Source organism: Dryobates pubescens, chromosome 4 (genome assembly GCF_014839835.1).
Source record: "Dryobates pubescens isolate bDryPub1 chromosome 4, bDryPub1.pri, whole genome shotgun sequence".
In the NCBI taxonomy this organism is placed as follows: Eukaryota; Metazoa; Chordata; class Aves; order Piciformes; family Picidae; genus Dryobates; species Dryobates pubescens.
In genome coordinates, this window is record NC_071615.1 from 40,943,646 (window position 1) to 41,087,824 (window position 144,179).

Sequence of the window (144,179 nt, forward strand, 5' to 3'; positions counted from 1 at the left end):
AAAATAAAAGCAATATTTAATCCACCTGGATGTTTCATATTTTTAGTGTTTAATATGTCTGTGATCATTTAAGGAAGACATGCTCATCTGCTTTCAAAAATACAAAGCACTTTCATCAAGGTGCACTGATGTCTGCAAAAGGAAGTGTATTATCACAGTAATTTTTAAAGGGGGTAACATTGTGTCAGGAGAGAGAAAAATCACAGAATGTTAAGGGTTGGAAGGGACCTCCAGAGATCATTGAGTCCAACACCCCTGCCAAAGCAGGCTCACCTAGGGCAGGGTGCACAGAAATACACTGAGGTGGGGTTTGAAAAATCTCCAAAGAAGGAGACTCCACGGCCTCTCTGGGCAGCCTGTGCCAGTGCTCCATCACCCTCACAGTAAAGTGTCTGCTTATGTTGAGGCGGAACTTCCTGTGTTCTAGCTTGTACCCATTGTTCCTTGTCTTATCACTGGGCAGCACCAAAATGAGACCATCACTTTCATCTTGACACCCACCCCTCAGATATTTATAGACATTGATCAGATCCCCTCTCAGCTTTCTCTTTGCAAGACTGAACAGCCCCAGCTCTCTCAGTCTCTCTTCATAGGAGAGATGTTCAAGTCCTGCAATCATCCTTGTAGCTCTCTGTTGGACTTTCTCCACCAGGTTTCTGTCTCTCTTGAACTGGGAAGCTGAAAACTGGGCACATTATTCCAGGTGTGGTCTAACCAGGCCAGAGTAGGGAGAGAGGAGAATCTCCATAGACCTGCTGGACACTTCCCATGATGCAGCCCGGGATGTTGTTGGCCCTCTTGGCCACAAGGGCACATTTCTGTCCCAAGACATGAAGAATACTGCATTTATCAGATGTAGGCAAATAGAAAAATGCACATTCAGGATGAACTTTGAGAAGAAGGAACAGGATACCAGTCAGTGTTTTGGAGATGAAGCTGATTTACCTTGCCTAACCCAACCAAAACATGAGGAGGCATCATCACTTTGTAGGGAACAAGGTACTTTCTGTAGAAATATAGTCTATAGATTGGTAGGTGGTTGCAGTAGCCTTTGTTACACAGAGGGGTTACACACCCTTTGTTCTGTTGGGTGGAAGAGGAGCTGTTCTGCAGATGAGTATGGAATACATAGAATAAACCAGGTTGGAAGAGACCCTCAAGATCATCGCGTCCAACCCGGATGTCTCATATATGCCACTAACTGCAGGCTTAGGCTGGTTTACGAGTAGTAGTGAAAATGCATCACTAGATTAGAAAGATGACACATGTTGTGCTCTCCAGCAGATCCACCAGTAGCGTTTGCTGTGCATGATGCCATGAAATCTCTCATGAAAAGGACTTCAGACATGCTGTGTGTAAGGATGTTCAAAATGTGTGCTGTAAGACCATGGTGCCTCGGTAGAAGACGGCTGTGACACTGACAGCTGACAGGCATCACTGGTAGAATGAGCTGTTCTTGCTCCTAACATGACAGGGTTTTGCTCTGGGGGTGAGAAAGTGAGCTAGAATCAATCACAGAATCACAGAATGTTAGGGGTTGTAAGGGACCTCAAAAGATCATCCAGTCCAACCCCCCCTGCAGAGCAGGATCACCTGGAGCAGATCACACAGGAACACATCCAGGCAGGTTTTTAATATCTCCAGAGGGGGCAGCCACAATCTCTCTGGGCAGCCTGTTCCAGTGTTCCATCCCCCTCAAGTGGCAACTTGTATATGCTCAGTCATCATGCCACTTAGCATCTGGGACTTAACAATACAATGGAATAGAAAAATAACATATAACAAAAATAAATACAATAAAATGGGTGTACAGCAAGACCATCTTTGTTGATTCTATGAAAGCAAGAAATACAATCCCAATGCATACCTGATGAGATGGAAGCTGAGAGATTTTCTTTCACAGAGGCAGGAGTCATCAGCCTTCAGTGACATGCAGAGCAAGTGCATGCAACCAGGCATCAAACTGAGAAATCCACATCTTCCCTGGAAGCTCTTTGTTGAGGGAACAGTAATGTTGTCACCAACTCACAGTAAACATAAACCCACATCTAAATTTCAGACATATAATTTAAGCATATAACCTGACAGACAGGGCTTCCTTTTGTTGCTTGATAGTGATCCTGAAACTACAGTTAATGCTTAAGTCTTCTATAGACAATGATCCTGGCACCTTGCTCACCTTACATATTGTGGAGTGATGATACCTATTCTTCATGAAATCTTTCTTACTATGTCCTGAAATCCAGCAATTAAGTCTAATCCTGCCTCTGCACCTCAAAATATCCAGATAATGACAGATAGTGGCATTGTATTTAGCAGGTTTTGCACACATGCACCAAAGAATAAATGCCAGTGAGGGTACAACACTATCTCAAGTTGGCTCTAAGGTAATCCAGCTGCTATTTTGTTGCAGATACCATTGACAAGAAAAAGGCTTGCTGCTCAGTCTCTCTAAAGAGAAAAGAAACTTAGGTTTACAACTTCTAAAGCTAGAGGAAGGAAGAGACTCTGATTTCAGCCACTCATGACACCAGTCATGTAGGTGCATGCTATTACAGAATTTCCCTGCATGATTCCCTTTGTGGTATGTGTAGAGTTTGATCCAATACACAGTGGGTGGCATTAAGGACAGTTGATTGGCATGAAGATCAGAATATGCTTGATGACAACCAAAAGGCAATGATTAGAATTAAGAATAAAAACTTTGTTAACAGACTGATTAGTAAGGAGAGACTCGGAAAAGTGGGTGATTTCTTCTGCTCTAGGGCCTGCAACAAATACAAGAACCTCAGAAGCACATTCCTCCTACCCTGGGTTTCAAACCAAACAGATTACAAACATATTGTATGAATTAAATAAAAGGTCTAGGTTTCCGAATGGTCTGAAGCTGTGTTCAGAGCACAGTTAATGTCAGTGTGGTACAGGAGCTTTGGGTGCTTATCTTCTGCTTGGGAGTCTTGGAATGGTCCAGGTGGAGTTGGACTGTGCAGAATTCATGTTACCTAAACAATAGGCTGCCTGATTGATTAGCATTAAGGAGGCCTTAATGCTATTATCTCCTGGCCCCTCATCCCAGGGAAACTGCTGGGTGGCAGAAAGCAATGTCTTACTTTCTTCCAGCCATTCTAGCATCTGCTCAGTTCCAGTCCATAATATGGCCTCTGATTGTTTTCTTGGCCTTGAACTTCATGATTCATGAAAGACAGTTACTGTTTAATAAAGATGATGCGTATGCAAGCTGATAAAACTAAATGATTAACCACAAAAGTGTAATATTGCCAAGTATGTCACATATGCTTACTGAAATCAGTGCATGTGATTTATTTCTTTCAGCTTTGCAGCTTGCCAAGTCCCCTTTTGCGGCCCTAAGCCTCATCCTAAAGCTCTTGTTTATGCCTCTGCAACCTGAAGAGCCCAGGACCTGTTCCTGAGTGGGGTTCCTCTACTCTCAAAACTGCTCATAGGAGCAACCTTTCCCACAAACTCCCTTCTGACTCTTTGGGCTTTGACTACAGCCTTAACACATCCATTCTGGAAGCATCACTGGGGCTTTAAGGTACATAGGTGAAGTACTGAGGAGACAGGAGACATGTCAGGGGATGGGTTTTCCACAAATTCTTTTAGAAACACACAGGTTTTACTCTGTTCTGGACAAAGCAGGAATTCCAGAGGTTTCTGCAACTTAAAATTGGTGCTCTTTGGTTTATCTTCAGAAGCACTGAAGTTTAACTTCTGCCCTCGAATCATTCTGTAGCTGTACCCAGGCTCACATGGAAGGAAGGAAGGAAAAGAAAAAGAAAGGAAGAAAGGAAGAAAGGAAGGAAGAAAGGAAGGAAGGAAGGAAGAAAGCAAGGAAGGAAGAAAGAGAAAGCAAGAAAGCAAGAAAGAAAGCAAGAAAGAAAGAAAGAAAGAGAGAAAGAAAGGAAAGAAAAAAGGAAGAAAGGAAGGAAGGAAGAAAGGAAGAAAGAAAGAAAAAGAAAGAAAGAAAGAAGGAAAGAAAGAAGGAGGAAGGAGGGAACTAAGGATGGAAGGAAGGAAGGAGGGAGGGAGGGAAGGAAGGCAGGTAGGAAGGCAGGAAGGAAGGAAGGGAGGAAGGAAGGAAGAAAGGAAGGAAGGAAGGAAGGATGGAAGGGAGGAAGGAAGGAAGGAAGGAAGGAAGGAAGGAAGGAAGGAAGGAAGGAAGGAAGGAAGGAAGGAAAAAAAGAAGAAAGAAAGGAAGGAAAAAAAGAAGAAAGAAAGCAAGGAAGAAAGGAAGAAAGAAAGTGAAAAAGCAAGAAAGCAAGAAAGAAGGAAAGAAAGCAAGAAAGAAGGAAAGAAAGCAAGAAAGAAGGAAAGAAAGCAAGAAAGCAAGAAAGCAAGAAAGAAAGAGAAAGAAAAAGAAAGAAAGGATGGAAGGAAGGAAAGAAAAAAAGAAGACAGGAAGGAAGAAAGCAAGGAATAAAGGAAGAAAGGAAGAGAAAAAGCAAGAAAGCAAGAAAGAAAAGAAAGCAAGAAAGCAAGAAAGCAAGAAAGCAAGAAAGAAAGAAAGAAAGAAAGAAAGAAAGAAAGAAAGAAAGAAAGAAAGAAAGAAAAAGAAAATAAAAAGGCAGCTACATAAATACTTCCCATCTTTCTCAGCTTCTTGTGCATCTCTCCATACCTAAATTGGGCAGTCAGAGAAAATTTTCCTCAGTGTGGCTTTGGAAATTGCAGACACTGAATCAGAGGGCTTCATCAGGGAACAGCTGATGAAGAGAGGTTTTTCTTATTTTGGCACAGACAGGAACAAGTTAAAGTCTGTAGTGCAAAGCTAAACAGAGCATCTCAGAACTGAACTAACCAGACCTTAGATATCCACAGGCATTTTCCTGATAGAAGCTTTAAATCTGATGCTCACAGCTTCTTCAAGGTGTGTGCAACATACAAAACCCAGCTACACATTTCCCTTCCAGTACCAGCATTCTGATGGCAGTTTTTATCGTTTGTAAACATATCTTCATCTATATGTGTGTACCTTCGTCTGTGTATCTGCATGTTCTATCCAAATCAACTTCTACTCAGCACCAAGAAGTCCATCTTTAATTGCTAAACAGACTACCAGACCAAATGATATAAAGAAATGCACCATATTTACAGAAACAGTCTCACATACCTTTTCTGTGTATATTTAGAGTGGGATTCCTGCCCTGGTTTCTCATGCATAGTAGAATTTTCCTTTACAATTCCTATACACATCCCAGTTTCTATTAACAGCTAGGCTGGTATTATGTTGAAAAGATGAAGTGTTCCCCGTGTTCACCTCCTTAAGTCTTTGACACTTTAATCTATTTTTTGGCAGCTGGCTTGAAAACTAAACCCCTGTACTCCACATTGGTTAGGCCACACCTTGAGTACTGTGTCCAGTTCTGGGCCCCTCAGTTTAAGAAGGACATTGAGACACTTGAATATGTCCAGAGAAAGGCAATGAGGCTGGCGAGAGGTCTCAAGCACAAGCGCTACGAGGAGAGGCTGAGGGAGCTGGGATTGTTTAGCCTGGCGAAGAGAAGGCTCAGGGGAGACCTCATTGCTGTCTACAATTCCCTGAAGGGTGGTTGTAGCCAGAATAGGGTTGGTCTCTTCTCCCAGGCAACCAGCACCAGAACAAGAGGACACAGTCTCAAGCTGCACCAGGGGAAGTTTAGGCTCAAGGTGAGGAGAAAGTTCTTCACTGAGAGAGTTGTTAGGCATTGGAATGGGCTGCCCAAGGAGGTGGTGGAGTCACAGTTCCTGGAGGTGTTCAAGAGGGGATTGGACGTGGCACTTGGTGCCATGGCTTAATCATGAGGTCTGTGGTGGCAGGTTGGACTTGATGATCTTTGAAGTCTCTTCCAATCTTGGTGATTCTGTGATTCTGTAAAACATGGAAGACAGACGCAGCACCTTACTCAGGGATTCTTGATTCATAAGTAGGTTCTAATCATGTTAAAAATAATAAATGAATACTTCTTTAGCAAACTTATTCCTCATGCCTTTGAAAGTGAGATCTTTCTTTTTAAAAAAGGAAAGAAACACTAGGTCAAAGGAAAGAAAATATCATGTATCAAACAGATCATTTCACAAAGCAAAAAGAAATAAAAATGGCACCCTCAGAAGGAAGATTTAGTCATATGACAGACTGAGAGGACTTCATGCTGCCTAAAATGAAAACCAGGTAGGCAAATTTCCAGGGGGGTTAAAAAAAAAAAGGCATCCAACCTTTCACTTCAATTATTTTGTCCAGTGTTCAATTCTGTGAAATTGCTGGGCCCTTGTAATTCAGCCGAACGCTGTCGGGATGAACATACTGAGCATCTTTGACTATTTAGTATGTAAGGTCCACTTTGTTCTAATGGATTAGGAATGTTACTGTAATGTGTTCTATTCCTTTAAAAAAAATAATAAGATTAAAAGCCCTATGTCTTCCAGAACCTGTTTGGCAAGCCAAAACATAACCTTTATTTATTGTCCTAGCTGATGTTCCCTCTTGGATCACATAGAATTTATGCTAACAACTACTATGGACCATGCCTACATTTTCTATTTACCTCTTTTTCACTCACAAGAAAAGAGATTGGATTTGAATTACCTGAAAATAATGCAATGTGCAATCCACTGCAAATTCCTGTGCTACCTATGAATTTTGCTTGTCTAGTTAGCTGGCTTTTTGTCAAGTGGGTTAATGTACTAAGTCATTTTGGGGGAATGAAAAAAAAATAATAAACGTGAACAAATGGCTCTCAACATGACTTGAAATGGCTTGAAGGAATATGTGTTCCTGAGTTTAATTGCTATCACTTAAGCTATTTGATATATTTGCTGACCTAGTTCTTATGGAATTCAAATGCTTTTAATTTGCCAAGTTTTGCTCTGCCAAGTTTTGCCCCCTGCTTGGTCAGCGCCCAGTTACTGCTGCTTCCCTAGGCCAATGCAGGTGTTTACCAACAAAGTCAAGTCTGCAATGTCCTTTGAACCAGCAAGATAAGAGAATTTTTATTCCTAAGCACACTTTGGCAAAGAAGACAGTATTATAATTTTGCTGTGATTACAGCACCTGGGTTGATTAAGTTTTATTGGACATAAAACATGTAGTCAATTTATATGCAGCTACTCCTGAAGTCACCAGTACAGCATACCTAAAACCTTGCTAATTCTAAGGATTATTGTATAAGAGACTTGCCTGCAGATATTTTTTTTTAATTTGATTCTTTTTGAGATGCCTCTTGGAATGATATTTTTTTGGAGACTTCATTTCCTCAGGGTGTCTCCCTACAAGCCTTTTAAAATAGGATTCCTTTTACAGTACTCCCATGGAAGGTGAGCAGCGCTGTGCCTTACTTTACCTTAGGGATACAGAGTGACAAGCACTCTCACATCATCAGAACCACATTCTGACATGAGTACTTACTTTTTATACCAGTCTTTCATGAGAATGACTACATTTTTTCAGACCTGGAGTCCATACAGTCCAGTGTAGTTGTCTCTAACAGCAGGGACAGGCTGCCATAAGCCCACTCCATGTCTGTGTTACTTCCCTGAGTTTTCTCTGGCCTCCAATCATTTTTCAGCTCAGGGAATTTCCTACATCTGATTAGTCTGTTTGCTCAGTAACCCTCACTCCTAAGTATGTGCTATTGAACTGACTTTAAAAAATAATAAATAAAAATCCCCTGACTTTGGAACTGCTGCATAAAGAATTGCTTCCGTTTGTTCTGAACCCAGCACTGTGCTTGGTCGCACACAGCTCCTGCATTCAAACAGTGGACACTGAGCCCCAGACACTTTCTTCTGCAGAACTTGCCACAACCCCTGGGTCACCTTTCCCTGACTCCCTGCAGAGTCCAAGCACACATGGCCATTCTTTTTACCAAAGCCTTTCCCTATCTCTGGTCATCTTTGCTGTTATTTTATGATCCTATCACTGGCATCCTTCTTCCTGAAGGGTGAGTGAATAGAGCTATTTTTTCAGATTCAAAATGTAGATGAACCACCCATTTACAAAGGGACATACTAGCATGAGTCTTTCCCTATTCCTTTTATAATACATCCTAACATTTGTATGACTTTATTTGATACAAACTTTTCCATATCTTTGTCCTCAACAAGGGTCTTATACTGATCATAACTGTCCTACCATGTTTAGCTCTGGATGAAGGAAAGGCATCTTGAACATAGATGCTAGCAGTTTGGTTCAAGCAGAATCTCTCTGTCTTTTTCACAGCTTCTGCTTAGTCTGGAAGTAGCCCTATTCCTAATGAAGCAAAAATCTTCTCCAGATATCACCCTTCTACCACTACAGTTCTGCCTTTCTGCTTCTCTCTCCCATTCTGTGCAGGGTACAGTGAGTGTTTCAGAGAAAAAAATCTCACCAAAGTGCTGTCCTTCAGCCTTTTTTCAAAGAGAAAAAAAAATTGTGTGTCCACAGTGGAGGCAAAAAAGTGAGGCACAGCCCATTGCCTCTGAGGTTTACCAGCTTTGCACTAAGTAGCCAAATTTTATGGTTTTCTGCGTATGTCAGCACCCTTGTTCATCTATTTGATGAGTGAAAGCATCTTCACCCTCTTCTCTTCCTGCTGGAAGGAATTCCCAGAAGGCAATTTGCATTAAGACACATAGATATAATTTAGCTAAGAGAAAGACATTACTGTAGTCATGCTTCCTTTCACATACCAGTTTGACATTGCTGGATGTCTCCTCTGTCACACAGGGCTTCAGCAGAACTAAACAGCTTTTTTGAAGACTCAGCAATTTCAATGTGTCCTCAGCGAACATCTCCATTGACCCATCTTCCTCTAGGTCAGCTGTCCTATCCTGATATCCATGCACACCTTTGCTAGCTTCCCCACAGGGGAAGTACTCATACAAGTCTCTCCCTCATCCTGCAGGAAAAGTACATCTAGTGTTCTTCCTTCCTTTCACCTTTCTGAACAGGTGCAAGAGCAATTCTTTAACCAGTTGCTCCTTCTTACCTTAACCTCCCAAAGCACAAAAGCCAGCCACCAATCTCTTCTGCTTCTTTTTGTCTACAAGAGTGAGAAATTTTGTCTATCCACTTCCTTCTAGATTCCTGCTCACTCTGCTAGAACTGGCCTTAACAGTGGAATACCTGTGGCTGGGTGCCCTCCCACTCACCCCACCTTCCAAACTCTCCCCAGACTGTGTTGCTGTCCTTGAATGCCCATGGTTGGGTACTCTATTGGCTAATTATCACCCGGGCTGTTTCTCAAATGTGGTACTGAACTAGTCCTACAACCTGCAGAGTTCTATGAGGGATGTAGAAACAAATCTAGTCCACGAGCTGAGAAGATTTACAGCTGAAAGGATTGCAATATTTTAAATCTTCCTATAACAGACCTAAGTTCTCCAGCACCTAACTCAGCTCATTAGTTCTTTTTAGCTTTTCTGCTCACTAGACAGTTCACAGCTTCCCACAATGGGGAAGGTACCTTAGCAACAATTGCTCAGCAAATCTGCTGCCTTCTGGCTAGATGTCTTTGTCCATTTTTCATGTGTCATAGTGCAATGCTTGCAGTGCCTAAGCCTGAGTTCCCATGCATTGATTCTGCATCCTGTGGGACCTATCCCCTCCCGTCCTTGGAACTGATGCAAAAGTATGGAACTTTTTTTTGGGGGGGAGGGGGAGGGGAACAAAAAAACCAAACAACCACCAAACTTCATCTGTGGTTGGGTAACATAGGGTCAGATTTGGGAGCTTTTAGTCTAGAAATCCGAGGAGGTTTCAGGGTTTGGGGCCAGAGTTAAGAGTTTGTGCTTGAGCCACATAGAAGATGAAGTTTATATATGTTGGCCCCAAACTCTCCTACTGTAAGGGATATCATCTATAACCAGGTCATTTGGTAAGTGAGGCTCTCAGAATTATAAACTAACTTTTTAATTAGACACAACCATGGCAGTGGGAGGGCTGTTTCTGAAGACAAAGAAAATTAAGATGAGTCAGAAACAAGAGTGCATCTGAAAACAGTTGAAACAAGGGTTATCCTGTTCTTTGCTTACCATCACCTTGAAAAACAGTCTTTTGGGATGGAAAAACACTATTTCACTTTTAGGCTTTGTTCAAAGTCTAAAGTTCTGAACTTAAAAATTTTGGCAGAGATTCCTCCAGCTTTTGGCACAGCACAGGCCCAAATGCACTCCCTCGTTTGCTGAATACCAAGAAGTGGAAAAAAAAAAGACTACTGGGACAACTCTGAAAGTAAAGCATGGTGGAAATCTATTAACATGTTTTCCATAGTATGAATCTCTAAGGCTTTTCCACACTGGGTAAGCATTTGGATTAAGGCAGCTATCTTGACAGGCTGGAGGAATGGGCTGACAGGAGCCTCATGAAATTCAGCAAGGAGAAATGCCAAGTCCTGCACCTGGGGCAGACTAACCTCTTGCATTGAGCCAGGCCAGGGTCTGCCTGGCTGGGGAGTGGCTGTGTTGGGAGGGAGCTGGTGGACGCAAGCTGAATGGTACCAAGGGCTCCCTGCCAACAAGCCATCAGCATCCTGGGTTGTATGAACAGGAGCAGAGAAAGTGAAATGATGGAAGCAATTGTGCCCTTTTACTTCACACTCTTTAGAACACATCTAGATATTGTATCCATTTTGCTGCTTCAGAACAAGACATTAATAACCTTGAGCAAGTTCAGTGGAGGGTGTCTGAGATGGTTATGTTTGAAGCACTTGCCTAACAAGAAGAGGCCAAGGGAGCTATGCTTGTTCAGCCTGGAGATGAGATGGTTTCAGAGGACCAAAAAAGCAGCCCAGCCAGGGCCTATGAGGTTATCAAAGAGGTGGAGTGAGGCTCTTCACCAAGGTCCATAGTGAAGTAAAGGACATAAGCTGAAACAGGGGAAGGAGACTGGATATAAGGAAAAATGTTCACTTTGAGGGTAGTTAAGTATTGGAAGAGATTGCTCAAAGAAACTGTGGAATCTTTGTCCTTCAGTGTTTTCAAAATCCACCTGGGCAAAGTCCCGAGCCAACTAGCCCTGATGCAGTATTGTCTTCTTTTGAGCAGGGGCTTGGTCTGGAGACTCCAATCTGCATAGGTCTGTGGTTAATGCAGAGCCTGGTTAACTTCCCAAAAGACACTATTGTTCCCTTTACATATTAGCTGCATTTACTTCAAGGGGCTTGCTATATGCAAATGGTGAGTGGTACTGCTAGCAACAGTTTATTAAGAATTCACTGAGAAGGAAAAGCTGCAACTTTCAAACTACTTTACAAAGCAGACAGATCTTCTTCATTGAAGGAACAGCTATACAAGGAAACTCAGTACAGTGAAATTTATAGCATGTGTTGATTTTTGAATGTGTATTTCTCATATTGGCCATGGAGATTTTGCCATCTAATGCAAGGGACCATCCTCCACTCTGAGGCATACACAAATCCTCTTAGCTTCAACAGGAATAGCATACACATAGCTGAGGGCATGGTTTGGCCTGTATGGCATTCATCTTTTTCCTTTCAAAGGTTTCTGATGTCATTGCTGTTGCTGCAGCTATAGAGTTCAATTTAGTGGGAACATCTTTGAAGTCTAATTAGATTTCTTGAGAAAGACCACGGGAAATACAAATACACAGAATTGCTTCAGGCCTAGAGTGTCTCACAGCCATATTAGACCAAGTATTATGCAATTGTTCTGCAATTCATGATCCCTTCCCACTCATGAGTTGGGTTTGAAAAGCTTGTGTAATCCATATATGACATATCAGAGAAGTGCCAAATGCTCCTCATACAGTCCATTCTCACATTTCCTACAGAAAATGTCTCTTCTCACAGTCTTCCTCTTCCCAAATGAAGCTAAAGTTTGTCCATTACCCCAGGATGCTACCATCCATGTCCACAAAGTTGCAAAGCATCTCTTGGTTCACTGTAATTTAGAAATGCTGTGAAGGGTATTGTCAAAGTAGAGCTAATTTAAAGGGAATATATTGCACTTCACATCAGGCTGAAGTTCATCACAAGTGATTATGCAGAATTATTCACATACTTGAAAATTGAACCTTAAAGCAATTCTGAACCAGTCCTGGCCTTGAACATCTGCCATGCTGTTTGCAGTGGGTATAAAATAAGGGCTGGATTGTCTTCAGAGGCAGAGGCAGAAGGCAGAGAGAGGAGGGGATGAGATTACACATGTCCACATGTGTTTTATTCAAGTAATCACTCACCAGGTGTCCTGGTAAGTGCTGGGGAGTGGGAAGAGACATTGTGTCCTATCTGCTGTCATCTCGGCACTTCCCTCATGCCCCGCAAGCACTTGCCTCTGCTTTGCAGCATAGAAGGGAGCAAAGCATGGGCTGCTTTTACACCACAGCAACATCTTGTTTACAGCTGCAACATTTTCAGGCCAGAAGATCCTGAATTATATTTACAAACTCTGAGTTAAAATTTACTCTTAGTAGCTTGCTGTTAAGCTGTATTCTGCCTTCAGCAGAATAACGACAGTGAAGCCTGTGTCAGGCCTGTGCTAAGACATGATTGTCTCCATGGGCTGAGCTCAGCCATGGTCATCTTGAAAGACCACAGCTGCTAATGCAGCCTAACACTGCTACTCTTGGGGAGGGGATGCTGTAAAGAGAATCTCTCCTGGATGAATTGCTCCAAGAATTTAGCTGCAGAGACTGTAATGCCACAAGATGAAATACTGGTGACACATCAGCTTTGACAGTCTGGCTGAGCAGAGAGCAAGGCACCTCAGTCCTGGTGGCAAGTGCTTGCTTCATGTCTCCTCCACACTGTCCCCACTGCTTTGCCAGGAACAGGAACCCCAGGGGCAACTCCTCCCAAACCCTTACTTTCCATGGAGGTTCCTCACTAAGCAAGGCATGACCCTATTAAGGTATTAGGAGACTGTAGCTCAGAGTTGTATGGCCACAAGTCATTAGGAACACACACTGAACAGCCTAGGAAAAACAGCTGAGGTTTCCATTTAAAAACCTCAAACTGAGAAACCAGAAATCATACAATGGGTATGTGTGTTGCTCAGAGTCATATAGAAGCAGTTTCTCTTTTTTGTTTGTTTGTTTTCCCCCTCTGGGCACCTACAATATTGCCTAAACTATTGCTATGCAGTACTAACATTTTTCACATTAAATTGGAATCCTAAGGGGAAAAACTCTTCTCATAAATTTTTGAGGTGAAAACAACCGTGGGGATAGCTGTAACGGAGGGAGAGATGCAAGCCCCTAACTGCTGACTGATAGTTTATTACAAAGATAGAGTTTGGCAGGCAAAAGTATGATTATGAGAAAGCCCAATCCACTGCCAAGCATTTTATTGAATTTCAGAATCAAATTGCAGGCTGCAGGCTATTTTAAGTATTAAACAGAGGAATATAACATAGATATTCTATAAACAAGGCAAAATGTAATGCCACTTGTGGTAACTTTAGGAAGGCACTCTGACACTATAGGTAGATTGATTTCACGGGGGTGGGGGGAAGGAAGACACTAGATTTATGTATATTTTTGTTAATGCTTTTCTTTTCCCATCCAAAAAATGGACTGATTGACAGTCTAAAGTGAAACTGCAGCAATGTTGATATTTCAAAGAAAAACAAAAAGGACTAAGATCCCTCAGTCTGGTTTTAATTTCCCATTTTATGTAATAAAAATGTCAAGAATGAGGCTAAAGAAAAGCAGTATTGAGTTTAACTTTCGCATCCGTGCCTTCTCTGAAGTTTTGTGACTGTTTTTTAAGTTGCTTAACAAACAAGGAGAAAGGTGGAAGCCCTAGACTGAGACACAAACTGAGTATTTTCCCAAAACATGCATTAGCTTGATCTGTAAAGGTTGTATTTCTATAAAATGTCCTCTAAAATAAATTCTCACAAACTTCCAATGAATGCCATCTTCACATTAGTGATTGAACAAGAGGGAATGGCCTCAAGCTACCACTGGGTAGGCTCAGACTGGACATTAGAAAAGATTTTTTCACAGAAAGAGTGGTCAGGCATGTGCTGCCCAGGAAGGTGGTTGAGTCACCAACCCTGGATGTGTTTAAAGGTGGTTTGGATGTGGTCTTTGGGCATATGGTTTAAGGGTGAATTTTGTGGAGTAGGCTCATTGGTTGGACTTGGTGATCCTGAGGGTCTTTTCCAACCTGAATGTTTCTGTGATTCTGTGATATCCAACAGAGCTACCACACATTTAAGTCTTCATGTGACAGATTAACACACCACAAAATGTATTAACTATCCCAAGTATATTGCCCAACACCTCTGTTTTGTAACATACACCAATTCCTAGCCCATAGTCACAGTCCTTTTCTTAAGCAGTGGTAGGAGACCTGTGATGCATTTCTGGTAGTGGACTCACAGCCGTGGAATTTACATTCAACTGCTACATTTTCAGCAGGTAACAACTCTGAAAATTAAGGAAAAACAAACTATTAAAACATTAAAAAGCCAAAGTCATCCAAGCATCATTCTAATGTTAATCTAAATGCCATTTACAAAACTGGATTTATGCCATAATGAATCAGGCCTCAAAGCTATGCACTATAAACAGATGGTTGTAGCTGAATGTGAGCTTCAATTCACACTGAGGGATCTGTTGCTGTTTGTGGGCTGTGGTATCAGCAAAGCTCTGAGAATGAATGAGGGGCCTACAGTGTCTTTATTTTATGGGCTCTAATCTCTTGGCAATTGCTTTAAATTCTCTATGAGAAATAAGCACAGAATGTACAGAATGGAAGGCTTTTATCCACAAAGCTTTCATTTCAGAGACATCCAAAAACTGCTGGTTTTGCCTGTGGATTCGGTAGGTCCATATAACTCTGTGTGTACTTTTAACTCTGTTCAAAGTGAGGTTATTAATTTTCCTGCAGGAGCAGCCAAGATCCTGGTTATTTACCCATTGTGCTGTGGACAACACAAGCCCCAGAAAGACAGTTCCTGCCCCAGGTCATCCGTTGAAGTCAGGAATGCTGTGAACAAGAGGAGCATTAGGGTAGGGGCACTTAGTGGGTGCCCCAGGGTGACAGAGTGGGAAGTTGCTCTCCATCCTTTGGATAGGGCCATGCAGACAAGCACAGATGAATGCAGAGCAGGGTGGGGCAGGAGAGTAGAGAGCTGTGTAGGGCCAATCCGGCCAGTACTCCTCTGGCTGGACCTCTCTGACCTAGCCTGCTTTCCTTCCCACTTTCTGTACTAGGAGTGGGATGAGAGCAGCAGTGCAGTGCTGGGGCACAGGGCCAGTGATGGCTAGCTCAGGAGGAGTCCCACAGGGGAATCTCAGCCTCAGCTCAGGATCTGCAACCAGCACCCCATCATCAAGTCGCCTTTCCTCAGCAGCACCCACACAAGTCAGCCATTGTCCTCTCTATTAGTGCATCATAGTCATCTTTGTCACGTTTTTCTTCGTTTTAGACACTGAGGAGCAAGAATTAAGTTCCTCAACTCATGTGTCTTCTATAGGGGAGTCAACTGGAGAGACTGGTGCTGTGCCAGGTCTTCTTCTTAGAGAAAAGCAAGCTCTTCCTTTATGCTCATGCCTTAGGTTTGTGTAGGAGTCTTCAGCAATATTAAGTACAGGCTTCTTTTCAGTTTCATCCAGCGTTTTTAAATCTCAGGGGTAACACTTTTTTCCCCAACAAGAGGATCCCTCCTCCACACATGAACTGGTCAGCTATTCATACAAATACTGTTTATTCTTCTGTCTTTGAATTATGCCTATTAAAGAATTTGCTCTGCTGCGAGAGAGAGGCATCCCTGGGATCTGCAACTGGCCACAAGCCACCGTTTCCACACGCAAACCCTTGGAGCAACTGTCAGCCTTTCCATCATGGCTCTGTGCTTCTACAAACTTCATGGCTATCATTACTGACTGAATTCCTCCCTTTTTTTGTTCTTTTTTTGTTCTTTTTTTTTTCTTTTTAATGTGCATTGGAAACTAGGCATTTGCTTGTGCTTTTCAGACTTTAAAACAAGTTAAAGTAGCATGAGTGGTAGATCTGATGAAATTTGGTTGCTCTTTGCCAGCAGCCTCCCTATCTTTCCCTAATAATGCCCATACCCTCTTTCATGTCCCTGTTTATTTGGTTGGCAGACCAGAGGTTGAAGCAATGCATGCACCTATCACCAGGCTGGTTTGCCAACATACAGCAACAACCTTTCAGAAAGGGTAAGAGGATGACATTGCTTCATGTCTTGTGTCCCCAAGTACCATCTTACTCTACATCAAACTGGGAGAAATTAATACATTTAAGAACTTGTGGCAGCTTAGGCTGGGTGCCTCCTGTTACTACCACATAAGATACACCTCCAGTGTGCCAAGTGTCCAGTCCAGTCAGGTGGACACAGGAAACAGCGTTTTCCATACCCATAAATCGTGCATCCTATAAATTCATCTGCAAAGTCATTCTCTTCCTCTTTCTTCCCTCTCTGCTCCCCTGCTCCCTAGGGAGATGCTCTGTATTGGGTAATGGTAAGGGAGTGTCTCAAGGTCTCTTAGACCTGGCTAGGCCTAAAGCCAGTGGGATAAGGGGGAGGGGCAGCCTCAGACCTGGCCAGCCTGGGACTAGCCTAGCATTGGGGGTGAAGAAAGAGCCCTGGGGGTTTTGGGTACACCCTCAGGTGGGGAGAAGGGAAGTGTTTGGGAGGCCTTTGGGTGCGCTGTAAGGGACTCTGTACGCTTTGGGATATCTTTGCCACTATGCTTTACAATTTCTGTAAGACACCAATTGCTTTCCATCTAAGCTTTCCATCACTTTCCAATCCATTTGTCTGAGTGTCATTCTTTTGTCCCTCTCGGGTCAATGGAGGATCTGTCCAGCCTTAAACCAGGACAGATTATTAGCTGATTGTGCAGGTGAGTTGTTACACACTCCTTAGCAGATTCCAACTTCCATGGCCACCGTCCATGTGGCAATAAGAGGAGGCACCCAGCCTCAACTGCCACAGAACTGGAGGCTGTCAAGACGTTATTAAAGGCAAGTGGCCAACTGAAAAATTATGTGGTCATGCAAATCTCTCTTCCTCCTGCCTTTTCTCTTTTTTTTTTTTTTTGGTTATTTTGGAGAAAACCACAATGGAAGTTAAATCAGCAGTTCTTAAGCTTGTTTTCCGTGACTGATTTGGGCAAACAATGGTGCCCACCCACTTTGCAGTTGCTGCAGGGTTTGTATCTCCCCAAGAAAAAAAAACAGTCAAAATCACAGCTGAACATGGAATTGGGGAGGAGAGGTCCCATATGAGCAATAGCCTCCCATTAAAGCCTGTCAAAAGGCTGTTGCTGCTGTTGCTGTGTATTATTATTGTATGACCAAGGCTGAATATCAGCCTTATATGACTGTTTTTCACTTGAACTAGAATCATTTAGCTTGGAAAAGACCTTCAAGATCATCAAGTACAACCATTAACCATACTCTACCAAGTTCACCACTAAGCCATATCCCCAGCATCACATCTACATGGCCTTTAAACACATCCAGAGATAGTGACTTGTTTTTATTTCTCATTATCCTACTCTGATTTGTAATAAATTAAGCTAATTTCCCCAAGTCCGGTCTGGTTTGCCCCTGATGATGCTTGGGGAGTGATCTCTCCCTGTCTTCATCATGACCCACCATATTTTCTCTCTTCTGTCCAGCTGAGGAGCAGAGTTGCCAGTGTGGTTTTGGCGAGCCCCAGACATCACAACAAGGGTCAGCCCATCACAGTTTTTGCATGTCATAGAGACTAGAGCTCTCCTCCTCCTGTGAGTCCCCAGGACCTTTGTTGCTAACAACAGTTGACCCTCAGGGACAGGCCATGGTAGAATGACTCTGTTATAGATTATTGATTTAAATATAGAATGATTGTCTGGCTGTAAATTCTTCTTCAAATTCTAAAAATACCACTTGGGTGACTAGTAATGTATCTCACTGGAGGTGACTTATGGAAACCTTCCCCAGTTTTCTTCATGGGAGGAAAAAAAAAGTAGGGATCCAAAGAATGCCAACAAGGAAAGAAAAAGAATCAGGTAATTCCAGTACACTTGGCACCATGAAAGAGGGGCCTGGAAAGAAAATAGGCAATGAGGTTCCAAAAAAATCAACCAGAAAATTAGGGACACTTCTGTCATTTCAGTGTTTAGACCTAGAAATTGCAATCCCTTTTTAAAGCAGTAAGTATTTGATGTTAGATAGTTATGCTTCCACATTTTAATTCAGGTAGCTTTTTTTTTTTTTTTCTACTTATTTTTTTCATGGTTTTGAAGACAGTGGAGCTGCACAACCAGGAGCAAAAGTGAAGTTCAGTGTGGGGATAATTCCTCAAATAGTGGGTTTGGTTGCTTGATCTGCTAAAGCAGTAGTGCTTGCAGGACACCATAAATTGTGCAATGACAAACTGTACTCCCTAGCTGCTGAATGTCTTCAGTTTTCCACTTTGGTTTATTACACTGTAAATAACTACCTTGCCTCTGGGTTGGTTTGCTTATTCACTTGTAGCTGAAGGGGGGAAAAAAAAATCAAGCCAGTTTTGCAATAGTTAAATAGAGCAATTGTGCCATCCAGTGGCTAACTAGGTTAACTCATTCCCCCCCCCTCCCCTTTCACATGATCAGATGGGACTTTCTTATTCAAAAAATATGTAGTTATTGTAATGGCCAAGGTTCTTTCCATTGCTGTGTCCTATTAATATATGTAGCAAACATATTCGTTCTATTCATACTTTTTTCCTAATATCCTACTCAAATTGAAGGCTCAGAAGAGAAGGAAGATTTGCTTATATGCTTCCTGATCAATTTGAGGTGAGTTATACATAGAATACATAGAATAAACCAGGTTGGAAGAGACCTTCAAGATCATCGTGTCCAACCCATCAACCAATCCAACACCACCCAAACAACTAACCCACGGCGCCAAGCACCCCATCAAGTCTTCTCCTGAAAACCTCCGATGATGGCGACTCCACCACCTCCCCAGGCAGCCCATTCCAATGGGCAATCACTCTTTCTGTATAGAACTTTTTCCTAACATCTAGCCTGAACCTCCCCTGGCACAGCCTGAGACTGTGTCCTCTTGTCCTGGTACTGGCCGCCTGGGAGAAGAGACCAACATCCGTCTGTCTACAACCTCCCTTCAGGTAGTTGTAGAGAGTAATAAGGTCACCCCTGAGTCTCCTCTTCTCCAGGTCACTACACAGCCTATCATCAAATCTCATGGGGCAATGACAACACTGAGCCAAGCAAAACGTAGCTCTTGACTCAGCTTATCTGCTGTACCCACGGACCATGGCAGAACCTTTGATGAAGTGTTCCCAAAATAACTTTTCGTAATAACAACTCTAGCTGAGTTTATAAATTGGTTCATGAAATATCTCTGTGGCTGAAAGTGTCAGAGGGGGCAGGCAACATGACAAAATAATCCTACAGTATTACAGTCTTGTATGATCAGTCTCATTTCACCACCAATTCTCTGCAGCATAGGGTGAGTTCTGGTTTTTGTTGACTGAGTCTGTACTGATTATGATAGGAAAAGGCCTCTTCATCTCCAAAACAATGTCTACTGTAATCACTTCTGGAAAAGAAGGTACTTTCTGGCATCCATGTGAAGCCTCCAGTTTGGAGAAAAGCAACACTTGGGAAAGAGCAAAACAAGCAGAAGATGCTCACTGGAGGGCAAACTCAACAGAAGAGGCTCAGGCATGTCTAATACTACACAGTTGCTACTGTGTTGAGGACGGGAAACAGATTCTGGTAGACTGTGCTGTCTCCTTTTCCTACTCCTGTATCTCAAGAACTTCCATTGCCCTGAAACAATAACCTTGTGCAGATGAAAATGCACAGCCCAGGGACTGCAACCTGGAGAAAAAGAGTATTGTTAAAATAGAGTGAGGGCTTTGTGCTGTGGACATGGCTTATGAAGGGAGATCTCACAGTCCCAGCATAGAGTTACAGTTTGGTTCTCATACAAGAGCCCTGCTCTTTCATGATGCTGGCAACAAAAGGCAGGGGAATGCCCAGCTACCTCTCTTTTAACAGCTGGACTGTCTGTTTATTTTCACTTGGGTTTAATTGCAGCTTTTCAGCTTCTTGGGCTCTGCATGAAGTCTAGCTGTGGAGTCCTTCCAAGAGTGGCATAAATACATGCCATGACCCCAACCAAAGTGCCCTACTCCAGGTACAGCAGCCAATTCAGCCACCATTCTGGTGTGTCTTCCTTGTGCTCCCTCTCCACTGCATTCCCAACCTAAGTGTGACTCACTACATCTCAGTGTGATTCCTCGAGGATTAAATATTTCCCAACATATTTTCTTGAAGACAAGCAGCAGTTTCCCTTATGCTAAGAAGAGCTTCCAGGGAAATCCGTGCTTAATGCTGTCCTGCCTTTCAGAGACATGAATCACTGCATCACAGAGCCTTATGTACTGCACCACTCTGTGAGATGAGAGACTAGTTAGCACACTGATAATCCTTCTGCTGCAGAGACACAGGAAGGCTCTCCCACAAGGAAACTCTTTGATCTCAATGAAATTGTATCTTGGTCTGAAGTTTAGAAGGTGGCTGCAGATTTAGAGAGTGTCTCGATTTCTAGAAGGCCAATCTAAAAGAGACTTAAAACAACTTCTCTCCTGGCAGGAATCCAGCATTTTCAAAGCTTCTTAAAAATGAGGCAGCAAAATCACTGGGCACTTTATAAAATGTTGATTGAGATATTTTGTCAGTCATGCACACAGCTCAAATTCACAGAACAGGTACACCATACCTCCACACCTGCAAAGAACATTCATGCCATTTTTTCTACTTCAGCTATCAATCATTCTTCATATATGAGAGAGTGCTTACATGTAATGTATTATTTTATATATTGATTATTCATCTACTTTTCTGCTATGTTATACTGCATAGTACCTATTGTGTTAGCAGATTTTTGTAATATATCCAAATCCATGCTCAGAAAAGAGATTGAGAGCAGCTAAATGCAGAATATCTATGCTAGCTTGAGGTCCTTTTCCAAACTGTTATTCAACACTAATGCATTTTAAAACCAGCAACAACAAACAAAAAATCCCCACCAAAACCAATCAAACACACACACACAAACAGCTGGAAAATAGTTTATTAAAAATACAAACAAACCAACCACCAGGACAGGAAACAAAGCCCAGCATTTAAAGATCAAGAGGGATGGAGAAACAAAAGTTTCCCAAGCTAATTTTTTCTTATCTCTTCAGCTGTCAAACTGTGAAAAGCTCAAATTACTATTTTGAATATTTGTAGAAAAAAAACAAAAATCTTCCCCAAGAGCAATACCCAGCCTCTCAAGGCAGAGGAAGAATTCACTGTTCTTGTGCCCTTTGAAGAAGGAAAGTGCTGACAGTTGTCACTATTGCACTCCCACAGAGTGTGTGTGTGCCAGGCAAACCCCGGCACCCCTCCTGAATGGATCCCATTGATCAAATCCAGTGAAGTTGGGGCCAGGTATGGATATGGATTTGTGGCTGAGAGCAGCACTGCTGTGATAACCATAGTTCTGATCAAAGGCGAAAAAAAAATCGGCTTGAACTCTCTTGAAGAAATGTTACTGAGTTTTTACTGGAGAAGTCTTACTGGACAGATGACCTCATGTGGTCTGGGAAAGCTTAACTCACCCTTACAGCCTACATGAGTATTTTAAGAGTTTACAGTGAACCACAGTCCCCATACTTAACACCAAGAGATCAGTTAGGGCTTTAACATGGCTAATACCCTGGCCATGTAGTTAATAATGAGACAAATGAAGAGAAGTGCTGGTAGGGATATTCTTCCATTCTCACCATATTGTTGCAACCATTGGCACAGCTTTTTAAGTCAAATCTGAATAGGAAGGAGAGAAAACCATGATGATTAGTTAGAACAATTCTCCCCTACAGAGCTCTCCAATTTACATGATCTCCTCAGCGTTAGATGTAGTGAGTAAGATTTTTTTCAAAGGTATATGAGAGGTTTGGAGCTTTTGAAAGTTTCCCATGGTACCTATTAACCAGAAACTCAAGGCTGTTCCCTCAGTGATACTTGCTCCATACTCCTCCATCTTGGAGCAGCTCATTCATCTAAGTTCCTTAACTGTGGTGAAGTTCCAATGATTTCAAACAGGCCATGGTGAGACTGTTGCTATATTTCAGAGGAACATGCCACCCTCACCCCAGAAACCCACTGCTTTTCACCACAAGACTCCACTATATCCTGCCACATTGTGGCCTTTCAGGAGTTTCGAGCTGACTGCATTCATGCTTGCTATCAGTTCAGATTAAAAAACAAACAAACAAACATTTCCTCTGTTTCTAGCAGTGACTCAGATTGCTAAACCAAGAGAGTCCTCTTGTGCAGGTGAGCACCAGTGTAAGCACTAAGGGGTGGCTGCTCTTGAGGACATGGGCTCTGAGCTGGAGCTGGGACCCTGAGCCTGTGTGGTCATTCATGGCTGTGTGTTATAAACAAGTGAATCACATGCCTTGTGATTAGATGGGAGAGGAAGAGACACACTAAATGCCCTCTTCTTAATAAACCTGCCCTCTTGATCAAAGTTAGCTAGGCTGGACCTGCAAACAAGAACATAGTCACTGGGCTGAGCTTTCAGTCATGTTTGCTATACTAAGCTTCAGTTGTCCCACTGCATGCAGACTCTCATGTGCTGGTTTTTCATGGTTCCCTAACTAAGTCCCTCCCCTCCTTCTCCATTCATTTTTTCATTCCTAAGCCTGGCTGCTGATGTCCATTCTCCTCAGGGAGCTCTTGGCTCTACAGGCACAAACTCTTGTTGAAGCTGAAGCTAATCTCTGATAGTTTTGATATGCCCTGGCCACCTTCCAAGCTCTACTTCATAAAAGCAGAAACACAATGATGAGTCAGGCTCATGCTTTTTAGGACTGTATATTTGTGCTGTCTATGGTTTATCTACAGTAGAAGATATCAGCCAAGCCAATATCAGTGTCAGCCAATATATCAAGCATGAACTTTGTCAAAGACAATCATCAAAAATTATTCTCTCTTTTCTTCCAGCTATGGATTCTTCCTCAGCAGCAGTATTTGTGAGCTACTCTGACACAAATTACTCTCAATAATTAATCTCTCTCACAGTGGTCACCACCCAGGGGAAGATGCCAAACCTCTTTTTGTGCTGTTTCATTAGTCACAAATAATGAACACATGTACAAATTGCAGTTCTGATTCCTAAAACTTCAGATAAGGAGGCAATGTCAGGAATAAACTACCAGAACTCAACAACAAGTTTGCTTTTGGCTTGGCTGTTTCATGTCCGCATCCAGACCTAAAGCTGCTTGTTAACCTGTGTGCATTCATCTTTTCTCATCATCTATGGTTATGGTAAATAAACATTTCCCTCATTTTTAGTACTGTCATCTCAAGTATTGTTATTCTGTCATGTTTTCCAGTGGACTTCTCATGCTGAAGGGTCTGGGGATTATTTTTGTCTTAGTGATTTATGTTCACTTTCAGAGATATTATGGGGTTTACTTTAAAAGTCTTCTGCAATATGTTGCATGGAAAGCTCAGGACACAGTCAGCGGTTACTGTCTGCTTTCAGTGCTGTTGCAGAGTCTCAGAGATGCAACAGTACTCCAAATTCTTTCTAACATTCCTGCTCCCTTTAGAAGTATTTTGATTGCTGATTTATACAATATAACTGCGAAGAGAAGCAGACAACCTGCATAATAGTCCCAATTTGCAAGAGCCTACCTGGCCTTCATCTTCCATGAAGCTGCTTCCAGAACTTCACCTTCATCCACTGTCATCTTCTACATTTTCAGCATCACTGATCTCTTGGAGAGGGAGCAGAACAGTCAAGCAGACAAGCTGTGGACTATTAAAACATTGATAGCATTGAAAGGTACAGGCTTTTGGCCACCATGTCTATGCTTTCCTCAAAACTGTTCCCCTGACTTGACAACCTCTGGTGTGTAAGTGTTGGCTCCAGGCCTGGTTTTCTGTATGTACACAACCATGACAGGTCATAAATGCATATTGGTTACAGGTGGACTTACTAATAGGGTAACTGATTATAAATGGTTACAAGAGGCATAAACTCTAATTGGAAGACATTACCCTCAGTCAATGTTAATAACAACTGCACATGGTGTAACTTACAGATCAAAGGAGCTCCAGCACTGCTGGAGCTTTCATGGCTTCTAGAAAATGTTCTGCTGTTGAAAGGTCCTAGGCTTCATTTCTGCCTGTCTGCAGCTGATTTGCTGAAAAATTACTGATTTTGGTGGACTTGACTTTTCTTTTGTTCCTAGGGAGCTTGCTACAATTTCATCCAGCTTTTATGGGAGAGCTTTATGGAAATACTTTGTCCCATTTGGGGACAACTCACCACAAGGTCCCCATGTTCATATAAGGAAAGTGCAAGCAGGGCTTTTTTGGTGATTCAGGAAGAGGCCAGCTGCAGGGCAGATGTGCACTGGCACACCATCACATGTGGAGCTGGTGGTAGCTGTGTGAGCTGGGTGACTAGTAGGGACAAGAGGCCCACAAACTCAGAGCGGACTGTCACTACGTAGAGAAATGCCACAAGGCTAAAGGGCAGGGACAGAGCAATGTGGAAACTGGGCCTCTTACTGTACACTTAAAGTCTCCAAAGTGCTTTAATTTGGGTTAGTCTAAAACACTGAAGAGTAACAGCATGGAGAAGGTTCATCACTATGAATGATACAACATAAAGAGTAAACAGATGAAGATTTTCTGAGATGAGGTCAGATGAATAAAAAGAGAAACCAAGCACAAAGCATCAAGGGTGTTTCAAATTTCTCTCACCTCACTGTAGGATTTCCTAGCTGAATTCATTTTTACCATGAATTAAAAGTGAATTAAGGTAAAAGTAATTAAGTTTTGAACAAGAAGTAGACATCTCCTACAATTACACAGCTACACAGTTCTTTTGCTTGCAGTTCCCTTCCAAATCATTGGAAGCTCCTCGGCTCAGATAGACATTTCACCCTCATTCTGTAAATTAAATCTGGTCACTGTCGATTTGCTAGACCTGACAATAAGGCCAGCACTGGGATGGGAAAGCAAAGCTTAAGGGCAGAGTAGCATTATGGACTCATTCTCAAGCTGCTCCAGGGGAAGTTTAGGCTCGAGGTGAGGAGAAAGTTCTTCACTGAGAGAGTCGTTCGTCATTGGAATGTGCTGCCCAGGGAGGTGGTGGAGTCACCATCCCTGGAGGTGCTCAAGAGGGGATTGGATGTGGCACTTGGTGCCATGGTTTAGTCATGAGGTCTGTGGTGACAGGTTGGACTTGATGATCTTTGAGGTCTATTCCAACCTTGTTGATACTGTGATGCTTTGACTCAGTTTGCCCGTGAGGTCTTGAAGTTGCTGTTGTGTCAGTAGCACACGATACATGTGCGGAAACAGGTTTAACAAAATTCAGCTGATAGTTTGCTCCCTGCAAATATTGACTGTGCAAGTTCTAAGGGAGGTTTTGATTCCAGATTCCTTGGAATTTGGGCACAGAATCATTGGCAGCTTTTTCTGAGATAAAATCTCATACTAAGGAACTTGTGCTGACTTAATTGGTTGTTCATTTACTTCCTTATTATTTTTTAACAGGCTGCCTTAATTTCTTTCTCAAAACTGGAACAAAAGCTTCTGCTGAGTGTTTCCTGGCAGGATCTGAGAACTGATGGCAACAGATTGAGCACTGCTGCTTAGCAATCCAGTTGTCTTTGGCTGAGGACAACTGAATTGCATTACTTCATTTTCTTTACTTCTGCTAAAGTGACACAAAGACACCCTTAGCAGCATCCAGCCTTTTCACATCAGATGCAATACACAGAGCTCTATGCTTTAAATAAATCCATTAACACAGGGTAGAAAAAGGAAGTGCTTAATTTTAGCCAGAGAAAATATGAAAATTAGGGCAAGACAGCAATGAAGTTGTGACAGGGGGTATCCAAGAACAAGCACTTGTCCAAGGTCAGCTGTGGGGACACAGCTTTGCTGGCAGAGAGTGGATTAAATGCTGAGTACAAGCAGATGTGGAGCTTCAGTTTTGGGCTCCCCAGTTTAAGAGAGAGGGGATTTAATAAATGTTTATAACTATCTGAGGGCTGGGTGTCAGGAGGGAAGGGACAGGCTCCTCTCACTTGCTCACTGTGATAGGACAAGGAGCAATGGATGTAAGCTGCAGCACAAGAGGTTCCACCTCAACACAAGGGGATACTTCTTTGCTGTAAGGGTCACAGAGCACTGGAACAGGCTCCCCAGAGGTGTTGTGGAGTCTCCTTTTCTGGAGACTTTCAAGGCCCATCTGAATGCATTCCTCTGTGACCTGAGCTAGATTGTATGGTCCTGCTCTGGCAGGGGGGTTGGACTCGATGATCTCTTTAGGTCCCTTCCAACCCCTGACATTCTGTGATCCTGTGATCCTTATTCTCTCATCACTGCTGCTTCCTATTGCAGGTATTTCTAGAGCTGAAGGTAGGTTTTTGTAAGACTGAAAGGTCTGCTGTGCAAGAAGCCTCCTTCTCTTCACCTACTGACAATGAATTCATGAGCTCTAAAGAAAAACACAGCCATTCATACTGAACAGTACAGTCTGCTGTGCCTGTACAGAATGCACTGGCAGGTACGAGTGGCAATGGTGAAAATTTGTGGGCTCCCGAGTAGAGGATGATGTTTTCAAATGCTGACTATGCAGAAGCTGTTACTCAATGGACACTTAGTGGGGGGGAGGGAGGACGTTTTCATGAAGAGTTCTCCTTCCTTACCAAATGCCTTATTCAACATTTAATTGACTCCCAGCCTTGCTCTCCACAATTAGTGAACACGTTGTTGATAAGTTATTCTTGAAAGAACCCTGATGACAGAATTGTGTTCCTTCTTTCCATCAGGCTAAAGTAAACAGGTTTGGGAAAATAATTGGGGATTGAGGCCAAAAGAAATTTCATCCAGACAACCCAAAAGATGAAAATGTGTGTTAGGTGGGGAGAAGAAAAGTTTGGGCTTTTTCCCCCCCAGAACAAATTGTTAGAGTGCTGTGTCTGAGGAGAAAAAGGAAAGCAGAACACTACTTTTAAAAAGTCAGGAGGAAAAAAATATAAGCCATAATTCAAAATTGAAGAAATTCAAAATGTCCTACTCTGGAAATCTAGGGTTTGATTTTTTTTTCCCTTTGTTGTTTTTTTTTTTGGCCAGAAGTACATGTAGGATTTGCTAAAAGCTCACAAACTATTTTGGCCAGCAGAAAGCTGCCTTTTTCCATGGAAATCGAGGATTGTTTTCAATTTGGATCTGCTTTCTTTCGTAGGAGCCGCCCTGATCCGCTTTCATTTGTAGGAGCTGCCCTAGCCAGACCTCTTGGTACAAGAAATGTGAAATTACACTTCTGCTTTACCTCAACCAGGTAAAAATGTGTAAATTGCACCTCACTACTCCTCTTCAGTGCTGGTATCTCTGGTTCTTCCGCTATGCTATCAGTACAGGAAGGCAGAGTTCCAGGAGCTGTTCTTTGCTTCCAGCTTCTGCATTTGTATTTGAAGTTCAAGACAAAGAGTCTGGAGCGATGATGGGGTTCCAGGATCTCAGTGCTGCCCTGGAAGGGTCCAGATCTCAGAGAGACGTTGCAAACCTTGGCCTTCACACTGCTTGACTGTGCAATTTGCTTTCTAACCAGTTTTATCAATGGGAGCAAGTCATGCTGTGGTTTGGAAACACTGAAAGGCTTGGGGGAAAAATCCAGGCTTCAAATGCCGTGGATACTTGGTCAACACACAAATGACAAATGACCAGAATAAATGAGAAGTTCAATTTCCTAAGCTTTCCCCAATATGTGAGCTAGACAATTTGCCCTCCCTAGAGCTTCCTTTCCTTTTCCATTTCCAGCAAAAGCAAGGCAGCCTGGCTATTTCTGCACACACACCGTATTCCTTTTCAGTGAATTATTCAATCAATATTTACAGCCCCAAATCCAATCAATGTGGAAAAAAAAACTACACACAACCCTCAGCTAATTCTGCTTTTAACATAATCATTCATCTGTACCTCTAGAGTTTTTAAATATGGAGAAAATGTAGTATTTCCATTATGGCAAGTCTTCTTTTTCCCCCTTTACTTCTGGAGATCCCTCAGAGGGCTTCCAGTTGCCGTTACACTGATTGGATCAGATTATAGCTTCTTCTTCTTTTTCAATTTATCTATACTTTAATGACCAATTCACAGCAGCCTGTACTTTAGTTTCCTCACTAAGTGCTGTATCAGATAGCACAGATTAAACATTATCTCAAGCTGAGCAAGATGTGAAAGCCATCAGATCATAGCATTTTCTAATACTTTTCATTCATTCTAATGAGCTTTCAAAAATGCAAGGACAAATCTATGAAGTGCACATTTGAAATGGCTCAAGCTACACAAACTGAGGTAAAGCAATTGGGGAAATGAACAACTTGACAAGACTGCATGTATCAAAAAGCATCACCAACACAGCTGGTTGGTCACACGTTGGTGTGACCCCACTGCAGGACTCAGCACTTGGGCCTTATTAAACCTCATATCATTGGCCTTGGCCCATCTATCCAGCCTGACCTCATCTCTCTGTAGAGCTTTCCTATCCTGGAGCAGGTCAACACTCTCTTCCTAACTGGTATCCTTTACAAATTACTGAGAGTGCCCTCGATTCCCTCACCTCAGACCACTGATAAAAATGTTAAAGAGAACTGGCCCCAACAATGAGCCTAGGGGAAAAACACTTGGTGACTGGTCACCAACTGGATTTAATTCTGTTCACCACCACTCTTTGGGCCCCATCATCAAACCAATTTTTTTACCCAGTGAAGTGTCCACCCATCCAAGCCATGAGCAACTGGTTTGTCCACCAGGATGCTGTGGGGCAGTGTGGAAGGCTTTATTAAAGTTCAGGTAAACAACATCCACAGCCTTTCCCTCATCCACTAAGCAGGTCACCTTGTCACAGAAGGAGATCAGGTTCGTCAAGCAGGACTTACCCTTCATGAACCCATGCTGCATTGGTCTGATCACCTGGTTGCCCTGCACGTGCTGCATAATGGCACTTATGATGGTCTATTCCATGACCTTCCCTGGCACCAAGGTCAGACTGACAGATCTGTAGTTCCCCTGCTTGGCCAGTTATTGCTTCACAGCTTGTGCAAATCTGCACCTCCTCCAGTCTGACTTGCACATCTCCATGCATTAAGGAATGGCAGATACTCTAGACTGGACACATCTTCCTCATTTAAGAAATCGGTGGCCTAATCAACAAAATAATTACTGTTAGAATATCTCATTGTATTTTATTCTGCTTTCCCTTGGCAGAAGAACTTGTTGTATTTAAAGTTCATGTAATCCTGCAGTAAAAACTGCAAAGGTTTGGCTACAAGATCTGTGCAAATCCTGTCACAGCTCTCAGTGGTCTTCCTCTTCTTTAGTCTTTCATCCTTACATGTTCTACCAAAAAAACCCCAAAAAGAATCCAATATTAAAGGTCTGGGTTTTGTGTGCCTCTAAGGAGAGAAACTGAAATATATATAAAATGGAATAAAGGAGACCTCAGTGGCTCATAGGAGTTCTTTGAAAACATTTCAAGTCTACCAGGTAAAAATAATAAATTTACCTCTGATGATACAAGAAGGCTGGGGAGGGACTTCTCAGGATCTCAGGTAGTGATAGGACTAGGGGGAATGGAATGAAGCTGCAGGTGGGGAGATTCAGGCTGGACGTGAGGAGGAAGTTCTTCCCCATGAGAGTGGTGAAGCCCTGGAATGGGTTGTCCAGGGAGGTGGTTGGGGGCCCCGACCCTGGAGGTTTTTAAGACCAGGCTGGATGAGGCTCTGGCCAGCCTGATCTATTGTGGGGTGTCCCTGCCCATGGCAGGGGGGTTGGAACTAGATGATCCTTGTGGTCCCTTCCAACCCTGACTGATACTGTGATATTTGATTTTCCTGGAAGTGGCATGCATTTCACAAATCCTCTGTCTAGAAATCCTGTCATTCTAAAGTTGTGTTGACACTAAGATCAACCTTTTGATCTTACAGGTAAGATCCTTCCAATCTAGACATTTGGAAAGACAAGGAAATTTGTCACTGGGATAATCTGAGAAAGGAATGAAAAAATGTTAATGTCTTCTGGAAAACGCCAGCTAAAATGCCACACTGGTAGGAAGAATGTTTCACATATTATACAACAGACATCAAATTTGGCTGGAATCTGGTTAATGAAGGTCAGAACTGGGAACAGGGTCAGAGCTGGGAACTGGTCAGAACTGGGAACTGATGCTTTTTCTAAGGAGGGGAAGACACAGCTTTGTGAATTCCTTTCAGGGAACCATGAAACAATTCCAGTTGTCCTGGGCATGTTTTCCCAGGTGCTGAAGGAAACAACAGAAAAGTCGTCATTACTGTATATTTCAGACTCAACAGAATATGCAGAAGATTTAATCATGAAAAAGTAAATAATAATTCTCTTCCTTATTAAATTACATGGCAAAGACTTAACTTCTGTGGTAGGTCATTTTAGCAGAAAGACCTGGGGCTTTTTAGTCTGGAGAAGAGAAGACTGAGAGGGGATTTAATAAATGTTTATAAACAACTGAGGCCTGGGTGTCAAGAGGGAGGGGACAGCCTCTTCTCCATTGCACCCTGTGGTAGGGCAAGGGGCAACGGATATAAACTACAGAACAGGAGGATCCACCTCAACGTGAGGAGGAACTTCCTCACGGTGAGGGTCACAGAGCACTGGAACAGGCTCCGCAGAGAGGTCATGGAGTCTCCTTTTCTGGAGACTTTCAAGACCCAGCTGGATGCATTCCTCTGTGACCTGTGTTAGAGTCTATGGTCCTGCTCTGGTAGGGGGGTTGGATTTGATGATCTCCAGAGGTCCCTTCCAGCCCCTAATATTTGCATGATTTTTTTACTCAACAGAAATTCACAGACCATCACTAAAGCTGGAAATGCTCCATATTGTATGAAAACTTTATTTCTGTATTTATTGGTATGAAATGGGTGTCAGCTTACCAACCTTATGTATGACATCCCTGAAAATAATATATTTTCAGTGAAACCAATTTCCAAAATATAAAACTGGAATGTTGATCAGCCCACCTCCCAAAGCACACCCCTATGCTTGCTCCTAGACAAGAGCATGTCTGTGTCAGCTATAACTGTGGCCTAAGAAGGACACAAATTTAGAGACTCTTCTAAATTTTCTTATTAAAAAGAGAGTAAGTGAGGCAATAGACAAACTTCTGCCTCTATGTTTTTCACAGCCTCTCACATCCTTACATTACCTCATTGTGATGTTAAAGACTCTCTTCTGCTTACAAGGCTGCAAGTGTACTGTCCCTGGGCTGACTTACAGTACAGCAAAATTCAGTGTGAAGATTATTGATGTAAAATCCAATGTGAAGATTATTGATGTGCATCAACCTGGCAAAACATAAGATGGGCTGAGCTGTGCCCATTAATGATTGGCTTCTAAATATTGATCTTGCACACCAGGGCAACTCTTCTATCTTCTGCAGAGTTAAGCTGCTCTGCAACTTGTGCAGCCCAGTGATATTTGCTTGGATTAATTAGTCAATATTAGAAGGGGAAGTGTCCTACTTATCACATTGTCTTGCTCTGACTGTTTGTTATGGTACGATGAGTGTAGCAAAAGGTACCTTTTGTATACGCAAAGGTAAATGGAAATTCACTCCACTCCCTGTTTCTGTCACCTTGTATGAATGTCAGGAGCAGGTTCTTGGTTCATAACCTTTTTATCTCTTGAAAACATTAAACATAAACTACCCTCTGATAAGCAGTGATAGTGCATTTTGTAAGGGAGTTGTAAAACAGATAAGGCAGTGAAGAAATCTGAGTTAAAGTTTCCTCTTCAGCTCTAGGGAAGTTCCTGCTCCCTGCATACAAAATCAGGGGAGAGAATAACAGTAACCAAATGAAGATGTGAAGGTACTGCTCCTCTTGCACAATACATGCCAATTCTAAGTGATAAGCAGAAACAGAAACTATGGGTTTATTTCAGCATTTTCTGACTCCTCTATCAAATCTGTAGCACTCCCTCTGACTATTTGTGGCCCCTTTGGTGGAGGGAGGTGTTTTCTCTCTCTCTCTCTCTCTGTCTTCATGGTGATATCCAATATATATCCATATCCACAGCCTCAAGCTGCACCACAGTCTCAAGCTGCACCACAGCCTCAAGCTGCACCACAGTCTCAAGCTGTGCCAGGGGAGGTTTAGGCTCAAGGTGAAGAGAAAGTTCTTCACTGAGAGAGTCATTCATCATTGGAATGGGCTGCCCAGGGAGGTGGTGGAGTCACCGTCCCTGGAGGTGTTCAAGAGGAGATTGGACGTGGCACTTGGTGCCATGGTCTAGTCATGAGGTCTGTGGAGACAGGTTGGACTCGATGATCTCTTCCAACCTTAGTTATACTGTGATACTGTGATAATTATCTGCCTGCCACTGTATAAACTTTCAGTCTATTTGCTAGTAATTTGTTATCAACAGTTGTAATTTGATTCTGACAACTGTCATATTAAATAGAGACGAGCTTTAGTAGCACAGTTCAGACTAAGCACTTATCAAACCTGTCACCAAATATGTTGCAACTGCATATCCCACACCAGCCCATAATCCTCAGTGAGACCTTGCAGTGAGAGGGACACCATTTCCCAACATTTCCCTTGTCTATTTCAAATTATATTTTCACCACAAGTTTCCAGATTATAAAGCCTGATTTTGTAGCTGGAGCTCAGTGTTAGAGCTCAGCATGTCTGGGCTAGGTTCACTTTACTATGATTGACTTAATTGGTCATCTCCTCAGATACTGTTGCCCAGATTCTTTATACAAAATATGGGAGATAAAAGGCTTTGGTTCTTCACTAGGAATTTGAAACCCAGTCGATAATGTAAAGCTTGCAAAACATCTTCAGATTCAGCTGAGTCATTATCAAAACTCATTACTAATTTAGGGATGCTAAGTAATAACAGCTCTAGGAATACAATTATTCCCACTGTGAGGAGGTAATGCTTAAAGCATGATCAGAGAGGGGAGGGAAACATCTGGATTTTCCTTTGATGCACAAGGGTTTTTCAGTTTGCTCTGCAAGCTCTTACAAGGCCAAGACTGGGCCTCCTACTGCCTTCCCTCACCAGCGGCACACAGAGCAGCAGCAAGGACGCCTATCCTCAGTGACCTTGAGAGGCATCAGACAGGGCAAGCACAGCTGAGCCTTGACAGTAGCTGCCCAGGAAGGCTGATCAAGTTAGTGGCAGCAGAAAGGAGGAGTTATTTGAGGTTGAGGACAGTGGGGAGAAAGAATAGCCCCAGGAACTAGAGCAGAAGTTGCCAAATTGCCTTTTTATAGGGTTGTTTATTACTATATAGCATGCAACAGCGAGCATGGTTTTGATTGTGGGAGGTAAACAGGAATGACCTCAGCACACTGTTTCAAGTTTTTTAATTAGATTGCCCTTCACATTTTTGTCATGTTTCAGCTAGAGTCCAGGCTGCAAATGCTGGCTGCTGCAAAGCCAGTCTGCATATGTTTGTACATGTGTCCCTGCAACCTGCTCAGCTTTTTCCTACTGTGTTTACACTGATGCATCCTTTCTGGTTTATTGTGGGGCAGGGTTGCTATTGAGCTAAGAAACAGTGTTTGCTGCAGATAGTGAAATCTTTTTCCTCTCTTTTCACAGATTCATAGAATCATTTAGGTTAGAAGCAACCTTAAACATCATCTAGTTCCAGTCACCAGGCCATGGGCAGGAACGCCTTCCACTAGACCAGTTTGCTCAAGGCTCCATCCATCCTGGCCTTGAACACCTCCAGGGAGAGGACATCCACAACCTTCCTGGGCAACTTGTCCAAGGGTGTCACCACATTCACTCTAAAGAATTTCTTCCTGATCTCCAGTCTAAAGCTCCTCTCTTCCAACTCAAAGCCATTACCTTTCACCCTGACACTAGAAGCCGTTGTAAAAAGTCCCTCCCCAGTTTTCTTGTTGCTCCCTTCAGGCACTGGAAGGCTGCTTTAAGGCCACCCTGGAGCCTTCTCTTCTCCAGGCTGAAGAGCCTCAGCTCTCTCAGCCTGTCCCCATGGGGGAGGTTCTCCAGCCCACCTTCACTTTATTTCCCCACATTCATTCCTTGAATCGAGACTGAACCAGTCACTTCAAGTGTTTGATTTCTCTTTCCTATGAGGACTCTAGCTTCTGGTGAAAGTAGTTCTATCTAGTTTAATTCAGGATAGGCACATAAAAGCAGCTGCTGGTAGTACAATAACACTCCTTAATTTCCATGCTAATGTCTCCTCTGTACTAAAAGTTTCAAGTGCTATCTTAAGGAAGCTACTTTGAACCTTCATCTTGCAATATATTTTGGTAAGCTTTTGGATTGTAATATTTTGAAGGATATAAAATAAACTAACCCTTTGGAGAATATTATTTAATGAAGCCATATATCAAAAGCCACTGACTTTTTGTAGCAATATAAAAATGAATTTGCCTACAGAACAAGAATATAATCTTAAGAAAGAATATATTCTTAAGAATACAATCTTAAGAAATAAGAATAATAGTCTTGACCACATTTTGGAAACTTCTCTGAATGCTGCACTTAGTGCAAGGTGCTCTTCCTCCTGAAATTCATGGGGAAAGAGTCCTTCTTCACCAGATGACAATCATCAGGAAGTAACCTGGACTCTATTCAATGCCATGGAAATGCTGAGGTTGTCATGACAGCAACATATTAGAAATGATGTATGGTTCCTCACTCTTACCATCATCCTTATGGAATTCTAAAGTTGTGACTTATGCTTTACACATTCACCGTGATAGCTAGAAATAAAGTAAAGAAAAACAAGATATACCTCTCTCCTTGACTTTCTACTCAACTTGTAACTCTTTCTTGACAGCTGCAGTGTCAATATTATGCTACAGTGTTGTAGATAAATGTTGTTGCTCTATTTTCTTGTGTTGAATGTAACCTAAATAGTAGGACAAGCCTTGCCTGTGATACTGCAATCTTGCTTCTTCAGTGGAGACACTTTAAAGAAAACATCAGTAACATCATACTTTATGCAATTCAGCAGCATTCTTGGCTTTATATAAAATAGACCATCAAAGCAGGAGAAATTAAAATATGTGGTGCCTGCATTTTATTTAGTCTCTTTGCATGCCTGTGACCATCGACACAAGAAGTCACACAACTTTTCTGCATGCAAATACTCAAAGCATTAGATGCAAGTCCATAACACTTACCAAATCACCATTCCTCTTGGGTGTTGTTGGTTGCTTTAAATTCATATTTTCAAGAGATCACTTGTCATGTAAAATAAAAAATAATCAAAAGGAAACAAACACAAGCATAGCTTTCTAACCAAGTCAGATGCTGTTTTTCTGGAAGGAGTGAGCCTTATGTACTACGTCTCAGGCAGCGGAAGCACAGCCTAAACTCAACCTAATGTTTTGGTCTCCACATGAATGCCAAATAAGACTACTATGAATCCTCCCTAGAAATGTTTCAGGAGGATTCTGGTGCTGAGTGGATTCTGGATTTGACTTATTTAAAGAAATAGTGTGCTTACTGAAAATCTTGACCACCCTGAATCATCTTCTTTACAGGCTTTCACATGGGAAAAGTGGGTTGACGTTCACAAAAATGCCACGGTGTACCCCCTACATTCAAGGTGGGATGCAGTTCCCACACTCTGACACATCATTTTAGATGTCTGCACATAAAGGTAGTTTCCAGCTCCCATTGGTATCGATGAAAATCTAGTCCATTGAGTGAGATATCCAGAGTGTAGAAAACTGGCCATCTCTCCTTAAATTAAATATCTACATTATTGGCTAAACTCCTGTTAACTATAATGGGAATTTGGCCAAACAGTTTATATGGAGGCATAAATGTGTAGTCACATAAACAGAGCTAACTGAGTCTGCCAGATGAATCCCATTCCCAGTGTAGGCTGTAGAAGAGCTGAGTGCAGACTCACAATTTCCCAAAGAGAATTGTAATCCTCCCTCACTGGCAAGTTCAATTTGCTAATCACCTGGTTTTGAGTCTCACCTGTAAATCTGCTTCATGCTGTGTTCAGAACTTGGCACTAACTGGACCAAAAGCAGAAGTCAAAGTAGCCTGCCAGCTGTTGGACATTCCACCAGCACCCTTTTCTCCTGGGAGACTCAAAGCCACACCTGAGACCCATTTCCAGCAGAGCAGAAATTCAGAGGTAGTCTGTCACACAGTGTCCTGAGCTGCTGATAGAGAAAGACTTCTCACCTTCCCTCTTGATTGTTTTTAATACTTCAGTAAATCTTGGCTTTGTCCTGTTTCACGGCTGAAATTTTATGTGTTTTTTGGCAAAAGAGGAATTGTTCCCTGCTGGATTCTGGTTAAAGCTATCATAAGTTCACTCTGAGGTCCAGAGCTGGAAAAAAGACAATAACAGCTTTCTTGATTAAAAAATAAATAAATCTCCAAGATCTCAAGAGAAATAACTGGACTCTGAGCCTAGACTCATTTTTACCAGGCTTACAGGTAATGTTGCAGAACATTGCACTACAATACACATAACTTGGAGGTGTAAAAGTGAATTAGAAATATCCAAATTGTATCTTCTTCTTCCTTATAGGGTAGCACCCAACATCAACACAGTAAAAACAAAAACAAAACCAAACAACTCCAATGCATTCACAGTGGTGCTTTCTGAAAGCTCCTCCTCTGCCTTGGACATATGGTATGAATTTCCTAGTAATTCATTAAAAGCTATTTTTTTTTGTTTGTTTGTTTGAATGACATCAAAAAGGGAAAGACACAGGGCATATTGACTTCAAGGATATTAAGTAATGAGTAGTGCAGCCAGCCAGGGATCTTCTGATTATTTCCATAAGTATCCGTTCATCAGAACAGTACAGCTGGGTCCTAGTGAATGACAGAGACTGTTGTAAGGAAGAACAGGAGGGGGAAAATAGTTCATTTTTTTCTTCTTCATTGACCTAAGTAAATTTGTCTCCATTAACAAATCAAAGTAGTATTTGACTAACAGCCATTTAAAATCTGAATTTCTTCTTTTTCTTTGGGATTACTTTTGGTGGAACTGATCCCAAACAGTTACTTCCTAGAATGTCTATTTTACTTTTAAAATGTCTATTTTGCTTTCTTTTCAATTTGTATTTCTGTAATGCAGCTCAAAAGCCAGGAGATTAAATACTGCTTCTCTGAACATTAATTGTTTTATGGCCCAGGTAATTAATGGATGTGCTACCTGAATTTATTCCTATACTATATAATTCATTAAAAAATTATGAGACTATTAAGTAGTTTCAAATACATTTTGATAGTAGAACAAGGAGCCCTTGATGTCCTTTTGGAAAGAACAAAGAATTGAAAAGTACATGGCAGTAGCTATAGTTATTTTTAGTGTTCCTACCCATTCTTTCACAATCACAGGCACATAAAGGAAGATCAATATATTTTGAAAGCAAGTCTCTGATAGTCTAATCTTTTTTGGCAAGCTGATGCTAACTAGTAAAGCCTAATCGTTTCCTGAATCTTTAAGAGCTATTCAAGTACATTCCTGTGCATACCTTGGAAGAACCAACTCCTTCTTAAAAGGAAATATCCTTCATCAGACCTTTTTAATGCCCATGTTAATTTAGGTCCAACCAGAAGTTCATTAGAGTTCTTATTCAAAAAGTAGTACAAGAGAAGGAAAGTTTGGTGAAAGCCTAAGCATGACTGTGCAGTGATGCATACAGAAATGTAAGCTTACATAACTAGATTAATTTTGCAAACACAGCCAGAGCTAAAAGTTCAGCATTGCATGAAAACAGTACAGACAGTCCTGATCTGGAGTTTATATCAACAGGACAAAAAGTGGGATCTGTATATGACATGTCAGTGGTCCATTCCAGGATATAAACTAGGTAGTGAAGGCATTTGTCCATTTTACCACCTCTCTACAGCAGAAACCTTCACCAAAATTGCCATCAGCTGTTCTACAGACTCAGTTCATACCTAAACTCATGTCTTTAATCAAAATGCAAGATGTACCACCTTCGTTCCATTTTGCCTTTCATTATGCTTATCAGCACAACAGAGAAGACAGAACCAATGATAATCTCAGAGGGCAGTTTCATCTTTCCTCAATCCTCAAGGCAAAATCATCTGTACCAAATTTTTCACTTGTAAGCAATTTCTTGACTTTACCTGGAGAAAAAATTAAATCATGATGACAATAGCTGGATCAATAACCTGGCACAGTGCTTAACTATCCATAGAGTTAATGCTGTTTTCCTAATACCTGTTTTTTAAGCTTTCTTACTGTAATTCAGTGCCACAGCAGAGAGAGAGGACACTGGATTACATTGGTTTTGCAATGGTTTCTCATTATTCTTCTAAAATTAATTTCCACTACACCAAATTCCATCTGTCTTTCCTCAGAGGTCATGTCTTTTAAACCCCTTCAATTCTGCTTTCTTCCATAATTCCTATCACCCACATCTTTCTTGAAATAACTAAAATCAGACCCAGCACTCCAACAGAGGACTTAACAGCACTACTCAGAGAAAAGTCTGCTCCATGTGTTTCACATATGACTCTTCTCTGCTTTTGTGAATCTTGCTTTTTTGTTTCCACAGCAGTTTGACATTGTTGGCTTCTGTTCAGTTTTCCATCCAGCATGTCTCCAAGATGTCATTCTGCAGAAAAGCTGCCTACAAAGCCATTCTCAACCTCTGCTTCTTGATATTTTATTCCTACACAAGGATCTTTTGCTTCTACATGAGAGAATGACCTCTTGCTTGTGTTTCAAGTCCATAACAAGTTTGTCTTGTCAACTTTTTTATGCCCTTTGCCCTTAAACTGTCTTTCCATGACTCACAATAATCCTATACTCAAACTTATTCTCTTTATTGTCAATCTTCTCTTTTTCCTAAAGAATCATGAACTCCACAATTTCACTTTCATGCAAATTTTCTTTCTTGATCACATTCCACTTCTCAGGATGAAATGTAGAAAAGCCCACCCCAGTTACTTCTCTTACCTCTTGAAGAACAACTTGGTTCCTGGCAATTTCCAACAATTTAAGAGACATTTTTTTTCTCCCTTCTTACTTGTGTTGCCCAACAGATGTCCAGGTATGTAATGGTCTCTTTAGTCCTTTCCTTTAGCTAGACTAATGAAACATCCCCTTCTTAATACTCCTGGTCTGATGGACCAAAACCCCTTAGTTTTTCTTTCTCCTGATACAAGGCCCTGGAATAAGTACATTGCTTACATAAACCAGTTCTTCCTCCCTTTTCATTTCTTTCATCTCTGTATTTTTTATGTGGGTGCATGACTTCACATTCAGTCCTGTGAATTGTCTCTATAGGTCTTTCCAACTTCAGTCACCATTTGGATAATGTTTAAAGCCTTTCCTTTTAAGAGATACAAAATGTTCAGCTGAATTACTGCCTTCTGTGTTTCCCATAATCTTACTACTTACATCACTCTATTATTTAGATTAAACAAATAAAAGGTATTTTCTTTTATAGAAAGCAATGACCCACACTGAGTTGATTGTTTTTCTGGCTCCTCAATTTAGGAAGGATGTTGACTTGCTGGAGCGTGTCCAGAGAAGGGCAACAAAGTTGGTGAGGGGCTTGGAGCACAAGCCCTATGAGGAGAGGCTGAGGGAGCTGGGGTTGCTTAGCCTGGAGAAGAGGAGACTCAGGGGTGACCTTACTGCTGTCTACAACTACCTGAAGGTGGGGTGTAGACAGGCAGAGGTTAGTCTCTTCTCCCAGGCAACCAGTACCAGAACAAGAGGACACAGTCTCAGGCTGCACCAGGGGAGGTTTAGGCTGGAGGTTAGGAGGAAGTTTTACACAGAGAGAGTGATTGCCCATTGGAATGGGCTGCCCGAGGAGGTGGTGGGGTCACCGTCGCTGGGGGTGTTCAGGACGAGGCTTGACAGGATGCTTGGTTGCATGGTTTAGTTGATTAGGTGGTGTTGGATGATAGGTTGGACACGATGATCTTGAAGGTCTCGTCCAACCTGGTTTATTCTATTCTATTCTATTCTATTCTATTCTATTCTATTCTATTCTATTCTATTCTATTCTATTCTATTCTATTCTATTCTATTCTATTCTAAAGGCAGGGAGAATTACAGTAATTACTTCTTAACACTTATCAGTTAAATCTCTCATAAAACAGATGTGTATGGGTACTTGGTACTGCTAGGTCATATAGAATCATTAAGATCATCAAGTCCAGCCTTCTGCCCAGCACCTCTATGACCACTAGACCATGTCCTATAGCCCAACTTGCATCAACCAGGCAGTGATGGAGAAAACCCTACCCCTCAGCCTCTTCCTAGATGTTAATTAAGCTTAAGCAGAGTCTTTCTATTCAATTGTATATTGACAAAAGTTAACTGTGTAGGATGTAGTTGTAAGTCCCTTATTTATAACCCAAATGGCCAGCAGTCACAACATGTTATTCAGTGGATTTAGTGAAGAACTTCAAAAGATGAGCCACTCCTTTTATGCCCACCAAAACATGACTCTGTCTCAGAGTAAGGTTGCAAGTACTGTGCCATGACTACAGGTACCATCAGTGGTTACTAATGACATTACTGTTGAGCTTGAGCATGATACATGTCCCTGTACTGCTGAAGATGTGTGGAAGCTGACAACAATTAATGGTGATTAGCTCATGAAGTCTACAAGGCTAGCTGTGTCAGTGTTCCAGTCTGGACTGATTTCTGAAATATACATAAGAAAATAGGATGGTGTAAATATATATATGTTTTAGTGATTCTGGCAAATATTTCCTGTCTGAATCACAGCTACAGCACAAATGCAAAAGTCACAATGCCCCTAGCAGCAAAGAGCAGTAAGTAAAGAAAAAAAAGTGGTTTATGGCTGCCAGTTATAAAACCCAGTTGTGTGAAAAGTGTAGGTGCTTAACTGCAATTAACTGATGGGTCAAATACAGCCCTGACTCTCCACATATGGCATGTGGGTGCAGGCTGGGTGTCTTGCTGTTGCTCTTCTGCTCTCTTGCAAAAGTCCAAAAGTAGTAAGTAAGCAGCTATGACACTTGTGAAGTCCAATTCACCTTCTTTGTATTGGACTGCTGTTCCAGTGAAGTTGGTTGTGTGCTACTTTTGTGATGACATATGTTGAATTCTTGTTTGGTGTTAATGCTTTGATGAGGAAATGAGTTCTCATTTCCAGTTTGTGTTTTGGTGGGGGTTTTTTGTTTGCTTGGTTCTAATAATGTTGTGTTTCTGGTTAATAGTACTTTAAAGCAGATATCTTTTCCAGCTATGGCTGGTGTTAATTAATGATGTTTGACTGTGTTTAATTTTACTTGTTCCTGTCACTGAGTGCTTTTGGACAGATGAACCAAACACATGGAGGCATGGGTGTATATTGTCTGTTTGGAATAGATTACTTTTCAGATACCAGGAGTATTTTCCAAAGTTACACATATTTTTGGATTAAAAAGAAAATGAAATAGTATTTATTCTCCTAAGCATATATGTCCCTCACAAAAGTTGCAAGGACATTATTATTAAACTACTATTTCTTGTGTTCTTTTGCTGCATTCTTTTATTGATGAGAGTCTTCTCTGTTTGACGTGTGCCTTAGTCCAGAACCCTTTTTTTCTGAAAAAAAAAAGTCAGATTGTGCTAATTTATTTTTATTTAAGCATGGAATAGTTATTTGCAATTATGAATAGAATAGAGTAGAGTAGAGTAGAGTAGAGTAGAGTAGAGTAGAGTAGAGTAGAGTAGAATAGAATAGAATAGACCAGACCAGGTTGGAAGAGACCTTCAAGATCATGGCGTCCAACCCATCATCCAACACTACCTAATCAACTTAACCATGCAACCAAGCACCCTATCAAATCTCCTAAACACCTCCAATGATGGTGACTCCACCACCTCCCTGGGCAGCACATTCCAGTGGGCAATCACTGTGAATCTCTGTGAAGAACTTCTTCCTAACATCCAGCCTGAACCTCCCCTGGTGCAGCTTGAGACTGTGTCCTCTTGTTCCACATTTCTCAATACAACAGATCAGAAATTATTTTCCAAGAGACTATTTCTTGTCTTTTTGTTTACTGTCTTTTAGAATCTGTTTGTTTATGGTTTGGGTTTTTTTCCCCTCCCTATGGAGATGCTCATTAATCTGCATCAAGTATATCACTCCTACAAGAAGAAATGGGGAAGGAGGAGGAAAGAGAATGAAGAAACATTCATGACAACCCTCATGCTTCTCTTTCTCACACTCTCATTTGTTTGTCCTGCTCATCTCTCACATCCTTTTTGGGCTGACTTTTCTAAGCAGTAAAACTGCTAAGCTTTTTCTTAACAGGCATCCCCTAAAGCAATGGGATCTGAACTGTAATTGACTTTACTGCTACTGACTGTGAATAACTGATAATGAAACCTTGAAAAGTAAAAGTGTCTCTGTTCTAGGCATACTCAACACTCCCTAGCTGCCAACGATACCAAGGTCCAAGAGAGATTTTTTTTGGGTCATGCTACCTCCATTTCTCTGCTTTATCCTGTGTGCTCTGTCAGCCCAACACCTGGCATCAAATCCAGGCACTTGCTTTCTAGGTGAGAAGTCCCTATGTTTAAAACCTTAAATGTGATGATAGTTTCTTCTGAAAATAACTGTTAACCACCTGTTTTAATAAAAAACTGAGATGTGGTGAAGTGTTCTTGCTCCCATTAAATTGAATAAGATAAAAACCTTCACTGGAAGAAATACTGCATACAGCTGTGAATCTCAGGGCTAGGACAGTGAAGTACTTCAGCTTGCTGCTCTCTCTCTTCTAAAAATCTGTAAATTCAGATTCTTCATGACAGCAGAAGCCAAAGCTTTTCATTAATTTTCTGGAACAGAGAACACAGCTGTGTATGAGTGTTATTCAGGCTTGATGCTGATTCTGTGAAAAAGAAAAAACTCTGGGTAATGCTGATGAGGTAAGAAAGTACTATAAAAGTAGTAAGTCTGACATGTAGTAGTTTGAATGTAAGTGAACATATGGTGTTCCAGTGGGCAGGAGACAATGATGCCTAATAATGCCTTTTCTGAGGTTCTTTCAGGGCATCATAACAATCATGCAATGTAATCTGAATCCTGGAAGGCAAAAAAGGGCATCTGAGATTTGTCTGAGTCCTGAATTTGTTAATTGAGAATAACTCTATCTGAGTAACTGATAATCTGAGACCTAGCTTTGGGATAATGGCATTTGCATGGATGGGAAACCAAGTAGGAGTTTATTTTTTCATAAAGACTAAAAACACTAAAGACATTAGTGGAAGCAAATAGTATGCATTTTTAATATGTGAAGGTAGGGAAGCAGAAAAACTCTTATTTTTAAGGTTGTGCAGAAAATCTAATTTGTGTACCTGATTTCTTCAAAGGGAGGGAAGGGCAACCATCCACACAGCTTTAAGATAACCCAAACCAAGAAAGGGCATCACTTCTGCCAAAACAAAAATCCACACAGATTGTGGGGAAGAGGTGGGAACTCGAGGAGCAAAATGTGATGCTTAGCTTCCCTGAAAACAGTCACAAATTTTACTAGCTTTGACCTTCACATTATTTAGAAATGGGGAATAAAAACACTTCTTTTAGTGACGTGTCCTAGTTCAAGTTCACTAGCGTATCTTTTCTCTTAGCTGAGATATGACTTTGCAGGTAACTTTCCCTAGCCTGAATATTTTGCTGGACTCTTCTTCAAATGCCCCTTCACCTCTGTTTATCAGCATAGTTTTCCAAAGTTAAATTCCTCTGATTCAAGTAATGATGAGACCTAAGGTGGCACTCTGATAGATGGGGCTGAGCAGCTCACTGTATCTGTTGTGCAGGTCTAGAGACCTGAAGGCTGTTCCCTAGGGGGCTGCTGAGGGCAGCAGGGACTGAAATTAACACACGCATCCAAAGGGCAAAAGCCAGCAGGATGAAACCGAGAGTCTTCTCGGTGGTGTCCAGCTGACAGGACAAGGGGCAGTGGATGCAAACTGGAACGCGGGAGGTTCCACACAAACATAAAGAAAGAATTCTTTACTTTGAGGGTGGCAGAGCACTGGCACAGGCTGTCCTGAAAGGTTGTGGAGGTTGAATGCAAAACCTGCCCGGCCCTGTTCGGGTGATTATGCTGGGTAAACCTGTTCTAGCTCTAGATGATCTTCTGAGGTCCATTCCACCCCTCACCGTCCTGCGGTTCTCTGAAATCTCTCAGCGGGTCCCTCTTCCCTGGCTGCTCCTGGCGGGCGACCGCACCGACCTTCACCTGAAACCCGAGCCGAGGGGAGGGAGACGGTGCCCGCCGCTATAAAGCCACGGCCGGGGCGCGGGTGTCCGGCCCACCCCGCCCCGCCAGGACCAGAGCGGGCCGGACCGACGAGATCGTGTTGGGCTGGGGCTGGGGACGGGGACAGGGACAGGGACACTGAGCCGCGCCCGCCGGGGCGGCCGTGCGGGGCTGTGGGCACCCACGCGTATAGGCACAGCGCGGGGGGCGAAGGTAAGCTGAAATAACGCGAGGCGGGGAGCGGGGGAGCATCAGTTACCTACCCCGTCTAAATCTGGCTTAGTTGGTGTATGGCATGAAGTCTACGTGTGTCTTGTCTTTATGGTTATAATCGTGATAGTGTCAGGATGTGTTCAAGAAATTTTAGTCAAATTTAAGATAATGAGGGAAATCCTCTGTTCTGTAGTAGATAATCCACGGTAATTTGTATATGAATAACTTGAATAATAATGAATAATAATGAATAATGAACTTAGGGATTTGGCATAAAAGACTACCAAACCAGACCAGTGAGTAAGGTTTCATTTGTAATAGTTTGCACTGTTCTTAACATTAAAAGTAGTTCTTGATAAATTTTGGGAGCATTTGGTGGTGGTGATGTTTATTTTAATAAGACATTGTTGAGACTAAACTGTAGTGTCATGGGAAAACATACAAACATTTTAATGTCAACACATGGACTCTCCAAATATTTCTAAATATTTTGTTGCCTTTTTTTTTTATTTAATGCAGGTTTTGATTAATGTGACTTTATCTCATAAACACACAACAAAGAAGAACAATGAAGGACCATTACATAAATTCCATAGAAAAGGAGCCCTCGGATGCTGGTAAGCCACAGGCATGAAAACTCTGTGTATATTTGAGGACAGTATTCCGCAGTTCCAAATCTGAAGTGCATTATAAGACTTTCCTGATTACCATTGCAGTTTCAGAGGAGATAAAATGATTTTCCAGTGAACTAAAACCACCACCTAGAAAACATTTATGCATGAATCATAGAATTGTTAGGGTTGGAAGGCACCTCAAGGATCACTAGTTCCAACCCCCTGCTGTGGGCAGGGACACCTCAATCATTCCACTAAGTTCAACAAAATCATTTACATGGGCAAAACTATCTAGGTGTGTCCTAGTCTCAGCATGAAAATGCTCCAAGATAAGCTCAGTAAGGTGGAAGTATGTTATAGTTGTCTTAATAATTACATTAAAAACAGTATGTGGAAAATTCTACTCCTAGTGAGTCAGTGGCTAAAGTTAAGGTAAATGTAAATTGAGGGTGGCTGTGTGCGAAACACTTTTCTTCCCATGAGATTCATATCTGCTTCCCTTCTGTGGTTGCTCACCAGCTTCTTTATACATTTATTCCATCCCATTTTATGCATTTAGAATCATAAACTTTCTGGGGTAGGATTGCTCTCTTGTGTAGAATTCTCACTTCCTTTGTGCCAGGAGCTTCAGATGTGTCAACTACTGCAATAAAAAACAATAATGAAGATAGTTATTGCTGGCAAAGACATGACTTTTCACAACTGTTCCATGTTACCTGCAGCAATTATAATGTCCACTCTAAGCAACGGCATTTATTTCAGTGGGGTTTTGCCTTGTTTGTATTCTGTTCTGTTCCAAGAACATGAGGAAATAACCAGCCTTAAATGAAAGAGAATCAGCAGAAAAAGTTGCAAGAAATTAGTAAAAAGGATGGGTGGTTATGTTAAAAGCAAATCTTCCTTTTATTTCACAGAATCTGCATGCAACACTTATGACAACCCTTCTTTCCAACATGATGAAAAGCTTGAACAGAGCAACCAGTTAAAGCCCAATAAAAAAATGTAGGTTTTCTTTGTAGTTAATGTATTGGCCACTGATGTACTGGGTGGGTGGATGGGTGAAGAGTTTAATATGTCTTTGCTAGAAAAAAAATGATGTTGATTAATCTTTTGGGTTTTTTTCTCCAGGAAGGAAAAAGAAGAGCAAGAGAAACGGGTGGTTGGCATTTTTGAACTGGTGAGTGCCCAGTTTTTGATGGTCTGCTTTCTTTTCTTTTCTTTGTCATTGTGAGATGTTTATGAAATGCAGTTAATAGGCAATCAAAAACTTGAGAAGAAGCCTGAGACCTGAGACTTACTGATAGTAGAGCTCTTTAAAATTTGGCTGGTTAGGTCAGATTCTCCCCTCTGTGTATTTTGAGCACTGACAGCAGTTCAGCCTTCGTGCTGCTGGAGGATGAAGATCAATCCTGCTGAGGCTGATCCAGTACAAACGTTTTCAACTGGTGGTATAACCCAAGTGCTGGTCAATAACTTACTCTTGTTTACATTTCAAATCTTGCGAGGAAAGTCTGAGAGACCTGGGGCTTATCACTCTGGTGAAGAGAAGACTGAGAGGGGATTTAATAAATGTTTATAAATATCTGAGGGCTGAAAGTCAAACAGGAAGGGACATCCTCTTCTCACTTGTGCCCTGAGGCAGCACAAGGGGCAATGGATTTAAACTACAGCAAAGGAAGCTCCATCTCAACATGAGGAAGAGTTTCTTTACTGTAAGGGTTACAGAGCATTAGAACAGGCTTCCCAGAGAGGTTGTGGAGTCTCCTTCTCTAGAGGCTTTCAAGACCTAGCTGGATGTGTTCCTGTGTGACCTGTGCTAGATTATATGGTCCTGCTTTGGCAGGGGAGTTGAGCTCAAAGATCTCCAGAGGTCCCATCCAACCTCTTAACATCCTGTGATCCCATGATCTTGGTAAATATGTAACTGGAACACAAAATTGTACAGAGAAGATCATCACTTAGAAAACATGTAGTACATACACAGGGTTCTTTACTGCTGAGCTGGGGAAGAATAATTTGTCCTGCCAATATTGCCTTAGCAGCTTTTCTGAGTACTCATTTAAAGACATATGGGACCTAATACAATATCATGTCCTGAGTTTACCTTCAGTTGGACTGTTCTTGCTACTTAGACTATGTGGGTAGAAACAAAGCATGTTCTGTAAGTCTGCTGTACTTTAACAAATATCTGAACTGTCAGGCACAATTTTAATTTTTGATTTTTTTGTTAATGCACAGTTTTCCTACGCTGATTGGGTGGACATCCTTTTGATGGTAATTGGTTTGCTGGCAGCTGCTGCAAATGGTACTGGATTGCCACTTATGATCATTGTCTTCGGAGAGATGACAAACAGCTTTGTGCTGAGTGGCGTGAAATCTAATGTGTCGGAAGGTAAAAAGACTTACAATGAGACTTCTCTGCATACCAGTTATGTTTTCCTACAGGGGGCAAGATTTTATTTCCCCCAGACTATACACTGGTGTACATCTAAACAAGTATATAGTGAGCAAAATTTGTCCTGCTGCGAATGACCCAATCATTTTAATCGATATTTAATGGCTAGACCAGGACAAAAGCAGTGCACCGGGTGGTCTTTTTATGAATGAACTTCACCTTCAGTGAGACAGTCTGTGTCAACAGTTGTCAGGCACTAATTGCTACAAGTTCCTTAAAAATAAATGTGTATTTGCCAAATGATTTTGTGTTACCTCAAAGCCCACCTGCAAAATACAGTTCCCAAAATCATGACCCTAGCTTACCGGATAAGATGTTCACAAATATTACTGCGGCTTCTTTTCTTTCTTCCCCACAGATACCTCAGTAACTAGTATTAGCTGTTCATCAAATTCAACCATAGATATAGAAGGTGAAATGACAAAGTAAGAGTCTTTGTAGTTATTCTGTTAAAAGGGAATTGGGAATTTAAATACTTTTTACTGTGTTATCCCATTGAGCAGGGTTTGTGTTCACAAAAAGGCTTCTGAATAACTGATTGCAGGCATTAATATTTACTTTGGTGGGATAAACGAAAGCTAATTGTTGCTTTGCGTGTCTAACATCTCTCACAAGTTACAGTGGTGTCACATGGTCTTTTGTTCCCTTATCACAGGTTTGCTTACTACTATGTGGCAATTGGCTTTGCTGTGTTGATCCTGAGCACCATCCAAGTATGGACATTTTTGATTGCTGCTACAAGGCAAGCAGCAAGGATCCGGCAGAAGTTCTTTTTTGCAGTGCTGCATCAGGAGATGTCTTGGTTTGATACTACCCAGATAGGAACACTGAACACCAGATTGACAGAGTGAGGACTCTATTCCATTTTTACCCCCTTAAGTGTGACATTGAAACTCCACTATTTATTCTTGATGGGATAGCCTATAGAGAGCTTTTTAAAACATCAAACAAAACCCCACCATCATAAACTAACACACACATGTGCTCTCCCAGCACTGTCCCTGCCCTCCTCCCTCTGCCCCCCAAAAAAGGAAGAAAAAAACCAAACAAAAACAACAAAGAAAACCAGTGAACAAACCAATTTGGTCTTAAACTGTGGAAATATTACAGCTCTGAGGGATAAATTAAAATTCATTGTAATTTTCAGCTTAATTTGTGAAGTTTCCATGAGGTATGCACTGGAAGGGTCTTTTTGCAGTGAAATGCCTGATGTTGGCCACCTTATGTCAGTGAAGTGTGTGGCAGAGGCTTGATAAACAGCTCTGCTGTCTCCAACTAGTTTACAAACACTGAAAGCTCTGACACTTTATTGTATGGAAATGAATTTGCATTTACATCCAGCCAGATTTCAGGCTGGACTCCATCCAGTCAGAGCCTTTGAAGTTGTTTTTTTCATGGAGTTAGATAGGCTTAGAGATGAAGATTGTATGTTGCAAGATGCAACAGTGCTAGATTCATGAACAGAGAAATGTTGGTTGGCTGTTTTTTTAAGATAGCTTTGGACAGAGCTGTGTCCTACATGTGTAAGAAACCACTCTTAGCTCTAATACCTGCATTTGCTGGGAAGAGAAAACGGGGAAGAAAGTATTTATGGAAGGCAGAGGTTGTTCCAAATAATCACTGTTCTGACAGAACCTCTGATCTGAGTCTGTAGCCAAAATGAAGAACAAAAAAAATGCATCATAGAGCTGAGCGGAAAGAATCATTTGGAGATGGTCATGGGAGAGGAGGGGACTTTTTGGCTGCCCACTTGCTTTGCTCAGTAAGGAAACTAGGTCATTTGTGACCTAGTGACAGGGCATAGAAACAGCAAGTGATGGAAAATACAGAAAATGAGTCCTAAAAAATAGGAGGTTTCTGCTATGTTTTGACCACACAAAAGACTAATGGCACCGTTCAGTAGCTGTGGTTAGAAATTTCACTGTGCCAGTTCGAAAATGGCAAAGCTTCTGACATTAGGCCACACAGCGTGGAACAGGGTGGGAGGGAGTCAGAATGAAAGACTTTCAAAGCTAACAAATCTCTTTTTATTGTTTAAAGTGACATCAACACCATCCACCAAGGCATCGGAGACAAGATCTGTATATTTGTACAGTTCTTTGCCACATTTGTGGCAGGAGTTATTATAGGATTCATCCACGGGTGGAAGCTGACACTGGTGGTTTTGTCCGTCAGCCCTCTGCTTGCTGCATCAGCAGCACTTTGGTCAACTGTAAGTGTGTGGGGATTAACAAACAGAACAAACCAGAAAAACATTACTATGCTTATGGACAGCAAAAAGGGAGAGAATGGCAGAAACTGGTGTGGTTTCCAAGCTGGCAGGTTGGGCCCATGTTTACTTCATGATTTATGCTCCTCCTGTAGCTTTCCTCTGGGTTCCCAAGCACACAGTTGCAAGTCATATTCCTTCTGCCTACATACTGTGTTCTCACACCCTGTGAGAGAGGGTAATCTGCAGCAGAGCATCTTCCTTGCACAGTGTTTCCTCACGCAGAGTTCTGGGAAGCCCAGCCACACAGTTGTGACCCTCAGTCTTGCCTCAACACAAATGTTTTTCAGGCTCTTTCCATCTGCATTTATGCAATAGCACACCTCTTGCAAACTTTATACCAAGTTTTGTGCTGTGTACAGAGTAGACAAGTGTATATATACATATATGTGTGTGTGTATATATATATATATGCTGCTACGTGGGTGATAGAAATTAGCGAAGTATCTAGAGAGGCTGCTTTTTCAGACAGGAAAACATTTTCCCCCTCTTATCCATTGTAGTCACATTAATGGCTATGGCTTGTATTCCTGAGTGGTTACTTATAATACAAGAGGGTTTGGGGTTTTCTTCTACTTGAGGCATTTCCAATAAGCTATGAAGAAAAACATTAGAAGCTGGAAAGTGACCACCTTGCTTATTTCAATGTCTACTGGTGCTCTAGTTTCTGAAAACCTCTAGCACACCTCCCTGATCCCTTCCCCATACAGACACACCATAGTGTAGTTCACAGGCTGTCTTTGGCTTTAGTCATGAAGTTCATCTGATGCTTGTGTATTCTTTCACTGTAGTGAGGGCAGAATGAGAGAATGAGCTGGTTTATGGGGAGATTCAGGGCTCAGAGAGGTGCTGAGTCCCTCTTTCCTAAAACCTCATTTTGAGCCTTGAATCTTGATTATTCTTATTCATCAGTATAGTGTGCCCACCCTTTCAATAGGCTGCAGTAACATCTGGTTTTCAACTTTCCAGCTTCTGGCATCCCTTACAGCTAAAGAGCTGTCTGCTTATGCCAAAGCAGGAGCTGTGGCAGAAGAAATTTTGACAGCAATCAGAACTGTCGTGGCTTTCAATGGACAGCAGAAGGCATTAGCAAAGTAAGATTTTGACATAATAATGATTGAAAATACAGAAAAAGAGTTTGGCTGTGGGTTGGATATGTGGTTTGTGGGGCTTTGAGATTCCTCTCAGTGTCATTTTATTCTTCTGTAAGTGGACAGCTCACCTGAAAATGAAGATGTGTAAATAGACTTAGTGAACACAGACTACTTGGTGTTATCACTGCAGCATAGAGTCAAACTTCTCCTCTGATGGAGATCTGGAGCTGAATTTAAAGTGAAAGTGGTGGGAAGGTTATCTTTACCTTGTAGTTAAATGCAGCAAAGCATGTGATTAATTGCTTAACTTTCAGAACATGTGTACTGATGTTTTGATCTTTGATTAATGAGCTTATATCTATGCTTCACTGGATAATAGCCTTAAGTGAGATTGCATCACTGGCTTTTATTACCTCAGTGATTTGTAAATAACACTTGTAGCTGACATAATCTAGTGTTGGTTCTAATCAAATGTGAATATGTCTGGCCACAGATTCACTCACACATGTATTAGGTAACTGAACAAGCATAGACAATAACATTCTGCATATTAGTGACTCTGTATGATCACCAATGCCATGCAGTTGGGAAAGGCAAACTGGAAGAACCGATCCATACAGTCCGTGAATCTCTTCTGGTTTGTTCATGTCTCCTGTTTCCCCTGGTCTTGTGCAAAATTTCTAAGGTGGTGGCAGCCTTAGCTCAGGATCCTACAGCTTGCTCCTGCATTTGTCTGCTTCCAAGGGCTGAGCTCTGACAATCTTGTAGTTGCAACAATATTAAGACACTTTCTGCTTACACAGTAAAGAAACAACATTCAAGATGGCCTAGATCAGTTGTCCCCCTCCTCCCCATCTTCTTGGTTTCTGCAATTACCAGTGTCTGAAAATCCATTGCTAGGAGATACTTTTTTATTTTTCTTAAGGTATAGAGACAAACAAAACCTGGTTTCCAGGTAACCCCATGCCAGTAAAGCCTTTCCTTTCTGACATGGTTGACCAGCTTCTTCCATAACTTCACCTCCATTTAATGTACAAAAAACCACCCACACAGTGATGGAACTTTCCTAGGAACATCTCTTGTCTTTGATATGTAATGTTGTTAAAACTGTTTCAAGGTTTCCCTTCAGGACTACTACAGGCAAATGGCTCGAGTGGCATTGTGTCTTCCATCGTGCTAATGTAGTCACACTACTCAGTTGTTTTCTAAACGTGTCTCCCATATCTGTATGACAAAGTTGTCAGCATATGTCAGAGCAGATTTATTCAGAGGAATTATATGCCTACTAGTCCTCTGTCAGAAAAATCTGTATTCTCTTTGAGAGGCTTTCAATCATTTTATAATAGAAATCCTTTTAATTAAAATGTAGGACCCTGAGAAATATCAGTCAGAACATGCGTGTGGTACCTATCAAATTAGTGGTTTCCTTATCCACTTTCAGATATGATGCTAACTTGGAGATGGCTAAAAGTGTTGGAATAAAAAAATCCATTACTACTAATACATCTCTAGGTGTTTCACAATTTTTTATCTTTGGATCCTATGCACTTGCATTCTGGTATGGAACCAAGCTCACTGCTGAGGATGAGAATTACGACATCGGCCGTGTGTTAATCGTAAGTACAGCAACACAGCTTTGAAAAAAATACTCTCTAACTTTGTGGAAATACTTGTCAGTGGTGGACATAATTATCTCTATTTTCTACCAAGTGTTTGCTAAATTAGCTGTTTGAAAGTCACTTGATGTAAAAAATTCACTTGGTATAAAACAACTTAAAAGAAAGCATTCACCTTGACTTCCCACTCTAATCAGTGTAGATGTGAGAGCATCTGCTCTGCTTTCATTTGTCTTGGACCCTGTTGTAGGGCAGGATGAACAATCTATAGCTGATGCTTAGGGCCTGCTAAAAAAAACTCTAGCTAGATACTAGAATGAAGTCCTCAACATCTCATTTAGCCACAATATCTTCTGTGCATTCTGCTGTTCACTTGCAAGTCCCTACCATACATTGCCAATAGCTGATTATGCTTTGAGATATACAGCTGTCATCTTGCCAGCAAAAGTCTGACCACATGCTCAAATTTCACACTTGAGTGACTTCTGATAAGCTGTTCTCTGCATGGTTCCTCACAGCATATAAAGCTTATTGTGCATTGGTCCCATAGGTGAGATTTCAATTAAAAAAAAGAAAAGAAAAAAAAGTGGGCTAAATTTTGCAAGCATCGTAAGTTTGGAGCCTCTGGAAAGCAGCAGAAAAAAAAAGATTTATTCTGCTTGTGAATGATAGAAAAATGCAAGAACACAAAAAAGAAGTCATTTGTGCCACAGAAGCACCTGTCAGTAGTTATCATTCACTTGAGGAGAAATGGGGAGTGAAGAGGAGCAACTGTGAAATGCACCTTTCACTTCTGTATTTAGCTTTCCTGGGAAGGATGCTCTAGAAAGACTTGGGCACCTAACAGCCAGACAGTGGTGGCTTTGCAACCTGTTTGCCATGATGCTTCTCTCCATCTCCGACAGGTGTTCTTCTCTGTGCTTGTTGGAGCCTTCTCCCTGGGCCAGGCAGCTCCCAACCTGGAGAGTGTGGCTAATGCACGTGGAGCTGCTTATGAAGTGTTTCAGGTCATCAATAAGGTAAGTCTCTAAGCAGAAAAGAGGTCTTTCAGCCACACTCAATTATTTTTTTCTTTTCTTCTCAAGAGATATAACAAACACACTCAAAAGTCCCTAAGCCATAAAATCCATACATGCCTGCTACTGAAACCCAGCATGTTTCCATTTACATCAAGAAAACTGCCTCTATCTGTCACAACATATGTTGGAAGACCTGGCATGAGCATCTGAGATTTAGGAAGGCTTTCATTGATATTAGACTTGCAACTCCATAGGGCAAATGGTGAGGCAGTTTCATTTTAAAAATGCATGTATACATTGCAAGTGAGCTGAGTTTTCCTTTTTTTTGGGGGGGGGAGGGGGATGAGGGGGGCCTTGGTTGGGGTATTCTGGGGGAGAAGGATGAGTTGGAAAGGAAGAGATTGACAGTGCAATTGAAAGCTATAGTGACATAAAACAGCAGTGCTGGTGTTACTGTGAAAAAAAGGGTTTCCACACTGTTATTACCTTGGTCTTCCTGTGTTATGCAGCAGTTAGATGTCTGTGTATATAGAATATTTTAAACAAGGAGCACTAGATACTTCATGTCAGTATAAAATCCTCCCATGTGCATTGCTGAGGGCCGTATTTTGGCTGCGAAGTGGTAGAGATAAGTTCTACAATTACAGATTATCTGCTGTGGATTTTGCTGTGTTTGGAAATACATTATATTTGTCAAAGTAGAATTCACAGTACCCCTGCATTTGGCATCATGTGAGTAAAACACAGCAGCTCTGCCGTGGTGTGCTGCAGTGCAAAGCAGCAGCAGAGAAAGTGAAGGAGAGAACAACGTATCCAGCTGAAATAGCAGTTCCAAAAGTGTAATAACCAGAGGTTATATCATTAAACTCTTTCCAGAAACGACTCATAGATAGCAGTTCTAAGGAAGGCTACAAACCAGACAGACTTATAGGAGAAATTGAATTCAGAAACATCCATTTCAGTTACCCATCCAGACCTGATGTTAAAGTAAGTGTTCGTTTTATATTAGTCTACTGTATGGAAATTCTGTAGCCATATTATTTGTCCTTATTATTTGTCTAATCTTGTTCCTGAATGCAAAAGGCATTCTTATCCTGGGAGATGGGATGTTGGCTTTTTGCCCAATAGTGCACAAAGACAAAGCTGTAGATTTGCTGCCACTGGCTACCTGCACACCTTTCTCCTCTCCTGGAGACAGCTAAGAAGAATATGTTGCTCCTAATCTGAATTTCTGTGTATAAGAGCTCTCATAAACCACATATGACTTTTCCAAGATCTGTCATTAAAAATTCCAGGCCTCAAGTAGTTGAACCAGGAAGATGCTCTTTACAGTCCCTTGGTTGTTCTGAGCTACTGTGGTACCCCATATGAAAAATGACCTGTGGGATAGGCTTTACAACAATATGCCATCAAATGGATTGAAACTTATCACCCCAGAAGTCATTTGGGGAAGATGTCAAAATTGCTGTTTCAATAAACTGATGCCCCCTACTCTTTGCCAGTTAAACTTTCCTTAGCACCCTTATTGTGCAGTGCTGTGTACATCAGGTCCTAATGATTACATTTCTGGTAATAGAATTGTAGAATTGTTAGAGTTGGAAGGGACCTCAAGGATCATCTAGTTCCAATCCCCCCACCATGGGCAGGGACACCTCACACTAGATCAGGTTGCTCAGAGCCACATCCAGCCTGGTCTTAAACACCTCCAAGGATAGAGTTGGTTTGACCTCTTGACTGTAGTGAACAGTTTATGATCTTTTGAAGACCTTGAAAAAGGTGAAAGAAAAAGGGATTTTCTGCTGTTGTTATTTAAGGAAAAGGTAGAATTAGATTTCAAATGTCAACAATTGGCAGTTGGACATGCCAGTTAATTGGTGAGAATGGGAAAGTTCATATTACTGTGGGCATTTCTTCACATGGCTTTTCCACCTCAGTTATCTGAGGTTGTTCATCAAATCTGTTTCCAGGACACTGGGGATGCTGAAGGACAGACCTGGAGCTAGGCTTCCTGTCTAACTGAAGTCAATGCTCTGCATCTCCTTTTACTCTTGGCTCAGAAATCGGAAGCGACAGAGGAGACTTTTCATCCTTCTTTAAAACACTGCTCAAGCTGATGAGCTATGCCATAGGTCTGCTTGCCAAATGGTAGCAAAATATGAAATGTTTTGTCATCCTTCCCAAATATACTGAGTCATTAGTTCCCCCTATTAAGAATAATACTTAGTAAAGCCAAAAGGAAATAAGCAGAAATGTGTAGAAGTTATCCACAATCTCTCAAGCAATTGATGCAACATAGTGTAATTTCCCCTGTCTAGGCTAAACAAAACAGAGATCTAAGGAGCCTATTTATTGTCAGTTTTTATCTTGACAACACCTTGTCTGATAAAAATAAACTATTAGGTGGTTGTGACTATTTAAATCTGGAGAAAGTATGGTATCTTGCTTGATAATGCAGGCTCCAGGATATCAGCTTCTTGGAGATATGAACTGCTGGATGCAATGCAGGGAGAGGGGAACAATATTGCAACTATTTTAGTAACTCATTGCAAAAACATGTGTAGGCAAAATTGTAAATCAGCCTGGTATAAACAAGAGGAGTTCCCATAGCAGCCAAATACTTTGGCAAGTACACAGCATTACTTGTATATGACATGGACATCTTTTGAGGTAAAATGTTCCTAAACATGAAGGTGGCAACACGGTATTAATCGGTAACTACTCCCCAGGCTGCTGAAGCTGTTAACAATTAAGACAGGGGTTTATTAAGGGCTTTCCAGTAGTTACCTTATCAGAACAGTCATTTATATTCTAAAAATAGAAGAAAGCACTCTTTTATTTCTCAGCAATGTTGTTTAGAACCTTAGAAGTATTTTTCTGTGAGATTCATAACTAAGCATTATGGCATTGTCTAAGCATTGGAAAAGAGAGGATATCAGGAGAACCTAAGACCACAAGCCTGCTACCAGATCACACAAATTGGAGAAAATGAGCTACCAAGTTTGAAGGACTGTCCCTGTGTCTATATTAGTTGATTCCAGTGTGCTGGGGAATTTTCCCAGGCACTGGAATGCAATGGTCTATGCAAGGGAACTCTTAAAATGTTTCTTGGCATGAACTTGGCCTGTTCCAGTTATCAATCTTCCCAAATAATTCCCAGGCTTGGTTTGGTAACCAGAAGGATCCAGAGAGCATTCCCCAAAGGCAGGTTGCATGTAGCCATCCTGTTTTGAAGGCTAATAGGCGTCACAAGCATAGATGTAGGTAGGTTCTATCATACCAGTGCCCCAGAATATTCCCAGGTCCAATTAACTCACTAATCTTGCTATACCTTCAGACTGTGCCTATTACTGCTGCTTTGATTATTGTTACAGTTACCTTGAAAGACTTGTCAAACTAAGGTATATAATTTTTCTTTTTTTTTTTTCTCAGATCCTCAGAGGTTTAAACTTGAAAGTTCAAACTGGGAAGACCATAGCTTTAGTTGGTGCCAGTGGCTGTGGAAAAAGCACTACTGTTCAGCTGCTGCAAAGATTCTACGATCCTGTCCAGGGGGAAGTGAGTGTCTGCAAGTGAACAGTAAAAACTGAGAGCTGTTAGGATAAACATGAGTTTCCCATACTGACTGAACCTTGAATTTGTTTTTTGTTTTATTTATTTGAGCATAAGTGTGTATAGTTCAGCATTTTCACAGTTTAAACTTCAAGTAACTATCTTATTCTGCTGGCTTGACTTCATTATTCTTCTCCTTCTTGCATTACTATGCCAGAAGTAGTAAATACCAAAATATCTTTCAGTAGATGCAAGATACAAATTTAAAAGCCAATTGTTCATGAAAATAATTATAAGAGTCTGTAACTTCTTCAAGTAAATAATACTCTGCTGCATTTTGATTGTCTTCTTTATTGAATGTAATCTAAAACTTGGAGAGAGTTTTCCTGTTCCAAATAGCTGTTTTCTTGGCTCATTTTTCTCTATCTGCTAACCCACAGCAAAAGCTTCCTTCATTATACATTGCTATGTGTCTCCTCTACCACTAAACACTAGTTGTGGTCAGTAAATGGCAAATGCTTCTCATAAGAAACTTTCAAAGGGGACAAAAAAAGGAGAAAAACAAAGAATATATTTTTAAGGAATATTTTCTTTTCACATTTAGTATTTGAAGAATACTACTTAGTAGTGGTTACTTCTAGTTGCAGCTCGGGAAGCATTGCAAATAATAGTGTACAAAATGTGCAAATACATAATGTATCAAGGCAGCTATCTCTATCAGCACTTGCTTCTTAAACTTCATGTTTCTGTGGCTGTTCATTCCTGCTCCCATGCCTCAGTTTGCTGCTCCTAATGTCAGTGTTCATAGGACCACATTACAAATTACCTCGGTTAAAAATAACTTTCCCTTCCTTTAGAGCAGATCTCAGGAACATGTTCTTCAGTACAAGGGTGGTGAGTCTCTGGGATGTGTTGCCCAGAGAGATTGTGGATGCCTCCTCCCTTGGGGTGTTCAAGGCCAGGCTGGATGAGGCCTTGAGCAGCTGAGTCTAGTTGAGAGCCTTCCCTGCCCACAGCGGGGAAGTTGGAGTAGATGATCTCTAAGGTCCCTTCCAACCTAAGCTATTCTATGATTCTTTCTTTGTTCTGGTGTAAAGCACAGCCACAGAGGCAATTGTGTAACTGCAGCTGTGGGAAAAGAAAACTGGCACAGGGGCATGAGAACAGGGTAAAAAATATGCAGGGAAACTGGAAAACTCTTAAGCTAGCTTACACATGATGGTTACTGGGGCAGGGGGGGCAAAACCAAAACAAAAGCCCTTGATGTCTTCTCTGTTTGTGCTTCTCCTCACCATTTTCTAGCTGTGAGGTGGGGGTGGGGGGTGGAAAAACTAGCTTACCTTCTTCCCTGACATAGTTTTCTCCTGAAGACAGGTTTTATTTTTTTGGTCCTTGTCGCTGATATTTAAGTTGAGTAACAGTAACTAATGGATGTATTATGAACAGAATGCATTTCCTCAACTTGTCTGACATATGCTTTTTTTCTCTCAGATTACCTTAGATGGTCAGGATATTAGAACATTTAATGTAAAGTGGCTCCGAGAAAATATTGGCATTGTGAGTCAGGAGCCTGTTCTGTTTGCAGCAACAATAGCTGAGAACATTCGCTACGGCCGAGAAGATATTTCTGATGCTGAAATTGAGCAAGCAGCCAAGGAAGCCAATGCTTTTGACTTTATCTCTAGACTGCCTGATGTGAGTTCACAAACTTCTTTGGAGCGTAAGAATGAAAAGTCCATTTAGGCTGGTGTCCTGTTTTGGAGAGGGGGAGAGCATGGGAATTCAAATTGTAGTACTATAGCTTCCCAAAATAGTCAAACCACCAGTAGTGTTTGGTTCAGGGACTTTCTGGACTAGATATCATGTCTTTGGTTGCCCTCAAAAGATTAGTGCCTAAGTTGGCAAAATATTGTCAGTGCCTTAACACAGGAGAAAAGAAGCTTCACAGTTGGGTTACCATCCCTACCCATCTCATGAGCCATGGGAAGAACTGGACTTCAAAAGAAAAGATCCAGCAATCCCTGGAGGTGTTCAAGAGGGGATTGGATGTGGCACTTGGTGCCATGGTTTAGTAGTCATGAGGTCTTGGGTGACAGGTTGGACTTGATGATCTTTGAGATCTTTTCCAGCCTTATTGATTCTATGATTCTATGAAACCCTTTGTCAGGAGCTGCCTGCATATTCAGTAGGAAATAGAAGGTGGAAGTAAATAAGTATTCCCTGAACCAAGGCCATTTTTAGCAGCTGGCAGTATAAACTCCCTGTCTCACCGAGATTCACAGCTTTGAGCCCTCTTCTAGCAGTAAACACTTTGCTCCTTTCAGGGTGGAGGTGGGAAGTGAGATCAGTCATTCAAAACACATCCTCAGGAATGAATGATATACTCCTTCTTTTGGTCCTGCAGTTTAAAAAATGCAGCAAAAAAAGTGCCCACCTTAGATTTTATTCTGTTACTTCATAGAGCTCAGCCCCCATCTCTCAAGCATATGCCACTTCTAGAATGTCTGTTCCAAGTTTCCCTCTTCTTAGGAAGAGTTGTTTAATTGTATTTACTCCTAAATAGCTATGTAATTAAAGACTACACCAGATTTTGAAACTTGCTGCTTTGGAGTGAGTGACATAGACAGTAGAAACCAAGCCATGGCCCCAGGGCAGGGAGGGGAGGCTGCCCGTGTTTCAGAGGCGGCAATGTTATAGGTCCTGGTGGATGCCTATGATCCTAACCCTGTTGGAAAGGTAGGCAGTCCCCAGCAAATACAGAGATGCCTTTTATAGGCTTTTCTTGGGAAAGGGAAGGGTTTGGAGCAGTAAAGATCAAGACTTTTAAGAACCATAAGTTCAAAGTTAGGCATGTAAACCATGTAATGGGGGTAGAAGGGCGTGGCTAAGGTCTGGATGGATAGATGCGGTTGTGTGTTTGCTCTACCCATGCTCAAGTCAGCTGCATAAAGCTACCTTTTGTCTAGAAGCTGAGTACTTACCATCTCACAGAGAAGTGAGGATTTAATTTGGCATGTGCCACAACTTCTGGATTGCTTTCTCCTTTCTCAGAAATTTAACACCATGGTAGGGGAAAGAGGGGCTCAGCTGAGTGGGGGCCAGAAGCAGCGAATAGCAATTGCCCGTGCCCTAGCAAGAAATCCCAAGATCCTTCTTCTGGATGAAGCTACGTCCGCACTAGATACTCAGAGTGAATCCATAGTGCAAGCAGCTCTTGATAAGGTAGGAATCATGTTATTGAAGCTATGAGCTACCATGAAATGATGCATCACTGGGAAATTAAATGTGGGTGGATGTTTCCATTTCAGTGCTTTTAAGAGGGAGTTTAAAGGATTATTATTTTATTTATGAACCCATGTCTATTTGTCGGGGGTTTAGCATTGTTATTGATTACCAAGGCAGTTACACACATGTGTAACTCTAACTTAGGTCTCACAATTGTTCATTTGTTGGTGAAATACAGATGGCATCTTATCAAGGCAAGGTATAAGGACTGAATGACCTTTTCCAGAAAACAGAAATGTATGTTGTAATACTCCCAGTAATTCTTTCTTCATTGAATAGTTGCTTTGTAATTTAGAGAAGCTCTTGGGATTTAGCCATTTTCTTTCTTCAGAGACCAAATGCAAATCACAGAACAAAATCAGAGCCAGTTACCAATACCAAATCTCTGCCCCCACCTCCCTCATGCTTTTTATTAACCCCAGAGCTCTAGGATGGGTGCTGCTGTTGGAGCTTATACCTATGCCTCTGTCCCATCTGCTCACATTCCTCATTCATCAGCAGTTTCCACCAAGATGTAATGGAGTCTAGAGGATTTGATTTAAAAAAAACCAAACAAACAAGCAAACAAAAAAACTTCATGATTGGGCTGAAATGTCTTTTCATTTATCTGGTATTTATTTTAATATATCTTTTTAAAAGGCAGCTGAAAAATCCTGCCTTTCATTTCATTAGTTATGTAAAGAGAAACAGTTACAAGTATGGCTCAAGGGAAATATGGAATTTCATTGCCAGTCAGTTTAAATCTGAGGTAAATGTAGATGTTTGCTATTATCACATGATTGTGCTGATATTATTAATATTGAGGTAACATGTGGATGCAAAAATATTTCTCTAATCTCATTTGTTTATACATTATGTTATTGCTGCTAAGTTAAGCACTAAAAGATCACCCTGTCAGTTGTAATTTAACTTTCTTCTGCATGATTCTATGATCAAACACTAACACTTTCCAGAAGATTATTGCTTCATTTGTTGCATAACATGCAATGGAGATCACTCACTTAAGGGGACTGCATTATAAAATCTTCCTCATCCTTCAGCATGTTCCCAGAACATCTCAAAATGAGCCTGGAATCATAGCTTGCTTATCTTTTCACAACCTTTTGATGTCCATTAACGTAGTCCCCAGATGGGACTTGCACAGTTCTTCCGAACATTCCTGAGTGGAAAAAGTACTGCTGATGTTGTTTGTTATTTTTACAGCTGAGGAGCAGATATTCACCTCCCCAATGCACACCATTTCTGACCAATCATACGCATGTGCTCATAGTCTGCTGGGTTTTAGAAATCTAAACATCTTTAGAGCATTTTGCTTATTCTGACCATAGTTCCCAGCTGCAGTGGGCTGGGAGGCTGTGAAGGATCCACACCTCTGCACATTAGGGCACAGGCATGAAAGCCACCCAACAGACCTCCCCTGACAGGCTTTGAGTATCAAGTATTAGATCCATGAAAACTTGATGGCAATTGTAGAGGAAGAATCCAAATCTCCAAGGAAACATTCATCTTCTGAAGCTGTCCTTGTCTTCACACCCCTGTTCCTGCGCCCATATGATATACAAATTCTGTATAAAGTAACTTCCAGCAGGCTCCTTGACTGAAGAACATTTGTTGCATGAAGTCTGCTTGGATTTCCCCTTCTGTCCCTAAGCCACCATCTGCTCCCAGGCATAAGCAAGAAGGGAAGCTGTTCTCTCCACCAGCCACAAGTTGGCATGTGCTCATTTGCTGCATGAGGACTGTGCACGTCACTGTTCTGCTTGTGAGAGCTGGAGAGAGATAGAGCATGTAGCCTGCAGTCCGAGGTTTTGGCAGCTTTCCCTGCCAAATCCCAGCAGGCATCTAATCTGAGATGTACCTTAGTTCAAAAGACTGGGAGAGAGAGAGCTTTAGGGAGTGTTTAAAACCCCTTTCTGACCCCAGATGTGCTTCATTCTATACTCTCCCCTGCTAAGCCTGGTCAGAAGTCATGCTAACGTTATACTTCTAAAAATGTGCATGAACAGTATATAAAGGAAACATCCTTTGCTTCTATTCTAGCTCTCCTAGCTTTATTTTGAGAAAGGTCTAACTACTCTCACTGCATTTCCCTCCTATGCATGAATACACATGGAAACACTTTATGGGCTCCTTTAGCTCAAACAGTTCAAGTTTGGTGAAAAGTCAGCCTTAATTGTCGCCTTTAATATTTGCATTGCCTGTCTAATAAGCTTACTGTGACTTTCTCTGCACAATTAGGCTAGGGAAAGTGTCCTTAAACTGTTAAACAGGAGCCATGAAATCAGAAGGAAAAAAATATTCTTTTTAAAGTTTTCATTATGAATGCCTAAAATAACTTTGTTTTATTTCTGTGCTGCTTTCTTGCACATTTTGATGTTAAATCGCCTTTGTTGTTGTGTTTTCTCTAAGGCTCGGACTGGACGTACCACCATTGTGATTGCCCACAGACTCTCTACCATCAGGACTGCTGACACTATTGCTGGATTTGAGAATGGTGTTGTGGTTGAACAGGGAACACACAGTGAACTCATGTTGCAGAAGGGAGTCTACTATTCTCTTGTAATGCAGCAGGTAAGGGCAAATGCATTTTCTTTCTCTGTTACACAAGCTTGTGAAATGCTGATGTGTGGAGACATTTTCTCTCTGTGGTTCTTGCATGTTGTCCAGCTGGCAGCTGCTCAGTCACTCTAGTCTCAGCATGGACACAGGCCTGGAATTCTTGGGGGGTTTACCCATAAAAATTTTTCACATTTACACAAACCAATATGTCAAAAACATAAGTGACATGAAGGCACAGACTTCGTAATTATGGTATAACCACAGAATTACTTGATTCCAGGTGGATTCCAGAAACTGCTTGGGGCAGGGGGGAGGGAGGAAGAAAACAAAATCAGGACCAAGTAGTCCACTGCTCTGCCACTGCAGACTGAAACATATGTGGCCTATAGGCAACAGTGGTCATATGATCAAAACAGCAATACTTATCAGAAGAAAATTCTACTCTCCCTTCTCCGTGCTTGAAACACCTTGTGATTGTATATCCTGAATTCTCACTAGGGTTGTAGCAATAATGTTCAAGAAGATGGGGTATCAGAAGAAAGTGAAGACAGAGGGGCTGAGGAATGTGAAGGAGATGTCAGAAATGTTCTTGTGGAGGAGCTGGCTCTTGAAGATCATTTTGAAGAATCAGTGGTCTCAGGGAGAGGCAGCATTCGAAGAAGATCCAGCAGACATCAGAGCAAGAAACACTCCTCTAAGAAAATATTCTCTGGAAAAAGGGGGAGGAAAGAGCTGGAGGTTGGTATTAAAATTTTTGTTTAGAATTTTAGTGATATTGTGTGAGCACAAACACAAAGCATATAACTGTCTTTACTTTTAGCTACTTGAAAGCTTTACTCTGGTACTGTTACACTCAGTACTTGCCAGGCTGAGTATTTGTCCCAGAAATATGGCAACAGTGGTATTGCCAAAACACTTCATTCTAACAGCACAGACTTAGTGTGAACTGGAAGGAAATTAAAAAACAAAAAGGAAAAGAAGTGCTGTTGATTGATCACACTCCATAAAATTTGGTGCATTATTTCAGTGTGACTGATGGCAGAATTCTAATTGAAACAACTTGAGATTATTCTGTTGCAGGATTCTTTACTTCTTGTTATCCACCGTTGCAAACTTTAGTGGATAATGTAATCCCTGAGGTGTGCACGGAAAGCACTTTTGAATCTCATATTACACTGAGGTGAAACAAAGGGAAAAAAATGTATGTCAAAACCACCATTTTGGAGTGTGTTCTACTGAGCCACTATTCTCTCTGAGTCTTTTTATATGCTTTTAAAACATCCAGTTCTGGAGTTTCTTATTCAGATAGACCATAGTCTATCTTTTGTCTGTATGACCAAAGTCATTTAGAAACTTAAGCTTTTAGAGACAGAATGTTTGGTCAGTGCTGAGTAAAACTTGCTCATGGCAGTCAAGATGAGTTGATTTCTAGTGGACCCTGGATCAGACTTTGGGTAGGCAGCTCAGCAGAAACTTGACTGGTTTTTCCTATTTTGTACTGCTTGAACTACAGTTTGGGGGGGGAGGGGGGGTTGCCTGCTTCTTTTTTTCCCCCTCTTTATTTTCCTCTCTTTCTTTACCTGACTTCAAGATGAAATGAAGAAATCAAATGCATATCCTGAATTAAAACCATGGATCCTTTCTAATCTACAAAAGTTAGGATCCCACCTGTAATACAGCATATGATCAGCCTTGGTATGATTTGTATTGATGTGCCTCCTCACTAAAATATAGCTTCCAGCTAATACATATTTCACGTAGTGCAAGTCAGCTGGATCCATTGTCACAAAAATGTTATGCAATTTCAAAACATACTTTTTTGCCTGTATATTAATACTGCTTAAGACATCAGAGGAAGCAGCAAGTGTTCATGCTCAAGACTTTATTACTCACTGTATTCCCAAAGAACTGAGAAATCAAACGTCCAGTAATTGCAATTATTTCAGACAACTCAGCCCACTTTTACAGTTGAGGATTATCCACCTTCATTCAGCATCTGAAACATGAGATAAAAGAACCAGGAAGCAAGAGCACCTCACTTGTAGTCCTGCTTAATATTTTGCCTCATTTCTAACATTTTCATTTTCTTGCCTTTCCAGAGCCCCTCCTGCTTTGGAAGCCTTAGCACTTGAATAATTAGTAAAGCAGAACAGGGCATTTTTTGTATTACCAGAGGCAATTCTGGCTGCAGTTCTGGCAATTCAGACTGACTGACTGCTACGTATGCCTTTTTCATGCTTTTGGTAATGATGCACAGGCTATAATTTGCAGAAGAGAAAGATGACCTCTCTACCCAGTTGTATTACTGCCAGCCCACTAGCATTTAGCTGAACCGGAAGGATCTTTTCTATGCTCTAAACAGAGAGACTTTTAGTTCTTTATAAAGATTCAAGTGTTAGTTGCCATTCACGGTGACCAGCTCTTTGTGACTTCAAATGAACTGTCCTGGCCCTTCTCCCTTCATGACTTAGCCTTTTGTTACATTTTTTGCCTTCTTACTTTTACAGTGCAGTTGAAGTTCTGGGGTACGAAACAGCAAAGCTGCAGCTACCCAGCATGTTTGCTCACCCCCAAGTGCACAGAGACAGCTTTCAGTGGTTTACCAAGAGAGTTCAATATGCAAAACCTAATGAACACCCACTGGCTGGGGAATTTCATGTTCTGAAACTTTCCAAGGAAAACTTGCAGCTTTTGCTTTCCTGTAGGAAGAAAATCTCCCTGCTGTGCCTTACTCAAGAATCTTGGCTCTTAACAAGCCTGAGTGGCTGTATGTACTGCTGGGAGTGATTGCTGCTGCCATCTCAGGTGCCGTCCATCCTGCATTTGCTGTTATATTTGGAAAAATTATTGGGGTAAGCTGTCAGGTGTTTGGGTTTTTTTTATTTTTCTTTGGAAATGCAGTTTGCAGTCCTGAACCTCCCTCCTGCTCAGTCAGGTCTCCCTGTGTAAAGCTAGACCCAATGAAAAATGGGTAAATGTTGAAGTGACCCTCTAGAAACAGAGCCCGGCAGAACTGCGTCTGACTAGCAGAGGAGAGGAGTAACACATTAGTGAGGTGTAGGTTACATAGAAAGCTAAACTACCTTCTGTTCCTCAGAGAGGACATTGACTGCAGACTGATTTCATGATCCAGGATACTTGCCAGGCAAAATTGAAGTAGACAAGCTTCTCGAGATGAAGTTTGGTTTATGTAACTGGCACTTATTGTCTGTGTACTCAATTTTGTGTTTGTTTTTCTTTCCCTTGCATAGGCTTTTCAAGAAAGAGATCCAGAAAAGAGGAGTAAGAACACTCTGGTGCTTTCTTTAATGTTTCTTTTACTTGGAGTGATTATCTTAGCAGCGTACATAATCCAAGTAAGTGTCACTATGTTGAAACATTGGAAGTTCTTAACTCCCCAGCAGGCTCCAGGTATAACTCATATCAATGCAATCTAAGAAGCAAAATGCTCTTCAGAACTTAAAAAAGTACACAGAAATGCCAGGGTTCTTTCTGAGATGGATGGGGTTTATGGATGTGTTTACTTTAATGACATATGGCCATAATGGCTGTTGGCTTAAGTCAGACAGTGAAGGCAATGTGAATTCTGCAGGACTGAAATCAAAGCTGAGAGTCTGGTCTTAAAATTCAAAGTTATAACTGACATTTCTCATTGACAGTCTATAGGCTTTTGCCAAAGAAAGTATAAAATAGACCTTTTCCATAGCAGATGGTGTTTTCAGTACCACTATTTTTCCAAACTCCATCGTTTGCTGTCATGACTGCTTCACAGCCTGCAGGAAACAGCTACTGCACATTGATGTGCATATCAGAAAATCCATTGGTATGACTGCTAGGAGGGAATACCTCTGGTAGTAGGGAGGCCAACAACCTGATAGTCTGATTTATCTTCTAGTACATATGGATAAGGCATTATAACAAAGCTCCTCCCATCTTTACCATGATACTTCCTTTCTGTGGGAAAATAGTTTCTGGTTCCAGGAATGTGAACGGCACTTTTCTCAAAGCTTATGTATGCAAAGGGGGTTAGAGACTTTTCGGTGTCATTGCTTTTGTTGTGTGGCTTTACAAACAGAATTAAAGCATTAGATGAGAAAATGTGACTTTTCCCTCCCCCAGGGATTCATGTTTGGGAAGTCTGGAGAAATACTAACAATGAGACTGCGCTCTTTGTCCTTCAAAGCATTACTTCAGCAGGTATGAATTATGCAGCTAGGGTATCACGAAAGCCAGATGGCTTTTGCAAACTTACATGGCACGCATTGGGTTTTGATTCTGTGGTCTGGAGAAAAGAAAACAAAAAACACATCTCTTCTACCACCACCTTAGAGAAAAACTACAACTTTTCTGCAAATGTCCTGCCACATGTGCAATTGGGCTCGCTGCTGCCACTGCAAACAGCCTAATTTTTGAAGGAGTGTCATTGCACATGTGCCTGTTTCTGGCATGCTAATATGCACACAGTTGGCAGCTGTCTATGCACATGGATGACCAAAACAGTTCAACTTCCGCTTGCATGGGTGATCATGATGCAAGTGGGTAATATATAGATTTAAATCTAATCTGTTTAGTTATGCAGATTTAAATAAACAATCTACTGCAATCTACAGCAAAGAGACAATCTGATCATTTTTTTACTAGAGAAACCCCCAATTTCAAATTGCCCTGTTGCATCAAGAGTTACCCATGAAAAGAATGAAGTTACTGCTGTTAAACCCTCTGGGACAACAACCTGTGTGTTCACAGGAACATCTGAAAGGGTTAGGAGAGGGAAAATAGTGATTTTTCAAAAGAAACAAAAGAACAACCTGCCATAGCCTTTGGCCTTCCTGTGTGTGCAAAAGCAGATAATCAACTGCTTGCCTATAGTTAGTGGAATTACTTGTAGGAAGAGAATAGAATCGTTGATGTCTTCAAGCCCAAGGAAGGACTGAGCAAAAAAAAGTTTGCAATTACAAGTGTCTAAATAGGCCCATTCAGGAGAACATCACACAGCACTTTAATTGTAAATAATTAGATATTCACAAAATGAAACAAAAACAAGCTTTTTTCCCCTTTTGGTTTTCCTGGAAGGTGCTGACCACAGATGAAGAATATCACAGTCAGCCATCATGACTCATACTTCCATTTCTCAGGGCAGAGCCACACAGATGATTAAAGGAGTGGAACATCTTCCTTATGAGGAGAGGCTGAGGGAGCTGGGGCTCTTTAGCTTGGAGAGGAGACTGAGGGCTGACCTCAATAATATTTATAAATATGTAAAGGATGAGTGCTGAGAGGATGGAGTCAGGCTCTGCTCAGTGATGACAGGACAAGGGGTAATGGGTGGAAGTTGAGGCATAGGAAGTTCCATGTGAGCATGAGGAAGAATTTTTTCCCTGTGAGGGTGACAGAATGCTGGAACAGGCTGCCCGGGGGGTTGTGGAGTCTTCCTCTCCGGGGACATCTGGATATGTTCCTGTGTGATCTGGTATAGGTGATCCTGCTCTGGCAGTGGGGGTTGGACTGGATGATCTTTCAAGGTCCCTTCCAGTCCCCAGCATTCTGTGATACCTGAGCTGGAAATGTCTGCTCATTTTATTAGCAATCTTGGCATGTGGTAAAAACCCCTAAGTATTTTTTTAAACAAAGATTTAATGTCTTGCAGGAGATTGGATGGTATGATGATCAGAAAAATGCTGTTGGTGTTTTGCTAACTAGGCTTGCTACAGATGCTTCTCAAGTCAAAGGGGTATGTTGATTCTTTTGTGGGTGTGTGCTTTTACAATTATTATTTTTTCCTTACAAATATAAATTGTAGTTGGTAAGGGACACTGAGATTATTTCAGAAATCATTACCTTACTTGATTTGCCACCTCATTTTCACAAGGTAGTAAATCTACCTCACACACTGACAGATGCATTTACGTGGTATGCTGTTGACACCTTGTAAATGGCTTCCCAGGTGATAATTTATGAGAGCTATCAAAATCCAGCAGATGGTCATGTACCTTGCTCCTTGCAAGTCTTTATGCTAAGTATATTATAACTGTAGACCACTTCACCATGCAACGTGAAATCTGCCTATGTGTTAGGGACCAGAATCAGTGGACCCTGGAATTTTACACTCTGTGGCAGCTGCCACCTGACTGCCATGAAGAGTTTGCTTCTGTAGATGACACAAAACCTTACTGACCTTAATGAAGAGAACAGACCAAATCTGGATCACATGCAAGCAGAACAAATAGTAAGAAACATTCTAGCATTAATAAGCACCAGGGATGGCAATGGTCACAGGAGGGAATGACTCAAGGTGCTGCTATGGGAGAAGTTTTTACAAGCCCTATGAGGAGAGGCTGAGGGAGCTGGGGTTGTTTAGCCTGGAGAAGAGGAGGCTCAGGGGGGACTTCATTGCCCTCTACAACTACCTGAAAGGTGGTTGTAGCCAGGAAGGGGTTGGTCTCTTGTCCCAGGCAACCAGCACCAGAACAAGGGGACGCAGTCTCAAGCTGCGCCAGGGGAGGTTTAGACTCGAGGTGAGGAGAAAGTTCTTCCCCGAGAGAGTCATTCATCATTGGAATGTGCTGCCCAGGGAGGTGGTGGAGTCACCATCCCTGGAGGTGTTCAAGAGGAAATTGGACATGGCACTTGGTGCCATGGTCTGGTCATGAGGTCTGTGGAGACAGGTTGGACTCGATGATCCTCAAGGTCTCTTCCAGCCTTAGTGATACTGTGAAATGGCCACTGGCAGGCAAATTCTACATGATTCCTCCTATTGCTCACCTCAACAGCAGTGCTTGACAACCTGCCAAATGTCTCTCTGTTTCTTCCCTTTTCCTTGAGGAAAAAATAGGAACAATAGGAAAAAAAAAAAAGAAAAATAACTGCAGAACTTGTGGGGGAAAACCTTGCTTTTTTTAAAGGTGGTTTTGTTTTCTTCACAATTCTTTGAGTTTAAAAGGCTTTGGATGTATATTTTTCAATCTTCACAGACTTTTTCATTTCTCTGCTGTCCTCTTTCTTTATGAGCTTGTAGTGAGCAAATAGCCTTTGGTAAAACTTAGTTATCTTGATCTTTCTAAGTTCCAGTTTGTTTCAGTGGCATTGGACTATATCACATGTCAAGACAGTAGAAAGGAGAAGTGCATAAGGTCCCCTAACTAAAAAGGCCAGCTAAGGGCATGAATTGGTCTCCAAAGCTATTGTGTTTTCTGGAGCACTACAGAGTGTCTGTAAGTAAGCAGCATGCTGTGCTGGCTGAAGTTTTCCAAACCCATCTTTATGTGCAGCCTCTAGAACATATGGCAACAATTCACCTTGGCATTGGTCTCATTATTACTATTTTAAATTTTATTGAACAAGAGAAGTCTTTGGCAAAAGAGAGAAGAATTTTTGCTTCCCACCCAAGGTTGTGGTGGTTTGTTTTTTTCCTTTTTCCATCAAGCCAAATTCTGGAAGATGAACTATTTCCGCAAGGCTGTTTTCAGACCTTCTTTCTGCAGATCAGAGCCCACCCGGATGCTTGATGCTAATAATTCTCCCCTTTTAAAAGTTCTCGATGGAAAAGTTACACAGGCTGGGAAGATACAGGATTTCTTCAGTATGAGTTCATTTTTCTCACTTGTTATCCCACTGAGATAAAGCATTTCTGCAGGGTGGCCAAATCCAGATGTTTTTCCTGAGAACTCAGCCCCAGGTGCAGTAGTGTGAGAAGCTGACAATAAGTGGTTTCCATCACCGTAAGTGGGATGGGTCAATGAATGGTTGTTGTTAGAATTAAGCCCCCCTTGCCTAATGTTGGGCGCCCAACCATCAATCTGCCCTACTGACAGTGGCCACAGCCTCCTGTGCTTCAGGTAGTATGAGAAGTTCTGGATAAATAATTAAACAATCATCACAACCAGTTGCTGGTACTCTCTACAACTACCTGAAAGGATGTTGTAGAGAGGTTGGTGCTGGTCTCTTCTCACAGGTAGTTAGTGATAGAACATGGGGGAATGGCCTCAAGCTGCAGCAGGGTAGGTTTAGATGGGACATTAGGAAAAAAATTCACATAAGGAGTGGTCAGGCATTGGAACATGCTGCCCGGGGAGGTGATTGAGTCACTAACCCTGGATGTGTTTAAAGATCATTTAGATGTGGTGCTTGGGGATATGGTTTAGGGGTGAACATTGTATAGTTAATGATTGGACTTCATGATCCCAAGGGTCTTTTCCAACCTACATGGTTGGTTCTGTGACTGCTTGAAGGCCTGAACACTGTCAGGTATGAGGAACATCTAGGAACAGTTACATAAGAAGATGAATGATGTTCACACACATGACCACGCATGGTTTCATTTTCCAGCTGACACTCTGGCCTTGACTCTATAGCAATTTGAAGTGGTGATGTAAGTAACAAAGAGAAAATCTAATGAGAGATATTTTGGGGTTTCTGGGGTTTTCTTAGGCAACTGGAAGTCGACTTGGCCTGATGACTATGACTGTCTTTACCCTTCTGACTGCCATCATTATTGCTTTTGTCTACGGCTGGCAGCTAACTTTGCTTATCCTGGCCTGCATTCCTTTTGTTATTGCTGCAAATGCTGCAAGTGTTAGCTCTGTGTCTGGTCATGCTGCAAAAGACCAAAAAGCTTTGGAAGAGGCTGGAAGAGTAAGTTCTCCAATTTTAACTACAGGACTATGGTGTGAGATCACTTTAAGTCAGCTATATTATAGCTGACTCAGTTATCCAAGATAAATCAAGAGGGGAGGGGAGACGATAGGACAGGATGGGAGACTAAGGGAATGTTTATATATCCCCAAGAAAAGCAAAACTCAGATAATAAAAAACATCTGTAAATGGGGCTGCAAAGATGTATTGGAAAGCCTCCATAGCAGATTTCTGGGCAGAAACAACTGTAATAGCAGCAGCATTGGCACTGGTGCACCTTATGCCTAGGGAAAGTAGTGTAGTTCTGCACTGCTCTGTGCTGTGGCCAGAAGCTTTGCAGGGCTGAGCCACCAAGCTCTGACATTGCTACTTTTTTATCCCATCATAAAATGCAAACCATTAATGCTCTCAAGAGTTTTAGAGTACTGTGTTCATTCACATGATAGCACTCTTCAGGAGACAGTAGTCCATGTGAAAGTGCAAGCTGTGCCCAGATGACTGAGATTTGTTCTTTATTTTAATAATTAGGGTTTACTTCATTGGGATCACAACCCACAGCTTGGGGCAAGGGCTGATGATGCTTCCTGTGTGCTGGCCCAAGTTTCTCAACTCAAATACACTGTTGGCTTCATCCCCACCTTGTCTTGTGACTGTGAGGTGAACAATCTCTTCACCTGATAGTAAATCTCAATCCCTCCTCCTAGGCAAGCACTTTTGAGCTAAAATAAGGAAGAAACCAAGTGTTTAGGAGATACACTGTAGATCACAGTTGTTAGAAACTGCCTCACATTTGGTTTATCTCTCAATTTAGATTGCAACAGAAGCTGTTGAAAACATAAGGACTGTGGCTTCACTGACCAGAGAAGAAGCATTTTATGAAAGATATGTTGCTAGTTTGGATGGTCCATACAGGTGGGATATTTATTTTTATAATTCTTTCTTTGTTGTCCTTCAGATTTATTGGGAATTAACTTCTTTCAAACTGTCCAATACCCAAAAGATTGGAAAGGACACTATGTAAATGTGTACTCAAAAAGCTTGGAAAGGACCTTATGTAAATGGATATCAGCTTTGAAATTTGTTCACTTGGGATATTTTCATATACATCCTTAAACACAAAGCAAAAAGGTATTTACAGGATTTACCTTTTTATTATGCAAACACTCCCTACAAAGAGAGACCCTATGAGGAGAGGCTGATGGAGCTGGGGTTGTTTAGCCTGGAGAAGAGGAGGCTCAGGGGAGACCTTATTGCTGTCTACAACTACCTGAAGGGTGGTTGTAGCCAGGAGGGGGTTGGTCTCTTCTCCCAGGCAACCAGCACCAGAACAAGAGGACACAGTCTCAAGCTGCACCAGGGGAAGTTTAGACTTGAGGTGAGGAGAAAGTTCTTCACTGAGAGAGTTGTTAGGCATTGGAATGTGCTGCCCAGGGAGGTGATGGAGTAGCCATCCCTGGAGGTGTTCAAGAGGGGATTGGACGTGGCACTTGGTGCCATGGTCTAGCAGTCGTGAGGTCTTGGGTGATAGATTGGACTTGATGATCTTTGAGGTCTTTTCCAACCCTATTGATTCTGTGACTCTATGATTTATGCTTATCTGCTATGCACAATATACTACAGAATATTGTTTGTCTGTGCATGCCTAAAGTGTAGGACATACAAGCACTCCATTTCAATGTATTACACTGACACTAGCTAACTCTGGATCTGACAGTTAACTCCCATACCACGCCCTTTATAATATAAGCCAGTTTTATTCCACTCATATGGCTTTGAAACCTTGACATGAACTTCATATATTTCCCCTGTTTGACCTGCTACTTCACACTGACCTGTCCCCACTGAAACACTTTTGAATCACCAGGGATCCTGGAATTTTCTAGCTTCATTTTATTTAAACAAGACAGCCAAAAAATCTAATCTTGTTTTTTCCCCTCCTTCAAAATACCTAATGTAAAAGAGGAAACTGAAAATTATGCATTGTATAATCTGTTCTCAGCCAACACAATGTTAAAACTCAGTGTATGATGAACTGCTAGTAGACCAGATACGGGCAGGATGCTTGCCTGGACTGTCAAAGGTCTCTGATTTACAGCTCAGACTAGAAAGGAGATTTCCATTTCCTCAGGGAGCATCCTAAACCATGAGGTCAGAGAGTCCTTCATACTCTTGATACAGCATGCATTCAATTTTCTGCACGAAATGAAACTTCTCCAAAAGGAAGGATTGAGAAATAGAGGCTTAGTCTGAATCCCTGTGGGGATATCTAGCAATATGTCCCTGCTCCAAATGAGTCTCTGCTCAGATGGGAAGACCTGGCGGAAGCCCACAGGCAGCTCTGAGGCTGGGCTGGACCCTGTTTCTTTTCTCAATAGAAAGGATCATATGTGGTAGTTATTAAATTTTATTATTTAACTGCTCCAGTGACCTGCCCTGCTATAGAAAAGCAAAGGAAGGGATTCAGGCTAGCATAACTAAGGATGAAGAAGCTCATTGCTTTCTGTCCTAGGGGCACTTCAGTGTCATGATGTGGGATGCTTTCAGGGTCTGGCAGGGGTTGTTTGTGAGTGTTGATATGTTCTGGGCTGATCTGTTGTGGTTTTAGGGGGGTGAGCTGTATTTCTTGAACTTTAACACAGAAACCTGTCCATCCCCCCAGCCAGCATCTGCTGTGTGTTTTACAAGTTATTTATGAACAGTCTCTTCCTTTATCAGAATTTCTCTGACCAAAGCCCCTCTCTACGGATTCACCTATGGAGTAGCTCAGTCTGCAGAGTTCTTCATTAACGCAGCAGTCTTCAGATTTGGGGCATGGCTCATTGCCCACTGCCTGAGCAACTTTGAAAATGTTTTTATGTGAGTACACTTTATAAAATGCTTTTTTGGGGGTTGTTTGCTGGGGTTTTTTTAATCAATACACAGGATGGTGACTTCAATGCATGCAAATTATTTCATCCCCTTACAGGGTAATGGGGCATAGAGATTCAGGAATTCAGTCTGGATGGGAGTGCAGTTTGGGCAGAAGGGCTGCTTTGGGGAAAGGTGTATATTTGGGCAGTGAATGCCCACAGCTTGTGGCTGTGCTCAGAATACCTGCCCGAGGAGGTGGTAGAGTCACCATCACTGGAGGTGTTCAGGAGGAGACTTGATCGGGTGCTTGGTTGCATGGTTTAGTTGGTTAGGTGGTGTTGGATGATAGGTTGGACACAATGATCTTGAAGGTCTCTTCCAACCTGGTCTATTCTATTCTATTCTATTCTATTCTATTCTATTCTATTCTATTCTATTCTATTCTATTCTATTCTATTCTACACTGAGGAACTCTTTGCTGTTTAATATTCCTTACAGGCAGGGAAGTGATGTGACACTACTCTTCATATATAAAGTAGTTACAGGCACAAACAGAACTTCCTTATACTGGATGACATTTTGGGGGCATGAGGAACTCCAGAAATATCATAAAGAAACTAAAAACCTTTATTCCAAAGCTTTGTTTTACACATGAGGAACACAATGCGTTGTTCTACCCGAAACGAATGATGCTTTGTTCTTTTCTTTTTAGAGTCTTCTCTTCTGTCATATTTGCAGCTATGAATGTTGGTCAGTCTGCTTCCCTAGCACCAGATTTTGGCAAAGCTAGAATGTCAGCCCAAAGAATTTTCCAACTTTTGGACAGAAAACCTCTAATTGACAGCTACAGTGAAGAAGGTGAAAAATTGGTAAGGGTTTTGGGGTGGCAAGGATTGAGGTTTTTGGGGTTGGTTTGTTTGTTTTCCAGAAAAAAAATGTTGAAGCCACATTTTGTTGTCTCCATCTCTACGTAGCTTCCTTATTTTTAGCATACTGCAAAAGGCAGACATTACATAAAAGAGTGATAGTGATTCATTAATAATTTTTGAATGGATCACACTATATCTAGTTTTCAATCAGAAATGTGTAGCCTTAGGTGCAGTTTTGTTCTGAATGACCTAAACCAAATGCTTTTCGTTCTACTGACCCACACCTCAAGTGAATTCAGGAAAACACTGACAATGTCAGTTCTACTGTGTTGCCTTTCTGAGGGTCTACAGGAGAAATAAAACACAAATGCATTCTTCTACTCTTTTTTGTGTTCCTTTACAGCAGGCTTGCCAAAACCATCCTCTTACAACGGTGGAAACTTAAAAGTACGAATTGTGCTCTTGTGATTGCAAAGCTAACTTGAAGAATAATCTGGTTTGCTCTAAATTTGTGAAGAAGGAACCACAAGAAATACAACAGCAGCAAGGAAAACAAATAGATAAAATTTAGAACAAACTTTAATCCCAGAAAAACCTCTGGTCTAACCCAAAACTCTCCTTAAGGAAACTGACTTCAGCACTTGTCAAATTTCTGCCTGACATGTTTTCAGTTTACATGTTTTGGAAGGATTATGTTTGCACATCTGTTTGAGTTTAAAATTATCTTCCCAAGTAGGTTTTACATGGTAGCCTTTAGTCAGGAAGGCATAATCCAGGTTCTATAACTTCAATCTTATACACAGGATTTCAGCATTTCATGTTTTGTTCACTTATGTTCTTAAACAAGAGTCTTCCAGCATGGGTGACACAAAGTTTTGGCAGAAGATCCTGGTAAAATAAAACTGAACTGAAAATATTTCTGGTTATAGACTGGACTTGAATACCAGTGATAACTGTGATTTAGCAAAGCAAAGCTTTGAGCCCATTACATTACCTCATCAGCTGGTGCCAAAGCACTGTACTAGTTTTCCCCCTGTTATGTACATGGGGCTGGTCTCTACCCCAAACATGACAGGGGTAGGAGCATTCCCCCTTTCTTCCACTTGTGCTTTGAAACTTACCTGCCTAGAATGTCTAACAACTATCACTGCCTTTCAGAACACAGCTTGTCCTGCATGCCTGCAAATTGCCTGCTGGAGAATTTAACTGTTATCTTAATAGCTCATCTTAACCTTGTGCTAAGTTTGATCACATTGTGCTACATCCAGTGTGAGATTAGGAAAGCAAATGCTGTAGATTATGTCAAGAGCAGAAGTGCCTCGATTACATGTGTCAGAAATGAAACATATTAATGTTATTTATCTACAGATATTCTTTTCAAAGACAAAGTAAAAAATGGATAAAAGAGATGACAAAAACTTTCTGCAGAAGGCTCTAGTAACTTGTCTGCAGATAATCCCATAAATAATGCCACATGAATTCAAATATGTAATTTAAAATAACTTCAACAGCAATTTTGAAAACACCTTCCCAAACTTTCCTGTCAGTTCTTTCACTGAAAACACAAAGTCTTACAAGTATTGCTGTAGTTGAAGCTAATAAATGCCAATTTGAGCATGTGAACTCTCTGTTGCTTTCCAGAGTGAGTTTGATGGCAACATTGAGTTCAGAAACATCCATTTTGTATACCCAACGAGGCCAGAAGTTCAAGTTTTGCAAGGACTCAACGTGAAGGTTAACAAAGGACAGACTCTGGCATTAGTAGGAAGCAGCGGCTGTGGCAAAAGTACATCCATTCAGCTCCTGGAGAGATTTTATGACCCTGCAGAAGGACAAGTGGTAAAAATAGATTTGTGTGGCTATTAATAATAATTAAATCTACAGAACTCTTTATCTTCCAAGGTTTCAAAGGCTTTAAACAATCCTTGCCATAACTCTGGCAAGAAATCCTCTTTTAGAAATATGGGCTATTGAGGTTGTGGCTCAAATGGAGCTGTAGATAACCTGGCTACAGTGACCCCTGTCACTGACTGCCTTGTGCATTTGCAACACACACCACCACTGGCACCTGTGTTGGCACAGTGCACCAGCTTGGGGTGCAGGTCTCACCAAAGAAGAGAATGGCCAGGTCAGACACTGTTGCCTCCTCAAAGCTGCTCACAGCCTGTCACACAGGTGCATGAAGTTGATGCGACTTGCTTGTCATCTCACTGATATGAATGAACACACAGACATTGCAAATCAGATAATGCAAATATAATCCCACAGGGATACTACTGCATCATTGTCAGAATGTTGCAATGGGATTTTGCTGCAATCCCCTTCAATGGGTGTAGAAAGGTCTTAAAACCTCCTCAGAGGTTTTACAGTTGAGTTAACAGCCTACAGCCAAGAATATTTGTTGTTGTGTTCAGATTCTTAGGGACAGGCTTTCTGGTGAGGTTCCTGGTGCTTCTAGTGGCCAGCAGGACTGGAAGGGCTGCAGGAATAGCCTGAGCTCTGTGCTCTATTGGGAAGTGGAAGTAAACACACACACACACAATTGAAAACTAATGGAAGGAAATGTTTCATCTACACTGCTGCTTCTTTTCCATTTTGCATGCAAAGTTTACTTGATTTCAGCTGGGAATCTGACACTTAACAGGCTTCCTATTACAATTTGTGCTTCCTGTTTACAGTCTGTATCTGTGGATGAGCTCTGTCGTCAACTTGGCATCATTTTCTGTTGCTTTTTCTAGTTAGCAGATGGGTTTGATACCAGATCTTTGCATTTACAATGGCTGAGGTCCAGACTGGGCCTGGTGTCACAGGAGCCTGTCTTGTTTGACTGCAGCATTGCTGAAAATATTCAATATGGAGACAACAGCAGAGTGGTTAGTCAGAAGGAAATTGAAGAAGCAGCTAAAGCAGCAAATATTCATGCCTTCATTGAAAAACTCCCAGAGGTAAGACACAGTGATCTTCACAGTGAAATTAGGTATTTGGAATGATATGGAAAAATCTAGGTCATTTTCCTTAAGTAGGTAATTTTTACATAGGTAGAATCTAGGTAATTTTCCTTGCATAGATCAAATTCACATACAGAATCACCAAGGTTGGAAGAGACCTCAAAGATCACCAAAGCTAACCTGTCACCACAGACCTCATGACTGACATCCAATTCCCTCTTGAACACCTCCAGGGATGGTGACTCCACCACCTCCCTGGGCAGCCCATTCCAATGGCGAATGACTCTCTCGGTGAAGAACTTTCTCCTCACCTCGAGCCTAAACTTCCCCTGGCGCAGCTTGAGACTGTGTCCCCTTGTTCTGGTGCTGGTTGCCTGGGAGAAGAGACCAACCCCCTCCTGGTTACAACCACCCTTCAGGTAGTTGTAGACAGCAATAAATATTGTTTCCCTTAATGGGTAAGAGTATAGAACTTATGCTAAAGAAATATCAGTGTGTTTCAAGCTTAAAATCCTTATTTTGCTCAACCCCCCCCCTCCCCCCAATGCTTCCACTAATATATTGGTAGACAAAGCAGCATATGGGGGAGGGGAATAATGAGACATTCTGTGTAGAAATAAGTCCTCACAATTTCTTTGATTTTTTTTTGTTTTCTTTTTTGACAGCTGAAAGTTCTCAGGTTACTCTGAGAGACTGAATTATTATCTAAAACTAAAAGTTCTATTTCTAACTGGGAGTGTTTCTTAACAAATATGAAGGGACAATAAATCAAAAATTAATGACCCAGCATTTGACCTTCATGATTGCCAAGAATTTGATTCTAACAAGGAAAAATGCTTTGATAGTTTGTTTTCAATGTAGTGCTGTATGACTTGAAAATGATGTGATGATGCTGAAAAATGTTTCATCTTCATTGCTCCTAATGATGTTTGAGATTCTTTATTCTCAAGTAGCAGGGGATCAAGTTCTTCATTTATATGCCAGTAAGCATTAAATCTCTAATTACTCTTGTGATCATATGTTCATGGGCAGAAGCCTGTGGCCATCATATTGCTGTATGACTGAGGCTACCATTCAAGACCTATTCCAGTCTTTGGGAAAGACCAGGTATAAATGTGTGGCTGTATATGTAACTGTTTATATTAGAGGTGTTTATGAAACCTTTAGCTTTATTAAAACCACTTGCACTATTCTTTCCTTTCAAGATGGAAATACCTAATGACTTTTATAGCCCCACATAAAATTTACTTTTCTAATCTCCCCTCTCTAAGAGTATTCACAGGCCTTGTTTAATTTTTAACATCCAGAAATATAATACCCGAGTGGGTGAGAAAGGAGCACAGCTTTCTGGAGGTCAGAAACAAAGAATAGCAATTGCCCGTGCTCTGGTTCGTAATCCTGCCATTCTGCTTCTGGATGAAGCTACCTCTGCTCTTGACACAGAAAGTGAAAAGGTGAGTAATGATTAGTATGGGAAATATGTATGTCTATGCATGTGGCTAGTTGCTTTCTGCACAATAAAACCAACTAAAACATGGTGCAGGTGCATCGCAGTGGTTTTTCTGGCTGCAAGCTGAGCCATGCTAGGAAGTTGTGCACCTCTACTAAACAAAACAAGTAGGAAATAAAAAGCAAAACTTTAAGTAGGAAACACTGTGGGGAGCTAACACTCTTCACCTATCCTTCTACCAGCTGTATTTGATGGTAAATACTGAATTTGCAATCTGACCCAAACTAGATGCTCAAGAAACTAGTTGGGTCAATGTCTCCTGCTCATCTGCTCAGTCTCACTGACCTCAGTGAGAAACCCATTGAATAAGGATCTCCTGTGGGCACTGACATGCATGTCTACAGGAAATACATTCAGGTGATGATAAAAGGTAAATCAAGTGTAGTTCTTATGACAAGTGAAGGCTTTCAAAATGTTAACAGCATTTTTCTGGCATCTGTGTGCAGATTGTCCAGAAAGCTCTGGATAATGCCCGGCAAGGTCGAACCTGCATTGTCATTGCTCACCGCCTGACGACCGTACAGACTGCAGATATCATTGCAGTGATCCAGAATGGCAGGGTGGTTGAGCAGGGCACCCACAGCCAGTTAATGGCAAAGGAAGGACAATACTATGCCCTTGTAAATGCACAAGTCTCTAAGTAGTACTGTTTGCAGGGGGTGGGAGGGTTGTTTAATCATTACGGCAGTTTTTGTGTTGTTTTGGGTTTTTTTTCCCCTGGGAAGACATGGAAAGCTTACACAGAATTAATGCTGGCTATATCTGTGCTGATGGAGGAGGGACCATGTGTTGCAGCCTGGTTGCTCTGTCTAGTGTTTCTTTTGCCCTGCACTCTCTGGAGCTGAGCAGTTTATGCCCTTGGGTGAGTCATGGAAGGTACACAGGGATGTCCCAGGGACTGAAACTGTTGGGTACTTTTGGGTTTGTGTGAGCTGGAGGGAGCCAGATCTGGAGTCATAGCAGAGTCATATCATCTGCATCATGACTTAAATGGGACACCCTGTTCTCTTTGTACCCCTCAAACCCTGGGCCATAACAGATACCACAGAGAACCTCGGTATGACAGAGGTTAGGAATCATGCTTAAGCAGCGAGCTGGTGCTTGTGCCTCCCCTTCAGGTTTCTTCACTAGCCAGATACAGTTGTGAAGTCTTCTTAATTAAAGATCACTGCCAATCATTACTGACCACTGAGACTTCAAATAAAGACATTTGCAATAAATTCAGGTTGGATTGGTGAGTTTGTTGTTGGGGTTTTTTTCCTCCACTTTATGCCACGTCCCTAATATTGCTGTGGTTCACATTTCCTGGAGATTCAATACTCACTTTCTGACAGTGATTGTAATAGTGAGAAGCCTTCCATACAAACTGACACAAAAGCTGCCATCACTTTGTTGAGTGTGTTTCAGTTGCTGACCTAACAGTTTAATCACTCTTTACATGCATCAGAAGTCTTGTAGGGGAGGCAAGGTGGCTTCTTTTGGAGCAGACTTGTTAGCCAAAATAGCTTTTGTTTTATTTTAATTTTTTCTTTTAATTATTAAAAAATTAAAAGCAGTTTTCAATACAAGATCTTTGATGTTGAATAGACACAATGCTTAGGAACATGGTTTAGTGGTGGACCTCAATATAGGAGGCTCATGAACCTAATGAAGCTGGTCCAAAGGAGGGCCACAAAAATTATCAGGGTGGGTAGAGAACCTCTGCTATGAGGACAGGCTGAGAGAGCTGGGGGTGTTCAGCCTGAAGAAGAGAAGGCTCCAGGGAGACCTAATAGCAGCCTTCTAGTACCTGAAGGGGGCCTACAAGAAGGATGGAGGGAGACTGTTTACAAAGGCTTGTGGTAATAGGACAAGGGGCAATGGTTTCAAACTAGAGAATAGCAGATTTAGATTGGATGTTAAGAATGAGTTCTTTACTATGGGGGTAATGGAACACTGGAACAGGTTGCCCAGGGAGGTGGTTGGGACCCCATCCCTGGAGATACCTAAAGTGAGGCTTGGCAGGGTTCTGGGCAGCCTGATCTAGTTTAGGATGCCCCTGCTGACTGCAGAGGGGCTTGGACTAGATGACCTTTGGAGGCCCCTTCCAGCCTGGACTATTCTATGAATTGGAAGTATTAGATTAGTGGTTGGACCTGATGATCTTAAGGGTCTTTTTCCAGCCTAAATGGTTCTATGAATAATCTTAAAGGTTGTTTGAAGCGTTGGCAGAACTTGTTTACACATGTACTTTCATAATTGGTTCTTTCTCTGACCTGCTCCTCAGAGTGCTGCAATCCATCCTTGAATATTTGAAGACTATGCACTGTGTAGTCAGAGTGACTCAGCAGCTGGAGCTTTTGGGGCTTGTTAAAGCAAATTGCAGCATTTTAATTTTCCGAGGCTTTACACGTGGCTTTGAGTTAGGATTTATGGCCTGGAGCAACCTGCAGTGCTTTATAATTTCCAGATAACTCTGCCCAATTGCAGCAGACAAAGCTTACAGTAATGACTCTCTCTTTTGCTCTTTTCAATTGTTTTCCGGCATCAGGATCCACAAGGGGAATTAAAACACACCAAAGAAAACAGATTCTGTTCTCAGCTCTGCCAAAACAAACACAGTTGCTCTCCCTCACACAATTTTTCTCAGGGACTGTTACAAGAGGGAGTCATCATTCATTCAGGCACCCCTCTTGTGTGACCTCCTCACTTTCTCTTGATAGGCAGAGTCTACAGGAGCTGCTGCCTTTATTACATTACCGATTATCCAATGTGGGCTCCAATTAATTCCCTTCCCCCTGTTTCAATTTTAACTCCAGTCCAACACCAAAAGCAGGGATTTCATTTTTAAAATAAACTCTTCTAATTTATTAACCCAGGAATCTTTTGGGGGAAGAAAGCTATTTTGTGCTTTTTGGCTAAGATGGGTATTTATTGTTTTATTACAATTGTGATGAATAATAATTTCTTTTCTAACACTGCAACTCATTCTCTACTGCAGTAACAGTTAAGCAAGATGAAGTAAGAATGGGAAATTAATTTGTAAATATAAACAAAGGAGAAAAGAGTCACTAAGCTATGGCTCTGTAGCATAATGAATCATTTAACATCTGGGGCTAGTTAATGATCCATCTCTGTGGAAAATACTGTGTTCATATCCATGGCAGATAACAGAGAAGAATCTAAAACGTGCTTCTTTCCCACCAGCCTGGAATTATTTACTAACTCAGGGGCAAGAGGAGTGAGGAAATATGTCTTGTTTGACCTGGAAGGTGCTGAAAGAGCTGCAACATGGTTAAGCTAGAAAGAAAACAACTTCTGTGACTTATGTTTCCACTTATTTGCCCTTTCAGAGGTCAACATTACTTACTATGGAAGGAATCATGGTATGCTATAGGTTGGGAGAGTTCTTTAAAAGGCATCTGGTCCAATTCCCCTGCAGTAAGCAAGGACATCTTTAACTAGATCAGGCTGCTCAGAGCCCTGTCCAACCTCACCTTGAATGTTTCCAGGGATGGGAACATTCTGGGCAAACCTGGGCCAGTGTTCGACCAGCCTCATTGTAGAAAATACCTTCTTTGTATCCAGTCTGAATCTACCCAGCTCTTTTAGTTTAAAACCATCACTTCTTGCCCTTTTGCCTTGGTAAAAAGATTGTCCCCATCTTTCTTATAGGCCCTCTTTAAATATTGAAAGGCCTCAATGAGGTCCCCCAACAGCCTTCTCTTCTCCAGCTCTCTCAGCCTGTCCTCGTAGAAGAGGTGCTCCAGCCCTCCGATCATGTTTGTGGCCCTTCCCTGGATCTTCTCCAACAGCTTAATGTCTTTGTCATGAGGGCTGCAAAACAGGACCCAGTATTCCAGGGGAAGTCTCACCAGAGCAGGGTGATAAAATCACCTGCTTTGACCTGCCTTCCATGCTTTTTTTCATAGAAGCATAGAATCATGGAATCAACAAGGTTGGAAAAGACCTCAGAGATCATCAAGTCCAGTCTATCACCCAGCTCCACATGACTAACAAAACCATGGCTTCAAGTGCCACATCCAATCCTCTTTTGAACATCTCCAGGGATTGTTGGATCTTTTCTTTTAAAGCTCAGCCCTCCAGCCAGTTCCTAACCCAGCACAGAGTGCTGCTGTCTAAGCCACAGGCTGACAGTTTGGCCAGGAGTTTGATGCAGCCCAGGATGCAAATTGGCCTTGGTCAGAAAAATTATTGCACTTGTCATGGTGCACATGTCCCTCAGTTTAGGAAGGATGTTGACTTGCTGGAATGAGTCCAGAGAAGAGCAACAAAGTTGGTGAGGGGTTTGGAACATAAGCCCTACGAGGAGAGGCTGAGGGAGCTGGGGTTGCTTAGCCTGGAGAAGCAGAGACTTAGGGGTGACCTTATTACTCTCTACAACTACCTGAAGGGAGGTTGTAGACAGACGGATGTTGGTCTCTTCTCCCAGGCGGCCAGTACCAGAACAAGAGGACACAGTCTCAGGCTGCACCAGGGGAGGTTCAGATGTCAGGAAAAAGTTCTATACAGAAAGAGTGATTGCCCATTGGAATGGGCTGCCTGGGGAGGTGGTGGAGTCGCCATCACTGGAGGTTTTCAGGAGAAGACTTGATGGGGTGCTTGGTGCCGTGGGTTAGTTGTTTGGGTGGTGTTGGATTGGTTGATGGGTTGGACGTGATGATCTTGAAGGTCTCTTCCAACCTGGTTTATTCTATGTATTCTATTCTATGGTCCTCACCCTTGTTTACATGAAGCAAATGCTGCAGTAGCTGGGCACACTCAGTAGCAGCTAGGGATGTTCAGGGTCATTCCTTACAGAAAGGTAGATGTGGGTTTCCACTGGAGACAGAAGCAGGTGATGATGTCACGATGGAGGGAGCGTGCGTGCATCGCACTGTGCTGTGGCAACCAACTGTGCAAAGAGCAGTGCCGGAGTGCTCTGCCTCAGAACATCCTCTGCTTGAAAAGGGGAAATCAAAAACACAACTGAAGTAAGCGGTGTTGCTCTGCTTAAGTTCACAAGTGAGGTGTTATGTAACGTACAAACACATTTTACTGACTTACCTTAACACAAGCATACTAAAATCCACCCACATCACAGCCCTGTTGAAAAGAGCAGCTGCAGACCCAAGAAAAACACCAGATAAACACAAGTCCTACTCAACAAAGGTGGTAAGCAAGGAAACAGCAAAATCCCAAACATCTGTAAGAATGACAAATGTACATGCTCCTGCATGCCTGCTAAAAGACAGGCAAAGCTGGATGACTGGACCAGCTCCATGAGATATAAATAGATTAATATGCTCAGCTTCTAGGCATTAACAACAAACTCTATGCTCTTATGGTTTATTTCAGACTGTCCAAGTCACCATCCCAGATGGATATATCCATAGAGTTTGCAGACTAGCTGTGCTCCAACTAAAAGCAGACCTACATTTGGAGACAAAGATATGTTAAAAGCACCTTTTCAGCACCAAACCCTAGGCTGATACAGAGATCAAAAGAATTAGCCTTGAGAGTGAAGCCTCTTAAGAGCAGAGGATTTGATGGCCCCACCACTCTGTCCTGTGCTGCCATCTACCCCAGATACCAGAGTCCAAGAAAACAAAAATTCCCTGTTCCTACCCAAGTAGGGGCTAATGTTCTCCAAACATGCCCACAATGTGGTGAGTCACTGCTTGTGTCACTGGGGACCTCACCCTAAAATGACTGCCACAAGGATAATGATGAAGGAAACACATCAGCCCATGCTTGTCAAGGAACACCAAAGGCCTCGTTCATGACTAGACAAGCAGCACTTAGCCCAGACACTTGCTTTATGCCAGCACTGATCTAAGCCTCCTACAGAATTATTACTCCTACGGAAATTAAAAGAGTGAAGACTTAGAAAAGACATTCATAAGTGATTCTGGAGAAAGAATCCAGTGTTTCCTAAACACTTGACTCCAGCCTACTGATGCAGGCTCAAGCCCTGGTGGACCCCACCTGGAGTACTGCGTCCAGTTCTGGAGCCCCTATTACAAGAGGGATCTGGACATGCTGGAAGGTGTCCAGAGAATGAGGATGAGGATGAGCAGAGGGCTGGAGCACCTCTCCTATGAGGACAGACTGAAGGAGTTGGGGCTGTTCAGTCTGCAGAAGAGAAGGCTCAGAGGTGACCTAATTGTGGCCTTCCAGTATCTGAAGGGGGCCTACAAGAAGGCTGGGGAGGGACTTCTCAGGATCTCAGGTGGTGATAGGACTAGGGGTAATGGAATGAAGCTGGAGGTGGGGAGATTCAGGCTGGACATGAGGAGGAAGTTCTTCACCGTGAGAGTGGTGAAGCCCTGGAATGGGTTGTCCAGGGAGGTGGTTGGAGCACTGTCCCTGGAGGTGTTTAAGACCAGGCTGGACGAGGCTCTGGCCAGCCTGATCTAGTGTGGGGTGTCCCTGCCCATGGCGGGTGGGTTGGAACTTAGATGATCCTTGTGGTCCCTTCCAACCCTGATACTATGATACTATGATAGAAGCAAGTGACCTAAAGGGTAGAGGACCTTATTGCTTTTACAGCCTTGAAGAGTTAACTGTCCTCTCGTTTATATGAGCATTGGGGTACTCCAGTCCCAGTGGCTGTCAGCAATTCAGGAATAATGTTTTTTCTTCCTAAATGTTTGCTTTTCTCTGCAGCATATAAAATGTCAATTGATATTAATCTAAAACCTGTAAAGGATACATCCACTTAAAGAACTTATGAGACAATGCTGGTTGTATGGCAAGAAGGCATCATAGAATCATAGAATTGTTAGGGTTGGAAGGGACCTCAAGGATCATCTAGTTCCAACCCCCCTGCCACAAGCAGGGACACGTCACATTACCTCAGGTTGCTCAAAGCCACATCCAGACTGGCCTTAAAAACCTCCAGGGATGGGGCTTCCACCACCTCCCTGGGCAACCTGTTCCAGGGTCTCACCACCCTCATGGGGAAGAATTTCTTTCTAACATCCAATGTGAATCTACCCATTTCCAGTTTTGTTCCATTCCCCCTAGTCCTATAATTACCTAACACCCTAAAAAGTTCCTCCCCAGCTTTCTTGTCAGCCCCCTCCAGATACTGGAAGGCCACAATAAGGTCTCCTCAGAGCCTTCTCTTCTCCAAATTGAACAGCCCCAGCTCCCTCAGTCTGTCCTCACAGGAGAGGTGCTCCAGCCCTCTGATGATCCTCATGGCCCTGAGGATGCTTTCACTGAAACTGCAGTTCACAGCCCTTATTCTTTGAGAAACCATTCTTGGGTTTGAGAAGTGGGGAGAGAACAAATGGAGGTTTTTACAGGCTCAGCTGAAATGCTAGAACATCAGTCTGTGTCTGGATTAGATTTCTGAGTTTAATTAAAATTGGAAGAGTTTGGAAAATTCTGCTGATACCTAACATGTCCTTTCTTGGCCACCATCAACAGCCATTGCAAAGCTGACTTTTTGCTTATATGTTTGCAAATGGGAATGTGTCTGGCTGAAGGAGAGCTCAAACGGCTCTTCTCATACTGAGCTGTAGGAAAATACCTGTCACACATGGGAGAAAGCTTATTAAAATGTAATAGCAGTTGTTCTCACCTAAATTACTAAGGGAAATGCTCAGAGATTATGCAGGATCGTTAAGGTCTGCTCACCTGACATTGCTGGAGGGTTCAAAGTGAAACTGCTCTCCTGGACTGACTGCTCTACGTGAAAAGCTTCCCTTGTAACACCAGTTTAAAAAGAAATGCAACAACTAACCAAAACAAAAACCACATCTTGATTTGCTAGATCCTACCATATAGGAATCAGAAGGGCAGCTGGTAACCTAGTGCCAATGGAATTAGGATTCCAGGGGTTAAATACTTGTTTTAGATCAGGCTTGTGTCTCTCCTTCCATGAAAAGCATTTTGTCATAGCAATTCTGCAGCTCTTCCTGCCTTTAGAACTCTCCTGCTGCCAGCTGCCACAGATGCTCTACCCAGGGAATGCTTTGTTTTCTAAGGAGAAACAACCAAAAGCGGAAGAGTTCATACAGCCTCTCTGGAGCTGTGGTTGTGTCTTGCTGAAGAAGGAAATAAGGTGACAGCTTTTCCAAGCTATCTCTAAACCCTTCTGCTTGCAAATAGACTTGAACTGTACTGGAGAAATGTGCTGTATCCAAACTGTACATGAAGTGGTCAAGACAGCGCACCAAAGTCAGTACATTCCATGACCTGCTTCCCTGTATCCATGATGCTGTATGCAGGACAAACATGACTTCTGTAAAACATCTCCATGTCTGCAACAGGAAGGTGTTTCTAGGATCTTCAGCATAGTTTGGCAAGAAGAGGGAAAAGCCTGGCAATTAAGCCCCCAGTAGCATATGCGCAGTTTCTTCTTGTAAAATATACTTGAGGGGCTTATTTTGCGAAGTTCTGGTGCTTAGGGACTAGTACAGGACAGATAATTTTCCATGCAAAGAAGAAACACTATTCTTTATCAACCTCCAGCTGGCCTATATATAAGCACACACCACAGATTGCCCATCACCCTGACATTTCCCAGGGCTATAGCTCTGCCTGATGGTTCTCTTCCTGTTGCCTGGGCTGCTTATACTCCTCAAGCACCTTCCCAGGCACGCACAGCAGACCCTGCACTACGTGATCCGATGCGAAAGGGTGGACAGAGACCAGAGAGGGAGTGCCAAAAGCAATAGGAATGCAAAAGGATTACTTTCTAAAATTATCAAAAATATCTCAGCAGAAGACTGGTCATTGAGTGAGTGAATCATTTACACTGGACTGCTTCCATCTGCTGCTGTGCTGTGCTGTGCTTTGTCATCTAGACTGTAAGCAGCTCTTGTCTACCTGAGACCCTAGCAGTCATCTTCTTATCACTTATTGCCCACCTGGATCATCAGCACTTACCTCCAGAAGCTATTTTCTGAAGTATGCTTTGCTGTCTGGAAATAGATATTGTGGAGTTGTTGGATTGACCATTACATATTTCTTTGTGCTGTTGTTTCCACAGGAGTAAACATTCTCATTTTCCTCTAATCATTATGAACATGGCAAATACCGCCCTTGCCTAGTCATCCTAAGTAACTTCACAGTTAATCATCACTAGAATAGTTACTTTTGTTATGGTCCTTGAGGTTTGAAATAAGGGCTATTTTTGTGGACATAATTGTTAAGTCACTCTATACAGAGAGAGTGATTGCCCATTGGAATGGGCTGCCCGGGGAGGTGGTGGAGTCACCATCATTGGAGGTGTTCAGGAGGAGACTTGATGGGGTGCTTGGTGCCATGGTTTAGTTGATTAGGTGGTGTTGGATTGGTTGATGGGTTGGACATGATGATCTTGAAGGTCTCTTCCAACCTGGTTTATTCTATTCTATTCTATTCTATTCTATTCTATTCTATTCTATTCTAATTTTATTCTAGTCTAGTCCTATTCTATTCTATTGTATTCTAAGTTCATCTCTGGTTGCAAAAGTATAACCTCAGCATTTGATCCACCACAGGCAGAGAATGCACATGGTATTCCAGCAAGAGGGAAACAATGGGTAAAGAGGCACTGGTGAGACACTTAGCACTCAACTGCAGACATTTAAGGACTGAAGCAATCAATCAGATTGCCTTTAACACTCCAGGGCATGACTCATCTGTTTCCAAATCTCTGTCTGAGCACACAGTGAACCACACCATGGAAGTGCCTGTTTTTCACCACAAATCTAAATGAGAGGTCTCATGTTTTGCTCAGATTGTATATTTACATTAGGTGATGAGAATCCTGCTCTGAATGTTTGATTTTCTTGAAGAGATTGCCAGGACCAGAAAGGCAGCGGGGAATGTACTTTCACAGACAAGACAAAAGGCCTCTGTAGTGCAGGAGGGTGAAGTTCCTTCATCTAGATATTAGCAATGCAAGAAGGTTGGAGTGAAGGACAAACGTTCAGGAAACTGGAATTATTTATCCTTAATGTGTAAGATGGAAAAGAAATTCACAGACTGGAGAAGGATCCAAAATGATAAGTGAATTAGGATTTATTTATTTATTTCCCAATTGGATGGCATATGGGGAATTTTAAACAAGGAGTTAACATTTTCAGGTATTACAACAGATGGTGTCTCTCTGACAATTCCATACAATGCCTGGGCTTTACGAGAGCACACTCCAAAAGGTGAGTGGAGTTTGCATTTTCACATCTGCTATTCACATGAGCAGGCACCTGGCAGCATGGTGAGCGTGGGGCTTCAGAGAGAACTCAACCACACAACCATCACTTTATACCTCACTAATGATCTTGGTTATAAACCCAGTACATGTTTTTTTATTTCCTGTAAATTAAGTGTGTATCAAGCAGCACTGAATATGAAAACAACATTTGAATGGGCCGTTTCTGTGATGGTTGGGCAATGTGAACAGACATCTGTAATATGATTTACTTTTAAATGTTCAGTCATGTAGCTTTAGTTGGCATAAATGGGTTTCCCTCTGAAGACTCACATGACTCTTTTTCTTCAATTTCTTATTTCACACATACTTTGAGACTTGGAGCAACTTTTTCCATGATTTTATGCCAATTCTTTTGAGACTCTTCAAATGTTTTCTTTCTCTCTCTTTTATTATTTTTTTTTTAACATATATTTTAGTACCTTGCTATAATTGTTTCACCTTTGCATATTTAGTTGCACTTAATTGCATTAATGTGATAACTTCTATTGATTCTGATGCATTTGTCTGTATCCACAATCCTTAAATAATCTTTGGTTCTATCACTTCTTCACTGTTTCTCACAAATAAATAGTTATGGATGTGCTGCTTCTGAGAGAAAAGGTCTAATCTGCCCTACTTATGAAAGACAGGAAAGCACACACTTTGCAATACATGTAACTATACTCAACTCTAACATTTAAAAAATACATATTTGCCTGTATTTCAGTAGAGACTGCCCCAAGATCAGAAGCCTGGAAAGAATCCAAGCAAGAATTTCAAGTTAATAATGGGGAAATTCCATTCACTTTCAGCATTTCTGTTCAATCTTGCAGAGTGAAAAGCAGCTTTTTCTTCTGACAGTCATCAAGCTGTGATGATGCAATTTCTCTTTTTGGCTTAGTCAGACACTTAACCCATCACTCTTGACTCACATACTGCACTTGCTCACATGATGTTAAGTTACTAGTATTCCATTTTTCAGTAGATAAACCTTTTTTAGCTTTTAAGTCTAGATATTTCAGCCATACCTCCTGAGAAACTAATTAAATTCCTTGCACTTGAGAAGTCCAGACAGCTCATGCTACGAAAGCAGCAGCAGGTCTCTCCAGACCCCAGAAGCTGTCCCCTGGCTTCTGTGGGAGATGGTGTTACAAAAAGCTGCACAACCCAAACCAGCTTCTCTGAAAACACTTCTTGCAGCAAAATGAAACCTCTCCTCATCTCTCTGCTTTGCCAGAGGCTTGCTTTCTTTCAGAAAGTATAGCTTTCCTGTGATGGCTTTGTATTTTCACTCTTCCCCAGCCATCCCACAGTTACACATTGATCTCAGGAAGACATAGCAGCAGCACTGCCCTGCTGCTGCTCTGGACCTCAGTCAGTGCTGAGAAAATGTTCAGCACAGAAGGAGCCTAACAGTGCCAACTGTCATGGGCCAGCACTCTCACACTGTGTCCTCAAAAACTATCTCAAGCCAACAGGAGCACAGCTTATCCCCACCCCAGTCATCATCACGTAGTTATTGCCAAGCATCAGGAAAGAGCTGTATTTTTGTGGGTGACATTTAAAACGCATTTGGTTAAAGTTCAACTTTTGCCACAGAATCACAGAATCACCAGGGTTGGAAGAGACCTCAAAGATCATCAAGTCCAACAGACTCCACACACACCACAGACCTCATGACTAAACCATGGCACCAAGTGCCACGTCCAATCCCCTCTTGAACACCTCCAGGGATGGTGATCCCACCACCTCCCCGGGTAGCCCATTCCAATGGCTAATGACTCTCTCAGTGAAGAACTTTCTCCTCACCTCGAGCCTAAACCTCCCCTGGTGCAGCTTGAGACTGTGTCCTCTTGTTCTGATGCTGGTTGTCTGGGAGAAGAGACCAACCCCCTCCTGGCTACAACCACCCTTCAGGTAGTTGTAGAGAGCAATAAGGTCTCCCCTGAGCCTCCTCTTCTCCAGGCTAAACAATCCCAGCCCCCTCAGCCTCTCCTAGCATGTTTTCATCTGTATGGGGAGTATAGTGCACCTAAAAATACACTTTAACTCTTTTCCTGTTAAGCACACTTAATCATAACACCACCAGGACTGGCACATTCCCTTAAACTTCCACGTGTTTTTACAATAAAATTGTGCTAGGTCATATTTAAACTGAATCTCAGGGCTTCTAGAAAAAAAACTTAAGCACAAGCAAAAGAGAGCAGGAATTGGCAAGTGTTTTTTCATCTTGTGTGTAGCAGGTTGTGCTACCTGATCATGTGTGATTGGCAAATGACAGACTACTGTTTACAACGATGTACTGCAAAGTGTATAATATTTTTTTGACATCAGTAGATCTATTTGTTTTTCTCAGAATCTGATGGAATTTCCTTCCCTCTCCATCCCTGGTCAGATTGCCCCACATTTTAGTCAATATCCCAGCTGGAGACTGCCACAGGGAAAGCAACTAAGCTACCCGGGTAACTCCAGCCTTCACTAAGCCCAGCAAGGGCCCACTTCATGAGATCACATTACCTGAGATCACGCTTCCCTGCAAACAGGCACACAAAAAGAAGTGGATTTCTATGATTTGTTTACTGGGGAGGACATAAAGAGGGACAGATTAATCATTACAACTGGAAATGCCTGGGAACTTCCAGTACTGTAATGCAGTCACTGCATGTAACCTCAGGTTGATGGCAAGTCAAAGTTAGAAGGGCTTTACTGTAATTGTTATCATACCAATTATTTATGCAATCACCTCTAAAATCAGCTATCTTCTTTCTGATGAGGCAGGGAGAATCTTGTCCCCAAATGAGACCAATCTGGTGAAAACAAAACAAAACAAAACAAAACACACCACAAGCAAGCAAAACAAACAAGGGGACCCTTAGACACTTGAAGTATGTGGCTAGATACACACACAGACACCTCCAAATCTTTCCTCAGGGCTCTGCACTATTTTAACCTCCCAAAAGAACTTGGCAACAATTAAAGGTTGAATTGAATGATAGTTGAATGTGTGTCCTCTGGAAATATTTCATGAAGTTTAAGGGCTAAATGACATTCCACAAGGACATTAGCCATCCATCTTTCATGTGGCCTTCCCTGTTTCAGGTCATCGCATTCACTTGTCCTATTTTGCTTCAGATTAAATGGCAAACCTGTCAAGAGAGGGGGGAGCTATTTCCCCAAGTTGTTTATCAAGTGACAAGCACTGTTCAGCTTCAGCCCTGACTGAGTACTTCCAAGCACATGAAACACAATAATAAAGGGTCTCAGCCACAGAAGTCCTACACATGAAAAGGGTAAGCAAACTCCAGAAGCAGTGAGTAATGATGATATAGGAAACTAACAGAAGACAGGATTTCTTTTGGGTATAGGGCTGCTCTCTGGATGATTAGTAGCAGAGATTTCAAAAGGTCATATTTTTCTAAGAAGCCTTGTTATGCTCAGATCACAAGACAGGGGATTTTCTCTGTCCAGCAACACCCAAGATAAGTAATCTGTCCACCCAGTTCAGGTTTTGAAGTATGAGGGGGCTGTCATAGCCCTCCAAAACCATTTTGAGAGCCTTGAGGAGACAAAGGGAAGCAAGATGTGTCTGCAGGACCAGTTGCTTTGTTATATATACCAGGATCAATGCCAAGGTTTCCAGAGCTAGCTCAGGGTCTTACCTGAGACTGTTAAGTTTGCCATGGCAAGTTCTTCCCTAGCAAATTGAAACTGCAGACCCATTGCAAAGATTCTCTGCCCTCTTTGGAGGGCTTTGGAGGAATCCAGAATGAAAATGCAATCACTACAAATTATTTCAGCTAAGCCAAATAGTTTGACCATTTGTTCAAACAGGAGTGGAACATTTTGTTTCTGTTTAAAAAATTCTTGATTAGAAACAATTTTCCTAAGTAAAAATCTTTGCAATTGTTGTTGTTGTTGTAGATATGTTGAGATAAAGATCTTCAACCTTCTCAGCAATATTTCATGGGTAAAAGCATTTTCCATACTCAGCTGTAAATAGTTTTAGATCACCTCTGCTGCCTTTTCTCCTGAATAAGGTATACATCCAATTCCAGTCACCCAGCCCTGTTTCTAGTAAATGGGATGCAACACTGGCAGGTGACTCCTGTGGGAAAAACAAAAGAACCTATTAGGGAAGAGAGGCTGGAGAGAAGAAAACCAGATTTATTAAAATAAATAAATAAATACATACATAAAATTGTTCATCTTCTGGTTATGCTCTGTGAGACTGCTCTGTCTCTAGCTGTGCTTGCCTCAACCAGGTAAAAGGGATTGGCTTAATAACCTAGGCCAGGGAGGAAAGTACTTTAAAAGCCTCCTCATCATTGGTGAGGCTGGGCTGAGGCCATAGCATCTGAAGCTGGAAGAGCTTGTGGCTCTCACAGAGTCTTTCTCATCAGTCTGAGCAGAAGAGGACCTACACCCTGATGGCCACCCCATCTATGCTCACCAAATTGCTCAGGCAGGATGAGACAGAAAGATTTATGGAAAATATATGGAGGCAGATGTGTGGAAGAGGAAAGGGAGAACAATGGCAGGAAGCCACAACTTCTTGTCCTCCATGCTTTGTCCAGTGCTACCTCGACCTCTGGTCATGGTCGCTGCCCATCCTTGCTATGCCTCTGGCAGCACTCACCATACAAACACTTGTTTCAGTGTGATGAGGATGGCTGTGTCGCTCTGCACCTGCCATGCACTGTCCCAGAGGGGCCCTGTTCCAGCTGGGACACCTCTTCCACCTCCCTACCCCCACAGGAAACAGCCAAGGACCAGGGCTGCTGGTAGTGCCCTGTCTGGGCCTTCTGAGTAAGATCTGCCCCTCTGACATTCTCACTCATGGGAAAAATGGGGCCCAGAGGAGAAAGGAGAGATGTCACCTCTTTTCATCCATACTTCGGTTGATTACATGATCTCAACAATTAAAACCTAAACCAACACCAAGCTTGCTAGTATTAAATAAAAAGCCACACTTCCTCCTTCTTTAATACATGCCCACAAAACTCTCAGTGCTTTTTAATGCTTCAACGGGCAGTCAAATACTTTTAAGTTGCCATAAATCAAGATGGTTTTAGGCAAAATAGGTCTTGAGCAATGTTTTCATGAAAAAATTCCTTGGTTCCCCTATGAGGGAAACGTCTGAGATTCCTGAGACATTAGTAGGGCAAGGTGATGATACTCAGTCTCTACCTCCAAATTTTGTTACTAGGATGACAAAGGGTTCAAGGCAGCTTAAGTTTGAGGTGTTCTGCCTTTTGACATAAGTTTAGTAACTAACATGCTCCAAGAATGAAATTCTATTAATTTATGAGAAGCATTTTTTAATTAGGACAGAGTAAAGGGGAACTGAAAACAATAGCCCTGAGTTAAATATTCATATCTTTTTCTCCCTCCATTTTTTTTCCTGTTTTAAGTGTATGACTTGCAGTTTGCACATGATAGGGAGATAAAGGAAAATAAATGCATGAGGACAACCCAAAACCTTCTCACCCATTGGACCTTTCTGTGTAATCTATGAGGCAAGACCCTCAGGTCAGAGATTCATCCATGGGGATTTTCCAATTCCTCACTCTTGAGAAGCTCAGAGGGCTATTGCACATCAGCTTGCACTGACACCCACGGAGAGCTGAACTGTCTGATAAGAGATTGCTTTTGTTTCCCTCAAGCTCCCACGAAGGTACTCTGTGCACAGAGCAGTATTTGTATTACGCTGTGAAGAGAAGGATTGAGGCCAAAAGAAGCTGGCAGCCATGGCTTTTTAATAAGCCATGTGCTGACAGGCTTGGTTGTGAGCTCTTACAGATGTGCGCCGGACAGTCTAATGAGATGCAGGAAACCCAGGAGGCCAAAACTCCTCTTTGGATTTTCTGGTTACACTGGCAGGATCAAAACTGTTTGGTTCTACCTGGCATCACCAAGCAAGGAACATGCTCAATGTCCTTAATAAATACATTACCATTTGAGGTTAAAGGCACTGACGCTCATTGATTGCCATAAGGGGCAATAGAAGAGGGCCTGAGTCATTAGCTGAGAATGGGAGCACAGGCAGGACAGGATCCTGCAGTGGCACGTTAATTATAGTAACATCTTCTGACTCGCCTGCTACAAAACCAGAGATGCAGGACCATGAGCGTGAAAAAGAGGTGGACAGGATGGATGACCTGGCCAATAAAGGAAAGTAAACCCCTGATGAGAGAATAAAACCTCCTGTAAATTCTCCTCCCCACAGAGCAGAGCCTTCAGCTGATGTATTTGGCATGGAAGAGGTGCCTTTCTGGTGCTTCAGCAAAGGAGTGCTCTGGTATTTCTCTTGGAGCATGAGCCAGATGCAGGGACTGCCAAAGAAAACATGCCAAGTCCTGCCCTCAGTTACATGTGCCCACAACAACACTGCACGTGAGCAGATACTATCTCAGCGCCAACCAAGACATCGGAGCAGCTGTAGGCTGCTATGTGCAGCTCTGTGGCTCTTCAGTTTCACCTCTGTTATCTCTGTGAACTGCACTGCAGATGGCATTGTTAATTGCCAGGCCTGCAAAATCAAACAGATCAATGGTAAAAGGTCTGCTTTTACCATTATATGACAGATAAAACCTATTTTTAACTAACTGATGAAGCACTAGCCAGAAGATGCCCTAGTTTAGTTGCTCTCTCATATGGACAAAGCATGAAAAAGCATAGAAGAGTCTGTGGAAAGAAACACAACACATGTGCCGGACCTTTCCCCGCACAGCCAGGTCGGAGAGCGCTTGCCAGAGCTAGCAAGCTACATAAAATAAGCAACACTGACATCTATTGGCACACACGAACTTTGTATAGATCCCTGCGGCTTTCCTCGGCTGCTGCTTCCAGTTGCGTTAGCAGTGCCCTGAGTGCATGTGCCATGCTACTGCTCTTAGGCACAGACACTACAAGCTGACAGGGCTGCTGGGTGAAGAGCTTCTTGGGTAAAAACATCAAGATACAGAGAAAATCAGTCTCAGCTGTGAGCTCTTTGCATGCTATGAACTGCAGGGAATTCATCCTTCTGCAATCCCTGTTCATGGTGGACTCCACAGAATCATAGAATGCTCTGGGTTGGAAGGTATCCTCAAAGGTTACCTTGTCCACCCCCTCTGTAGTAAGCAGGGACATCTCCAGCTAGATCAGGCTGCTCAGAGTGCCATCGACTCTGACCTTGAATGTCTTCGGGGATGGGGCCTCTGTGTAACCTGACCAGTGTTGCACTACCCTCATTGTAAAGAATTTCCTCCTGATGTCCATCCTAAATCTATACTATGTTTTTGGTGTGTTTGTTTGAAAGACATTTCTGCTTGCATAAATCTTCCTCTGTAGCAAGAACGTTGGGGTTGAGGGGAGTGGGGAAAGAGATTTCATTGCAAGAATTTGATTTTCTGGGATTAAATCTACCAGGAGCACAGTATTCTTTAAGGCACAAACAGAAGCAAGACAGCTAGTACAACCAATTCTTTGATTGTAAAGTCCTTGAGCCTGTATATTAAGTTGAGCCCCAGAGAACTGATCTTCAAGCTCAAGATTTCCCAGTCCTTGAAGTAACTGCAGAATGATGAGTTTTGGGAGTTTGTGGTTATAGATGACTTGACTTTTGATACCCCTACCTCTTTCAGTGTGGCAAAATACACACCACAGGGGTCACTTTCCTGAGGAAGATAGCTATTTCTCCTCAAGACAGCTTCACAGTCAGTTCCTTTTATGTACCCATTTGTCAACAAGCCCATGCATTGAGGTCAAGGAAACAGTTAACATGTGGGCATTACAGACTTATCACCTTCACCTTGCCTGGCAGCAAACACCTAACAGGTGGGTTTACTCACTTTCTTCTTCACCCCTGCATTTCTGATTTATGGTGGCACATTTATAGTGTTTTGAGGTTTGCATCTAACTAAAATTGCCTACTTACTGTACTGCCAAAAATAATATTCTAGCTCAGTATGTGGTTCTATAACTAATATTAACTCTCAGCAGTCTTTTCCTATTTCTATAATTATACCTAAAACTGTGTATTTCAATGCAAGAGGATAGACTGAGTGCCTGGAATAGAGTGTCCTCAAGTATTTCAGGAGCATTGGTAAATCAAGCTCAATCTCCAATTTTATTAGGGTTTTTTTTTAAGCCTTCTTTCATTAAAACTATTTCTGAGTACCTAGCACTATGTGGCTGTGAAGAGAGCTTAAAGGATGAGGTATTTTAACCAAGAGACATTGATTTGCTTTCCTTGTCCCAATGCAGAATCCTTGGGGGGAAAAAATAGAAGAGATGGAATACAATTTATTTTTTAATGGTTTTTAATTTCCATTTTACCTGTTTCTTGCAATAAAGTGCTGTCTAGTCAAGTTTTACTGCAAGAATGAGTTTTAACGTCCTCACATTAAATCAGCTGTCTGTAAATAAAACTTCAGCTGTCTGTAAATAAAAGTAAGCTGAGCAAGACTGCACATCATGAACATCATGAATTCTTGTGTCACAGAAGCAGAGAAGGAAGGCACCATGAGGAGACTAGATTTCCATTGCCCAGGGAGAAGTAGTAGCTGATGCATTCGCTGCTAATGACTAAGAAAATGGATTATAAGCAGAGACAAATGCTGCCTCTATAAGAAGACAGTAGCTTTCCTATGCAGCACTGCAAGAAAATCCCTATTAAGAAATTGGGTTGCCAACCCTGCGGCATTGGAGCTATTCTGGATGAACAACAGTTTAATGCATGCACTAGATGATCCTAGGTTCTAGGGTGTTCCCTCCTTTCAGGAGTAATCATCCTGCTATGTGTCATTCTCACTAATTTCAATTTCCTAGCTTTTTTCCCAGTGTTCTGCAAATAATGTGCTTTGATAGGACTGAAACAAAACTTCTCCCTCTAGCAATGCTCACTTTGTGTTTCGCTGAGATCAAAGCAAATTGCAGAAGAAATGTCCTAAATAAAAAGCCTATGCCAAACTGCATCATGTCTTTTCCTAATCCAAGTACAGCAGCTTTCATAACTCTGGGGAGAAAATGCTTGTCATTTAACTATAAATCATTATATTGTTTCAGAGAAACATCTTCCTGCTCCAAGCTCCATGCTGTCCTCAGGCACATTTTTGCTGTCAACTAAAACTTTCTGTTAAAGCAGAAAGCTGGATTTTATGGTGCATGACCATAAGTTTCATATTTACTTTTGGTAGCAAGGGAATGTTTATTTCCATCAGAATTTTCTTGTAAAATCACTAAGCTAGAGAAAAATAGAAAGAAGGGGGGCAGGGGGGAGCTTCTGTATAAAATTGAGAAGCTATCCTACTGAATTTCCATGTTAGGAAACTATTGATTCTATGCTCAGGGCTAAACATCTCTCCAAGAAATACAGATAAGATGCTAATAAGAAAATCCTGTCAGCATATCAATTGGAGAGTTGACAGAGTTTTCAAATGCTGTAGAAATCAAAAGTATTCAACTTGAGGAAAGGAAAGGTCCAGGCAGAATCTGTTCAGAAAAGAATAACTGGTTGGTATTTTAAACTAAAAATACAAACAGGCAATAAAGTTCATAAGCCTGAAGTGAGTCTGTCAGTATGCAATTACACACCATGGAAAACCTGATCACAGCTATTGCTTTAAACATGTTATACTCTAAAATCAAGGATTTAAATAACTAATTAAGAAAGTAGGATACAGTGAGACAAATTTCTGTACTCTTTCTGCTGAAAAATATATATCCAGCTCAAAGAAAATACACATGCACAGCATATATGTATATGTCATGTGCAATAGAATAGAATAGAATTAACCATGTTGGAAGAGACCTTTGAGATCATTGAGTCCAACCTATCATCCAACACCATCTAATCAATGAAACCATGGCACAAAGCACCCCATCCAGTCTCTTCCTAAACACCTCCAGTGATGGTGACTCCACCACCTCCCATGATGGTGACTCCACCACCTCCCTGGGCAGCCCATTCCAAAGACAAATCACTCTTTCTGTGAAGAACTTCTTCCTAACCTCCAGCCTAAACCTCCCCTGGTGCAGCTTGAGACTGTGTCCTCTTGTTCTGGTGCTGGTTGCCTGGGAGAAGAGACCAGCCCCCACCTGTCCACAGCCTCCCTTCAGGTAGTTATAGACAGCAATAAGGTCTGCCCTGAGCCTCCTCTTCTCCAGGCTAAGCAACCCCAGCTCCCTCAGCCTCTCCTCATAGGGCTTGTGCTCCAAACCCCTCCCCAGCTTTGTTTCCCTTCTCTGGACACATTCCAGCAACTCAACATCTTTCCTAAACTGAGGGGCCCAGAACCGAATACATTTGATACTGATACATTTAATACATATCTTATGTGTGACATGAGTATATTTGTAGTAGCAGTTATTTTATTACAAATATGTCAAAGTCTGTAACTAGGTTCATTGCTTTAATTAAAGAAAAAATAATAATAAAGCACACTTTCAAGTCATTTAAGGAATTTTATTGCCCATGGCAGACTTTGCCCTGTGTAAGACATCATTAATCCCCATAAAGCTGACAGACATCAGTCATGAGTATAGTTAGTATATCTTGTGTTTTCTCTCAGATCTCTTGTTCCTCATTTACCTTTTCACCTGCCAGCCTCTCTCCCTTAGCAGAAGATAAAGATTCCGTTGCAAAAGAAATTCATTAGAAACTTCTTTGCTTCAGAGGACAGAGGACTGCCCTCAACTGCTTTGAATGGATCGGTGATTGCATAGCCATGGCCACTTTATTTGCTGCTTGGAGATCTACTTTTCCCCTCTTGTCAATAAAGACAGCACAAAGCCAGCACTCGCCACTGCTAGTTAAAGTAAGAGGAGACAGCTACCAACTTAGCTGGGAAAAAAACAGAGAAAGTAATACAAAAAGATACTCATCTTTCAGTTATACCCAATCTGAGTGTAACTATGGAGGAAGGCAAAGGGGAAAATATTTGTCAAACAGAAACATTTTTCAGCATTTCTTTCCATAGCTCAATCTTTGCAAATCTCGTTGTGTGCCCCGCATCTCCTGTGTGTTGTGTCACTCATGATGATGTATTTATGTGTAATTTATAGATCAACAGTCCTAGAAGGCCTCTAATACTATATAAATACAGAAATACTACAGAAATAACAATTTCTGGTCTCAGCTTCTGCTTTATATGCAATAGTAGTGGTATAAATCACCAGTCTTAAACAAGAACTTCTCATGCACCTTCTCTGTGTCCAGAGAAGGGCAACAAAGCTGGGGAAGGGTGTGGAGCACAAGCCTGTGAGGAGAGGCTGAGGGAGCTGGGGTTGCTTAGCCTGGAGAAGAGGAGGCTCAGGGGAGACCTTATTTCTGTCTACAACTCCCTGAAGGGAGGTTGTAGCCAGGAGAGGGTTGGTCTCTTCTCCCAGGCAACCAGCACCAGAACAAGAGGACACAGTCTCAAGCTGTGCCAGGGGAGGTTTAGGCTGGAGGTGAGGAAAAAGTTCTTCCCAGTAAGAGTAATTGGCCATTGGAATGGGCTGCCCAGGGAGGTGGTGGAGTCACCATCCCTGGAGGTGTTCAACAGGATATGGCACTTGGAGCCATGGTTCAGTAGTCATGAGGTGTTGGGTGATAGGTTGGACTTGATGATCTCTGAGGTAATTTCCAACCTTACTGATTCTATGATTCCTTTATTAAAAGGAGTTACAGATTTAATATTGCAATGTCATATATATGGAGTATATTGATGGAGGTGACCCTGTTGCCTCATATTACACCAGTTAACCTGCTTTTAAACTGGATTTGCAGATCATATTCATCCCTAGGGTGACATGGAAAAATTTGCAGCAGAAACCTTAAATAAGTCCTTGGTTACACAGTGAAAGGTTCTCTTTATTTAACCTGGTGATTTAAAATTCAATTTCTGCTTATGTGGGAAGAATTCATTAAACTAGTGATTATCAAATTGAATACAAATGACACTTTACCCTGATTCCTCTTAAACCTACAACTGATTCAATAAAATAAATGTAGGATTGCTTAAACCATTCACACAAGTCTAGAAGATGATGGAGTCATTTCTAAACAGTTTGTTCACATCCATGAATGCCAATTATATCTATTTTCTGCCAAATAAAGCATGTGACATGCCTCTGATGCATCAGAATGTCTCAAACCGGCTGCCTCAGGGCAGAAGTGCAAATGCCATTTCCTTTCCGGAACAGAGATCATCTGAGCTGAGCCAGCCGCTCCCTGACTTCAGTCATTTTCATTTCTGTGCTGTCTGCTCCCTTTGTGATTCTGTCTTTCTTGTATCCATGACATCATTGGCCTCCTAGAAAGATATTGACTTAGTACTTTAGGTCGTGCTCACATTACAAAGTCACAGTGGAGGCAATTACACGTGGTGGCCCTGCTGCTTTCATTTTCTACCCATGTGTCTTGAGAACTACATGACACTAGTCTTAAACTTTACAGCCTACAGACCTGCTCAGTTTAAGGTTATTCTCACTCTGACCTTACGATCCTGACATCTAACATACATCTAAACTTGATCATCAATGTATTTTTTTGCCTTCTTGTAGGTTCTTTGTTCATTCATAGTATCTTTTCTGGTAGCTTTTGCTCCTTCTGAATAGAAGGCTCGTTCAGGTTGAGTTTCTGAGTTCTACAGCTGGATATTCAATCCAGCTGGATGAAATTCATGCTAAACTTTTTCAGTTAACATTCTTATGATTGTAATGAGTGTTGAACTCAATGGAATGGACTGTGATGGCTGGTAAAGGGTTTCATTTGACTTTCACTTTTAAAAATGTATCTTATTTGTGTTGTCAATCATCCTAAAATTCCTTCAAACATTTCTTTTGTTTTTCAAGACTAAAATCTTTACTCTGTTGTTAAGGTTGCACAGTATTTAGGGGGTGAAATTCATGAGTTAGGTATGCTCACACTATTTTTTTAAATATTTATAGCCAGTTTTTGCTTTTCACTCCACTGCCATTTCCCTGCATTATAGAATCATAGAATTTTTTTCAGTTGGACAGGACCTCTAAGATCATCAAGTCCCACCACTGGACCATGGCAATTGGAAGCAAAGAGGTGTGCCAATTTTTCTAACTCCTCAGTGCTTGCACCTTTTTATACTGCCACACTTGCCCTCTCCCATTCCTCTGACTTCCTCTTGGTACACTGGGAAGCTGCCTGTCATGACTATTCTTGCTACTGACATTCTTGCAGGGCTATCAGATGGGGCATCACCTGGCCTCCTAGCATGGTTTGGATGAGTAGAGTAGAGTAGAGTAGAGTAGAGTAGAGTAGAGTAGAGTAGAGTAGAGTAGAGCAGAGTAGAGTAGGATAGGATAGGATAGGATAGGATAGGATAGGATAGGATAGGATAGGATAGGATAGGATAGGATAGGATAGGGTAGGGTAGGGTAGGGTAGGGTAGAATAGAATAGAATAGAATAGAATAGAATAGAATAGAATAGAATAGAATAGAATAGAATAGAATAGAATAGAATAGAATAGAATAGAATAGAATAGAATAGAATTAACCAGGCTGGGAAAGACCTTCGAGATCAAGTCCAACCTATCATCCAACACCATCTAATCAACTAAACCATGGCACAAAGCACCCCTTCCAGTCTCTTCTTAAACACCTCCAGAAATGGTGACTCCACCACCTCCCTGGGCAGCCCATTCCAACGGCCAGTCATTCTTTCTATGAAGAACATCTTCCTAACATCCAGCCTAAACCTCACCTGGCACAGCTTGAGACTGTGTCCTCTTGTTCTGGTGCTGGCCACCTAGGAGAAGAGACCAACCCCCATCTCAGAGGACACTTCAACCCTCAAACTTACAATGTCACAGAACAACTTCAGGAGTGCTTGTGAGAAGCTCGGCAGCTGTTAGCAGCAAAGCCCAGGGACAAAGGAGCAATCAGTGTCAGTGTCCTTCTGTCCACCACACGCAAAGTCAGCAGCTTGGCTGCAGGACTTCGATTTAAGCTGAGATTTCCTGCAGTGGTTAACACAGTAGGCTACATCTTCCACAGTAGCTGGCAGGCAGATAGTCTTAATATTTTTCTTATTGGTCCTTGAGACTTTAACTTTGTAATGTTTTGCACCAGTGTTTTCACTGCATCTTTTGCTCTGGTTCTGACCTCTAAAATAAAGAGCCAGCAGCATTGCTTCTGCCTTTGCAAGCACTCTGAATGAGTCCATTTTTCCACATCCAGGTTTACTTGGACAAACTGAAAACAGTAGTCCTGTGGCTATCACAACATAGCAAGGAAACAATAACCCAGGCTAAAAATAGGCTCGTGCAAAGTAGTCTCCCATGGTAAAGAACAGGAAATCGATTGCAGTTGAACTAATATTTCTCTTGAAATGCTCTGTAGCTGCTGTTTGCTGCGCAGCTTCTGCACACCCTCAGGCAATTCCGGATGCTTTTGGAAAACCCTCTGAAGCGGCATACTGCACTGCCTGTACATGGAGAAGCAGTGGGATTTCTCATGCTTGTAGCTTTTTGGTACAGAAGAAATGTTTGCCTCCACAGGAGTGCTGTAGACAGTGTGTGTTGTATCAGATGACTCACTTAGAGTATTTCCCTTTTCTGAGTAGAGAATAAAGGAAGTGCATCCCAAAACAGGGAACTTGCACCCAGGCTTGTAAATTCTTCTGATGTGGGGGTTTTAAAAAGGTAAACGGAGGGAAAAATCACACAAAAGGGCATGTAGAGGCCAGTACAGTGTTGGTTAGCATATTGGACACAGGGTTTGAAACAATTTTTGGAAGGTGATACAGCATTCTTGCTGCATTCCAGGTGGACAGTCCTACTGTTCCTAGGTGTTGAAGTCATACCACTGCTCTTGCAGAGGGAGGTACAAAGATATTTCCAGTCTCTTTTCTGGGCACCCTACATAGGAATTCTGCCCTTTCCAGTCATTCCCATGTGAAGGGCAGAAAAGGGTAACACAGCTTGTGAAGAGCCTGGAGCACAGGATCTACAAGGAGCATCTGAGGGAGATGGGATTGCTCAGCTGGAAGAAGAGGAGGCTGAGGGAAGACCTTATTGCTCTATACAACTACCTGAAGGGAGGTTGGAGTGAAGAGGAGGCAGCCTCTTCTCTTTATGACAAATGACAAGAACAGAGGAAATGGTTACAAGCTGTGTCCTGGAAGGTTTAGGCTGGATATTAGGAAACAACATCTTCACTGAAAGAACTCTCAAACATTGGAATGGTCTGCCCACAGCTATGGTGGGGTCACCATCCCCGGGGGTGTTCAAGCAGCACGTGGACCTGGCACTTAGGGACATAGTTTAGTGTTGACCCTGCAGTGCTCGGTCGAGGATTGGGCTGGATGATCTTTAAAGTCCCTTCCAACCAGATATATTCTGTGATTCTGTGAAATAGACCCAATCTTTTTTCTGTCTGTTTCTGCAATAGACTTCCTCACTCCCTGGTTCTCTACAGTTGTTCCTTTCACTCCAAGCGCAGCTGTGAGTATGGACACTACAAGCAATGAGGATGTCAGAACTGGTATTGCAAACAAACAAAACCAAACCAAACCCACCAACACCCTTACAATATTCCATACAAACCTATATTTTTTAGTGATTTCTTATAACTACTACACCAATAGAAAATGTGTTCTTTATCAGTTAAAAGATTGTCCAGTAAAGAATAACCTCAATGTTACTCATTTTTTTTGCATGATAAATTGCCTAGAAACACGATAATGGGGAGAGGGAAAAAAAATCACTAACACAAAAATATTAAAGGATTATATAGATGTTCCTGATGTGTAGATTTATCTTGTCTGGATTTGATTGTTTTTTTCTTTAGTAACTCAGTTATCTGGAATGCATTCCTTCATTCCCTTACATTTACAGAGTGAATATTCAGAGCTGATACTGAGATGACATCATGGTACTAACATTCTTTATCACTGCTGTAGCCACGTTTATTCCACTGCAATTCCTCACTTCCCAGTTTAAATGAGGTCAGGGAAGGGCCCTAGTGGCATTGTTGGCACTGCACCTTTAATTGTCTTTACCTCATCAGCTGCCAAACAGAGCTGAAGTATGACAGGAAAGAGAAGCAATCTTACCCATATCAAGACATGCATTTTTCCTGTCTGGTGTAAATATGGTGCTAGTAAAATTGAAATTACTTGAAATGCATGTGAGAGATGACAGTAAAATTCACTTTCTAGCCCAGTTAAAGCCAGAAATATAACTTGTGAGACACTTAATTGAAGAGCATCAACAGCACATATGACTTCATGGAAAATTTAATTGCTAGTTTCACCTGCCAAAATACAGAATCACAGAATCACCAAGGTTGGAAGAGACCTCAAAGATTATTAAGTCCAACCTGTCACCACAGACCCCATGACTAAACCATGGCACCAAGTGCCACGTCCAGTCCCCTCTTGAACACCACCAGGGATGGTGACTCCACCACCTCCCTGGGCAGCACATTCCAATGGCTAACGACTCTCTCAGTGAAGAACTTTCAGAACATCATAAGCTATGTGGGGACACCCCAACCTCAGCAGAGGAGAGCGTTCTCAGAGTATTTGTCACAAAATACTGACTCGTCTAAACATCACATGGTGACTATGAAGCTCAGGTTGCCTTTCCTCTGAACAAAATTCTGCTGGGTAGAGCTGAGCTGTCATTTGAGTTAATGCTTTTGTAGCTGGGATTAAGTGTAAGAAAAGTTAACAGAATTGAAGCCATTAAGGCACATGTATCATGTCCAGATCAATCTGTAAAGGAGTAAAATGCACTCAGACTTAAACTCCAGTGCCAGGCACTCTTCCATGGAAAAATACCAGGTAATGGTTCACTCTGTGACGACCTGACAGGTATAAAGATCTGTGTAGCTGCATATAATCACTTTCTAGCTGTTACCTGTAGGCATGTGTACAACCCACCTGAAGAGGACAAACCACTACCTAATCTGGTAGCAGATTGTCCTATATATCAGTCTGATTCAGAGGCAAAAGGCCACAAAGTGCAGTCTTGCACATTGCTGCAAGCACGGTGGGTTTTGTACATCACTTTGGAGGAACACAACATTAAAATTATTTAGTGTAAGAGATTTCTGAGAATCCATAGGCATGGTCAGCCAGGCAACCATCCTTTGGGATGACACTTAGAAAGGATGTAAGATGTGGCAGAGCAACTGTAACTGATTAGGAAGTTATAACTACAATAAAGGAAGAAAATACATATGTCAATCTAGTGGATTTCCTGTTGTGATAGTCAAATGTCTTTCTTCCATGGAAATGAATTAGCACAAAGTCCACTATTGAACAGAAGCTGGTTTTTTTTTTCCCTGTATGTGGTGGAGTTTTGTATGTTTGTTTCTAAAACAGTTGATCTCTGAAATTTACTGTATATCTAAGCTCACTGAAATGAAAACCAAGGCATGCACAAACACACTGAGAATGGAGAAACAGAGATCAACAGGGTAACAGGTACGAAGAGCAACCTCCAAAGCTACAAGCTGGATGAGTGAACACAAATGCAGTTGAAATGATAGACTGGCATCACAGGGGAGTGAGGGAGAATCTTACATGCCAGTCCCAAGTGAGTCACATCTGCCCCCTGCAGAGCCAATAAAACACAGGAGTGAAAGGGGAAGGGACCAAACACTGGTTTTCTACAGCCACCTCGTGTCGAAAATGGAAAATGCAGCTTCCAAAACCTGTTTCTGAAAGCACAATGCCCTGCTTCGGGAAGACGCTGGCGGCAAGCGTGAGACTCGTTAATTGTGTTGCCAGGGGACCTGCTCACATGCGTTGTTACACCAGTGGGCAACACTCTGAAGCAGAGTGGAGATGCGCTGATACTCAGCTTTTAGGAGGAAACGCCATGTAGCATGAAAACATTACTTTTACATTTATTTCTCTGAAGCTGGAACTCCCCAGAAATCAAAGGGGCTCTTTCCATTTGTCTCTATGCTCAGTCAGATCCTATTAAAAAATTATTTGTTCCCAGTTTGACGAATGGACTTGATGGTCTTAGTGGTCTTTTCAAACCTTAATGATTCTGTGATTCTATGAAATGATGAATCTTATGCTCTTCTTTTTGAAAAGTGCTGCCCCTGTGAAAGAGGCAATTGGCATAAATCAGGGGGTCAGAAATCAGGATTGGCTGGTGATTGAGCTTTAGTGTGCAGTTCTAAAATTCTCATATGAGATGACACTGCATCTGCTCTGGGCACAGTGAGTGAGATGCTAGTTCACACTGAGCTCAGAAAAATAAGGACTTTGTCACTGGTAAAACCCTTTCTCTTTCCTCATATCAGGCTTTTCATCTGAATTCAGGGAAAAGCCACAAGTGACAGTTATCATTTTCCATGACAGATCTGTAACAAAGAGAAGGATTGCTTCCCCATTCATGGCAAAAAGCTGCCTGCTGTTCTTCTGTGACAATATTCTCATATCTTCTGCCTCACCACCACTGAAACAATGATTTCCACTTGGCTCATCTAGCTAGGGGCTGGCACCATGCAATAGCCGTCTGAGTGGATGAGCCCTCACTGTTGCACTCCAGACAGCTTGACTGTTCAGTGTTTAACTCACAACAGTGAGGAAGGAAGCTGAGGCAGGTGGTTTGGAAGAAGCTTTTGCCTCTCTTTAGTTATATACACAGACTGCAGGTACTAACCTCTATGTTTGTTTATTCTTGGAAATTTGGCATCTGTACTTTGTTGGGTATGTGTCTGGTAGGGTTTTGGTAATGGAGGAGGCTGCTACTGGAGTGGGCTACTGTAAGAAGCTTTGAGTTCCAAGTTAGACCTGCCTGTGGTCAAGGTTGAGCCAATCAGTGCCTCTGCAATAACACAGAATCATAGAATCATAGATTCTATTATTAGGGTTATTAACCTATTAGGGTTGGAAGGGACCTCAAGTCAAGGATCATCTAGTTCCAAGCCCCCTGCCATAGGCTGGGACACATCACACTGCATCAGGTTGCTCACAGCCACATCCAGCCTGGCCTTAAAAAAAGTTATGACTCCAGCCTGCCAGGGAGAAGAGCAGGTTGTAGTTTAAGCTAGTTGTAAGAGAATCATGGATATTCAGCAAATGAGACCAAAGGGATGTTACAGTAGTATCAATATGACAAATTAGAGTAATTGCTTTAAGCCACCCAGAAACAGGGGACATGAATTACTGTTTGGTGTTTTGTTTACAGGCCAGGTAAGGTCAGACTATTATTATTATTGCTCCTTGGCTTTCCACTGCTCAGACTGCAGATGTAATAGCGGGCATTGTGGCTGGAGCAGGAGTTAAACAGGAACACACACAGAGCTGACGGAGAAAAAGGAGCCATGTTACTCACTTACAACCTCACAGGTATGTTTATCACTATTATTATCATTATTTGTATAATCATAGTATTCAGGATGATATATCATGGATCAAATCCCCACTGAGCATAGCTTTAGATGTGAGCGCTAGAAATATGACAATGCATAGAAATATGACATTGCAGTGTGCCCAGGCAGCCAAGAGGGCCAATGGCATCCTGGCCTGCATCAGGAACATTGTGGCCAGCAGGAGCAGGGAGGTCATTCTGCCCCTGTACACTGCACTGGTTAGGCCACACCTCAAGTACTGTGTCCAGTTCTGGGCCCCTCAGTTTAGGAAGGATGTTGACTTGCTGGAGCGTGTCCAGAGAACACCAACAAAGTTGGTGAGGGGTTTGGAACATAAGCCCTACGAGGAGAGGCTGAGGGAGCTGGGGTTGTTTAGCCTGGAGAAGAGGAGACTCAGGGGTGACCTTATTACTCTCTGCAACTACCTGAAGGGAGGTTGTAGACAGACGGATGTTGGTCTCTTCTCCCAGGCAAGCAGTACCAGAACAAGAGGACACAGTCTCAGGCTGCACCAGGGGAGGTTCAGGCTGGATGTTAGGGAAAAGTTCTATACAGAGAGAGTGATTGCCCATTGGAATGGGCTGCCTGGGGAGGTGGTGGAGTCGCCATCATTGGAGGTTTTCAGGAGAAGACTTGATGGGGTGCTTGGTGCCATGGGTTAGTTGTTTGGGTGGTGTTGGATTGGTTGATGGGTTGGACGCGATGATCTTGAAGGTCTCTTCCAACCTGGTTTATTCTATGTATTCTATGTATGGCTGTGTTTTTGCTCTGCAGTTTTATGAATGCTGGTTTCTTTAATGCAGCATGGCAAGTTTGTTTATTTGTGAATGTCTCAGATGACCTTTAAAAGACAGTTTAGCTCATGACTCATGCATAATCTGGCATATTCTTTAAAGTGATGCTTCAGTACAGATGCAGAAGCTTCAAGTGACCTAACAGCTAGACCATGACCTTCAGTGGGAAAACCCCTCAATGCTCTGCTGTCAGTGCTGCCAGGCACTGAGACATCTCCAAAATCAACTCGCCTCCAAATAAGGCTGCACATTTTTATATCACCCCACTGCAATCTCCTGGCAGCAGCTATGCCATTAATCTCCAATAGAAGTGTGTATGACAGTTTCCACAGTTCAGAGCAGGCTATAAAGGCAAGAGCAATAGCTGAGGCTGTAACTCTGAGCCCTACCTGTACTGCTGGAGCTAAGCTACAACCAAAGTTAAGCTCAGAAATCACCAACAGCGCCCTTTTTTTCCCTTGGTGCAGATAGATAGTCTGGACCATTTTTCCCATGTGTCCTGCCCAGGAAGACCATGTAAGTCATTTGAGTCCTGTGTCCAGTTCTGGGCCCCTCAGTTTAAGAAGGACATCGAGACACTTGAACGTGTCCAGAGAAGGGCAACAAGGTTGGGGAGAGGCCTTGAGTGCAAGCCCTATGAGGAGAGGCTGAGGGAGCTGGGGTTGTTTAGCCTGGAGAAGAGGAGGCTCAGGGGTGACCTCATTGCTCTCTACCTGAAAGGTGGTTGTAGCCAGGAAGGGGTTGGTCTCTTCTCCCAGGCAACCAGCACCAGAACAAGGGGACACAGTCTCAGGCTGCACCAGGGGAGGTTTAGACTCGAGGTGAGGAGAAAGCTCTTCACCGAGCAAGTCATTCATCGTTGGAATGTGCTGCCCAGGGAGGTGGTGGAGTCCCCATCCCTGGAGGTGTTCAAGAGGGGATTGGATGTGGCACTTGGTGCCATGGTCTAGTCATGAGGTCTGTGGAGACAGGTTGGACTCGATCCTCGAGGTCTCTTCCAACCTTAGTTATACTGTGATACTGTGATACTGTGATACTGTGACTTTGCCATGACTGGTAATGTGCTCTGGCCAGGGAGTCTTTCAGGCACAGCATCTAGAACTAGCTAACTTCATTCTTTGTGTGGGTAGGAGATGACTGGAAGTAGAAGGATTTACAAAGGAAATTACTGCAAAATGTTAAGGGTGAAATCTGGCTCTTCTTGATGTTAGCAGAAGCTTTGTTAAACTGTAGGCATCAACAAAAACAAAGCCACAAATTGAAGCAGCCTCCGAACAGAGTTCCTTAAGTTTGCCAAAGCATTCAAATGGAATTAAAAGTTGTCAGTGTGTGTAAGAATCTATTCTTTGCTTGCAAACTTTGCCACTTGAAAAGATGCTGCATAATTACCTCTGTTCATTGTAGTCGATGGATGCTTTCAGGAACCTTTCGAAATTGCCCAGAATTAAGCATAGATTCCCAAGGATTTGAAATATGTTTGCCTTTTCTTATACTGTAGACTCATATGTAGATTGCCCAAGGACTAAGAGGAATGTTTATAAACTTACAGAGCAATAGCTTTGAGAAATGTAGCTGCTTTGGTCAGAAGAATAAACCTAAAATGGAATACCATGGTACTTAAACTCAACTGCAAGCCAAAACTAGTCTGCTTTTCATGGCCACAGTGGTCATCACAATCCTTTTCCAACTGGTTGAATGTTTTTCTTGTTTTGTGCTCTTTGAATTAGCTTGAATGAGTGATACTAGAGGAAATAATGACCACAGAAGTTCCTAAGGATGCATGGAGCATCAACAGCTTCAAACTCAGCAGACTAAATGGGACACCATACTCTGTAATAGGAAGATGAAGAAGAATTAGCTCCTCAAAAGGTAATGATTTACACAGGTTAAATAGGTGCAGGGGGGTCACTAAACCCTGAAATACCTAGCATGCAAGGGATAAACACTTGTCAAAGTGTAGCTTTAGAATCTCCATCCTTGGAGCCAGTGAGGACTCAAGCTCTGAGCACAGTTTAGACTGGATGAACTCTGGAGATCCCTTCTATGAAGCTATGAAACCTAATGATAGCTCCCTCACATTGCTTCCTCTTTCATACTGACATCACTTCTTCAGAAGAACACATTAAAGACTATTTCTGTAGTGGTGAGGAGGACTGCTTCCTTTTTCTAAAATTAGTGTCATTGATTTAGCACAGTTATTAAGGTGGCTTTTGCTGTTGTCTGTGGTCCTGAGGCAACACTATAGAATGACTCAGGCATGTTTCAATGAGGTTCAACAAGGCCAAGTACAAGATCCTGCACCTGGATCAGGGCAATGCTCAGTATCAATACAGGCTGGTGAGATGAAGGGATTGAAAGCAGCCTTGTGAAGAAGGACTTGTGTGTACTGAGGGATAAAAATCTGGGCATGGGCCAACACTGTGTGCTCACAGCCCAGAAGGGCAATCATATCCTGAGTTGCATCAAAAGAATAGTGGACAACTGGTCAAGGCAGGTGATTCTACCCCTCTGCTCTGGTGTGACCTCACCTGGAATACTGTGTCCAGCTTTGGAGTCCTCAGCACTAGAAAGGCATAAAACTCTCAGTGTGGGTCCAGACAATGACCATAAAAATGATCAGAAGGATGATCTCGCTTGTGAAGGAAGGCTGAGAGTGTTGAGACATTTCTCTTTTCAACTTGAGAAGGGAAGGCTCTGGAGAGACATTCTTGTGGCCTTTCAATAATTAAAGTGGGCCTATAAGAAAGACAGTGACAGTATTTTTACAAGGTACTGTTGCAGCTGCACAAAGAGTAATGGTTTAGCATTAGAAGAATGTAGATTTAGACTAGATATAATGAAGGCATTTTTTTAAGTAAGGGTGTTGAAACACTGGCACAGGTTGCCCAGACAGGTGGCAAGAAGCCCTATCCCTGGAAACATTCAGAGTCAGGTTGTCTGGGGCTGTGAGAAAAGCTGATCTAGTTGAAGATGTCTCTGCTCACTGCAGGGGTGGTTGGATTAGAAAACCTTTAAAGGTCTTTTCCAACCTAAAGGATTCTATGGGTCTATGCTTTCTCACTCTCACCAACTACTTCATTCTCTGCTGCTTCAGGATTCTTCTGTTCAATTCTTCCTGCATGTGCTAAAGACAGCTTTCAGATCAGCTTACCTCTAAAAAGCAGAAATGATTGTAATTTCAAAGTATTTGTTAGATTTCTTACTTCTGTTTTATAGGAATCCCAAATTTATTGCCTGAAGATGTTGAAAATAAACAAGTGTGAGTGGCCACTTATCAGGCTGCAAGCACTGACCACATTTTGCAGGGTGCTTTGGCCTCTGTTTTCCATCCTGTTTAACAAAAATAAATAAAATAAAAAATCATTGAAGTGACCCAGTAAGTACCTCTGACAGTCTTTTACTATCCAAACAATGGGGAAACACCAACTGGAACAGAATCTGAAGCTGATCCTTTATTAAGCATTATTGCCATCACTTCTCTGATCTTTAATTCCCAACTTAGCAAGATTATGAATTTTGTTTCTAAAACAGCCCTGAATGTGGTCATACTTGATTCAGGAAACCACAGAATCACAGATTTGTCAGGATTGGAAGGGACCTCAAGGATCACCTAGTTCCAACCCCCCTGCCATGGACAGGGACACCCCATGCGATCCGGTTGCCTGGAGCCATATCCAATCTTGCCTTAAAAACACCCAGGGATGGGGCTTCCATCACTTCTTTGGGCAACCTGTTCCAGTGTCTCACCAGCCTTATGGTGAAGAGCTTCTTCCTAATATCTAATCTAAATCTCCTCTCCTCTAGCTTGGATTCATTCCCCTTAGTCCTATCACTATCTGATACCCTAAAATGTCCTTCAACAGCTTTCTTATAGGACCCCTTCAGGTACTGGAAGGCCACAACAAGGTCTCCTTAGAGCCTTCTCTTCTCCAAACTGACTTGTACAGTAGATATTTCCTTGTGAGATGTAAGCAAAACTATAATGACTGTATTTTAAACAAAACTACATATAATTCCTTATTTCTATTACTCTTTTTTTTTCCCCTATGGAAATGCTCTGTGTAAACATAACCTGTTTCCAAAATCAGTATCCTAACTTCACTAGATCACAGTATCACAGTGTCACTAAGGTTGGAAGAGACCTCAAAGATCATCGAGTCCAACCTGTCACCACAGACCTCATGACTAGACCATGGCACCAAGTGCCATCCTACCTTAACACTCCTATCAGCAAGAATGACTTCATTTTATTGATCAGTCTGTTAGAAAAAAAACCCAAAGTTAATCTTAACATACACCTAAAAAAATAATAATTATAATTTCTCCAATATGTGTTGTACATGGTCTGGAAAAGTCCTTCTCATTTCCATTCTCACTGAATTTGTGCTTCCTTCTTAAGATTTCATCTAAATATTGATCTGTGGGAAACAATTTCCATAAAAGTACTATGTATAAATGTTTAATTCAAGTGGCAAGTCTCTCCATTTTTCTAATGCAGCAAACAGCCAAACCCTATTACAGAGAACAGCCTGATATCATAAATATTTATCCTAGCCCAGTGGTGATTTGTTACAGTGAGGTTAGACTGTGTCCTCCACACAAATTTATTTCCACAGTTGCAACTGGAAGTAACACTGCTGGTGCTCTTTCGAAATCCACATTAAACCCCAATGGGTTTTACAGAGTTTACAACAACCCTGATTTGGAAAAATTTACACTGAGTCTTCATTCTCAGTCTGGAAATAACCAGCCATACAGTATTTTCCTCCTTTTTTTATTCCACTGTCCAGACCTGATTTAGAACTGGATGAAATCCAACTACAGAACTCTTTCATGAGTTCCTAAATCAGGTTGTGGTGGGGTTTTTTTCCTTGTCTTTTTACTTTTTGTTTAAGTAAAGAATGATAATTAGGGGACTCAGAATGAACTCAATGTCTTTTCCATTACATTGGTGATATTTTGATAATCCCTTAAGTCTTGCAGGTTATTCTTTCGTTTAATAGAATACCTTGTCAAAGAAGCAGCTTCTATTCTGCTTGTTAAAATTGTGATGGGTTTAGTGTTCACAGCTAAACAGTAATGGCATGAAAGGTGAGGAAGTCCTTGGCTGTGCAACTGTCTTGGTCTAATCACTCTAATTTTTACCTTTAATATTCTATTCTTACAAGATACTGCAATAACCTACATACAACATGCAAAAATAGAGAGAGCATACAGGTGTAAAAGTGAAATACGGTATCTGCACAGTTGTTTTCTTGCAAGAACATCATTATAGAAAAGTGGGAGGAATTCTAAGTACAGCATTCAGGTGTATGGCATTTAAAGTCTTATATGGATTGCTGTTAGGCACACTAAACTACTTTATTACCAAAAGAGTAGGAAATAGCTTGATTCACAATTTTACTCTTGTCCAGTTCAATTTTATTGTATCAGCTTCTACAAGAGACAGGTAGACAGATAGGTATGTAGGTAGGTGGGTAGATAGATAGATGATTGATAGATGATAGATAGATGATTGATAGATAGATGACTGATAGATAGATAGATAGATAGATAGATAGATAGATACTTGAAACATTTGCTGATTTCCCACCTTTTGCTCCACCTATCAGTCTCAGATGAGAGCTTTGCTAAGTACACCTACAATGAAACTTTGTCTTCTCACAAAATTTCCGTGCCTAATCATGGCCCTAAAATGCAGTGGGAATGGAGTACAGCTTCCTTTTAATATCTGGTTCAGCTAACCAAGCATGATGCAGTGTTTGTATGTTTATCTCCAACACACATCATGTGCATATGTGCACAGGAAATTTGCAAGAATCTTGCCTGTTTGGCCCCTGTGCCCATTTTGCTGATTAAGACACAAGACATTGTTTCTTATTTTTACCAGCCATAACTCTACCTGCCAAGAGCAAATGATTAATCAGGTCCATAAAATGACTTAAAAGCTGTAAATCAAGTAGTAATTTTAAGAAGCAGAGCTCTAGGACAAAATAGCTGTTTCGTTTGCCAGGGAGTAGAAAGATATATTTAGTCACCTCTGGAGGCTAGAATTGCTTCCCCATCAGATCTTTTAGAAGGTCAAGCTGATTATTTCACAGGCCTTGTCTGCATGTTGATCCTGAAAAGTCTCACTGCAACATGCATAGGTTTCCTTTTTTTCTCAGGATTTCCAAGTATCACAGCCACATCTCTTTGAATCTGGGCCTTGCTTGAGAAAATAGGCTGGCTCTATGTCCTGGGCTTTGTCCTCCACATCTCTTTTGAGTCTCCTGTCACTCCTTGCTTTTCATTACGTTCCTTGCATCCTACTGTCAGGTCCATCAGCTAAGACTAGTCAAACAAGTCTGACAAAAGGCCATAATTACTTTTTTCTCCAGAATCACCTATGTATGTCCTCATCTTGTATCCCAGCACTCATTATTTTGGGAGCTCACTTCTGGCTGTTGTCAGTGCCGGGTTCATCAAGTTATTTCAGAGACACTTTACCAAAAGCCATTTATAAGCTGTTTGTCGTGCTCCAGTGGCATACATCTCCCTGGGTAGGGAATGACCATGCTTACAAATGTGGTCAGGGCAGCAATGAAGGCAGTGGACTCAGAATGGTTGAAGCTGAAGTAGAAGCACTCCTGCATATCTACCTCCCAGTAGTGTTTGCCATAACCAAATTACCTACTGCAGGTGATTCTACAAGTAGAGTTTAAATCATCTTTAAACATCATGATCTTCTGTAAAATTGGTTACTTTATAACCAGCTTCTGTTTGAAAAGCCTGTTCCTCTACCCAGCTGAGGCAATGGAACATCTCTGATGTCTGTAGGGTCAGACGAACCTTTTCTGATGTCAAGAAAATTGAGATTCTGTATTTCATGAGCTCTGTAATGTATCCACTGGAAAGTTTTTAGCAATGATTTTGATTCTCTCTCTTCAAATCTCTAGAAAGCATTTTAGTTTTACGTAAAACTTCTTTTTTTCAGACCGTGTTGAAGTCATTTGCACCACAGCATTCCCAGAACAAGTGCAATATGGACTGTGGTGACATAAGCAAGTACTCTCAGTTGGAATCAATATCTGCATCAAAACAGCTTGCTCAGTGTTAGAGTGAAGTTTAAGTTGGAGAAATATTTGAATAGTGAATCTTTTTCCAGACCTTTATTTTGCAGTTACTTTCATTCTACTCCAGCCTTGGAATCATCCTTATCCAGATTATAAGACACCATCAGGCTATTTAGTTTCTCATTGTGTCACATAACTGATCTTCAACAGATTAGTAACTGAAGTCAATCTGATATATAGGACCACCCAAAGCCCTTATACTAACCTGCCATCATTTTGAAAGGACTAATTGCTGACCTCCCATCCTTTCAGGCTGCAGGTTGTACAGCATAATAAGATTTATAGAGGGGACAGAGTTCGTAGGGAGAAAGAGGAAGTTCAGCATTACAGAACTTGAAGAAAATGCAAAATCCAGGCCATCCTTAGAGTGGGAGATTGCCTTTACTAAGAAAGCAAAAGGTCAACTTCTTAAAGCAAGTCTATAACTGCATCTATAATACCTCCAAGAATTAAAATTGGCTGCAAAAATACCATGGAATAATTCTGTAGCAAATATATAAATCAGCATCCTTTGACTGATGCCAGTTTACAATAGGTTAGGATCTGGCTTCAGATGGACATTTGCATGCATAAATCAAGTCATTGCATGCACAAACTGATAGTTAATGTGATTTGCATGTGTAAGTGTTCACATTAATTAGCAAGAGCACTATTGAACTAATGCATGTGGTGGCTTTTTCATGTGCAAACAGATGCACTTGCAGACACTGAAGATTTTGTTAATGATAATGTGGGAAGGAGAGAAGAGGCCTCTTACACACTGAATAACCCCTTTTCTTCTCCCTCTCCTCTCAACCTTTGCCTTAGTTTGCTCTAATAGGAAAACCCTTGCTTTGATAAAGAAAAAAATAATACTGCAGCTATAGTGACTAGGTTAGCTAGAGAAGAAGTATTTAATGCTATGTCTGTTTCTGGCATTTCTGTGTCAGTTTAACATTGACATTAAATATGAGGCAATGTGGTAAGATATTGACCACATCAAAGTCACTACAGAGTGCATATTTCTAGAGTATTACAACACCAAGCAGCGAGGAAAAAGACAGGGTTTAGACAGGAGGGGAAGCAATGAAGTAAATGCAAGTAGTACTTGCAAGCATCAAATGTAGAGCACAGGTAGTTGAACCAAAACAAATTCCAGATAAACTCAAAGGATGAAGAGTCAATAGGCATTGAGCTGTGAATTCTGAAGCTTGCAGCTCAGCTTGCCAAAAGATTGAGTCTTCTGAGATCCTGGATTAAGAGGTCAACTACAGTCAGGAATGCCAAACTTCAAGATTCCCTAAAGTGTAAATGTACATGGGGTTAAGATCTCAGACTAGCCCTGTTCCAAAAAGAGCATGGAATCAGTGAGAAGGAAGGAGGCAGGATGCATGAATGAATGTATTTCAACTGACTTGTGGTAGAAACCCATCCCAGACAGACAATAGATTACACACACAAAAAATGCAAGCAGTAAATCTGACTATACAATCTCATTTCTCAAGAAGCAAAGCACCTTCCTAAGTTCAGCAAGTAACAAGAGGTAGAAAAGGGAAGACAGGAATATGGAAAAGTCAGAATTTTTTATTCTGACATTTTCAAGGTGAAACTTTCTGTTTCAAGGCAATATTTTTAGTTCAAAGTGAACTTCAGGCTTTTGAGTGGTCACTCAAGGAAGGCTGGGTAACTTGGAAAAGAAAGAACTTTGGGTAGTAATAAACATTTTTAATAGTTTGGTTTGGAGTTTTGGTTCATTTTTTTTTTAATCACTGAAAAATACAACAATTTTCTGATTTGGACCCACTTAGAGCTGTATCTAATTTGCTTATTTTGTGCTTCAGTTGCCAGTCTAAAATCTGCCACTATTTTCAGTGTCTTTAATTCTATATTCCAGTCTGAACTGAAAGCAATTAATACAAAATCCTGAAGCAGGCTACTTTTCAAAGGTTGGTGCTAACATGTAAACTTGAATGGGAGAAGTTATGAAACCTTAAGGTGTGCTGGGTAGCTGGATTCTGTCCTCCAAACATACCACTGCCAGCTCTGTGTGATTCTGTGACTCTGTGCGCACAGAGTGCAGAAGGCAGCCTGGGAGAGGTCTGAAAAAAAAAATGGTCACTGGCTGGTTGACAGATTGCAATACACATTTCTGTCAAGGGAGATGGGGCCATGGAGAATGACTTCTCTGACATGTTCATGGCCTCTTATTTTTCTCCCCTCCATTTTGCTGCTATCTTATAGCTCTTGCTGAGAGCCAGAGGATGAAATCTAAAATTAATTCAATATTAAATACCCAATGGCAAACAGTAATTACCTGATTATGGCTTCCTGCCACAAGACTTGGAGCTGTAACATAGAACATCTCTATCTTTGGGAGTTTTGTCATCTCTTTTATATATGGATAGCCGCTGATCTTTTTGTGTAGCATCTGTGCTCACTGTCACAGGAATGTTAGAGATCACAGTGCGGAGTGCCATGACCAAACAGGGTGAAAAAGGACTTTCAAGCATTAGAAAGGGCAAATCAGTACCACTCCAGATCTTCAGAATTTAAAGGTGTCGAGATCTGCAGTGGGACCTTATTAAGATGTATTTTCTACTCAGCACCCTTCCTTTCTGTCTTTACCAGACTTGTCACACTGGGGCTTATAAATGAGACTTGGAGTTACCACAGTGATGCGTACACAATATCAACACAGCAAAACAAATGACCCAAAACATATACATCTTATGCAAACTTGGTCATGTTGTCACCTACTCCAAGGATGTACTTTATTTTCTATAAAGGGCACAGTAAAGCTCACAGAAATCACAAGGGTCTATTGCAGAGAATTAAAGGAGGCGAGCCAGCAAGCATAGAGACGGTTTGAATAAGTCTTGGGAGTTGACCAGGAACCTTGTACAGTGGATTTCCTCTTCACACATATCCCAGTTAGAGTTAGAGCATCTGTTTTACACAGAGAGAAAAGCCACAGTGCATTGCTGAAGCACTCTGCAAAGAGGTGCATTCCCTTCCTTCCCAGTCATATGATCTTAAAGAACAGGACATGTCTTTTCCTGTTCTTGGTACAGCACCTATGAAAATACTCCAAACCCTCCAAACAACAATGCAAGATGTCATGGAAAAGACTGACAATTTTTCCATCATGTTTCGAGTGACTGTTTTGCCTGTTTCACTGAGGGAAACTACTGAAGCTATGAAGAAAATGCATTTCATTAACAGAAGAATACTTCTGGGGGGGAGGGAGGCAGGGGGAGAAAGGAATGAAGAAATGTTTGTGTAAGAAATTATTCCTGCAATCAAGTCTTACCAACTTGAGTGATCTCAGTCATTACTGGAGGCACTGAAGTCATATGCATTGTCTTTTGCAATCATCCTTATTTCATTTTTTCGATTTGGTTGACAAAACTAAAGATTAAATCAATTGCTAAACTCCCCAGGAGTAAAAAGCAGGGGGGAAAGGCTAGCAAAAACCTGTATTAGTATAAAAGAGAACACAGGTTTCTTAAGGAGGAAACAGCTCTCGATACAAAACTGAAGGTGAAAATGAAAGAATGCGAAAGATAGCGTGGCATCACACATTACTCTTTGCTAGCTATAGTATTTCTGGTGACCATCACTTCTCATGTTTAGGTATTTCTTATGTGGGAAAGCTGCCACATTTGGCTGATCAGAGGCTAAATTCTGTCTAATTGAAACCATTTGAAAGTAACATGTGGTTTATTCAGTCCTGAGACCTCATCCTGCAAATGCTTCTGTTCTGGTGTACGAGAAAGAAGGTATCTTATGTTGAATAATTCCAGCAGAGTAAGACCAAGTCATGGTTGATTTCTTAGAAGCAGAAAGAAAAGGGTTCAGGTTAATTGACCTCTCACTCTTAACTGGTTCTAGAAAGCATCAACACACACACACACACACACACGCCCCTTTTTTCTGGTGATGAGTGGCTTCGGTGATACAAATTCTGGGTAGAATCAGGGGATTATGGAATCATACAGTTATAAAATTGCTTGGATTTAAAGGGAAAATTAAAGGTCATCTAGTCCAACCCCCTGCAGTGAGCAGGTATACCTTTGGCTAGATCAGCCTTGTCCAACCTGACCTTGAATGTTTCCAGGAATGGTGCTTCTATCACCGCTCAGGAAACCTTGCTCAGTGTTTCACCATCCTCATTATAAAACATTTCTTCCTTCTCTCTGAACCTGTCCTCTTTTGGTTTAAAACCATTGCCACTTCTTCTGTTGCTACAAACCCTGTTAAAAATATTGTCCCCATTTTTCTTATAGGGCCCCTTTAAGTATTGAAAGGCTGCAAGAAGGTCTCCCTATAGATTTCTTTTTTTATTTCCAGGGGAAACAGCCCAAACTTTCCCAGCCTTTCTCCACAGAAGAGGTTTTCCAACCCTCTCCTTATTTATGTGGCCCTCCTCTGGACCCACTCCAACAGGTCCATGTCTTTCCTAGGCCAAGGACTCTAGAGATAGAGCAGTACTCCAGGTGAGATCTCACCAGAGCTGATTTGTAGCAGTGGATACTCTGCATTAAAAAAAATTACACGTTTACAAGTTTTCACCAACCAGCCATTTGCCTGCAACTGCACCTGGACGGTGGATCATCACTTCTTACACAGGTCCTCTGGTGAAAGCAGTGGGAAAGGTGTAGCACTAGGCAATATTATGTGTATTTCCACTTGCATGCAGTCTGTGTGTGGTGCACCTACTCTGCTCAGGGGTTTTCCACATACATGGACCATATCTGCAATTGAATCTGTCTCATGAATGGAGATGATGTTGAGTTTTCACAATTTATTTACGTTTTTAAATACCAGGTATTACAGAAATACTGAGAGATAAGGTAGGTAGGTCTTGTTAAGGACTCGGTCTGGACTTTCTGTAGTTCACCCGTACTGAGGGATTCCAGCTGAGAGTGAATCTAATGGTTCATGTGAGACTGACTATGAAGGGTGTTTTAGTGCAAGTCTTATAAATTCATAAACATAAATTTGTTTATTAAGAGCGTGCAGATTTACACCTCCCTTCATATCCTGGAGAATACTCCACTGGCACAAAGATAAATTGCCTTCTGAGTAGAAGGAAATAAATTCTGATTTACCTTTGAGAGACTCTCTCAAAACACTTCAGCCCCAATTTCAGCACCAGCCTTTTGCAACAAATGCCAAGACTTGCCGTGGAGAATTTGCAGCTATGCCTAGGAAGTTTCTTCTCATTTTTAGTTGGATCCTGCTATCTGTTTTTGCCAGATCTGTGAAGCTTTGCCCAGGACCTACCAAAAAAATGTATTACAGGACTGAAACACTGGAAAATGACTGAGTTACTGATAACCTGGCTGCTGCTTCCCAGGGCGTGCACTCGTGGCAGAAATGGCAGATAAAGCAGCATGCCAGGACCTAACAGATCTTTGCAGCATGAAGACTGGCTAGAACATTTAAACTCCCCACAATCATGCACCCAGTACATTTGCACACCCAAATGCAAGATATGCCTTGGAGTGCTCTGACAGCACATAGTGTGTCAAGCACAGGAGTAAATTCGAGCCTGGAGGAAAGGATTTGAATGTTTTTCAGGAGAATCTGAAGCATGTCTTGTTAAGAATTCTACAGCTAAGTTGAAACTACCTTAAAAAAGGTTCTCGCCTTTCAGTATCTATTTATTTATCCCCATTACAGGTTTCTCTTCTGCCCTCTTGCCATTTTACATTTTGTGGAAATTTAGTAAAATATGTAGAAAGATTATTTATTTGAACTGAAAAATGAATGCAAAGCCTAGGCACAATCTGCATTTTGATCCAAAGCTTTTCTGTGAATGACACTTTTTTGGCTCCTGTCTGATTCCAGTGTCATACTGCTGGCAATAAACTGTATTTACTCTTGTTGTGCCTAATCATATATGCTAGTAATATCTGGGAAGATATTGGCCATGTAGATGAGACAGATCTGAAGGGCAGATGATCACAAATTTTAAATAGCTCCCCAAGAGGAGGAGCATCTGGCAGAGAAGTTTCCCATATTAAAAAAGTAGAAGTGCTAAACATAAATACATCTTGTTCCAGGCAGAGATGTCTAATGGAGTAATATGACCACCCAGAGCCAAGGAAGAGAATTACATCAGTGATCAGACACAGCAGATCAGCACAAGGCAAGAGAGAGGCCCCTGGTGAGCAGGATGCATTTTCAGTAGCTCTTAACAAAGAAAGTTTATGAAATTCACTTTTTGTCCTCATTTGCTGTGGGGCAGTCCACAGGTGTTGCTAATGTAGTTTAAGAGGAGAATTAGGCTAAAAAATAACTTTGATCCTCCTTTTCTCCATCAAAGGATGAGGCAGTCTTGCTGAGACCCACTCTGCCACTAGTGTAAGTCAAATCTGCAGGCACCCCCACAATTTATCAAGCTGGGGGATAATAATGGTGGAACTCTCCCCACCACTGACCAAATCAGCCTTGTGGCTTCCTACCTACTCTGAACACACACTGCCCACAGATTCACAGTGCCTAGTGAGACCACATCTGGAGTATTGTGTCCAGTTCTGAGCTCCACAGTCCAAGACAAACAAGGAGCTTACTGAAGAGAGTACAGCAGAGGACCATGAAGATTATTAGGAGACAGGGAAAGGCTGACAGACCTGGGGCTCTTTAGCCTGGAGGAGAAAAGACTGAGAGAGGATCTTGACAATGTATGTAAGTATCTAAAGGGCTGGCTTCAAGAAGATGGGGCCAGACTCTTCAGTGGTGTCCAGGGATAGGACAAAGGACATGGGAGCAAGCTAGAACACAGAAAGTTCTGTCTGAACTTAAGGAAAGGCTTCTTTATTTTGAGGGTGATGGAGCACTGGAACAGGCTGCCCAGACAACTTCTGGAGTCTCCTTCTTTGGAGCTATTCAAAACCTGCCTGGATATGATCCCAGGCAACCTGATCTAGGTGTACCTGCTTTGGCAGGAGGGTTGTACTAGATGATCTCCAGAGGTCCCTTCCAACTTCTACCATTCTGTAATTTCTAATATCTTTAGTCTCTGTAAACCTACACACTGTCAACTTCCATAGTGGTTAGAAGTGAGGCAAACCTAGCTGTTTGTTTCATAAATTAACTGCCTCCTACACCTCAAAAAAAAAAAGAAATGTCTGGGGTTTTGTCCTCTTTAAAGACTCTTACAATTGATTTATGCTTCCTTTCAAAAAAGATAGAAGAGGGGTTTTACCAAGATAAAATATTCTGTCCAAAAGTGTCAGTTTTCATTAACATTTTATCAGGATCTCAAAGAAATAAGTGACACTTTATCTGGAAGATAAAGGAACTACTTAGACTTTGGGAGGCTCATTTCCTTGCTTTGCCCCATTTGAAGAGTTTAGGCAGTGAAAATAAGTATTAAGGGCTATTGGTTTTTTCCTCAGCCTATCTGTTCAGCTGTGGTTTTGGGGGAGGAGCTTGATTTTGTGCTGCACTCATTCCAAAAATGTCATTTGTCCTGAAACTTCAGTCACTAACCCCAAACAGTGCTCCTTCTGTCTGTTTGCTGTGGAGCTCGGTGTCTCAAAACTGGACTTGAGGTTTCCTTGCATTGCTACTTATTTCCCTGTTCCCTCTTTTATTTTATTCCCGTGCATTACACTGCTAATTCCCTGATTGTTTCCTGCATTACACCTGATAATCCTTTTAAAACAATACTGGGTTTGCCTCCCATTTGTTAAAATTTCCAATTTTCACAAGGATTCCCTGACTATAGCAAATCAGATCAAATAGGGACTATTCCAAAGTTTATTTTCAGGCAGAACAAAACCCCCAGTTTTCTGGAGGTGTTGTGAACTTAAGAGTCTGGTAATGAAAAATGTTAGTTTCCAAGATTTTGTTTTAATTATTATTCTTCATGTGCGTGATGTCAATACTTCTTTATATTACAGAAATCAGCAACACAAAGATAGAACAACCTAGTAAAAGAAGGCTGCATTCATAGAATAGAATTGTTAGGGTTGGAAGGGACCTCAAGGATCATCTAGTTCCAACCCCCCTGCCATGAGCAAGGAGACCCTCCGCTACATGAGGTTGCTCACAGTTGCATCCAGCCTGGCCTTAAAAACTTCCAGGGATGGGGCTTCCATCACCTCCCTGGGCAACCTGTTCCAGTGTCTCACCACCCTCATGGGGAAGAATTTCTTCCTAACATCCAATCTGAATCTACCAATTTCTATCTTTTTTCCATTCCTCCTAGTCCTATCATTACCTGATACCCTAAAAACTCCCTCCCCAGCTTTCTTGTAGGTCCCCTTAAGATACTAGAAGGCCACAATAAGGGCTCCTCAGAGCCTTCTCTTCTCCAGACTGGATAGCCCAAACTCCCTCAGTCTGTCCTCATAGGAGAGGAGCTCCAGCCCTCTGATCATCCTCATGGCCCTTCTCTGGACACGTTCCAGCACATCCAGATCCTTCCTGTAACAGGAGCTCCAGAACTGGACACAGTACTCCAGCTGGGGTCTCACCAGAGCAGAGCAGAGGGGGAGAATCACCTCCCTTGACCTGCTGGCTCTGCTTCTCTTGATGCAGCCCAGGATGTGATTGGCATTCCATTTTGGCCTTTAATCATTTCCACACTAAATTCATAACCTATAAAAATACAGTTCAGAACAAACATGACTTAACTGAAGTGGATGTTTTAATTACCCTTAGACTACACCACTTCTCCCCACACTGCAGATTTATTGGTGTCTGTAGGACTATATTATATAGAAAAGATAGCAGATTCACTGTGTCTTGGTATGATTTTCAAGGTATCAGAGGACAGGCACTCAGACCACAGATGAGTAGTATGGTACATAAATCATAAGAGCTTCAGAGCCCAGAGCCTGGCAGAGTTATATAATTATGCTGTATCTGAGTGTTTTAAAGTTGTTTATCTCAGGAAGGACATCACACTTTCCCCTACGTGGAGACACATACAGTCAACTTTGACATTGTTTTCCAGTTGAACAAATTGTTTTCCTGGAAGAGTTAAGAGCACAGCTTCAGACCTAAAATTAAACACTGATTATAGTAGAACAAACCTGAAGAACAGCTAATAAGGCTTATTCAGAACAGTTAGTCACCATTACACCCACACCAGCATTTCAAGGAGGTTGCAGAAGTCTTTGGTGATCATAATACTTCAGGACATCCAAGTATGGTGGAGCTGGCTAAAAACATGTCTGCAATAGATTCTTGAACTGCCATGAGTATTCTAGGGCAAAGGTCTAAAGGGATTTATTAGTTTTCAGAACATAAGTATGCATATAAGCACATAAGCAATGTTGATCATTTCTCAATGGAAGCTTGGAGCTCTGTGACACTTCATTTGTGCATCTATCTTACTCAGATGTCCCCATCCTAGAAGGCCTGACCCTTAAACTGAAACTGGACATAGTTACATTTGTTGACACCTGTGGATGAGGGAAAAGCATTTTCCTGCTGCCCTATTACAGAATCAACCAGGTTGGAAAAGACCTCAGAGATCATAAAGTCCAACCTGTTACCTGATAGTTAGCACCTCATGACAACTAAACTATGGCTCTAAGTGCCACATCCAATCCTTTTTTGAGCACCTCTAGGGATGGTGACTCCACCACCTCCCTGGGTAGCCCATTTCACTCTTTGTGTGAAGAACTTTCTATTCACCTCGAGCCTCAACTTTCCCTGGCACAGCTTGAGACTGTGTCCTCTTATTCTGCCACTGGTGGCCTGAGAGAAGAGACCACCCCCCACCTGTCTACAACCTCCTTTCAGGTAGTTGTAGAGAGGAGGTTGTAGACAGGTGGGGATTGATCTCTGCTCTATGGAAAGACAAATGTTAAATGTACAATTTACTGTACTGATGATTTAATTATGCTTTACCTAACTATGCCACAGCTGCATAAAGATAATTACTGTCCAGTCTTGAGAGGTTTATAGTGTCATGGTTTAAGCCCACCCAGCTGGCAGCAAAGCACCACGCAGCCACTCACTCATTCCTCTCCCTTTCCAGAGGGATTAGAAGGAGAAAATATAACAAAAGGTACAAGGGCTGAGACAAAGGACAGGGAGGGCTCACTCACCTGATATGGTCATGGGCAAAAGACTGACTCAAGTTAGGGAAACAAAATCAATTTAATTTAAACAGAAACCACCACCAATTTACAAATTGACTCACAGTACAACAGTAATAAATACAACCATATCTGAAAAAAACCTTCCCTTACCCCTTCCCTCTTCCTGGGCCCAGTTCTTCTATCTCCTCCCACCTAATAATGTAGGGAGCCAGGGAATGGGGGTGCAGGCAGTTTCAGTTTGTTCCTTGTTTTTCCCACTCCTCCCTCCTCAATGGGAAACCCTATCACAGCTTTCCCCTGCTGCATTGTGGTGTTCCTCCTGTGGAGGACAGTCTTCCCTGAACTTCTCCAACTAGCATGGGTTCCTTCTGCAGGCTGTAATCCCCCCAGTGATGGATCACTATAGTGCAGGCTTCCTTCAGAGTCGCAGCCTTCTTTGGGAGTAGTCCCCTGCTTCATAGTGGGGTCATCCACGGGCTACTTTCAGCCACTGTATCAGGGAGGATGATGTGAAGGTTGATAGTTAAGGATGGTTCGACTTCAGCAACCGTCAGAGCTCTGGGTTTTAAAAACCTCCTTCAAACCCCCTGGGTCAGTCACATCTTTTCATCCAGTGTACCCTCTTGTCCTTGTCACTGTTCTGCTTTATTGGGGAATGGACCAACTAAGACAGGTATTAAAACCTTAAAAGTATAGTTAAACTGGTGCATGCCACAAGCCTTTAAAACCCAGCAAGAGCCTGATAAAACCAACACAGAAGAACAGGCAGTCATGAGCATCAAAAAGATCCAGAAGTTCATTTTGGTAGTTAACATCTTGAGAGCCAGATCACAGAATCACCAAGGTTGGAAGAGACCTCAAAGTTCATCAAGTCCAACCCATCGCCACAGATCTCATGACTAAACCATGGCACCAAGTGCTATGTCCAATCCCCTCTTGAACACCTCCAGGGACGGTGACTCCACCACCTCCCTGGGCAGCCCATTCCAATGGCGAATGACTCTCGGTGAAGAACTTTCTCCTCACTGCGAGCCTAAACTTCCCCATGCGCAGCTTGAGACTGTGTCCTCTTGTTCTGGTGCTGGTTGCCTGGGAGAAGAGACCAATCCCCTCCTGGCTACAACCACCCTTCAGGTAGTTGTAGAGAGCAATGAGGTCACCCATGAGCCTCCTCTTCTCCAGGCTAAACAATCCCAGCTCCCTCAGCCTCTCCTCATAGGGCTTGTGCTCAAGGCCTCTCCCCAGCCTTGTTGCCCTTCTCTGGACACATTCAAGTGTCTCAATGTCCTTCTTAAACTGAGGGGCACAGATCTGGACACAGTACTCAAGGTGTGGCCTAACCAGTGCTGAGTAGAGGGGAGAATGACCTCCCTGCTCCTGCTGGCCACACTATTCTTAATGCATGCCAGGATGCCATTTGCCTTCTTGGCCACCTGCAATTGAAGGGTCTGGCCCAAGAATTTCTCATCTTCAATATACGAAGTATAGACTTAAGTATTCTGTGAGCAAAATATTTGGAAACATTCCTCTAAGGGGATTTTGCTTCACAAAATTGGGTCCAGTGTCACAGGCAGCTGCACTGCAGAAATCTGGGCTGAGGTTTACAGGATGAATGAGTCCTGATGAATATGAGATGGAAAAAAATCTCCTTGTAACATAAGTGTGGGTAGTTGTCTCTTAAACTTGTTTGTTGTGTGTGTCGGTATGACCAAAACCTGATTAAAATATGTGTGTATACTGCTCCCCCAGGAGAAATATTTAATTTAGCAGTGTTTCTTGAGATGTCTGGGCCTGTCTAAATAGGAAAATTTACCAGCATAACTATACTGCTGTAATTCCCCATGGGGATGGAAGGAATAAGTGTATCCATGAAGGCAGTTATAGTTCTGGCAGTAAATTCTCCAGATAGACAAACCCTTCAGGTTTTGCCCATAGCAGGAAAATTCAGATCTGATATTCACAAGATGATGTAAGTTGCAGCACAGAGATTACACAGATGCTTAACCTTAAGGGAAAGAGCAAGGGGGGCTATTTGTTACTTTACAATATATCTTCATATATAAAGGACTACCTTTGAATGGTTTGGTGCCCTCCCAGTGCTCTGTAGACCTCAATTTCATTTGTATTAGACTTGTACCATTTTAACCAAACTCAATTGTTCTGGCTCATTAGACTCAGCTTCATGAAGAAGGCTGTGCCTTCCCCATCCCCACGGCGGAAGGATATCATCAACAAAGTGAGTTAGCACAAGAGGTATTACACTAAGACCCCAAACAGATGCAACCTATCTAGAGAAGCAGACCTACAAAAACACACTGTTTCTTTATTCAGTGACAGGGATGTTCTACAGTTGTTTTGGAGACTTGCAGAAGTAGGTTCTATCAGTCTTAATTTGCCTGAATTTGAATATCCAGATCTGTCCTTCAGAAGCTTTCGAATCCATTTCACTTCTTTCCTCATCATGTAGACACATTGCAGCTTTCTTTTCATATTTCTTCGAGCTCTCTTCTGTGCCCAGAATGGAAGGACCTGCATTACAATCACTTACCAACTATCACCAGCACTGAGCACAGTTATTCTTCTTGTTACCAGTGAAAAAATAATAAAAGCCTACCAGCAGTGATGGCAAGACATGAAGCATATTTTAATTTAGTAAATGCACAAACAGTGCCATAAAACATCAGCAGCTTGAGGTCTTCTTTAGAAATGAGCTGTCAAGGGGGTGGGGGGGTGGGAAAGGAGCAGTTAGTATCAAAAGGGTGTTGCCTGACCTGGTGGTTTTACAGCCTCTGGGTTTTTTTCCTAGTACATAAGTCCTGTTTAGGACTAGGAGTCTTTTAACCTGATCAGTATTCTAGCCTTCAGAGAATAAATGCACACTTCTTATATTGAGATGAATGTGAATGTGGGCTGCAGACAATTTTTCAGCTTTTCACTCAAGTGCTTACCCCCTCTTTTCCTACTCCATAAAATATGCAATTGAGCAGACTCCCTTGGAGCTACCAGTGACAGATATAATTAATTGGCTGTATAATCTTAAATTGTTGTTCTCGGGTTTTATGTTAATTTTGGTGAGAGGTAGTTTAAATCATTAAACTGAACTCTTGATGCTAAGGAATGTGGTGATGGACCTGATCCGAAAGATCAAATTAAACAAATTGAAATTTGTAGCGTGGTTTGTTCTGGTTTCAGACCTCTTAACTCAGCTCAGCTTTAACTTCAGTTAGTATTTAGTCCTTTAAGTATTTCCAGTCCCAACTACAACTGCTACAGATCCCTTTTGGGGATTTGCATTCTTATCCTGAATTTTCTGTCTGTGAACACCCTGAAGGTTTGCTACCTATACTTCAGTTTCTCTTCATCAGAATCTTTATTACTGCTAGCTACCTCTACCTGTGAAGGTACCTTAAGACCAGCTGACAGAAAAGGAGAAAATATGATTAACAAAATTTGACACAAGGGTCACATTTGGCAGAGAAGCTTGAGACTGATGAAATGTCTGCATTTTCTTCCTCACATCTGTACATCAATAATAATTTAATTGGTAATGTGATTGGCCCACACTTGGGTAACACAGAGTAAGTGTACATACACAACCTCAAGACTAAACTGGGCTTCTTTAAAGAAGAATTGGAAAGAAAAGATTTTTTTTTGTCAGCCAGCTTCCAGCATGTAACAATATACAATTTTCATGTTTTTCTTAAGAGTTTCCTTCTGCTTGTTTTCTGGAAGAAATCTCAGTGGTGAAGTATCCTGCAGATTTAGATGCTGAGAGTAGGAAACCTCAACCAATAACAGAGAACACTGGCTTCCTCAGGGATGCACATATTAGAGTCACAGAATTCTCAGGATTGGAAGGGACCTCAAGGATCACCTAGTTCCAACAGCTGCCTATCCTATACCAAGAGTGCAGAAGTGTTATTGAAAGGTCTTCTTGACAAACCTGATAAATTATTTGAAAACCAGGCTGCTTAATCTCAATCTCTTGTGGTGTTGCATCTGTCAGTGTGCTAAGGTATTCACCACCAGCTCAATAAAGATCAGGATTTTACCAATGGTGTGGAAAACAGTAGAGCTTTTGGGTTTCATTTGTTGTGTGACCCACAGTACTATTGAAGGTAGACGGGGGAGGTACTGGTAAATGTTTTCTTATTAATCAGTCTAGTAATGACTCAGTCATGGGTTTAGGAAATCAGAGATACTTTTTCAAATTTGTCAAAACACTAATGATCTTTAAAGCTTTTACAGCTAAATAATAATTTTTAGTGAAGAATAAGCTTGGCTGAAACACATAAGTAATGTTACTTGTGGTGCTTCTAAACATCAGATGCCAGAGCATGCCCACTTCTGAGTTTAAGTCAGGTATATCTTCTAAAAGCATTTACTGAGCCATAACTAATTCAGTGCAAAGCCTAGAATAAACACAGGCCAATACCTCTGAAAGGATTTATTAGGCTTGCAGGTGCCTGAAGAAGAGACCTTCAACTTTATCAAACAAGGATGGAGATACAGTATTTCAAAGTATAATGCACAAAACAGAATGAAGTGCCCTTGATTCATCATGCTTTAAAACAGAAGAGTGAAGATCTTCACATGATACTAGCATTTGAAATTAATAAACAATACAGAGATTTTATCAAGATTATTCTCCATGAGCAAAAAATTATTCAGGCAGCCTGAGTCAAATACACTAAATCTGAGTTCTATAGATTTTATCTCAGATATAAAGAAAAAATACTGACTAACCTTTCCCTGAATTAGGCCTAAAGTATGTAAGAATGTGATACAGTCTCTAATCACATATTTCAAGACTAGTAGTCATCTTGATTGTCCAGAATAAGCTGGAAAAGAATTGTTAAATATAATGAGCTTGGGTTTTTTAAGTTACAGTCATAAAACAATGTTGCTCAAGATAATGACAATGCAGGCGAACAAGCTAATGTGATGTTGTGCATAGAGGATGCCCAATGTAACTTCAACTTACACTTGCCCCTCATATGCTGTAACTAGATCAAAAGACATCAGCTCAGGCTCAAAATAGGGCATCTGCTCAAGACAGGGACTGAGCTAAACTTGCAAGTAAGCCAAAAGGTTGTTCCTCTTTGCAGAAAAACCCTGCAACAATCATCAAGAAGTCTTCTAGAAAGTGTGACTATGAAAGCAAGCCCTGAGGGCTGAACAACATCTGGGCTCCTGGGCTGATAGCCTCAGTGAGGCTGAAACAACAGGAAACCCTTTACATCAGGAAAAGAACAGACCAGGCAGACATTCTGCATTAAAACAATTCAATTTTTTAAATCCTTTCTGGTTTACATGATCTTGGACAAACCTAAAACCACAGGAGTGACTAAGGTGACTCTCCTGACTTCTGTCACAGACAGTCACCCAGCACACACCCTTCTAAATCAGACAGCAGGAAAAGACCCAAGAAGGTCACCTTGTATATCCTCAAAGCAGGATCAGCTACATCAGTGTCATTCATAAAGATATTTGTTCAAATAGTGCTTTAGGAAGACTTCCAGTGCTGACAATGCCTAACCATCAGCATTCTCTGATTCACTCTTCTTAAAGTGGAAAGCACTGGTTTATCCTGCTATCTAACCTAAATCATCTTTGTTGATCATCATCAGTGCTTTTTGCTGGGCATTTTCCAGCTGGCACACACCCTTTATGAAGTCTTTTGCCTGAAGTCAGGCAGAATACTCTAGCTGAGGCATTCCCAGTGATGAGCAGAGCAGAAGGATTATTTGTCATGTCTTGTAATTTATGTTCCTGCCTAGCATATCTCAGGAGGGTGTTTTGCAACAGCGTGACATTGTTGACTTGTGTCAAGATTTCATTCAACTGTGAACTCACATCTGCCATTCCATAAAAATGCCACCCAGTCAGTTATCACTGTAAGCCCACAGCCTGTACTTGTGCAACTGGTCATTCCCCACTGAGTTTAGTTCCTCAAGTACTTGCTTATTGAATATCACCCTATCTTTTCAGACAATTTATTGAGTTAGTCAAGGTCATTTTGAATTCTAGTCCTGTTCTCCAGCGTGCAGTCTTTCTCAACTTGGCATTTTCTGGAAATCTAATAAGCATTCTCTTTTTTTCCCCTCTAGGCCATTAATGAAAATATTGAATATAACACAACCAGGGCAAACTCTTGCAGAATTCCATCTATGCATTTGTAAGCAGGAGGGATTCATAGAGAAGCAATCAGTAAAAGTTAGTAGGCAGATGCATTTAACTGTTTACAATTAGCTCTTCTTCTAAGTCAGCACACGTTGACATGAATGCCAACAACTCGTGTCCAAGCTAATACAGTTTGAAAATCCAAAAATGATTGCATCCATTCTCATCTGAGCAGTCTGTTTCACAAGGGACCCATTCCAAAGCCCATTGCAGTTAATGAATGGCCCCTATAAAATTCTGTGGGTCATGAATCAGGTTCAAGAAGGCAGCCTTCACCAACACTAAAATAGAGCTCTGCAGAAGTCAGCATTTGATTTTTTGTTTTCTTTTTTAATATTTTGATTAATTAAATGAATGAATCAACAAAGCTGGCCCAAAATGGCTGGTTTGTTGTTTGTTTTGGGTTTTTTAGCTTTGGATTTTTACAAAATGTGCAAGGAATAAATTAAACAAATGTCAATTTTATTATGCAAACATCTAAGGATAAATGAGTAACTCTATCAAACCTAACTACCCTAAACCTAATGTCGGCACTAGTTGATGGTGGACCTTACTGTGATAGAGCCATAAGTTCAGGATCAGTCTTCCAGCTCTTGCAGAGTTTGAAATGCTAAATACAGATTAGACTGTCCTACAGCAGTCCAATAATTTTGTAGGTTTTGTAGCTAATAACTTGTTGCCTTATCCCCATAGATTCAGCGGTAGTAAGATCACTGTAGAAGACTTCTTTGATTACCTCCCACAATACTTATCAGGGAGTTTCTTCAACTAATTCCTGCCTAGACAGCATTTTATTTCCTTTAGAAAATAAAGAGTTACCATTAGCAAGAGTTTTACTGTAGCCAGATCATTCCAGTAATGGGCTATTTTAGTTCCAATGACTAGTTGTCATCACAGTTAAAATTTTGCAACCTGGAGTCTAAACTTGGCTCATTTCTGCCAAGCTTGCAAGCAATGAAACTCCAAGGATTGTAAAAACTTTCCCCTTTAGATTTCTGTTTTCCATACAAATACTTCAGCTGTAACCACTTATTTCTATCTTTCACAAGATAGAAGTAAGTGTCTGGAAGTCTTTTTTATCCAGCACCCAGTTGTTCAGTTATTCTTAGAGGTCTTCACTAAACTGTGCTTATGTATTTTCTAGATCTTCAATCTAGTTTCACCAGAGCCCTCTTTCAGTGCTATTGCTAAATAGCTGAGTAAAACCAGTTATAAGTGCATCTTGACAAGACAGAGGCTTTTAAAATAGGATCATTCTAATTACCACTAGATGTCTGCAACATTCAAATAAAAATCCTTTGCCCTTACACACTGGAAGCAGACATCACCAGAATTTGTTATTATGACTTACCTTCTACTGCTTGGACCATCTTCACCGATCCTTCCAAGTCATCTGTCCCTTTTCTTTCACGCCACGTTTCAACATCTAATTCCCCACCTAACTTTCTGCAGCGCCCCTTACGTGTGCATTGAGCTCTCTGAGTTCAACCTGTTGCTTTCTTTTTGTGTGAACTCATCCACACCAGGTTATCAGCAAGAGAGCAGTCATTGCTGAGAGTAAGGCAGGAGTCTGTCTTCTAAAACTTCAGGTGACAATACGCACAAATGTAAGCAAGACTGATCTTTCCAGAGGGGAAAAAAAAAGGATGGAAGAAAAGTAAGGGAAGACTACTGAGAGACAAGCCAGACACCCATCGGTGAATAGACAGGTCATATTTCTTAAAGATAAGCTTATAATGTTTCATCTTTGTATTTCTCACATCTAAGCTTACAATATTTCATCTTACTGTATTTTGCCTGACAGTAAGATTTGTCTTTTTCTGAATTTCAGTTACCTTAATCATCTTCCTCGGGATGCCTAATATGTCAGGTCTTCTGTTCATCCATCACGTTGCTCTGGGAATTGACCTTTCTCTCCAGGTGCAAGCTGAGTCTGTCAGAAGCGTTTGGCTGCCTGTTTGCATAACGTGGAACACTTTTTCTCATGTAAGACAGTTTAGTGAATCGGCAGCCTAGCCAGAAAGATCCGGTTTGTGTTTTGAAATCTAGAAAAGAAAAGCCCAAACCATGGCACAGTTGGGAATCTTCAGCTGGGAGAGTCACTTACCCTGCAAGTAGTTATTGCTGCTCACCTGGGCCCGCCACCCTCTTGTCCTCCTCACTTGTGTTGACTTGTTTCAGATGCTTTAGGGAACAAACTGTGAATGTGCTCTATATGAAAGGTGTTTGGTTTTTCACAAATCTTCAAGCAGACACTTGCTGCAATGGAGTTGCTTCCGCCTGAGATTTGTCAGAGTGGGGTACTCTAGCCTATCATCATATAAAAATACACATTTCATCTCCCAGTATGCAAGTATCGAGTTGAGCACCCAGCACAAGACCTTCTTGTGCTAGTAATAGGCCTAATGAGTGTGGCCATTGTTGCTAGACCTTTTTATTTGTGTGTGTGTGTGTCAGAAACATAGGAAAGATAATTTTGGTGTACCATTATAAATTTCTCTTGTGATTTTAGCTAGCCTCTTCAGCACCTGTGTTTTAGCTTCAGTTTTGACATTTTGGGCTGAAAAGCAATGTGAAAATGTGAAAACCTTATCAGAATGGGTTTGCAAATAAAGCAAAGTAAGGCTTGTCCTCTCATACACATTACCAGGCAAAGAGCCAAGTTCAGAACTTGGCGAAGACAAGAATTTGGCCAGTTTGTATTTTGGGTTAATGACAACAGAATGGGAAATGCTCCTTTTCAGTCAAAAACTATCACTGCTATGATCTTCTTTTTTTCAGCCAAACCAACTGAGATTTGATAGTTGCAATTCCACCTGGGAGAGGAAGGCTTCCTAGAGCAGCCGTGCTGCAATGATAATTGCCTCTGGCAAAAGCATATCGCAGGCACATTTGACTACCATGCAAGAAGAACGTGTGGCTAAGACCTCTCTCCCTCCCTCAGCAGGTCACACATTTAGCTAAGGATAGCCACTTGATGCCTGGAGGGAGAACTGTAGTGCCCATCTGGGTGCCCATCAGTGCTGCACTGGTGCCTGCTCTCACCTGCTGCAAGGTCTTGTTTGCCAGCACTCCTTGCTCTTTCTGGTTTAACCAACCCTCTGACTGTTCAGATTTACTGTGAAGTTCATAACTCCCTGTATCAGTAGCATTCCTTAGATAAGGAATTGTATGTGTTTCAATATATAACTTGCCATCAAATTTTGAAAATGCCACAGGTGTTCTTGTAGTTTATTTGAACTGCAGTACAACTTGGGCACATTTCCACTTCTCTTCCTCTGTGTCCTTATCCAATTACAGCTGCTGCATTTTGACTCCATGAGTCTTGGAATGAGGATCAGAGCTGTTCCTTTCCTAAGCAGGGAAAAAAGTATCTTTTAAACAGCTCTAAATCCATCCTAAATATATCATTTTCCTCACTGCTATAGTCCTGCATCCAGGATATCATCACAATAGAGGCTTTATACACCCAGCTTCCCATGAGGAGGAATGAAACCAGTCCTGGCAGCAGGATTTGCAGTATGTGATATGCCGCCCCATCAATTAAAAGTCTGCTCAGGGAAATATCCCAATGTAACTTTACCATACAAAAAGTATTCCAGAATTATTCCACAGGGAGAAAATAGATTGCAAGACACTATCTTCTAAGACAGGTACTGTTCAGTCCAGAGTATTGGAGTACCTATCCTATCCAGTACAGCAGTTTTTATAAATAAAAGCATTGCAGATGATTTCATCAGAGTTCACATCCTTGTGAATATACAGATGTCTTTAGCTTGGCATGAATTCAGGAGAAATTAAGCATGCCTGGGGGCAATGTGACTGAAATTCTGTTCCTTTCTTGGCTTGGGAACCTCTGTTCTCTGCCTAGGACAGAGAGCCCTGCCTAGCAGGGTCACAGGCAAGTGATGATTTCAGCAGAACTGGAGACACGCTGCTGTGTTGTTCTTCTCATCATTCATTAAAAACAGTTTCCTGTTAAACTCTGATAGTGTACATGGGGAATCCTCAAAGCACTTCAATAGGATCAAGCTCCAAAGGGAGTAGGATGTGACCACAAAGTGGTCAGCCTTGAAGAGCCTGAGGGCATGTACAGAGATGCACATCTAAGCAAATAAGGACCTGTAATATAACTTACCTTATAAGTGCTTGCTGACCAAGTGTCCAAGTTCTTTTTCCTATTCCCATAGTCTTTATTTTGCATTTTTTGGCAGCAGTGGGAAGGAAAAAACCCTTGCATTTCTCAGCTGGTATTACCCTCTCCAGAAATACAGGTTATGCTTCAGAAGACTGAGATATCAGCCTAGAGAAACTCATGCTGGCAAGGAAAGCATGAAAAAATTCAGTTTTGACATCACCAAATAATCAAGATCCTTGCTTCTCCCCCCTGTCTTCAAGCACCTTACTAGGAAGGTACAGCCTGAGGCCTTACTGATTTCTCAGCTTAGTCTTCATTGAGTCAAAGTCTCAAAAAAATTTAATGAGAATTGAAATTTGTCCAACAAGGACTAAACCCACATTTTATCAGAGAAGTTACTTCAGTTAGGCTAGAGATGGCGGCTGACAAAATAAAAGGTAAGGGAAGGATACCAAGTTTAGCGAGCTCATGATGACTGCCACTAATAAGGGAGGTGTGGCAAAATTATGTGCCAAAAATGTATCTAGTACATGTAAGTATTCCCCTCTGATCCTTTCTGTGCTTGTAGAGACACAATAAATTATATGAAAGTATTTGTAACATTACTTTCTACAATTTAGCCTGACTTCAAGAGTGCATTTTTCTCTGCTACTAAATGGCAAAATCTACACATCTTATTTTAAAACTATTGCAAGTAAAATGGATGCTTAGACCAAAGTCAGTAAGTGAAATTCACTAAGCATTTTACAAACTGTTGGGTTTTTTTCTCCATGTTTAGCTATTATAGTGTCTCACTTCTTTCCCACCATTTATATGAAGTATCAATGTGAATATTTTCTTGAACTTCACTGGCTTTTTTTAAGTCCTGTTGATTATCCTGTGAGTATTTTGGTAACACACCAGCAATTATATTATGAAACAAACTTGTCTTTGTGCTATCAAACTGCAAAATAAACAAAACAGAGAGCCATTACCATTCCAAAGAAAAGTTATTAACTAAGATAATCAACCTTATTTTATTCCTTTTATTCTTGCCTTTCATCTTCTATTAAAGTTTAATTAAAAGATGTTGAATGCAGGCACTCGTTCCTGTACAATGTGCATTATCTCTAGCAGGAAATGCTGTTTCTCCTGTTGTCTGCAACAGTATTATATACTATTACTGACAACAAGAAATACCATTGCCTACTGCACACTCATGAACCAAAAAAATACCAAGGCAAAAGGAAGATATTTTGTTCTCCTTATCTTGGATATATTTGTAATAGATTTTTTTACACCCTCTCTCTGATATGCCATGAGGCTGAATAAAATGTACCTTGGAATATTTACCTGACGAGAGATAAGATGGTAGAGATGTGGAAACGGAGGGCCTTGACTACTTGTTAGAAGTCTGTCATCTTCCTTCCCTGACTCACATAGTTATGAAGAAAAAAGAAAACAACTGCCATGGCAAGTGAAAATTAGCAGGGCCTGACACGACTATAAATGCTAGCCAGGTTGTGATTAAATGCCTATAAAACATTATAAACTCTTACGTACCGTGTGTTTTGTAACTGAACTCATGTTTGGGTACACAGCAGATAGCCAGAACAGAAGCAAGTTCTGCATCGTGATTGTGACATCAAGCACATACTTTTCATTTATGAGCAGAAACAGCTGAGACTGGATTTTTGGCGTTCTGTGTCATCAGGAGAGAAGACTCAAAGGAACAGGCAGAACTACAAACAATTATATTACACCTACTTCTTCTAGACTATCCTCAGTGAGAGCAAATTTTTCAGGACCCAAGTCTTTCAGAACTACAGAGCTTTAAAAACTTTTTTCCTGATAAATGTGTGCTGCTTGCATGTCTTTTCAAGTCACTCACTTTGCTAAACATTCTGTGCTTGGCAAAATGGGAGGTGAATTTAGTCTGCAGCTGTTCCCAGGCTGTGGATTTAACTGAAAGTAGATGTGACCCAGTGTCAAAGTGGGCATTAAAATAGAAGGCTGCTGGAAATCTTAGGGTTGGTTCATGTAACTGATAAAATCCCTGGCTGCTGAGCAAGGGCTGTGTTACTGCATGTGTGAGTGACAGCAGTGCACTGGACTGAAGTCCTGCTCTGGACCTCTCTAAAAGATGTGTTTGTCCTATCCAGAAGATGGCTGTACAGAGTGTGCTGCTACATTCAGCACAGTAAGCAATTGAAAACTGTGTTTGGCAAGTGTTTTCCCCATTGGCTTTGTCCTTTCATATGTATATGGATAAGCAAATTAAGCCCCATTCTTAGCGTGGTAATGGTTGGACTATCCCAAGCAAAGCAAACACAGACAGCAAACAGAGATAGAGGCTCTTACTGACGTTTCAGGTACTAATTTCTTACCCATGGGGGATTTCCTCCTTGAGACAGCCTGTTTGCATTGCCCAGTTAAATTCCTCATCCACTGTAGTACACTTTACTGATCATTAATTCCATTTTATACAATTTTTTTTTTTAATCTGGAGAAACCAGCAATGGCTATGGGCAAATGGTTGTTGCTTGCCTGCTTTCCCCTCCTAGACCCAAGGAGCGCAGGATTCACCTGGTGACTCGGAGAAGACAGTTGTTTGCCGGGTTTGCTTGGGGTTTGCTGAGTTGTTCGTGGTTTTGTTGTTGTGGTGGTTTCTTTTTGCTTGGTTGGTTTGGTTTGACAATAAGCAAGGTTTTGAAAGGATAGGTAACATCACACCAGCTTGATTAATTCAGGAGAAAATCCTCATACCTGTTGGCAGGCATTCATGACTGACCATCAGGGATGAGAATGAAAAGAAAAAAAAAATCTCTGGAGAGGGGAGGAGAGGAGGCGACTGAGAGGGTAAAAGAATGCAAGACCTGTGTAAAAAAGGAGCTGCAGTCAAGAGGGGAAAGCTCCTGCAGTTCGGAACATACTTTTTTGCTGTTGTTGTTTTTTCCCCCTGGAAGTAGCTCAGAATCTGCTCCTCTGTTCACTGCAATCGGAAGCAGGAAAGCAGGCAAGAACTTTGACACCTCATTTTGGGGGCTGAAGGTATTTTCCTTGCCAGCCACCTTCCCTCTGAGAGGAGACCTTTGCTGGGTGTGTCTGTTCCACTGCAGTGTACGCCAGAACTGTGCTGAGCCCCAGGAGTCACCACCAGTCTGGGGTTACCTGCTGCCCAGGGCTCACAGCAGTTCTAAGAACTTAATTCTGTGCTGAACCCTTTGATTTAAAAAAAAAAAAAAAAAAAAAAAAAAAAAAAAAAAGAGGCTTTCTAAGAAGAGAGAGCTGCTGAGCAGCGGTCCTGGAATGTACAACAATTTCAACCGGCAGGAATCTGCTTGCTGCCGTTCACGTTCACAAGCTGTTGTAGGGAACACCCGAGCTACCTTCAGACTCGACGGTTACAAAATACAGGAAAGCACTTTGAAACGTTTCTTCAGGGTTGAGGTCTCCCCCGGTATACCTCGGGGGGGAGGAGGAGGGAAGAAAGGAAAAAGAAAAAAAAAACCAACGCCTCCGACCTAGCGTTAAATCGCCCAAATGAGTTTGGCAACACAGTCAGAAGCCCTTGTCACACTGTCAGCTCCCCGCTCCCAGCAGCTTTCAAAGAATTCCTGGATGAAACACCTTAAAACAGATCCCAAATCCTGCCCAGTGGCAGCTTTCACGTTTCCAGCCTCTCTTCATCTGCGACGATGACATCTTCTTGCCCAGGCGGGGAGCTACTGCCCCGTCGTCGCAGAGCGCTGGGTACTGGGCAGAGCCGGGGGGAGCTAGCAGACAGCTTCCTTGCCTCATTTCTCCGCGCCAGGACACCTGTGATGCCGGCGGGGGCGGCTGGGAGCAGTGGGTACCCAGCCACCCCCACTGGCATCACACAGCTCATCCGCGGAGTTGCGCGCAGCCGGCGAGGATTCCCCCGCGCAGCTCGGTCCCCTCTGTGGCGGGGCAGCTCCTGGAAGAGTGGGGACTGGACGGCGGGACCAGCCGGGATGGGGTGCACACACAGGGTGGCGCTGCGAGCCCGTGGCAGGACCGGCAGCACTGTCCCCAGCACCCCTGTGTGCTGGCTGGCTGTGCCCCAGCCGGAGCACAAAATAGGAAGGGAAGGGATAGGGGAGAAGCATCCCCCTCCCGAAAAGAAAAGCAGCCTTGCAGCAGCGGGGTGAAAGTCCAGGTCAGAAAAAGTGACGGGGAGAGATGAGATGGAAGCTTCTTGCTCCCGAAAGAAGCAGCAATACAGCAAAGGGAAGACAGTCCAGGAGAGGAACCGGGATGGGCGAGTGGCCGGATTTGTGGCCAGTGGGAGGCGCGCTTGTAACGCGGGGTGCAGCTGGAGGTTCCATCGAGTACATAGGAAAAAGCAAACATAGGCTCCTATCTCAAGAGATGTGGCCAAGCACAAAGTACAGTGTGCCCTCATTTTAAAAATAAAATTAAAAATAAAAAATAAAAAATTATTGTTTCCCTGTCCCCACAAAGGAAACTTGAATGGCATCACATCTCCCCAGGAGCAACAAGAGCCTCCTGCCCACTCATCTCTTTCCCTAACCAGGGGTGAAGTTTCTGTGTCACTATTTGAGGAGTTTCAGTATCACAAGCCCACAACCCTCCCTTCTCCATCCCCGACCCAAAGGGAAGCCCTGGAGCCCCGACTGTGCCCAGAAAAGCTGCAGCTCCTCATGGCTGCTTTTGTCATTTTGCAGAGCAATAACACTCAGCCTGAAAAACAGAAATCTCCAAATGCCATGAGTAAAGTCACTCCCCAGGGGATGGGACCATTATCCGGGCTCTCACTGGGCCTCATGGGCAGTATACATATGCCTATTTCAAAACTGTTCACCCCTCAGGAAGTAATGTGGGATCCCAGGTTGTTTCAAAATCCACAAGTGTAAAATGGAGTTAACTCCCTATTCAGAGTGCCCCACTAAAGCTCCTATGCAGTATTGCTCACCATTATTCCCTATTTCCCTAATCCCTTTAAAAAAAAAAAAAAGAAAAAAAGTTTATCATTCCAAGCAGCAGTTAGGAAACCATAGAACTGGAAGTGCAGTGGTTGTCCTAAATGGTGCAGTTTTTAGCAGTGCACACCTCCCTGGTGTGTAACAATTTCCCCACAGGTTTCAGCACAAGGGGTCCAGTTTGCTTGGAAAGATGCCACACACACCCCAGTTTTTTGGTTTGTTATTTTTTTAAATAAACAAATAAATCAATGGTTTTCTACATTTTGAAGCTTATATTGCAGAATGTGCTTTCCTCCCTGGAAAGGTCAAGGAAGTTTTAAAAACACCTTTAGGATAATAAAGCAAAGCGTAATGGAATGAGCTGAGAAAGTAAACCTCGACATAGGCAAGGAAACACGAAGTTATTCTGAAACAGAAGAAGAGTTTTGTCCTTTTATCACAAACCTGGTAAAAAATGTGAGCAACCACACACCTAATTTGTTCACACCTTTTCACGGCTCTTTCTTTCCAAAGCTAAATCAGAGTTCACCTCATGGAATGCAACTAAAGTTTGACAGGTTTTGGCAAGTGCATACTTACAACCATTTGTACTGAAAGATTTGTTGGACTGCATCAAGTATCCTTACTCCACTGCCTTTATGAATGTGAAGGTGTTGACGGCTGGATTTGCCACCACATCCACAAATAAAGTGTTTGAGATTTCGTTTCTCGCTTTCTACTTTCACATTCCTAGACTGGAAGCAAAGGAGAAGCCAAGAATCCTTTGATGGCTGCTCAGCCTGGGCAGGCACAGGCCGAGGGCAGCAGGAAAGGCACGATGCAGGCAGACACGAAGTGGTGTTTTAAATCGCTTCAGCTGTGCACATCTCCCATCGCTGCTCTATTGAAAATTTAAACTGGAAAATGACAATGAAAAGCCGGAATAATGGGAAAAGCAGGACACGAAATTCGATAGACATTACTATGAGCTTGAAGGGGAGAGACTTAAAAGGTCAGAGAGCAAATGGGAATGGCACAATCATCTGAAGGCAGTTGGAAGGTAAGTTGATGGACACCGGTTTGACCCGTGGGTCAGCAAACTAGTTTAACTCTACCTTGATCTGCACAACGCAGAGACAAGTCTCCAGCTCCTATCAAACAACTCAATGCCCTTATCTGGAAGGGTTTAGTAAAAGTAAATCAACTACAAAAAGGAGCTATTCAGCCTTCAAGTGCTGGGTTTTGCTGGTAAAAGAAAGAAAAAATTTGTGTGTTTTCACACAGCGTGGATCCAGAGCGGCAGGCAGCAGAAGCACACACTCCTCCCTGAGTGAAGTATGTGTTTTACTGCTGGCTCTGTCTCTCTGCCACACAGCCTTGAGAGAGAGGAAAAACCAGTGCCCTAAACAAACCATTAACCCCCTGAATAGTGGCGTTTTGGTAGCGCTTTCTTTCCAGGGTGATAGCAGAGAAGCAGTATTAGAAGTTACCCACTGCTCCATTTCCGTTTGGTGCCCATTTCCATCAGGACTAAAACCTCCAGGTAACATAAATGCTGCCTCTTGCTCCCACTGGGGAAATCAGGTGCTTCTACATCGTGGGGGAAGGAAAAGAAAAGAGGTGGGGGGAAAGAAAAAAAAAAAAAAAGAGAGAGAGAGATAGAGAGAGAAAGGGGGAAACACTGTGCAAACTGTTGCTTTGTTTCAGTAGGAAA

General features: G+C 41.9%; 1 protein-coding gene across 1 annotated transcript; it reads left to right on the top strand.

The window, feature by feature from the left end:
* Nucleotides 1-45,049: 45,049 nt before the first annotated feature.
* Nucleotides 45,050-80,405, top strand: ABCB5 (ATP binding cassette subfamily B member 5). The gene is made up of 28 exons (XM_009907248.2): nucleotides 45,050-45,102; nucleotides 46,014-46,101; nucleotides 46,228-46,276; nucleotides 47,338-47,491; nucleotides 47,913-47,979; nucleotides 48,210-48,401; nucleotides 49,595-49,766; nucleotides 50,793-50,917; nucleotides 52,359-52,533; nucleotides 53,439-53,552; nucleotides 54,429-54,539; nucleotides 56,982-57,107; nucleotides 58,593-58,796; nucleotides 60,153-60,323; nucleotides 62,796-62,957; nucleotides 63,444-63,683; nucleotides 65,651-65,797; nucleotides 66,197-66,301; nucleotides 67,065-67,142; nucleotides 68,593-68,676; nucleotides 71,373-71,576; nucleotides 72,388-72,488; nucleotides 74,292-74,432; nucleotides 75,139-75,295; nucleotides 76,937-77,134; nucleotides 78,034-78,240; nucleotides 79,551-79,697; nucleotides 80,200-80,405. The coding sequence occupies exons 1-28, from the start codon at nucleotides 45,054-45,056 to the stop codon at nucleotides 80,395-80,397; spliced, it is 3,966 nt and encodes a 1,321-aa protein (XP_009905550.2). The 5' UTR covers nucleotides 45,050-45,053; the 3' UTR covers nucleotides 80,398-80,405.
* Nucleotides 80,406-144,179: the final 63,774 nt, after the last annotated feature.

What these genes read in the sequence shown, in the direction of transcription:
- ABCB5 (XM_009907248.2), top strand. Translation starts at nt 45,054, where the DNA reads ATGAAGGACCATTACATAAATTCCATAGAAAAGGAGCCCTCGGATGCT. An exon ending in CAGCAGAAGGCATTAGCAAA is followed by an intron (nt 50,918 to 52,358) that starts GTAAGATTTTGA and finishes ATCCACTTTCAG; the next exon opens with ATATGATGCTAACTTGGAGA. An exon ending in TAGCAGCGTACATAATCCAA is followed by an intron (nt 66,302 to 67,064) that starts GTAAGTGTCACT and finishes TCCCTCCCCCAG; the next exon opens with GGATTCATGTTTGGGAAGTC.